At 37.5% G+C, this 144,179-nt stretch overlaps 6 protein-coding genes across 10 annotated transcripts; 3 read left to right on the plus strand and 3 right to left on the minus strand.

The window, feature by feature from the left end:
• Window positions 1-1,651: 1,651 nt before the first annotated feature.
• LOC117375615 (uncharacterized) lies at window positions 1,652-7,078 on the plus strand. Of its 4 annotated transcripts, none has more exons than XM_033971912.2 (2): window positions 1,652-1,714; window positions 5,787-7,072. In XM_033971912.2, exon 2 carries the CDS (start codon window positions 5,850-5,852, stop codon window positions 6,552-6,554), a length of 705 nt encoding a protein of 234 aa, XP_033827803.1. In that variant the 5' UTR covers window positions 1,652-1,714; window positions 5,787-5,849; the 3' UTR covers window positions 6,555-7,072. The 4 variants fall into 4 exon arrangements, 3 of the variants coding, with proteins under 3 accessions (XP_033827803.1, XP_033827802.1, XP_033827804.1); XM_033971911.2 differs by lacking the exon at window positions 1,652-1,714 and adding an exon at window positions 2,627-2,685; XM_033971913.2 differs by lacking the exon at window positions 1,652-1,714 and adding an exon at window positions 2,646-2,681.
• A 1,586-nt stretch (window positions 7,079-8,664) lies between these two features.
• Window positions 8,665-18,449, plus strand: LOC117376480 (leukocyte surface antigen CD53-like). Its single transcript, XM_033972975.2, has 8 exons — window positions 8,665-8,832; window positions 10,634-10,716; window positions 11,530-11,718; window positions 14,792-14,866; window positions 15,232-15,336; window positions 16,194-16,301; window positions 16,390-16,473; window positions 17,479-18,449. The coding sequence occupies exons 2-8, from the start codon at window positions 10,654-10,656 to the stop codon at window positions 17,548-17,550; spliced, it is 696 nt and encodes a 231-aa protein (XP_033828866.1). The 5' UTR covers window positions 8,665-8,832; window positions 10,634-10,653; the 3' UTR covers window positions 17,551-18,449.
• Window positions 18,450-21,835: 3,386 nt separating this feature from the next.
• On the minus strand, window positions 21,836-38,870 carry araf (A-Raf proto-oncogene, serine/threonine kinase). The gene is made up of 16 exons (XM_033972779.2): window positions 38,808-38,870; window positions 36,398-36,582; window positions 33,323-33,426; window positions 32,215-32,317; window positions 31,971-32,125; window positions 31,062-31,163; window positions 30,197-30,338; window positions 29,106-29,133; window positions 28,904-29,034; window positions 28,003-28,205; window positions 27,042-27,218; window positions 26,912-26,958; window positions 25,849-25,967; window positions 24,824-24,955; window positions 24,213-24,347; window positions 21,836-23,475 (listed from the first exon to the last, which is right to left on the minus strand). The coding sequence occupies exons 2-16, from the start codon at window positions 36,506-36,508 to the stop codon at window positions 23,335-23,337; spliced, it is 1,830 nt and encodes a 609-aa protein (XP_033828670.1). The 5' UTR covers window positions 36,509-36,582; window positions 38,808-38,870; the 3' UTR covers window positions 21,836-23,334.
• A 453-nt stretch (window positions 38,871-39,323) lies between these two features.
• Window positions 39,324-43,239, minus strand: imp4 (IMP U3 small nucleolar ribonucleoprotein 4). Its single transcript, XM_033972379.2, has 9 exons — window positions 43,133-43,239; window positions 42,387-42,495; window positions 42,217-42,300; window positions 41,689-41,798; window positions 41,396-41,528; window positions 40,775-40,929; window positions 39,883-39,977; window positions 39,526-39,599; window positions 39,324-39,451 (listed from the first exon to the last, which is right to left on the minus strand). Exons 1-9 carry the CDS (start codon window positions 43,133-43,135, stop codon window positions 39,339-39,341), a joined length of 876 nt encoding a protein of 291 aa, XP_033828270.1. The 5' UTR covers window positions 43,136-43,239; the 3' UTR covers window positions 39,324-39,338.
• Window positions 43,240-46,021: 2,782 nt separating this feature from the next.
• Window positions 46,022-68,104, minus strand: rabl6b (RAB, member RAS oncogene family-like 6b). 2 transcript variants are annotated; one of them, XM_055224170.1, is made up of 18 exons: window positions 67,930-68,082; window positions 66,027-66,390; window positions 65,268-65,402; window positions 63,696-63,743; window positions 63,513-63,536; window positions 60,781-60,833; window positions 59,566-59,654; window positions 57,794-57,934; window positions 55,425-55,530; window positions 55,226-55,329; window positions 54,291-54,597; window positions 53,704-53,794; window positions 52,335-52,488; window positions 51,427-51,624; window positions 50,793-51,051; window positions 49,831-50,011; window positions 48,746-48,804; window positions 46,022-47,719 (listed from the first exon to the last, which is right to left on the minus strand). In XM_055224170.1, exons 2-18 carry the CDS (start codon window positions 66,154-66,156, stop codon window positions 47,528-47,530), a joined length of 2,271 nt encoding a protein of 756 aa, XP_055080145.1. In that variant the 5' UTR covers window positions 66,157-66,390; window positions 67,930-68,082; the 3' UTR covers window positions 46,022-47,527. The 2 variants fall into 2 exon arrangements, with proteins under 2 accessions (XP_055080145.1, XP_033828869.1); XM_033972978.2 differs by lacking the exon at window positions 63,513-63,536 and having other exon boundaries at window positions 67,930-68,104.
• A 1,108-nt stretch (window positions 68,105-69,212) lies between these two features.
• traf2a (Tnf receptor-associated factor 2a) lies at window positions 69,213-81,970 on the plus strand. The gene is made up of 11 exons (XM_033973374.2): window positions 69,213-69,569; window positions 70,955-71,033; window positions 73,065-73,163; window positions 74,390-74,551; window positions 75,705-75,779; window positions 75,879-75,953; window positions 77,594-77,812; window positions 78,308-78,568; window positions 79,498-79,675; window positions 80,343-80,491; window positions 81,696-81,970. Exons 1-11 carry the CDS (start codon window positions 69,241-69,243, stop codon window positions 81,912-81,914), a joined length of 1,845 nt encoding a protein of 614 aa, XP_033829265.2. The 5' UTR covers window positions 69,213-69,240; the 3' UTR covers window positions 81,915-81,970.
• The last annotated feature ends 62,209 nt before the right edge of the window (window positions 81,971-144,179 follow it).

A 144,179-nucleotide genomic window follows, 5' to 3' on the forward strand; every position in this document is an offset into this window, starting at 1 on the left:
ATCCCAGTAACTGAGCAGATTGTGAAATACTCAGACCGGCCCGTCTGGCACCAACAACCATACCACACTCAAAATTGCTTAAATCACCTTTCTTTCTCATTCTGACATTCAGTTTGGAGTTCAGGAGATTGTCTTGACCAGGACCACACCCCTAAATGCATTGAAGCAACTGCCATGTGATTGGTTGATTAGATAATTGCATAAAGGAGAAATTGAACAGGTGTTCCTAATAATCCTTTAGGTGAGTGTATTTGAAAGGTGGTGTGGGCAGAGTTTAGGTGTCTAGTCCCATTTCAAACACATTGTCGCATGAGAACGATATAAATTGTGACTGTGACAATATAATGTTGAAGGAGGGAAGTGGACATGTCTTCAAGCTGAGCCATGTTTGTCTATGAGGGTTCAATACTGGGTGTGTGACCACAGTAAATCTATTCATGTGTGATTCTTTTCTAAAGCAGCGAGTTACTAGGTGAATTGCTACACAAATAAAAAATATATGTCCTTGTGTAAAATGTTTGTCCAAATGTGGAACAATTTCATATCTGAGATGGTGACTTTAGTGGCAACTTAAAAAGAAAATGGGGAAATGCTCTGGACTGTCTGAAAATGAAAAGGGTAGTGGTGTTATATTGTCAACAGTTGTTTATTGTTGATTACACTTTGTTGTAACTGCTACATTTGATATCATATATCTCATAGAATGCTTTTTGTTTTATTGTTTATATATATATATATATATATATATATATATATATATATATATATATATATATATATATATATATATATAAATTCAAATGTTCAATAAAAATAATATTAAGAAATAAATGTAAGCACTTGAAAACATATTATCCCCTTACATTTTGAGCGCCCCTAGTGGCAGGTGAGGCCCTATGTATTTGCTGTTAAATTATAATTAAGATGTAAACTTATTTTGTAAATAAACTCCTAAATAAAGTGATATTTCTTCACTTTTTGAATAATTTTACTAATAAGTCGTGGCTAATTCATTTACTGACATGTTAGCACGTTCATGTTGGACTGACTTAACATCAGAATATTGTATCAGGATATACTGAGATTGTATAATCTTAAATTTTAAAGTTTTGTTTGTTTTTTTGGGTTTTTTTTTATCCAAAACTATAAATCAAAGTATGACAATTATTGAGAACCAAAAAAAAAAAGTCCTCCTTAAAGGGCCTATACCTGAATTTATTCTCATCAAGATAAATGCTCTTTACATCATGCAGTGTACAGTAAGAGCCCCTAAACAAGAACATAAATTAAAACTGTATATACAATATAATCTATTCATTTGACATAACATTTTCTCAGGTAATAACTAACATGGACACTACAGACTCCCTTTTTTGTCCAATCAGGCACATTGTTACTAAGAATCATGGGAAACTAACTCCCTGACACTATCCCAGACACTTTTCATTTTCAAAGAGAATGTTCTGAAGAATGGTTTTAACTTTCTATTTCCATGAAATCAAACAGGTGTCGCTCCACCTCCAGAAAATCTAGAAAGTCCAGTACCTTTAAAGTACGCTACAGTTTTCATTGGTTACAGACTCCTCCTCCTCAGATAACAAGTAATTAAAGGTCATGAAAGATGAGCAAACTTATTTTCCTGTGTCAACAACAGGCACAAAGCAACACCTTAGAGAAATATAATAACAGCAGACAGGAATAAGAAGAGAGCAAGGTGAGGTCCATGATTTAAAGCTAGCCTATAAACTAATGATGACATTTGCAAATGATGTAGGGGCCCATAGAGAAACAAAGCTAAAGCTGCTTAAATACTTGATCTGAATGACACTTTTTCAGACTCTTGTTTTAAATATACTGATATAATATTTGTTCAAGAGTATATACAGGAATGTGCTTTATTTATTGGTAAATAAGTAATTAGGAAACAGGGCATTAAGGTAAAGAAAAACACAAACTGTGCTCCTCAATAAATACTACAAAGCTGATGTAACACACTATTGCTGAAAGGTATTGCTGAAAAAAAACTTAATTTCATGGTAATATACAGAATGCTGCCAAACACATCACCTGTATGATTCCATGGAAATAGAAAGTTAAAACCATACTTCGGAACATTCTCGATGGCGATATATGAGTTTTGTGACATACTATGGAAAGTTTGATTTAAACAACACGTTTTCAGGAGCCTGTGATCAATACGAGTGTTCATGGTCCTGTTTAGGTGTTTGATGGTCAACAAAAGATGAGTGACTAACTGGAAAACAGTTGGCTAATGCTAACTAGCTTGTGACTGTGATTTTATGGATGAAAGACAAATCAAGTCACCTCTTGTAGTCAGCTCTTTCTGGACAAATTGTGTTAAAATAAAGTTCAGATTAAAGTATAACAGAGCTTCAGACAGAGCGGTGCCTACAGTTAGCATTATACCCTCAGAGAATGTTGGACATCAGCTGAAAAGTATTATTATTATTTTTTATTTTATTTTATTTTTTTCATAGTAATGGGCAGTGATCACCATATGGTTCAACTGTTTACTTAGTCCTTGTAATGAACCTTTGGAGTGTTGCCATGTTTTTACCACCTGAAGGTGGAGTCAGGTAGGTTCACTTATCAAATAAAATAAAGGGCAAAGTCATATCCATCTCGAGATACTGTGGACTGTACACAAAAGTACTGCAACTGTAGGTACGTTTATTACAATTTTATTTTGCAGTTTAGATGTTTAATAGCAGGCATTATACTTGGAGGACTTTTGTTTTTTACTTTTGGAGTGCTGTATCTGTTTGTTCAGATAAACAGTTGCAAATTACTATTACTCATTTGTTCAGTATTTATTTTAGCCATTATCCTCATTATTGCAATCATATTACTGTACAGCTCAGATGTATATTACATTAACTCAAATATTCGAGATTTTGGGAAGCTGGTTTTCTGTCTGATCACTGAACTGGGCAAATTGGAGCAGCACTGTGAGGGAAATGGAGTTATGGTTAAAAACAGGGTTAGTGCTGAGAATCACACACACACTTAAAATGTTTTATATAGTTTATACTAAAAAACTTTGTAGCTTGTAGTAGACATAAATTACACTTTTATAAGACAGTCAGAACAATTAAAGAGCCCATCAGAGCTCAGTGCGGCTGTGTGCTGACTGTGACTAGCAGTTCTAAAATATTATTTGTAACAGTACCAGTTTCTTGGTAATATACTAATTCAACATCAGACATTTTTTGAAGAACAAAATGGAAAAAAAAAAAAAAAAGTGGTTTTGTGATTGCAGATAACGTGAACCAGCATAGTCATCTAACCACAACTTTTCCTAACTTTGTGCAATGTTCAACTTTGAAAGAATCTGGAATGAAATGTTTAGAAGCAATCATCCTTCACCTGAAGATCAAGCTGACGAGTCCATAAACCAACTGAATATTAACGCGTCACTATTCGCTATATATTTTGATAAACATCACCAGAGCATGCTCGAAAGTGTTCAGAGCTGTGGAACGATGAGTGAAAGAGTCAAACTTCATCGATACACTCTCAAAGCCTCTTTAGGTCTGAGCTTGTTGCTTGGAGTATTGACAATCGTTGTTGCTGTGGCTGTCACTTTAGATCAGGGTACCTTTGCTATAAAAGTAATGGGCATGTTTGCTATTGGCTTTCCTTTTGTTGTAACATTAGTGTTGCTGAAAGATTGGCTAAAATGCAAAACCATAGTCAGATCATCCACTGAAGACTTCAGGAGAAAACTATCATTACTAAACCCCAAGTTGGAGAAAGTGAAGCGTGTATGTGAAGAGCTACGGAGATCTTCCTGGTCCGTTCTTGGAGGTACAGAGAGAGTGAACATCATGAGTCTGGAGCAGAGTGTGCTGGAGGTGTTTGTCCTCACTGAAGGTCTCAGCATGTCCGTCTCTCCAGACTCAGTCACACAGGTTTATGAGGAGTACAGAAAAACTCTCTCCGAACTGGACAAGATGAAGGTTCAACTAAACTACTACACTGGAACAGCCATAATACTAGCATCAGAATGTCAATGATGAAGCACTGTTTTAAAGGTTCAAATGTGGTTGTGGGCAGAGTTTAGGTGTCTAGTCCTTCTTCAAAGACATTGTTGCATAATTGTTTATTGTTTTAACTTTAGGACATTATTGTTCATTGTTTTAACTTTAGCACATTAATATTGGGTTAGATAATGAGATGAGAACAGTGTTTGTAATGGCATATGTTCTTTGGACAAAACAATCTCCTTTGTAGCTTTTTGTTTTTCAGACATTTGCTATTATATTGGATATATTTTTGTCAGTAAAAAAACTCAATTCTGATGGTTGTTTAATTGCTCTTGATGTGGAGGAACAGTGACTCTAATCTGAGCTCTGCCTGCGTAGCAGTGGTTGAAGTGGGCCTATGGTGCAGATTATTATTATTATTATTATTATTATTATTATTATTATTATTATTATTATTATTATAACTGTTAACTTGTTACTGTCTGTCATTTTGAGAATCCATCTTTGGACAATCGAAGAAGACTGAAGGAAGGGGATTGTGTTTAAGACCTTTGAGCACAAGAACAGACCCTTTGCCACCTCTCGTCAACTCCCCTGCTCCGTGATGGTCCAAACTGGTTACAGTCATGAAGTCATCCCAAATGAAATGTTATAAGTCCATCTAAAGCCAGTATGAAGGTGCAGTGTTAAGAAACTATACAATGAGAGTTTAAAAAGGACTTCAACATTAAATCATCCAGGGTTTGATTCACAATCACCCTGAAGCTATTCCAGATATTAGTTTTGGCACCTTCACCAGGCAGTGACTCATGGGAAAAGTGAATCAACAGTAAAGAGACTGATGTATCAAAGTGAACTGGCCTTAGTAAACACCTGGACTGTGAGGAAAATAATAGGAAAATGCCACTCCAGACAGACAGAGTCAGAGTCCTCTTACTTGATCCACTCATTTGATTGCACTCTAGATTTGGTACAGAATCATCTCCACTCCACGTATTCAGGGAGAAAACTCCAGTATTGAATCAAATCCACTCCACATTTTCCATTGCACCCTGTGTTTTTCCCAGCCCACTCTGAATATCTGGATTACCCAACTGAAATGCTAAAGGAGGCAAGGGAGTTTTGGATTGAATAAAAGTTTGATTATTTAAGATCTAAGGATTTTGGTTATAACTGGCTCCAAGCAGGAAGTCCCGAACATCATCAGGCTGAAATGCCTCCAAAGAGACGCGAGCAGGCAACTGTGGTGAGCACATAGACTGTATACACATGTGACCTGAAGGGTGCTTAAATGTTAGGACGCAGGTTAGGACTGTAGATGGTGGATAAAATGAGGAACTGAGACCATTAAAGGTTCAACAATATCTATCACATATTTATAAGAAATAATCACAGGAAAAGGGAAATGGAGTCATGGCTAAAAACAGGGTTAGCTCTGAGAACCACACACCCACACACAAACACACACGCACACAACCCCCCCCCCCCACACACACACACACGATGAAAATGTTTTATATAGTTTATACTAACATAAGTATCCCTTTGTTTGTAGTAGCCTATAGACATTTATAACACTTTTATAAGGCAGTCAGAACAATTAAAGAGTCTGTCAGGGCTCAGTGCAGCTGGATGTGACTTTGTGTAACAAATTCAGGGAACATGGTAGTTCTAAAAACCTTATTTGTAAAAAAAAATCTTGGTAATGTTCTAATTCAATATCAACCATTTTTAGAAAAAACTAAATGCAAATAAAATAATGTGGTTTTGTGATTGCAGATAATGTGATCCAGCACAGTAATCAACAGCACAAGCCGCCACAACTTTCCCCAACTTTGTGCAATGTTCAGCTTTGAAAGAATCTGGACGGAAATGTTTAGAAGCAATCCTCCTTCACCTGAAGATGAAGCCGAAGAGTCTATAAAACAACTGAATATTAATGCGTCAGTATTTATCATACGTTTTAATAAACATTACCAGAGCATGCTCGAAAGTGTTCAGAGCTGTGGAAGGATGAGTGAAAGAGTCAAACAATATCGATACACTCTCAAAGCCTGTGTAGGTTTGAGCTTGTTGCTTGGAGTATTGACAATCGTTGTTGCTGTGGCTGTCGCTTTAGATCAGGGTACCTTTGCTATAGAAATAATGAGCGTGTTTGCTATTGGCTTTCCTTTTGTTGTGATATTAATGTTGTGGGAAGAACGGCAAAAAAGCATGACCATCGCCAGATCGTCCATTGAAGACTTCAGGAGAAAGGTATCATTACTAAACCCCAAGTTGGAGAAAGTGAAGCGTGTATGTGAAGAGCTACGGAGATCTTCCTGGTCCGTTCTCGGAGGTACAGAGAGAGTGAACATCATGAGGCTGGAGCAGAGTGTGCTGGAGGTGTTTGTCCTCACTGAAGGTCTCAGCATGTCCGTCTCTCCAGACTCAGTCACACAGGTTTATGAGGAGTACAGAAAAACTCTCTCCGAACTGGACAAGATGAAGGTTCAACTAAACTACTACACTGGAACAGCCATAATACTAGCATCAGAATGTCAATGATGAAGCACTGTTTTAAAGGTTCAAATGTGGTTGTGGGCAGAGTTTAGGTGTCTAGTCCTTCAAAGACATTGTTGCATGAGAACCATGTGGACTGTGACTGTCTTATGGTTAACAATATAATGTAGAAGGAGGGAAGTGGACATGTCTTCAAGCTGAGCCATGTTTGTCTTTCAGGGTTCAACACTGGGTGCGTGACCACACTAAACTTATTCATGTGTGATTCTTTTCTAAAACAGTGAGTTACTAGGTGAATTGCTACATAAATAAATATATATATACTGTATATCCTTGTGTAAAATGTTCTAAACAGTATGTCCAAGTGTGTAACACTTTAATATCTGAGATAGTGACATTAGAACATTTATGATATTGATTCAGTGGTAAATACAATCTTTTTACAAAATGGGAAAATGCTCTGGACTGTCTGAAAATTAAAGGGGTAGTGGTGTTATATTGCCAGTAATTGTTGATTTTACTTTGTTGTAACTGCTGCATTTGATATCACTTATCTCATAGAATCCTTATGCTATTGATTTGCTTATGTAACATCCTTATGTTTTTTTGTTTATGGGTTTTTTAAATATAAATTCCAATGCTCAATAAAAAATAATATTAAAATGTTCTCAACAGTATTTTTCAGGCTAGGTTGAGCGCCCCTAGTGGTAGGTGGGGATTCATGCATTTGCTGTCAAATTATGATTAAGATATAAATGGGGAAAAACTCTAAATAAACTCCTAAATAAGGTGATATTTCTGTACTTGAATAATTTTACAGGCATTTCACATTTGTCTAATAAGCCTTGACTAATTCATTTACTGACATGTTAGCACGTTTATGTTGGACTGACTTAGCATCAGAATATTGTATCAGGATATACTGAGATTTTATATCTTAAATGTAGAGGTTTTATAGCTTAAATGTAAAAGTTTGTGTTTTTTTTTTTTAAATCAAAAGTATAAATCAAAGTATGACAAATATTGAGACCAAAAGTAAAAAAAAGTCCTCCTTAAAGGGCCTATACCTGAATTTATTTTCATCAAGATAAATGCTCTTGACATCATGCAGTGTAAGAGCTCCTAAACATGAAAATAACTTAAAACTGTAAAATATAATCTATTGATTTTAGGCAACATTTTCTCAGGTAATAACTAACACAGACACTACAAACAGGGTCTCCCTTTTCATTCTAATCGGGCACATTGTTACTAAGAATCAGGCCTGACACTGTCCCAGTCACTTGCTTGTGTGTGTGCGTGTGTGCGTGTGTGCGTGTGCGTGCGTGTGTGTGTGTGTGTGGGTGGGGGTGTGTGGGTGTGTGGGTGGGTGTGGGTGTGTGTGTGTGGGGGGGGGGGTGCGGGGGGGTGTGTGTGTGGGGGTGTGTGGGTGTGTGTGTGTGTGGGGGTGTGTGCGTGGGGGGGTGTGCGTGTGTGTGTGGGGGGGGGTGTGTGTGGGGGGGTGTGCGTGCGTGTGTGTGTGTGTGTGGGTGTGGGGGTGTGTGTGTGTGTGTGTGGGTAAGTGCGTGTGAGTGTGTACATGTGGGTGAGACTGTGCTAAATGTGTTACATTTTTGTATGACAAGTGCTTCATAAATAAAGTTTGATTGACAGATTGATTGTTAATTGTACATGTTTGTTTTAATCATTTGTGTCTATCCTTTGAAAATACCACATTTTGTGCATTATTTAGTGAATTGTCCTTCCAATTACATTCACTTAAAATTATAAATCAGATGTCCTGACAGTTACTCTTTAAGCTACTCTAACATGAGCAATTTCTTGGACAACTACTTTGTACTGCTACTTGAGTAATATTATTTGAAGTAACACTACTCTTACTTGAGTAAAATTTTTGGTTACTCTCTCCACTTCTACACTGGCTGAAAATTGAGGATGTATTTAAAGTAACCATTTTCATCTCTTGCGAAGGATAAGGCCCCACATGTACAAAAAGCCCCCCAAAAATGTACATTTGAGAACGGCTTTCCCCAACGCCTTGTTTTTGGTCAGTAGATATTCAAATTTAGGTCTTTTGTACATGCATCATGGAATTGTTGTTAAGTGTTTTCCAACGATAAGCTGATTTAGAAAAATGCATGGCTTGGCCTGGTGGTATTTTGGGTTGTCCCTTGCTCTAGTGCAGTTCGAGCATCATGAGTTTTTCCGTTGAATGCACAGAAAGAGGAAACGAGAGGGGCAGCTGTGAAGGCGATGTCATAAGGGGAAGTAACTCACAATACGCATAGAAACAAAGGAGAGGCAAGACGAGACAGCATTTGAGGTATGTTCATGTTTTATTTGATTACATAGAAAGAGTAATGCTAAAATACTGCTAACAGTAAAGAATAGTGATTTATTACATTGTGTTTGTTTTTAGACTGGTCAAAATAAAGGACTGAAATTGGGAAAAAAATAATAAAAAATCATCGTATAAATTGAGCCGTGACCTAATTTGTTTCATAACATTTAGGCTATGGGTTTGGATTTATTCTGTTTTTCATTAGGTGAATATGGGATTAAAACAAAAAAAAGAAAAAGAAAAAAAGAAACAAAACGAAACTCACCCCCCCCATGTCCGACTAAGTTTAAAGCTAAATCAGGGTTAACTCGTTTGACCTACAATTTAATTATTTGTGGTCTTTATTGACTGTAAAGTAAATCAGTATAACTACAAAACAAAACATTGGTACTGGTAAACCACAGTTTCAAAAATATTTGTCTACTTAAACATTTGACTACCTGACAAATGAGGACATAAAACTAAACAAATTAAAACATAAATATTTTTATTGTATTTATTAATTTTTTAAAATGTATTTTACAACACAACACAAATATGACCAGTCTAAAACATCCTCTACCAATAAAATACAATTGACGTAGTTAGTTTCATTAGTTTTATTAGATTACTGATTGGTTAAGTGCACCTATATACTTTTTGTATTTGTTTTCTTTGTTTTTTGTAATTTGAACAGGGCACCCATGACCAAAGAGCGTCTGGGTGCTCTCATTGGGCAAATAAAGATCAATACTACATAAATACACATTTTGTATCATGTTATGAGATGAAAAAAGGAAAATAAATAGGCCTTTTATGTGAACATTTAGGGGATACTAAGTTAGGTATAAATGTATAAATCCTATATCTGGGTCAGATGACAGCACAGTGTTCTATAGGCCAATAATATGGGGGCAGCTAAAAGCAGTATTGGTAAAATTCTGATTTCTGTTGTAATACAGTGAGTTCTTGGGTCTAGTTACTAATAGAAATGGTCTGATTCAACATTTTGCAAACTAACCTTCTGGTAAAAGACAATGTCATTAATAAGGAAATTTAGCTCTTCCTCACATCTGTAACTATGACATCATCGCATTACAGAGAATCGTTTGCCTCAACAGGACAATTATGGGCTATTATGTCTGATAGTGGTTTCTATTATCTATCTATTGTACTAACCAGTGCTGGATGTTAAGTAAAAGTGCAGATACAGAGGTAGAACTTTACTCAAGTAAAAGTAAAAATATGGTATGAAAAATAAAGTATACATATTTTGGTTAATAGTTGCAATAGGAATCAATTTATTTTTCTTAGGATTGTTGTGTATTTATTTTTGTTTGCTCAAAGCCAAAGCTTGAACTTGAAACCTTTAATCAGGATGTTACCATGAACATGGTAAAAATAAACCCTCAAATCATATGAAGTACTTTTTACTGTTCAGTCCAGTTCAAAAACGTAGTGGAGCAGAAAGTACAGATACCTGCTCTCAAATGTAGTGAAGTAAAAGTAAAAACTATTCAGTGTAAAATGTACAGAAGTAAAGTACAGATACCTAAAAGTACAGTATTTTACTACTTGTAACACTTGTAATATTTTAAAACAACATCGGCTCCATATGTGACTCTAATGTTGTTCCACATATATTTTACACTGAGGAACTGTTGTTGTTTCCTTTGTGGTCAGGACAGAGATAGTAAAATAAAATGAAGCACAGGAAGTGACACCAACTTATTGTCTGCTGTAACGAGCCAGCAAATATCAACATGACACATGTAAAATCCTCTCTAATCATGTTCTGTTTCAGGTTTAATCAAAGACGACACCATGGCTCAGGCCTGTCTCAGATGTCTCAAGTTAACAATGTGTGCAGCAAACTTCCTGTGTTTTGTAAGTGTTTAAGATTATTATTCTATTTAGTACTGAATATAGAAATTCACTTTATGGACCTACACTAGCAAAAAAGGGTTATTTTATTTAGGCCTGTTTATTTGATTACACTTAATCATAACTGGGACTACACCAAGTATAAAAAAAAAGTGTTTTTTATTCAGTTGATCTTGAAGCCCAGTATATCAAATAGTTACTTAAACACAGCTATATATATTTTTTAAATAATTGGTTCATGCTAGATACGTGAACTTTACGCCATGTGCGGCCATATTGGATCTAAATGGTGGACACTGGAGCTGAAGGGGGTGAAGTGTGTTTCCTAAGGACACAACGTCAGTATTAATCTGTGAGAGCCAGATCCACTGACATGAACCGGATTCAAACTGCCGATATTTTGATCAGGGGACATGCACTCTACAAACTGAGCTACTGTTGAATCAAGTCACCAATCAAGCTTAAACTGTTCAAATATCAGAAGAGTCCAAATCTTTACTTTCAGTTAAATTTACACAGTTAAATAAGCATGGCTTGTGTGTCTGAAATTTTGCGGTGTGTATGGTGATATTCATTAAGTTTATTTTAGGTTTTGGGTGATTTTTGAGCATTTTATGAGTACATTTTTAACCTCATTACAAGTCCTGGAAAAGTCCTGGAAAAGCCCCTGATCCAGTATACACTCGGCTCTCTGCCCTAAGTGATGCTAGCTGGCAGAAACTGATTTCAGTATTTTATATTTAAGTACTGTCCATGCAAAATGTCATACACAGAAGATATCACGTTTAACATTTGAATCTTGTGTAATGGTTTCAGATCTGTGGCATTGCTGTGTTGGGGTTCGGGATCTACATGACTATGAGTATGAAATTGGCCGCCATCTCTCCGTCTTTGGCTAGCTTTAACGTGGCTCATGTTCTGATCATCACTGGCATCATCATCACCTGTGTGTCCTTCCTGGGCTTTTTGGGTGCCCTCAAAGAGAACCGCTGCCTGCTGCTCGTGGTAATGCTATAGATTTGGGTTGGTTCGGGGTTAAAGCCATTTCTTTATTTAAAAATATGAGTCAGAAACATGTTTTTGACACTTAACACCTGACCACTTAGCCCTTTCCGCACCATGACACGGGGAGCAGGCGCTTAGGAACACTGTCAATCAAAACTGTTGCTAAGGCTGCTGGGAGTGACCTCGAGGAAAGTAGGTGCCTGATTATTAATGTTTATATCTTGATTTATGGACACAATAGCAAGATAAAAACACCAGGATCATGTAGAACGAGTTAATATGAACATTTTAAGACCAAAAATTGCGAGTCTGAAAGCAGCAGTTATGGAGAGAAGGGCAATATTTTGTCAATAGAAAGTGAATTGGAGCCAATGGAGCTGGAAGTGCGCCCGTGATCACTTCCTATTTGGAATGCAGCATCTAGCAGGTTAGCTATGTCCATTTATATACATAGGTTTTTACCCAAAAAATACTATGTAAAATGAGCAGCTAATATTTTACAATCTCACATTTAGCAGCTTGTGCCGTACACTGCCTGATGTAAAGAGCATTTATCTTCACAAGAACACATTAAAATTAGATACAGGCCCCTTAACATCTCTGTTATAAATTACCAGACCAACTCACATGAAACAAAAGTGACACATCATAGTGAACGTTTTAAAAAATGTCATTCAAAAATAGTCCAATAGAGTCCCATAGAGTTATACTGACCACACATTTGAGGTCATGACATGGACAAGTGCTGAGTACATGAGGGCCATTTTTATTTAGAGGTTCGTGAGAAAACATAAAAATGAAAGTAGCATTTGAACCGTAAAACTTTATAAAGCAACATCAGTAAATGCAGTAAATGAAAGTGATGGTATGTGGTTGACGCTGTTACACAACATACAGTATCTTATTTACTGCATATGGTCAGGGTCAAGGATTTAAATATGATTACAAGAATTAATAAACACAGGGCGGAAGGCGTTTAGGCGCATGTATTAAACCTGTTAACGATCTTGACATATTTCACATTTTTCAGTCGTGTATGACAACAAGGTCAAATTAAAGGTGCACTTTGTAACTTTTCTGGCGGCGAGTGTGCCACCTGCTTGTCTCCATGGAGATGTTATTGCTTTTCCTGCATTCATCTTAATTGTTAAAAAAGGACCTTGGAAAAAATTGCATTCTTAGTGAACAGGGTCGAGTCTCCACAGAGCCGATTTGTAAGTTTGCCTAGTGGCATCACCTCCATGGAGATTAAGTCTATGGTATGATACATTCCAGGAAAAGCAATTGAATCCCTAAGCAGTAGACCATCCACCAGAAAAGTTACATAGTGCAGCTTTAAATAAACTATTATTAGTCTGTGTTGAAAATTGATTGTGATTATAATATAGATATGTACTAATCCTGAGTTAGTATAAAGTATAAATATTCAGTCTTATGTAACAAAGTGTGTGTGTATGTGTGTGTGTGTGTGTGTGTTTTGTGTTGTTTTTGTGGGATGGTGGAATTCACAAACGTTGAACCTCATCAATATTCGTTTGTACGTACCTCCACAAACTTTTCATATTAATCTTATGGCTTAAAGTCCTTTCATGACAACAATCACATGTTTGGGATTGAGATATGCCACCACTTTATGAAGCTACTGTAAATAAAATAATTTAACTTTTGTTCATTTATACTAACAAGTTTCAGTTTCATGTGGAAGTGCCCAGTAATTACAGAGATGTTAACCGTAAATCGGGTCAGCAAATCTGCAATCTAATATTTTGATCTGTCCTCCACATAGACTGTATATGTAAATGGACATAGCTAACGTGCTAGTCAAATAGGAAGTGAGCATGGTCGTGCTTCTAGTTCTAGCGACTCCAAATTCACTTTCTATTGAAAAACTGTTGCTTCTCTCTGTTGTCAGGCTTGTCATTTTAATCTTAAATGTTTGTATTAACCCATTTGACCTGATCCTGGTGGGTTTTTTTTTTTCCTAAATCAAGATATGAACATTAACAGACCAGACCAATGAGGTGTCTTCTTTCCCCAAGGTCATTCTCACTAGCAACAGGTTTGATTGACAGCATTGGTAAGCGTCCACTCCCTGCTAAACCAGCGTTGTGGGTGGCTCTAGATTGGTTCTTTGGTTGCTATGATACTTTCTGTTGGAATTCCAAATATGAAACTCGGCTCCACATTCACCCGTATAACTGCGAGCCTCGATGAGCTTCATTTGACTGGAGCCCAACTGGAGCTGTACCTAACGTCTCGCTCTCTTAGTTCACTTTTTTACACAGTCTCTGGTCCTACAGCTCAGTTTTAAACAATACGGATTCTACAATGTTGTTATGGGAACCCGACCTATTGGTACTTTGCAGTGACATCACGCTGGGGGTGGTCATGTATCTCTATGGTAGAATGTTCAGCAGTTACCATGGTGACACAATGCAACACTGTAAAAAAAAGTGTTAAAATAGTCTGAAAACTCAAGACAAAAACACAAAATGGATTTAAACTTATCTTCAGAAGTCTGTGTCAATAGCATTCGTGGTCCTGTTCATTTTTTTGTGGGAGACTTTCTTTTAACAGCACAAATCAACTCACACCTTGTAATTCCATCTAAACCAGCTGTTTTTGATCAGATTGTGTTAAAACAAAGCTCAGATTATAACCCAGCGAGCCTTAGATAGAGCAGTGCCTACAGTTAGCATCACACCCCCAGGGAATGTTGATGCCGCAAAGTATCAATATTAGAGACATTTTAGATTACAAACCATCTTTCTCCTCAATTTCCTCAATTTCCCAATAGATATGTAATTCCTGTAATGTCCCCTCGAGTGAAAATAAACATCAGAAACATTTGGAGCAGCAGATTCTCAAACATCAGCAGTCAAAAAGTCATTTAAAACCGTTGTATCCAGTAGAATTGTTATATCCATGAATGTACGGACCATCATTGTCGACAGAGAGTTGAAATTTGGTTTGGATCAAAACTCCATATGTGTGTGAAAATTTAAAGTATATCAGCAGTGACCCAAACATATAAGCTACTTTAGTAACTCACTTCTACTCACTTTTTTTTTAGTTTTTCATGTTGCTGTTCTTCCTGATGTTGGCGGAGTTAACTGCAGCCTGTCTGCTTCTACTATACGAAAAAGAGGTAAGAACATTTGGTTCAATTCCCACTAGTGCCACTGTGTCCTTGGACAAAACACCCTACACATCTTTTCTCCATATGCTCCTTTTGTGGGATCGTAGTGTTGAAGAATATGCTTCTATAACTGAATAAGGACAAAAATATGACACCAAATTGTATCCATAGCTTCAAGCAAAACTACTTTTTCTTGCTACTGCTGCCATTTTGAGGACTTATTGCCGTTAGCTTGACTGCTGCTACTGACCTTGTGTTTACAAAAGTACTGGTATTGAAAACTGACACCAAAGAATGTAAAAAGAATATACGTATTTATTTTATTACTACAAGTACTACCAGTAATGTTGATCCATCCGGTTTTGTTTTTACAGATTTCCAAGTGGCTGGAGAAAGATCTGAAAGAAGGATTGAAAAAGGCCAAAGGAAAAGCGGACAATTCTACGATTCTGTCCGATTGGGATATGGTTCAGACTAAAGTAGGTCAATTTAAATAGGATAATGTGTAACTAATGACATTAAATTATTACTTATTACAAATATCCCATGTAATAGCCTAAAGGGTCTACTACATTTTTTATTTTTTATTTTAAGAAGATGATTTCAGTTTGTTATTCAATAGCCTCAGCAGGACACATTTACAAAGGGAGGAAATATACATCAAGCATAAAGGAGCTGTGTGTAAGATTTATTTATGATTTTTTATTCCAGAAACATGACTTAACTCTGTCCCCAGATACGAGGAAGACGCAAAAACAGTGAACATGTTTGCCGAGTTATTATGATTTGATGTCTTGGTTCTGAAGACGGTTAACCAATCAGAAAGCACCAGGAGCCTCACATTAGTTTGGGTTACCAGTTTCAATGCTGAAATCCAGTCAGTTTAAACCTAAAAGGACTCTCTTTGATATGCATCCTCACTGTCTAAACCCCAGTCATGAATCGGTGCTAGTGCAGCCTCTACAGCGCAGGGAGTGAATTCTAGAGGTTCTGAGCTTTAACATGAGACTGTCCATGTCCATAAATCCTGAGAATGAGGAACATGTGTGTCTCTATCTGCAGGTTGAGGCACTGGCAACACAGGTTCAGTTGTGATTGTATTAACTTTTTAAAAATAGTAAGAGCACAGGCTACATACAGTTCCTTTAATTTTATATGTAGACTTAGCATTAGTAAATGTTTGCCAAGATACCCATGTTATTTATTTATTTATTTATTTATTTATTTATTTATTTATTTATTTATTTATTTATTTATTTATTTATTTATTTATTTATTTATTTATTTATTTATTTATTTATTTATTTATTTATTTATTTATTTAATTTTATTTTAGCTGGAATGTTGTGGAGTCTCAAATGCGTCTGATTGGGAAGGGAATGTCCCGCGCTCCTGTTGTCCCGATAGCTCTTGTAGCAAACCGACACCAAACTACCACAAAACGGTACCTACAAAAGATGAAGACACATGAAGCATTTCAATATTACATCACTGTCTTGTATGAATTGAAATGTCCATGTGTTAAATTTCAGGGCTGTTTTGATAAACTGAAGCAGTTTTTTGAGGAAAATTTTCTGACCACTGGGATCACAGTGATTGTGCTCTGCATAGTTGAGGTAAATATATTTTTTCACTATGGCTGAATGACTCTTTAAAGGTGCACTATGTAACTTTTCTGGAAGGGATCCGCAACTATGGAGATGTTATTACATGTATACTTACAGTGAAACAGCTCGTCTCCATGGAGGTAGATACATCTGTCATACCATGGAACATATTAAACAATACAATCTCCATGGAGACAAGAAAGTAGTGTCTCCTACACCAGAAAAGTTACATGTTGCAGCTTTAAAACAAATTGTGTTGTTATTTTATACATCAGAAAGATTTAGGATGTTTTTGGTTAGTCATGATTTAGGCCTGGTTTTGAACTCTCTGGTGACTCTAGTTTAGTTCTAGTTTAGTCCTGGTTTACTCCTGATTTAGTCCTGGTTTACTCCTGGTTTAGTCCTGGTTTAGTCCTGGTTTAGTTCTAGTTTAGTCCCGGTTTAGTCCTGGTTTACTCCTGGTATAGAATGGTTTAGTCCTGGTTTACTCCTGGTTTAGTCCTTGTTTAGTCGCGGTTTAGTCTCAATTTAGTCCTGGTTTAGTCCTGGTTTAGTCCTGGTTTACTCCTGGTTTAGTCCTGGTTTAGTCCTTGTTTAGTCCTTGTTTAGTCCTGGTTTAGTCCCGGTTTAGTCTCAATTTAGTCCTGGTTTACTCCTGGTTTAGTTCTAGTTTAGTCCCGGTTTAGTCCTGGTTTAGTCCTGGTTTAGTCCTGGTTTAGTCCTGGTTTAGTCCTGGTTTAGTCCTAGTTTACTCCTGGTTTAGTCCTGGTTTAGTCCTAGTTTAGTCCTGGTTTAGTCCTGGTTTACTCCTGGTTTACTCCTGGTTTGCTCCTGGTTTAGTTCTGGTTTAGTCCTGGTTTGCTCCTGGTTTGCTCCTGGTTTAGTCCTGGTTTAGTCCCGGTGTAGTTAGACTTTCTAATCAACACTGCCAATCTTTTCAAGTGGTAAGCAAAAATAATATAAATGTATAGAAAACCTGTAGAAAACATCTCAGCCGGCATTTTTTTCTGACAGGTTTTGGGAATGTGTTTTGCCATGACGCTCTACTGCCACATCAGCCGAACTGGACTAGGATACAAGTTATAAACCACTCCATATAAACTGTTAATTAAAAGCTAATGTTACATGTTAAATTTGAGCAGTGTTTTGGTACTTTTTATTTTATGTAAAGATATCAGGTTGTCAGAGGTGGGTAGTACTTGTCAGAGTCCTTTTCTATTGGCCTTTTTTTAATTTTTTTTAATTAAAGTAACATTACTCTTACTTGAGTAAATATTTTGCCCACTGTTCTCACTGTAAGTCTATAAGTGACAACAGCTTATGACAATATGAAATGATTTGAACATTTGTGTTTCTTGCACTGCTACTTTAGGTATGATTTAGTTTTTCTCATTTTTGTGACTATCCTTTGAAAATACCAGGTTTTGTCCATTATTTAATGTTTTGTCCTTCAAATTACATCAACTTCCAATTATAAATCAGATGTTTTGTCCCAACAGTTATTCAAGTTGCCCAAATACGTTTTTACTCTTATATGTACTCTTATATGTACTGGACCACTACTATACTTTCTACTTGAGTAATATTATTTTGAAGTAACGTTACTCTTACTCGAGTACCTTTTTTGGACACCCACCTCTGCAGGTTGTGTACTATTGTTTTAATGTGTGTTAGTGTAGTTAACTCATTATTGTACATGTCCACATTTTGGCTTGTAAAAAATAACCATCTTGTAATATCCTTTATAATCTTTACTGACATGTGAGTTATAATAAAGTGATTGTGTTGTTTAAAGTGAGAGTTCTGCTGTGTCTAAGTTCAGATGTATTCTTATTTGTGCATTTCCGGTTTCACTTCTGTAAACTGTGGTGTGGCAGAAGTTACGCCTATACTTCCCCTTTTACCCCAGTGCTTTATAGAAATGAGTCGTGCTTCTCAGAACACAACGTTCTTAGTTATTAGTTACATGCGATAAAATGTATTACAAAAATAATGAAATGTCTCAATGTTTTATTTTGTCAGCACTGAAAATGTAATATTTAAACACACCTGGATGTAACTAAAAATATGTTAAAGAAAAAAAAAAGCAGTAGCAGTATCGTACTGGTCTAGACTAGAGAATCCGGTCCACAATTAGATTTGGAACTGTTTTATATAATCTAGCAACACTTAAAGGTGATTTATGTAACTTTTCTGGTGAAGGAACCTGCTTGTCTCCACTGTCATATAGTGCACCTTTAGACTCTGTTAAAAATAATGTATTTTTATACATTCGATTAAAATGTTAGTTGTGCATAATCAAGGCAATTATTATCCGAGAGTGAGGTACTTTTGAACATCCAACTTTCTTTAACTCAAACATAAAAATACAACAAAATCGATGTGTCCTTTGTTGTACATTTTAGTGTTTCTTTCCAAATCCAAACTCAGCATTTTTCTACCCATATACCCAAAATGCATTTAAACAACACATTTTCAGGAGCTTGTGATCATTATGAGAGTTCATGGTTAGATTTTCAACAAAAACGTGAGAGTGAATAAATGAAAACCTGTTGCTAGCGAGTGACTGTAAATATTATTTGAGAGGCACTTGCTTAACGGTAAATGAGCTCTCCTGTTGTAGATGCAACTAAGTCAGCTTTTTCTGATCAGTTTGTGTTAAAACAAAGCTCAAATTTAAGTCCAACTTGAGTAACAGAGGTTCAGTCAGACTAGTGCCTACAGTTAGACTCACATCCCCAGGGAATGTTGATAACAGCTGCAAAATATCAACTGATTACATTGAACTTTGCTGTGAAATATCCACGATTTCTCTTATTGACTAGAGCCATTCACTTCTTGTTGGCTAGAGATATCTTTTCTGAGCAAAAAATACAACACGTTTAAACACAGATGGATTTCTTTATTTAAGAATAAATCCTGCATCAATATCTTAAGACAAAAACTAAAAAAAAAAAAAAAAAAACCTAAACAAAAACTAGGATTCCTTTATTTTAAAATAATTTTGTTCGGTTTGAAACCATCACACAAAAAAAAGGAAACAGGTACATTTTTTTGCAATTAAAAAACAAACCAAAAAACTGTACACAGCAGAATATTCTTTTTTATTGCAAACTCAACAGCCCTGACACCACAGAAACAATGGAGCCCAACAGAGCCATTTACCTTTCCCACAGACTTTTTCTTTCTTCAAAGTCAGTGGAAAAAAAAAAAGTTTATTTTTTTACTTACAGAAAAAGAAGTGCAAACACATTGTTGAGCTCCATTATCACAAATCACCTATGGATATGAAAGACAAAAAAAAAAGATCTGTATTAACAAATGTGTGGCATTTACAGTTAGAGAATTGTGTCTACAGGCCGAAAACTGAAAGCAGAAATCAGTTATGTTTATTGATTTGGAGACCCTGATGAAAACATTACACGAACGAGTGTCATGAATCTGTCATGACAAGCTATCGCAATGGCTTTTTAACTTGGTTTTTGACATGGAAAAGCAACCAAAAACGCAGAAAAAATACAGCTTGGCCGGAGATCAAACAGGAGTCAGTTTTACTTTTTATACAGTGTGATTAAAGATCCCGTATCTGATTTTTCCATAGACTAATTGAGCAAAACGTGTATTTCCCCAGTACAGATATATTGTATAATCAGTTCTTGAGGTCAAAATAAGTCAACTGCGTACTGTCTACGTTTTATTGTCCACTAATCAGGAAGTGCTTGTTAGCCTGCTAGTTGTTGTTAGCTTCACCTCCACACTGCTCTCAGAGAGTTGTGAAAAGCACTTCTAAACTCATCTCTGTGAATAATTAGGACTCTTTGAATGCATAAGGGAAGCGTGGAATAACTTTGGACCAAACCGTTTAAAATGAACTAGTTGTTTTTCGTGGTTTTAAGATGGTAAAAAGCACGTACTGCGCCTTTAATTCCAAACAGCAGCGTAACAACAAAAATTCTAGCGGTTGGTTGGTATTTTTACTCAATGGGGCACACGTATTGACTTTACACTGACTTTAGTAGCAGAAAGTCCCTGCGTAATCCTCTGCTGACCGTGCATTTGGGGAATTTTCAAAATGGTACAAGATCTTACAAGAACACAGCTATTTTCAATTTATGCCGGCTAAGATCGAGAAACCTCAGTTGGAGATTTAAACATGTAAAAGTTTGCAATTAGTAGAAAATCTGGAGTAGCAAACAGGGGCAAAATTTTTAAACGAAATGCAAGTTATTCTATGAGCATTAAAACTGACTGACAGTATATACGAGACAGGAAGGGCATCTGACATAAAAATAATGCTGTAATGATCTGCTGGACAAAATTGAATCTTTTTAACTGACCCACCCCAACAAAGATAGACACTGATGACTAAGTTACTAAAAGCTCGGCGGACAAAACTGGTTGGAACAGTACCATCTATATTGCTTTTCCTGGAGTAAACAGTTTAAAAAGCTAAAAGTTGAAAATTTTTGATTTTTTTTCTTTTTTAAAATGTATTTCTATCAAACCATTTTTGTACAAACAGGAATGATTTTGGGTACCCAGCCCCCATTTAAAATATACATTGGTAAAAACCTCTCTTGGTTGGATGGTTCAGTAACTAATATTGCCGTGACAACAAAGCATTAAAAGGTATGAACGTGATTCAGGGATAGTAATTGGAAAAGGTCTATGTAACTATTCTGGTGTAGGGTCGACCACCTGTTTGTTGACAACCGCATAAGATGTTATAGCTTTGCCTTGAATATTTCACAGTACTTCATTCAAACACCTGGCTGTAATCATGGCAGTCTTGCGTGATGCCACCAAGTACTTGAACTTGAGGTGGCCACTGAAGGCGGTACACACTTAGATTTAGGCATTTTTGACCAGAAAAAGCTACAAATGAACCTAGTTTACACTAAAGCAACTAGGCCAAAACATGACAGGAACAGTAGATAATGCTATTCAAACACCACATACAGTTTAGTAGCGAAACAAAAGTGGATTTAGTGTTTAGTTCCACTTTAAGACGGGATACAGGAAAATGCCTATTGATTTATTAGTTAGACATCTATTGGGATTAACCAGATTTTAATTATTCAGTGTAATATGCAAATCATTTGGGGAGTTACTTGGAGTTGGAGACCCCTCTAGTACTACTTATTTGGCTTTATACCCTTATACCCTGATTTAACAGTAAGGCAACTTGTTAGCAAAGTTAATTTTTTTTTAGAAAACTTTACCACACAAAAATGTGGCTGATAAAAAAAATAAAAATCACCAAAAATCTCACATATATATATATAAACATATATATGAATAAATGTTTTTTATATAATTTAAGTTATAATTTCAATGGTTAAAATGCCCAACCAAGAGATGACAACATAAATTAGATTGTTAAGGGGAATTTGTTTTAATTAATGACACAAAAAGTGACGAATTTTTTGTATAAAATCTGCAATGGTTAAATTAATAAAAACATCACAAAAATCATTGACAGCCCTTTCCCGTAATGACAGCTGACTCCAGATGCTTACAGTAATTATTTTTCATTTAAAAAAAATCTTGTTTTTAAGACTAACCCACAGACAAGTTGACCAGTAACTTTCAAAACGCAATCTCAAATAGCAGCAAAACAACAAACTGTTTACATTAAGACTGAACATTTACAAAAAAATAAAATAAAATAAAATAAAAAAGCCCACCACATCAATTATAGTATAGGGGTATTTTAGTAAAATACAAAAGATACCGAAATGTGATGTTTACAAAGTGGGCTGGTACTGGCCTTTTACTGCCATCATTTATGCTGGTGATAAAACACAATATTATAATAAGCTATTGATTTGAAGTGAAGTTTGGGTGTTGAAATTTCACATTTGATCTTGAAATTTGCATCAACTTTGAAATATTGGAATTACTTTGTTAGTCTTTGTTTTTTACAGTATAATGTAAAGCTTCTCTTTTGGACTGAAGATTTGTTGCAGACTAGCACCACCTTTTGACCTGGCATCAAAATGCAATTCTAAAATTGAACTGGAATTTGTGCAATTTTGATCAGAGCCTTCTTTTAAATTAAATACATTGATTAGCTACTCAACCTCTTCCATAAAGCTGTGTTTGCTTGGGATCCAGAATTCACACTTTCACATCTTCATAAAGTATTGGAAGTCTGGTCCCCAGCAAATGTTCCCAAGTTCAGATGGGCGTGATTGACAGGTGGATTAGCCAATCAAAGACACACATGGCCAGTCCATATCAAAGCGAATATGGCTGCTTACGAGGAAAAAGAAAAAAAAATACCACAGGGAAAAATATCGTGGATTTCTGCAGAATCAATGAGCAAAGTACTGAAGTCTGTTGTGATTTTATTCCAAAACAATGGGTGACCAATGAACTCCTTTGTTTCACATAATAAAATGAATCTGGATTGCAAGGCCATGTTCGGTTCTGGCTCTAGACACGACAGAAGGAGTTTGGACCAGACTTGCCATGGAAAAATTTGGTTAGAAAGCGGCATGACTTTAACAGCTTTACTATAACGCCCTCTGCTGGACAAACAAAAAAGTCAAGATTTTCACTATTAAAATTTCACTGCCAGGTCTTGGGGGAGCTAGTCATTTTGGGAATTCTTTTGAGCTCCACTATTATTCCTCTACTTTTAACATTTTTGCAATCTTCTTGTTTCACTCCATTTGTTTCAATGTAAGTCGACCTACGTTCATATAAAAACAATATGACTTTACAGTTTGTGATAGAGTTTGAGTGCCCAGTGCTCCAGGTGCAGGGGTGGGGTCTCTGGTTCCTCTGGGGTGTGCACAGAGGGGCAGCCCCGTGTAGGTGTCCGGTGTTGGGGAGGGTGCTGGTGCTGGTGGGGGTAGGGGGTCTTTAGAGGGCCAAAAACCTGGTGGTGTTGAGCAGGAGCGGGTTGAGGTCCTCGGCGTGGACAGCCCGGTGCAGAGAGGGCTCCGACCGACTGCGCTCGATCTTTGGCAGCATGTCCTGCACCTGCTCTATGGCTACCAGGATCTGCAATGGACACACATCCAATAAAGATGGTTTATGTAGATTCTCTTTCAATCACTTGCTGAATGATGTGTGTGTACAATTTTCACATAAGCACTATATTTTTGGAGCTCAGTTAAAGACAAATAGCATCAGGGATGTGTTGATAGTGTTGTCACATCATGATGCAAAAATTTCCAGTTTCGACTTGATTCTCAATACCAAAGTAGATAACACACTAATAATTAAAAAACACTTTCTTTAGACAACAGATTGTGCTTTTCAACATTAAATGGTAGTACAGTTGCTTTATTTTATATTACCATATCTGTGTAATCCCTCAGTCGGCCAGGTAGGTTCCATAGTGGTCCATGGGCGTATACTAGTCTATGTGTTTCATAATTGTTCTGATTCATTCTAAAGCTACTCAACAAAGGTTCATTTCTGTCCTGTGAATGTAACTTTTTTAGTATCAACACCTGCTCAAATGAGTATCTAGATAGGAGTTTTAGAATAGATTATTATCTGGTTTTCGATACTTTTGACAATTTCCTTAATACAAAGGAATGTAAACTGAAACACAAACTCACATTACAGAATTGCAAAATCAAGTTGTGGAAACATAATTCTTGTAAAACAACGTGAGCTGAGAATGAAAAGATCTGCACACCATCAAGTCATAAAATAAAACAGTACATTACATTCAAAATCCTAACTTTAAAAGCCAGATGGAGCCAAACAAAACAAAGGTATTTCCAAACCTGTGGAAAGAGAGGTCTCTCGTCTCGTTTGAACTTAAGACAGTCTGAGATCATCCTCTTCATGGACTTTGGAGACGTACTGTACAATTTACTAAGATCTGGGGACACGTAACCACGGCCGACCATGAAGATGATCTAAAACCAAACAAAACCAAGTCAAAATATGGTCCAAGTAAGGCTGAATATCTTTTTTAAGAAGAATATTTTAATAAAATAATTATTATACATATTATTGTAATGTTCGCTATACTATTGGATTTCAAATCCAATATTTTTTTAGAAGAAACATGAACTAAAATAAAAACTGCTGAGCTAAAACAAGAATTCCATACATTTCAGAAAATCTTACCAAGTAGCATATTTGACATGTTTCAAATGTTTTGGTTTTTCTTTCTCTTTTTGTCAAACTCATATACCTTTTACACTGTTACAGTGACAGTTCTGTTTGAATACAATGAAAATCCAAGAAGGTTTATTTGATTTTTTTCAATTTGCTAGATAAATCATTTTTATTTTTTTTTAAATAGTTTCTAAATAGATCTGTAATCTGTCCATGCTGCCATTGATCTACTGTGGACATGTGGGAGAAGTTGTGGAGGGAATGTTGATACCTGGTCACGGTTGTTGATGTTGGAATAAGGCAGCGTTCCCGACATGAGCTCGAACAACACTACACCGTATCCATAAACATCTGATTGGAATGTGTAGGGGTTTGGGTCCTGCATCCGGATCACCTCGGGGGCCTACACCCAACAGGGAGAAGAGAGGAGATATAATAAGGAGGAGATACAATGCCATGCACAACCAGGCCCCCCATAAGTCACTACAAACCACAAAATTAAGAACTTTTCCCCCAGTAACAAATGCTGTAGTTCGGTGTCAAAATGTCCTCTCCACTCACATAACACACATACAATGAAGTGGGTTTTGAACTCCCAATCTTTCTGTTACATGTCAGCTGCTCTACCACCTTGAACCGAGTTTAGTTCAGTTTAAACCTAGTTTTGCACTGATTAAGTCAGTGGTTCCCAATCTTCTTATTTTTATTTTACTGAAAACCATGTTTTAGTAAAAATTGGTAAAATAAGGAACACACACATTTTTATTGTTTTGGAATTTGACATTTTAACAGACGTCAATTTTGTTTCACAGTGAGGGTCCTGGGTCAGTTGCATGGTCATTTTGGGGGCCCAAGCCTGAAGAGGTTGAGGGCCAGTAATGTTTTTGAAAATGCCATTTTTAAAAGATTATGCTTTTTTCTGGTATCTGTGTAATCCCTCAGTTGTCCAATGTTATAACATAGCTTAGTAATAAACTATAGCATGGTATGTAAAGCATTATGTGGTTCCTTGTAAACCACATTAGTCTTAGGTGGCTTAAGAGCAGAAAAAGAACACTTAACTTTCTGTTGAAAACTGCAGAAGCTAAAGCCAAATCTTTTCTGAAGTGGTAATAGTGGTAATTTAAAAATAATCCTCTCAAAATTTACTGAAATAGCATCATAAATACAAATATTGATAATGTTGTCCCCTACTGAGGAAAACCCTGCTGACGGGAAAACCCTGAATCGGCTTTCCATTCATCAAACCTGAGTCGCCATCAGACATAACCAACAGGTATCACTTTGGAATCTCACCATCCACAGAATGGAGCCGCTGGGCTGCTCCACCTGTTGTGAGCCACTCCACCGAGACTTCACTGTGGCTAATCCAAAGTCACCAATTTTCACCGTCCAGCCCTCATGCAGGAAAATATCTGATCACGCAGATCAGGAGAATTAACACAATTTACACACACAAGTAACTTCTAATTATCGGTTTAGCCAATACTGAAAGTGCTAAAAAATATTTTAAAAAGTAGATTAAAACATTCTCTCCTTGTGACCTGGTGGTGTAAAATGCTTTTACTCATACTGATAGATAAATGTAATCCCAAACTGTGGAACATCCAAGCAATTCCATCTTCATAAAGACATGTGGAGGACACCCCACCATAAATGTTACATACTGCAACATTAATCAAGGCATTCTAACTTTGGTAAATTAATCTAGCTTTAGCCTGGTTACAAACTATCACAATAATTTAATAGAAGCGCAATGATTAGCCTTAACCACAGGTAGGTAACAAGTAATATTTTATTAGTCAACTAGTGGTCAGTAGCTGAGCCGGTAGTGTCAACTGATCCAAAGGTTGGTGGTTTGAAACCCTGATCACATCCACTAACCCACAAGTTGCCAAAGCGATTCTAGCTCCTGCTGATGATTGCTGTTATTGTGTCCTTGGGCAAGACACTTAACCCCCCTTGCCTTAGTGCTTGCGTACACTGGCATATGAATGTGTGTGTGAATGAGTGAGTGGTTCCTTGATCTAAAGCGCTTTGAGTGCCTTGAAGGTGGAAAAGTGCTATATAAAAATGTGACCATTTATCATTTTGACCATTTAGTCACACAATTACTTCTGCTGCAAAATAAGTTTTTGGTAAAGGCTGGAGTAAACTTATAGACAGAGGAAATTTATGAATAAAGGCATTTTTTAATGGAACTCACATTTTTGATATTTTGAATTAATAATGCCACTGTCTTTTGTTATATATTTTGTGTGTGTTTCAGAGTCTGAATAGTAAAGAAAATGATTATTATCAAAATACAACTGTGATTAATCAATGCAGCCACAATTAACAACTGCTGCAAAAAGGATACTGTTTGATTTGAGATCCCGATGAATGATGTTCTTGGCGTGAAGGTAACTGAGAAGAAAAACAGTTATTTCAGTGATACAGTGAGTACTCAGTGAGTAGCTTGTGCTGTAAAAAACTGTAGTGTGACTTACTCCATGCCCTGAGCAGTTTGTCGGGCCACTTCGATTCTCCTCATGGTGTCAAACTTGGTCTCGGTGACGTGGAGGTGTCGGTACAGGCTGCTGCCCTCACACCACTGGGTGATGATGGCAAAGTTGGGCTTCGTCATGTAACCCATAAACAGCAGGATGTTCACATGCCGGGTTTTCCTACAAGAGATATGGGGTTTTGTATTGAGACAAAAATAACTTAGCATTTACCTAAATATGCCACACAGTGCAAAGGATTATGCAGTTTATATGATTTAGATGCACTACAGTGCAGGGAAGAATGACAACAAATCTTGGCAAAGATTTAACTATTCTCATTCTGGAATAAATTATTTGTTTAGCCCAGACTAACTTTTTCCTGTGTAATTGTTAAGTGATGACGTCACTTCTGGGTCCACTCAGCAATTTCACAGCTGATTAGTTTTTTTTCCCTTGTTCATCAAACAAGAGACAATTACCTTTCAAAAAAAAAAGTAAATAATGTAATCATAATAAGCATATTATTGTGCAAATGACACTAACAACCGGTCACCCCTAATGCTAACTTAGCCAAGCCTAGCTTCTTACCTCAGCCTTGTACACTTTGTGTCACCCTTATAACCTTGTTAGCATTAAACAACTGCAGTTCCTTTTTAATGCAAGATGTGTTGTCGCTAAACATGTCCATTATTCTCAATCAGCTGATGTGCTTTGAACCTGGAAGTGACATCACACCATTGCTGCTCTCCCAATTTTTTTGTTTTTATGGGTGGGAATGACAAGCAGATTAACCAACCAGAGAACTGCGTAGACTGTTCTGTGTCACACCCAACATGGTGGCTTCCGAAAAAAAATTTATGATAAAAAAAATGTAAGTATGGATTAAACGTTCTATAAATCAAACTCTTTTTGTGGCATTACTTGCCTTCCTAAAGAGCTCTCCCAAATTACCCTTATTGCTCACCGTAGAACCTGCATTTCGTTCTTGAAGGCCTGTAGCTGCTCCGGTGTGGGCTCAGTCACTTTGAGGATCTTTATGGCCACGTCTCCATGCCACTTCCCTCTGTACACCGTCCCGAACGAGCCCGACCCTATCCTCTTCTGGATAGTCACTTCCCGGGACTGCACCTCCCAGTAGTAACTCGAGTCTCGAATGCCCCCTCGTTGCTAGAAGAGAGATTACTTTTAGCTATAGACTCTAGGGATATGTAAACTAAAAATGTATACAATTATTTCTGAAACACTTTAGTATGCTAGATGAATAACAGTTGTTTGCACTATTGCAACAGAAAAGATAGATGGCAAAAGACTTTAAAAGGACACATCTACGACAAAGTAATTTGTACTTTGTATAATTCTTCTCAAATTTTGAGAGGAATAGACTAAATTCATTTCAAAGGAGCACTATGTAAGATTCTGAGTGGAGGGTCCAAAACCTTCTATTCTTCGTGTTGTTGTTTTGCCTGAAATCTTCCACAGAATGGTATAAAATTTAGCAGAAGTATAGGAAGGAAGTATAACTTTGGGCATTTAACTGCCTATTTGAGTAAATGCTAAATATTTTTAATGTTTATTATCTTGATTTTGGAGTGCCTATTTCTATTCTCTTGCTATTCTTAAACTGTGTGTTGCAATATTGTAATTATCCCATTGTAGGACAAATAAAAGTTGTCTTATATCATCTTACCATGCTGTGGAACATTCCAGACAAAGCAATAACCTTTTCATGAAACAAGCAGGTAGCAGACCCTCTACCAAAAAAACTTATATAGGGCATATAACATACATTATATCTAAGTAAATAACTATCACAAGAGCTGAAATATTTAGAGCTGAAAATGACAAATACACAACAAACTTCTCACCACTTTCTTTTTGTCGTCTGAGGAGGATGGCTTGCGTTCCTTGTGCTCGGAGGGGGACTTGGGGGGTCGTCTGCCGGGGGAGCCCAAGGAAGAGGGGGGGCTGGTGGACAGCTTCGGTGACGGCTCGGGTCCTGGACATGGGAGATAATGGTTAGGAAGGAAACATAAAGTAGAGACAAAAAGGACAATAAAAATGACTTGCCTATTGTGTTGTTGTATCGTAGAGTTTCCTGGGAATACAAAAAAAATAAAAATAAAAAATATATATACAAGCATTTTTGTATAATAAAGAAATTAGTGGCATAGTGGAAACTTAAAATTAATGAGTGAACTAGTAATATAGGGATTTTTTCTAAGTTAAAGTGGAACTAATCACTAAATCAACTTCTTTTCTAGCATAACATAGCAATGTCTTCTCAATTTCCTAGTCCTTTTTAGGCAATTTTGATGCAAACTTGGCAAATTTGCTACTGCATGTTAAAAACGGAGTGTGTGCTGCCTCCAGTGGCCACTGCAATTTTCTCCGGTACAATATTACATCACACAGGATTGCTCTAATTAAAGCAAAGTTTAAAATGTGGATACGTGTTAAACCAATTACACTGTTCCTTATGTGTTTAGACCCTGCCCCTCCTCATCCTTCATTCTTTTCTTTAGTCCTCCAGACACTGTCCAGTTTTTGTCAGGCAGAGTTTAGGTGTTTAGTCCTACTTTAAATTTTGCATTGGGCTTTTCCTAGATCTGTCAAACTTGTGTGTGATGACCAATATAGTCTTCACTCTACCAGTTTCATTTTTTCCCAAATATGACATACACAATTTTAATAAAGTAAACTGTATGTCCACTGTATTAACATCACATTAAGTTATCCATCTAAACAAAGGAAAAACATTTTAATACTGACAAGACTTAGGACTGCCATGAATATTTTGGGATATATTCCACAAAACTGTTTGATCAGTTATACGTATGTGTCGAAACGATGAGCATGTTTGATTTCATTATCCCAATGTAAACTCCAGACTGATTATGTGGTCCTGATCAGTTATTCATTGACAGAATCAGTGAAGTTCTATATCTAGAACTATATTTATCAAAATCTGGCAATATCATTAATAAAGCACCATGCAATAATGAATACTGTATCACCAAACAATGCGTCACTGGCTATTGTGATATCATTGGTTGCAGTCAAATTAAAACAACAAATATTTATGCTACATGGATAGACTAATAACTGTACAATACCATGACAAATACATGTAAATCAGTGTAAATTCTGTGCGTTCACACCTCTCGTATGACTCCTACAGGGCCGACAGTGCTGACCATGTGCACATTGGGGGTGGAGGTGGAGCGGTGCCTCTGTAAAGACTGACCCTCTGCACCAGGCAGGGGGAAGGGAAAGGCTGAAGTCGGGGAGAGCAGGTCCATCCTGGAAAATGGAAGTACATTAATTATTATAGATATTCTGTAAAAAATCTGCAACCTTTAACAGCAAAAGAGCCACACTGACCTTAGTATCGAAATAGTATTTATTGTGGGTACTGTTGTCACGATACAGGTCTGACTCCCAAAAATAATTGTTCCTTCTATTATGTATTGAATAAGTCAATATACCGTAGTATTTTTTTATCTAGTTTTTATGACAGGCCTATGTTTATTGCATTAATACAATGTAAAGCATTTAATATTGATGAACTTAGTATTTTTATGTATCATAATTTTCTTTCCTGTTCTCCTCAACTTTTTTTCTCCAATCTAATTGCAAAGTGCTGCACCAGAGGCTTTAAGGAGCATACAGCTCCTGAGATTTTTGCTGATCCCTGGTGTAAAGAGTATTCCAGTTTATATTAATTTTATATTATATATTTGCCTGGCTCCTCAGTCACTCCCCAGTCACATTTTAGGACCTTCTCATCACATCGGCTTATTTGTAGCTTGTGTCTCTCACGTTCAGAAGATATCTCCTCTCAAATACCCTTCCTTCGTTCGGAAGAAAAAAATATAACTCATGTTTACAGTTTAGTGCTTTCATACAGTCTTGTAATGTTGGCTGACCAGGCAAATCAAAATAAAGAAACAATCAAGATCAGACCCATTTGCAACTCTGGATTCCAAATACAATTCCTAAAACTAGTTCTGTGTGGGCTCTTACCCAGAAGGATCTGGGACGAAGTCGAGGTTGCTCTGTGAAGGGGAATGTTCTGGCAGCATGATCTGAGGGTACACATCTACAAAGGGGTGGGGCTCAATCTTACTGTAATAACAACACACAACAATTATGTAAACAGAGGAGAAAGTACATGGGTACATAATATTAATTCATGCAAATCTGTCATTCTTTGTGTAAGAAATGCCATGTAAAAAATATCGGGAAAAAATTAATATTTGGGAGAAGACTGAAATATGAACTGCTAAACTACTACAAGAATCCCATGCATTTCCGAACACGTTTGCAGAGACAAGATGAAAAAAAAAAAAAGAACAGTTTTTTGCAAATGACACTATTACCTAAATAATTTCAGCACTAATTCTGCCAACTCAAATTGCAATTGTGATTTCATTGCGATATACACATGCAAATTGGTCTAAAAAATACCAAGTCGTTACTAAAGAAAAGTGTGACACATTAAAATTACAGAATGTGGTGAAGTCATGGAATTATTAAAGACCCTGTACCTGATTTTTCCCATGTATTTGAGCAAAGTTTATCTTTCCCCAGTACAGATATATTGTATAAGCAACACTTCAAAATAAGCCCACTGTGTACTGTCTGCATGCTATTATAAAGGGTTTTATTGTCCGATAATCAGGAAGTGGCATTAGCATTCTATTTGTTGTTAAAACGCTCTGGCCACTGAAGCTTGTGAAAAGTGCTTATAAACTCACTGTGGTGAATAATTGTTGTTAGCAGTTATTTCACATTTTTAAGACAGTAAAAATCAGGTACAGAGCCTTTAACAGTGCTTCTAATGAATTCAGTTGATGTTATAGAAGCACAAACATTACAAACATTAAATCTATCAAAATCTTCTAATTGTATTTAAATACTATTAGAACTTACATTTTGGTCACTGTGTCCATGTCCACACACACAGTAGGAACCTTGCTACTGCAGTGCTGGTGAAACTTATACCCACACGTCTGACACCGGAAGCCATTAAAAAGAAACTTGTGACAGAAATCACAAAAAGCCAGCCTGAAAAAAGTTTTACGTACCTGAAAAGAGAAAAAATATGCAAATTGTGTTAAATTGTGTTGAAATTATTTTAGAAATTATATAATATATTAATTGACAAAATCCTTACAAAATTGTGCATTGAAAGTGGAATATCATCTAGGACCTCGACTAACAGCTCCTCCCCGACCAGAGGAGTGATGTCTGTGTCCCAGTCTGTCAGCCTTTTCCGCCTAAAGGAGAAAAAAATAAGACAATGAAAAATAATAATTAACTGTCTGTGCTATACTGGCTACTACTAACCAATTACAACTGCATACAACTATTAACAAGAATTACAAAGTATAATAATTATGGAGAATATTGCAAAAAAAAACCAATAATATTTCTGTAATATTACAACTCAATAATTCAATTTAAACAAAAATATGTCAAAACCCATTTGGTTTACGAGCCACCTTTTTAGTGTTGATATGGAAAAAGTGCATTCATACTTGTTCGGTCCAAGTTTGGGCCCAATTTGAGTCACAATGTAAAGTTTGGTGTAGTCCGGGTCTAGTCCGGGACTAGTCCGGGTCTAGTCCGGGACTAGTCCGGGTCTAGTCCGGGACTAGTCCGGGTCTAGTCCGGGACTAGTCCGGGTCTAGTCCGGGACTAGTCCGGGTCTAGTCCAGGGTTTAGTTATGGGTCGGGTTATGGGTCGGGTTATGGGTCGAGTTATGGGTCGAGTTATGGGTCGAGTTATGGGTCGATTTTAGCCCCAATTTTGATGTGGTGACTATGCAAGTGGCTGCTAGGCTGGCCAGGGGACACCATGAGATCCCCCCGGAAAAGTTGGAGGAAGTGTGTGTGGACAGGGAAGTGTGGGCATCCCTGCTGCCTCCGCGACCCAGCCCCGGATAAAGCGTAAGAAAAAGATGGCTGGCTGGATGAAGGTGCAAGCGTGAATGCCCAAATCTAGTATGTTATTACAGTAAATGTTGTTTCTAGCAATATGGACATAGAAAAAATGTGGCAAATGGTATGGATGAGGTATAAATTCAAAAGCACAGAGGAGCCCTTCCTGGACTACAACCAGAAAAACATTTTGTACTCTCAAGAGGGAGATTAAATATGGTGGATTAGTCAAACAGGGTTATGGGTGTGTATTAGACAATGAAATAACATGATTATTACATAAAAAATTATAGAATGTAGGATCCTTAAACCTGAAAAACTAGGCAATCTTGCAGCCTTACCCTTCTAATAGGCGGAACACAGCGCAGCATCCTTGGCTCAGGCCTCTGACTTTAAGGGCTTTATCTAGACTCTCGTACACAGTCTGACCCTGACGAACATTAACCTGGAAAGAAAACATATCATGACTTTAATACCATCCATTTGAGTCAATCATTCCAGCAGTATCCAGGAGCTGAGTGCTGATATGGCAAAACAGAGGCACTTGCTATTGTTGACAGTACATGTTTGAACACAGGCTGCCTCCAGCAAAAATAAATAAGATTCGATCAAGTATGCTGTGGTTAAAGCTAACTTCAGGCGGTCTTTTTGTACACCTTTAGCTTGTGCACAGTAGTCTTGTCACGATACAAAAATTTCGAACTTGGTTTTGATGCCAAGGAATAGACTCTATAGTCAATACCAATTTCAATACAATCATGATATCCAATTATCAGAATCAGAATCAGAAGACTTTTATTGCCATAGTCTGTGAACACAGTTCACAAACTAGGAACTTGCTTCGGTGAAAAAGTGCAACATAAACACACTGAATAAATACAAATACAAATAAGGGCATGCACAAAGTTAAAAAGATATGCTTAAAAAATCAAATGAAATACTTAAAGGGAGAAAATATATACAACAGCAGCATCAGAACAACAGTGCAAACATGGCTTATTAAAGTAATTATCACGATAATGACAATAAATAGACTATGTGGTCCCTTTGGAGATGCAGGAAGAAAACAGGTCCGTGGTTAGAGCATGGATCTGGAACAGAGACATGCTGCTGCTGTATTCTAATTGTTATCCAGTCTTTATTCCAAGTCTAAAGACGCAGTAAAAACAAAATTACGGTCTTTGAAAGGCTCTCAAAATGTTTTAGATAATACGTTTCATTAAATAAATGCATGACTATTCACTCACGACCCGCAGTGACGCAATGTTTTTTCAGACATTATTTGACTTGTTTCCCTCCTAAATGATCAGTTTAGACATGTTTGCTGCCTCTGAGTTAGTTTTAGTTGCTAAATGAAGGAGAAGAGAGCGTTGTGCCTGTGAGCAGAGTGCAGGAGGCTGAGGAGGAGGGACAGAACTATCACTGCTGCTGCTACAGGGAGGAGGTAGATGATGACATGATGATAACACAGACTGGAGAGCTACAGGTGGAGACTTCATTGTGAATTTCTTGTTTTATTTAGATAAAGAATAATATAATACATCTTATTGTCCTATTTCTAAACAGTGCTTAAATTATAAACCTGTCAAACTTTGTGTTGTTTAAAATTTAAAATATATCGAAAAAATATCAGCCTAATATCTGTTGTCAGTTTCCCAAAATATCGGTATCGCCCTAAAATTTCCACATCAGTTCATCCCTTACATAAATATCAAATGTTTAGCTAATTTACTCACTTATTTACTTCTCCTTTCTGCTGCTGTCCCATATAAATCTTCATAATCTAAATAAAATTATTAGTCAACCAATACAAATTTAGGTTGACACCAAAGACCAATTAATTGAATAAACGACCAAAGGCCTACAGCCCTAATTGGCATTGAAAAAACTACCTCCAAACGTACTAAAAACCTCCAAACGTACTACTAAAAATTGCAGTCGTGAAGTTATCTGCACCTCCAATGCAAAACTGCAGATGACGCTATTAGTAGCAGATTCTTTTCATTTGTACCAAAATGCCTACGCGACGCTGCCAAAGCATACACATATCACCGATTAAGAAAATAAATTTGGAGAACAAAGTACATACCGAACAGTGGGTTTATAGGCAGTGAAAACTGGGGTATGATCGGCAATATGTCGTCTTCAAAATAAAGAGATGAAAGATAACACAAACGTGCGCGAATCATGCCAGATACAACTTTATATAACATGGTAAAAGTTGTGAAAACTCAATTTTGCATAATTGGTCTGCCAAATTAGCGACCAACAAGTTTACAGAGCGCCATTGTCCATTGTTATAATTTAGAATTGTTTAGATCTGAGATGGACAAACTAAAATAACTACTTGAGGCACATTACTTTATTTGAGTAAACTCCTGAGAGCAGATCAAACTTTGAAATTTTCAGCAGGCACCATCTGTGAAAGTGTCTGAGCAGTTACTCAGAGCCACAATGTGAAAGCTGACGGATTTTACAGAGAGTACTGACACTGTATAAATTATCATGAGGTCTAAGGCTGAAGGAAAAAAGGGAATTTTCTTATAAGGATTGTTGAAGTGCGGTATATTTATGCATTACACTATCAAATGTAGCACTGAACTGTATTAAGGAAAGGCTCTAGATTTTTTAACAACATTTATTACCTATTTGCCATTTTGCACGTTGATGAAATTACTTTATATAAGATCACTTTATGTTCATTTTGTATGATATTTGCAAGACACACGCTAAAACAATATAAAAATAAAAAAACAGTGCACATTTTAGAGTTTAAGACTTGGTTTTGGTAGTGCTTTGAGCCCATATTAGACCTGATGTAGACTTGGTTTGGTTCTAGTGTAGTCCCCTAAATGGCGTATAGAGAACTGAAACATTCTCTGCTACAAGAACACAAGTATAACATTTTAAATACATTTTTTAAAAAAGGTCTAAAGTACAGAGTTAAAATGAGACCCAATAGATACTTGATGCTTAGACTTAAGTGACAGGTTAGACTACTCATTTCATTAAAACATAGTTAAAATAATTTTATGTAAAATTGTACAAAAATTCGATTACTTATCTGGCAATCATACTTACAATAACAAGGGCCAAAAGGCTTATGATTAAACTAATACATTTAAATGACAAATCCTTTATTTTTTTAAATAAGGATTTAAAATACCTTCCTTGTGCATAAATTGTCTCTGCATTTTGGATGGAATTTTTTATGTTGATAACAAAGGTACAGGGATTCGGTTTTACAACTCACCACTGTTTCCTGCATTTCTGTACTTTTCTTCAACTTTTTCTACAAACTGCCACTTAACTGATGTAAAACTATGAAATATTTATCTCACGTACTATCCTACCAAATAAAGTAATAATTACAAAAAACATGAAAACCTGTCATATGCACTAATAGAGTGACTTACTACGGTCCTCTGCTTGTTGGGGAGGTAGACACGGATGGTACCCCCTCCGCGGGGCACATCCTCTGGACTTGTTTCCCCCGAGGAGGAGTAGCAGGAGGAGGTGGAGGACATGGTGACAGCAGCACTTATGACACCACAGCCTCAGCACAGACGAGGAAGTTCAGAGAGGGCCCTTTACCTTGAAGCTGTTAGAAGAAAAAAATATATTGTTTTACTAAAATGTATTGGAGTATACAGAATTTGAAATGTTTCTAACAATAAAGACAGCCTTAATGATGCCTTAATCAGAATGGTTCAGCACAATAATACAATTCTTGTTTGGACGTTTGGTACAACTGCAGGGTTTCAAATGACATCACAACATTCTAGGACAATAATATTTAATGCAGGTAGGTGGCAGCTAAAATGAATATTGTTAAAAGCCGCATTCTTGTTCTAATACAGTGAGGTGTTAGTTCTAGTCACTAATAGAAATTATCAGGTTCAGCATTTGTGAGTGTACAATTTTGGTATTTCATGGCAAACTAAAATGTAATCAATAGGAAAATCAATAGATTCTTGTAATCAAGAATCTGAAAACTACTAATAATAAGGCCAGTGTTTAGATTATCATCATACTTTGGAGATTTTGTGTTGATAAATGTGTTACAATAGAAATATGGACCAGAGTGGATTATTATTATTAGTGGATCACTATTGAAAGAGAATAGGATGCTTAAAAATGCCTAATTGGAAGTTGATTATCGTGACATTTTTGGTAATCATAGCCAGATTTAAAGAGATTTAACAAATTCTAAATGATCTTCTTGAGGCAATTAATGATATAAAACAGATATTGATATGACCATAACAGGTTTGCGTGGCTTTAATGTCTTGTATAATACATTCATGTTGATTTCTGGTTGTTGCCCTGTTATCAGCTAAGTACCAACAGAAGGGAATTTTGTCACTGCTCGATTTGTGTTTGACCTGCTCTGCGCATGCGTGGTTTGGGCTGTCATTTGGGGTACAGCAACACAACGTTGAACTGAAACTGACTCACCAATAACAAATGTAAACGTTTAACAATTTTCTTGGGAAATTGCGTTATGAATAATATTATCACATATTAGAACCAAAGTTATTACTAGCACAGTTGATTAATAAGAGTATGACAATATATCGTATGAGGTTATTTGTTTCCTAATCAAGTATTTGAAATGATAGATTTTTAATTTTTTTTAGTACATTCAGCTCAAATCGCGTCACGTAAGCGCAGCTCACATTTAGCCCCCTATATCCTGCATGGAAAAGAACTACAACTACTAGACTAATTGTTGCAAACCTTTAAAAGGATGACTATTGAAATACTTTAACGCTGATCTATTCCAAATCATCCACTTCCCAAAGCCCAATTACATCTGATCAACTTAAAATATTGTCTACAAGCTACAAGCAAGCTACTGTACACGTACTGTTACTTTAGGTTATCCTATTTAAATATATGACAGCCCTGGCCAAGTTAATTTGTAAAAGTTAACATTGATTTTATGGACCTAAACCTTTAGAATTCCTAATTTGTAGTCCCATCCCCTATAAATCAAGACTTGTTGGGGTTGTTTATCTAAGAGCAGCACGCCTGACAGAGATTATGTAGCCAACACGGCGCTAGCTCACTGTACTCTCTGAAGCTTCTCTCGAAACTCTTGGCATTTCACTCGGGGCGGTGCTTAAACCGTTTCGGCATGTTACAATTATCAAGAAAAACTACAACTTCATAGTTTATGATTAATTTGGCATTGGCAGTGAAATGCGAGGTTGGTTGAAACACAACATTTCCTGTTTTATAAACTCAATAAATGATCTATAACCAAGTAACTAACCCAAAAATATGAATTGGGTTTGTAATGCTCAGATTTTACATGGCAGTCTATGGTAATGTACAGCAAAATAACCATCTGGTGATTTAAAAAAATAAATAAACCAACATTAAACATAAGATAAAAGCACGTTTGTTTAACCCTAATTGTACAAAAAATAAATACAATATCACCAATATTATATAATAATAAACCAATATTTACTGATTTTATCATTTAACTCTATTATTGCGAAAACCTGACTAAAACAAAAGTAAATGTTACAAGAAGTATCAAGATCGTGGAGTAGAGTATCCAGAGCGACGCTTGATCGTACTGACTCGGACGAAATGCCTGAAATTTAACGAATCCCCGTTGGAGCTAGCAGCTAATGCTAGCCAACTCGGGGTTTACCAGCGCTACTTTTGCTGCCTCCCTAAAATCCACAACAGCGATCCGGATTGCGTAGATGCACATCATATTATAGCGCAATAACGACAACAACTACACCATAAAAACAACAAGTATACAAGCGGCTAAACAGTATTTAAGCAGTTTTAGGAAACTCTTACCTGTGTCAGCCATCTTGAATACTCTCAATCTGAAGTCGAATCTGTCAAGAACTTCAGAGAAATCGGAACACTATCAGAAACCCCGCGCAATGATTGGCTGGGTCCCCAGGAGGCGCTCTGTGATTGGCTAAAACCAGAGCAATACTGGGAGGGTGGGAGACGTGAAAAAAGGGCATGTACCTCAACGTTTACACTTTTTAAAAATAATCATATTCATTATATAGTGAGAACCATATTTAAGATTAGACTGGTTGAATAATTGAATAACGGTATTTAGATGATCATTGTACATTTATTACAACCCAAGTATAACTATTATACCCCCAATTTGTGAAATGCACTTGCTACTTTTCAATTTACAAATGAAAAAAATCAACTAAACGGATAAATAGAAAAAAAAAGTTACACAGTAAATGATATAACATTTGTTTTTATTACAAATACCATTGAAATACAGTACTGTTAAGAAGCATTACTGTTCAATCTTACAAATTATTACACAAAGTTACAGCTGTAAAAAAGACATTGCATTTATTCCACACTGAGAAACCTTTTTTTCTTTGAGGTGTGTGTGTATGCATGATGTCGCCACTCCACATCCGCCGTGCTCTCGTTTTCCAGGGTCCCCAATTTGATCATATACACTAAAGAATGCCAAATGCGGTTAATATTTCAGAAGGACTTGCATTGAATTTTTATTAAATAGTTTCATACTTACATTTCATTTCAAACCTCGGCCCAACTTCTGTTAGCTCTACATTCTTGTGGTCCGTTTTCTTATATGTGTGATGCCTAGAATAAAACAGATTTTTATTAACAGTATGTATTAGTAAAGGTGAGAGCACATTGGATTTCACTTTAAAATTAAATAATATAAATTCATATGCTGAAATAATATAAGAAAACATCAGCTTGTCATGCTATCAGCCCATCAGTTAAAATGAATATTCAAACTCACCATATTGCCCGATTAATAAATGTAAAACTTGCTCATTTTGAATTGGTCTCTTTTTTCTTTTCTATAATTTGTATATTAAAAAATCTCTCTAAAAAATGACATTATTCCAAGTCAGACCTGAAGGAGATGTAATCCTCCTGATTTGCAAATGTGATGACGCGCCGGCTGTCCTCTTTTGGAACTGGAAACAGATACTTGAGGATATTCGAAACCTACGAGCAGAAATAAGGATTAGTGCCACAACAACACAACATGCAGCTGTGGACGAGAATCACCGAGTTTCAGATGACATGGCACTGGCGTATAGTGTTTAATTGAGATGTGGGAAGGAAAAAATACTATTGTTAATATGCAGATTTTGGTTTGTGGTTGGGTAGATATGGTGTAAGGTCCTTACTAACAGGGCTTAACTAATGATTATTTTAGTAGTTGACTAGTTAAATTCATTTCAATTGTACCTTCTGAGTTTTCATACAATAGTAAATAGATTAAAGTGAAATGTATCCTCAAAGAATATAATAAATGTTTTTCAGGTGACTTAAAGATTGCATTTAACTGTCAAATGGCAGATTTTATGACCTGATTTATGGTTAATAACTCAGTAATTACTGGGCTGGGCCAATCCACATGAGGAAAAAATAGCACAGAGTTGAGTGTCTTCTCTGTCAGTCAAAATAAACAAGGAAGTTTTTTTTTTTTCACAATAGCTTTATAAAGTGGTGCCATTATTCAACCTCAAACATGTGATTGTTGTCATGAAAGGACTTTAAGCCATAAGATTAATATAGCAAGTTTTGGGAGCCACTCCCTAATACATGAAAATAAGGTTCAATATTTGTGGACTATAAGAGTGGATATTTCTTTCAAAATACGAGAATCTCCCATAGAGCTGCATAGGTGACTGTCCTCCATCTAACATTATGATATGGAATTGATCAAGCTATGAATGGATTTAATAAAGATTAACTGCCCCTGTCCTTAATGAGAAAGAAATATCAGTGGTCTTCACCCTTTTGCCGAGCCGCGATGTGAAGTTGTGGAAGATGAGGTGTGGATAGGCCTCGGACATGGTGCCTATGTCGGGAACATCGTGCCTCATCACCACGTTGTACAGTGTGAAATACGCCGTGGGGCCAAACGGCAAGTGGCACACCACCAGTCCATCTGCGTGAGGCAAGACAAAAGTCACCATTTTAGAACACAACTTATAAACTATCAATTTAAAGTAAACCTTTTGTGGAGGCAATATGAATTCTTAAGCTATAAGAGCGTGTGGTGAATGAAATGGAGGAGACAGAAATATGTTTAAAGATGTATTAAATAATACATTGAAATTTGTTAATAAAGTATTTTAATGCACATTCAATTTGTATTTGACTGCTACACAAACAAAAAGTATTAATTAGACCTAGGTCTATTTGTCACAACAGTGTAGAGAATTAATAAACTTATTTTAAGCACATATTTAATTGTGTGATATTAGGCTGGGTATGCAGCACACTTAGCGGGCCATGAAAGTATTATACAGTATCACTATCATTTATAATAACAATAAATGTAATGGCATCTTGTATCATTTACATTATGAGCTAGTCACACACACTACACATTATGAAAATGAGCAGCTTACCTGGCTGCCCTCTGGTCTCATGTACGATGACCAAGTCTGTGACGTTGTTGGCTTTACAGGCTCTGACCAGAGAGGTGATCTCATGGTTTCCTCTGTTCATTCTCTGGGCACCTGGAAACATCAACTTCACCTCCTGTGACAGACAAAACAGTTTCCCAATATCGATGCATGTGAGGAGGATTGTCCCACTATGTCCTAAAATCCACACATCTTAAGAACTGCACACATTAGTTGGGTTTTGGAGTCATAAAGTGTCTAAATTTATAATACAATCTGCACAAATGGATTCTGACCTTGGCAAACATTTTGAGCCTGGAGCTGGGGTCTCTGGATGTAGTGACCATGACTTTGGGATCTTCCACTCCTGCCCATTTATACTCGTCATCCATGTGAGAGCTGACACCTGCACAATATTAAAACTTAAAATTAACCTGATGTAAATTTTGTTTAAATACTACAAAAAGAACCTTATGTAAATAGTAAATACAGCTGTAACATTCCACCATTATATTACTTATTAGAAATTGTGCAACCCTCCTTTGGTCATTGGTTATATACGACAACTATGTATTTTTTTTGTTTTGTTATTTTTGCAGTAAAATTCAGCCAAATTCATAAGTAAACATAGATAACTGATATAATTTAATTGCTGTAAAAGGAAAGGTTGTATATAATTGTTAAGGAGAATTTTCTCCATAAAAGACAACAAAACCCCATCCCCAATTGATCTACAAAACCTCTTAGTTAAGTAGTTTAGCAATTAGATTAGAAGTAGTTTGTTTATTTTAGGAAGCATAAACAAATTCAGAAATGCGACTTGCCTTCTGCTCCTTCATCATCATACTCCAGAAGTTTCTGTAGCTGCAGAGCATCTTTGCGCACCTCAGTGGGGAGAAGACGATTTTCTGCAACAACACATATTTGTCAGTAAGCCAAGCCATGTGTAATAATTGGTGTTAAATGCTTTGTTCAAGAGTGGAACAAGCCCTACCGTCGAGTGCTCCTTTCAGCTTCTGCTTCTTCTCTTCTATGGTCCGGAGCCGGTCTTCCTGGGCTTTCCTGTACAGATATTCTTTCCTCAGTCTGGCCTCTCGACGAAGCTGCAGACATAAATACATAGAAATAAGAATCATACCTCAAGCTATACAAGCAATAACTACTCATATTTGAAGAGTATCATAGTATAAAACAAACTTCAGTAGGAAATTTGACCTAAAGGATCCATGAATCTGACATGATGACATTATGATTTTATCATTTTTATTTACATTGAAATGTGAAGTTTAGTCTGTTATAAATTACACAGCCAAAGCCTAATGTGAAAAGCGTGTATAGGTTTATATTAAAAACAACACATATTTTATCTTGATTAAAATAAAATAGAAAAACATTATTCAATGGCTGAGATTGTTCTAGTCTGCGCCTGTAAGAAGTAAACATATAGCCTACTTAAATAAAATAAAATAAACAATAAAAATACCCAAATAAAGCGTATAAGTATACAACATAAAGAAATTAAATGTATAGCAATGTATAGCGTGTTTACTTCCATATGATTTCCCTACCACACACTGTACAGTCCATGTTTCTTACTAAACATTAGCAAAATCTCGCTGAGAACAATGAAACATTATCAAAACTTTGACATTTGAGTACAACACCAAAGTTCAACCGTGAACAATGAAAAAATATGTCAAAACTTCCAGAAAAAAACTGTTAAATGTACGTTTAACTCACCATGATTGCTTGTAGCTGAATGTAGCAGATTCTCACATGGACACAGGAAGAGCTAAACTACGGCTTCTCTGATTGGCTGAAGCGGAACCAATGAACGCGCGTATTACTCAGAAGAGGCGTTAAATTTTTTTCTTGCATTTTATCTAATACATATCCAATAAATGTAGGCGATTTTTATTTGTTATTTTGTATTTAAATTAAACTTAAAATTTCTGTAAGCTCGAATATTCAATTTATTTAATGTATTTATTTAATTGTACTTATTTGTATTATTTTATTTTAATTTAGTATTGTGTAAGTGGTCAATATGGGTTGGTGCATAAAATAGTGCAGTTAGTAACCACTCAGGGTAGGAGAGGTTTTGAATTGGCAACTTTCAGGATGATGGGAAACCACACAACCCACTACACTACATTGCTACTCACTAAAACTGAAGCCACATTAATTTCACAATGCATTTTCTTCCAATTTTTGTTTCTTTGTCCATCCAATTTATTAATCTGCACTCTTCACTTTTAAAAAAAAGTATATACTTTTCTAGCAGCATACTATTACTACTACTTGAGAAACAGTATTCTTACCTGTGCTTACTCTTCCCAGTGACAAAAGTTTTATATTGACAATATTAAATTATTTGAACATTTGTGTTTCTTGCACTGCTCCTTCAGTTTTAACGTAGTTTCTGGTGTTTGTGTCCTTTGAAAATACCAGATTTTGTGCATTATTAAATGTTCAGTCCTTCCAATTACATTAAGTTAAAATTATACATCAGATGTTACCTTCTAACAGTTACTCTTACAACTAACGGTAAAGAGGGCACATATGACATATAAAACCACTTCAAGCATGTTTTTGATAAGGAAACATTTTAACACAGATGAAAAAATTAGATTTTGCATAATACTCCCTCTTTCAAGTTACTCTTACTTTAATAGTAGTTTTCTCAAAAATATATTATTTTGAAGTAACGTTACTCTTACTTGAATACAAATTTTGGCTACTCTACCCACCTCTACTGAATTCTAAATAAAAAAAAAAGACTGAAAGTCAGAGTCGACGAGTCAAGACATAAGCACAGACATGTTCAACTCTGAAAATGAAGAAATAAGTTTGTATTTATTGGTCAAAACAAACAGAGGCAAACTCACACATAGTGTAAAGATGAGACATGTTATGGGTGAAAAATATATGAAGAGTTTAGTCCAAAATGTTCAGCTACACTCCAAAGCAATGCCTAATGTAACCATCATGGAAACTAGTGTAATCATTTTGTCAACATTTTGGACTAAAATATCTCCAATTATATGATTTATTTCCTATACATTCTTTTCTTACTTTACACTGAGTCTCATGCGTCAGGTTGAAACTTTCAGCATTTATCCTCAGTCACGGACGAAGACACAAAAATACAGGACTAATGCTGCATAGTTTCACACACAATTTGTAAACTGTTAAAAAGAGTGTTTCAGGTTTATTCACGGGAATTAAAATGGTAAGAAGTGTCCTTTTACTTAAAACTTGTCTAAAAATACAATACATTTTATGCTCAGATGTAACCATGCACATTAGATTGTACATCAGGTGTAATAGACTAGAGACATTGGTGATAGACATAGAAGCAGCGCCCCCTATCAGTGAATTTGTTTTACAGGGGAAAAAAATTCAGTTTGGTTGGAGAAAAAAATAAAGGTCATTAACTGAGTATAAAAATATTGCATTGAATGACTTTTTGCAGTTTCTGGTATTAGATGTCTTTATTAGACTTGTCCACATAAAAAATAAACCAAAAATCACAGTTTCTAGTTATTTCATGAATATATACTTTAAATGTTTATAAACGCTTTAAAATGCAAAGAGGCTGTACCCATTTTTTCTCCATGTACCCTAAAAAGTCAAATTAGTTGTGTTGAGATGGCTGTGTGCAGTCTCCTTCTAATTATATTATGTTTTTTATCAACTGTGAACCAGAAAGTAAGGCTGTTAGCATGGGTGTTGATGGCAAAACTTATCTCTGGTCTCTGAAAGTTGTGAAATGTGCTTATAAACTCATCTCAGTGGATAATTAGGATGCTAGATATGCGTTAAGAAGGTGAGGAAAAAATTTGGACTTGTGCAAACAGTTTAAAATGAACTACTTCTGTTTTTCCACTTTTTAAATGAGTAAAAATCAGGTACAGCATCTTTAATATGTGTTTCGGCTGATGTATGTCTATCAACAATATACTGTCTATGGATGTTAACATTTTTTTGACGTATGTAGAACCACTCAGGTCCCTTTTTAAACATCACCGGCTCATTGCAACAAAGAACAAATAAATAAGACAAAATCAAATTGAGTTGATCAGAGGTCGTTAGTGAGGAACTGTGCTGGAACATAAGTGAATAGGCTCACCACACTTGTTTATGGAGCATCACAGTTAAAAACAGTTTACATTAAGAACACTTTTAATGCTTCATGAGACACGCCGTTTGAACCTCCTTTAAGGCATTTGCTGAGAACAGGAAGATACTGTGTTTAAAATGTAGAAAAGTACATCCAAACTAAATGGGCAACAACTCAACTAATTTTTTAAAGTTAAATTTAAGTTGATTAGCGGAGTTCGGATAAGCCATTTTTTTGGCATCACAGTAGGGCTTATGTGGCAAGTCATTTTTAACCATTTCCTTAAATTTTGTTTCCTGTTTACTCAATATAAATTTCTTTCGCCTCGTTTTTCACATTTTTAGGTCCTTTAAGTAATTACCAAAGTCAATTCAATGTCTCTACTATGCCTGCTTAGTTTGGATATACTTTCTTAAAAGGATGTCATTTCATCAGTTATGACAACTTACACATTTGAAATAATTCAGTACTGTTCGGACACAGGACACCAAAACTGGACAAACATCTGCCATTGACCATTTAAATAAAGGAAAAATAACAACACATAGGATTCAGTCATCACTTTGTGCATGCTCTCACCACACGACATTCAGACTAAATGTAACCGTATATTTACAGCAGCTCACAGGAGTGGATCAAATAAAACAACCGCCGATCCAGCGCCCCTTTTAAAACGCTTTTAGAAGGAATTTGTAAACTTAAAATGTACCTTAACATAAAGCTCTTGAATGGAGTGCATGCTTACAATGTCTGGCTTGGGCATTGAACCAACAACCTCTGTGCTAACAATTCTGCCATATTAGTCGTAAATATATTATTTATAGAGACTTTTTCTATGCAGTATGGAAATGATGTGGTTAATATGCGTAATGGTAGTACAAAAAATAACAGATGCAGTGTAATGTTCTAATAGCACATTGTTATGTAATAATGTATTCCAACCTAAAAAATGTGGTAGTTAAAGGGGTACCCAATTTTGATCATGTAATAAAGTAAAATTTGTGATGCCCCAGTAAATAAGCTCTTTGGGTCAAAATGAGACCACTGTGTACTGTCTGCATCTAATTATAAAATGTTTTATCTTCCATGAACCAGGAAATGCGCCATTAGCATGCTAGTTATCGTTAGCATTACTCCATCCACCAGTTTTCTTCCGGTTTATCCAAGGCCGGGTCACACAGTCAGCAGTCTAAGCAGGGATGCCCAGACTTCCCTTTCCACAGCTGGGAACACCTCGTGATTCTTCCGGAAGAGCCGTTAACATTATGTGATGGCAAACCTGCTCTGGTCTATGAAAGTTGTGAAAAGCACTTATAAACTCATCGTGGTGAATAATTAGGATGCTTGGAATGCATAAGGTAAGCAAGGAATAAGCTAAGACTGCTACAAACTGTTAAAATTTACACATTTTTAAGACAGTAACAATCAGGTAAAATGTCTTTAAATAAAAGAAATCTCTCAAAATATACAAATTATGCGTTTTGGTACCTGATTATCCAATCGATTTACATTTTTTTTACATGAAAAAAATTGGTTTAAGTATTGTGGCCTGAATATTGATATTTCAAATCTAGCTGTATTGCATTGACTTACACGACACAGTAAAAATGTGTGTCATAGATTATAGAAAAATGCACATTAATGACTTGTACTTTAGCCAAAAAGTGTTACGATATCAATACCAATATAGGTACAACCATTATTAAAAAAAGAAAAAAAAGAAAAAGCAGTTTAGAAGGGGCTTGCGGCTTCTCCAAACTTAAACTTCAGTCTCTCTACAGTACATTTGGGCCTCCTCTTCACCTCTTATTGGTCGTGATGGAAGTGACAGTAGTGCATGATGAGAAATGTAGTCAAAAAGCACACAGACCCAGTCCTGGTCGCAGTCTGTTACCTGGATGTTGAGTTGGCGGCCTTTTGCGTATTGCGTATGGCTTGGAGATGCGCACATACCAGTCATAATCCATGGATCCAAGAGGCCTCCCATGATCATTTTTAGAAAGAAGCTGGTTTTAAAGCTCCTCATAGTCTCCGTCATCGTGTTTGGCGGCCCCCGTTCCGCCGCCCAGAAAGTCCTCAAGCTCGTCCACTTCAGATTTCTTACTCCGGGACTTCTTTTTCTTCTTGTCCTTTTCGTCACCGGCTCCAGATTCATCCTTCTCTTTTTTCTTATGTTTGTGTTTCTTCTTGCTTTTCTCATCCTCCTGAAAGGTAACGATAATTTATTAATAGATGCGTACGTTAATTTTAGAGGGCCCATATTATGTTGTTTTCTGATCTATGTTATAATGTTTCCTCATCATAAACATACCTATACTTGTGTTTTGTTCCATTCACACATGTTTAACACACAAACCCTGCATATTTAGGCGGAGAAAACACACTGTTACACCTTGTGATGCCATGCGGTAATACAAGAAGTGCTCCATTGTGTTTCTTAAACTCAATAAACTAGGATCATTTGGATAATTTCAGCCCTTGTTTTGCCAGTGTCTACTGAATTAAAGGTAAAGAGTAGCTGTTCCCCTTACGACATCACAAAGTGGAACAGAGCATTTTGAGCTTTTGAGAAGGTTTACTCAAACATTTGTGAATGAAACAAAACATAACTCTGGATATGTTTTTGTGGAAGAAACAACATTCTCAAATGGCTTAAAGCTTACAAGAGTCAATTTCATGTAATATAGGACCTTTAAAAAGGGACATTTTGTAAAATCTACTTTAATGAGTTTGTAATTATTTTATAATGACTACACACTTCCCTTAGTATTAAATCACACAAGAATTGTATTTTGACTGATTGATGCTTTGAATCATGTTTGTGTAATCAGTTCTCACACTCCGTCAACTGCTTTGAATTTAATTGTGATTATTTAAACTCTGGTTCATACAAGTAGGATTCAGAAATAACACGTAGCCATTTTTCAACAATAATATAACATATATAATGAATAAATGAAAGAGGTGAGGCATATTAGATGTGTAGTTTTGAACAGGAAGCCAAAGGACCAGTGTCTATTACTAAACTGTTTTAAATCAATATTGTCATTTACAACCAACAAAATATAAAACAAAGGTCTATGCATGTTATAATTTACTAGCACTAAATACTCAAAACAGCATAATATGTCTGGCGACAGAGTACCTGCTTGTTGGGAAAACCAAAGGCTAGCCGCTCAACTACTGTATGAAAATGGTGCAGTGTGTATCCGCCTTCACCACTAACTCACCTCTTTGCTTTTCTTCTTCTTTTTCTTCTTTTCTTTGGAAGAGTGTTTGGTTTCTTTTTCTAAACACAAAGGAAACGCAGATTTTAAATAGAACATGAAAGTAAGTACTAGTAATAACATATGGCGCAAATAGACATCAAACACAAAAATTAAAACACAAAAAATGTATTATAGAAAGAGTGTAAAAGCCAGATACCTTTGACTTGCATAACATGGCTGTGTTCCATGTTTAATATAGTTTTGTTTTCCTTTTATCATGGAAACTCCCGCACACTGTCTCACTCTTAATGCAATTTATTCCATACAACGTTTCGGACGCTCTGACCTTCTTCAGGTATGAGGACCCTCTCTGAGTCATGAGGGAGATGTAATGGAACCTCTTGGGGGTGTCAGTTATGTCATTTATGTCATTCACGCAGTTTTTTACAAAAATCCAAAATATAAATATTTTACAAAAATCCAAAATATAAATATTTTACAAAAATCCAAAATATAAATAAATCCATAATATATATCTGCTATTTTTTCTGATTGATAATAATCATTATATTTTTCTGGTTATTATCCATGTATTTTAACTCTCAAAAAACATTTGTATAGTGAATTATGCACAATCTTGCGGGTGTTTTTTGGGGTCTGATTGTGAATATATGTGTCTTACGACTATTGGTTGATTAAACTAAAGGGGGGGGGCCCTTGATTTATTTAAGGGGAGCGGAAGGGGCTGTCCTCATACCTGAAGAAGGTCAGAGCGTCCGAAACGTTGTATGGAATAAATTGCATTAAGAGTGAGACAGTGTGTGGGAAAGTCCTCCACCTCCTACGCACCTGTTGCCCAGTCAGGTGTGCTGAGTTTACACAGAAACGGTTCCTTTTATCATGGGAAATTAATTTGTATATGGCCAGATTTTTATGCAGTGTTTTCGATCTTCAAGACACTCAAAGCCCTTTACATCGAGGAGCCACTCACCCATTCACACAGACATTCATACACCAGTGTACGCAGACAGTAACCCTAATCCCCTCTAGAAAGTACTGAGCTTCTACCCACAGAAAAGGTGTAGAGTACAAGAGGAGTGCCTTGCCTTCCTGCTCATCGCTGCTGTCTTTGGCGGCTGGAGGCTCCTCGGTGAAGCCCAGTCCAAACAAGTCCGTGTGGTCTTTGTGTTTGAAGGACAGCACTGTGGGCTTCAAGGGCTCCTTCACCTGCTGCACCTCTTCATCAGACAGGTCAGATAGAAGCTCGTCACGCACCGGAAATACCTCCTAAAACACGAAAGATAAGAACGCATTTAGTTTGGCCATTATCATTTCTATCTTGCTCATTTGTGGTCTCTTAGTGTAAGGCAGAAATTATGTATATTTTTCAAGGTATTTTTGGGCATTAAAAACATATTCAAGAGACTAAATATCTGGTAGATTAGTTTAAATCCTTATTGTTGAACTTTCCAAGCTAAGCAATAAGCTCTCCATGATGAGAAGAAGGTGGCGAACCCTTCACTAGAGAGGGAGTTACATCATGAAGCTTTAAGTAGATAAAAATAAAGCTTATCATCACTGTGTACATAGTGAATGCTTAATGTATGAAACTAACATTAAACATCTGTAAAGGTGCCATACAAGGCCTTTGGATTTGTAGTAAAAATACAAATAAAACTTAATTTAAATGTAATTAAAAGATAATCCAGCAATTTTAATGCCCAGGATCCAGAATACACAGTTCTTTACAAAGATGTTAACAAAGAAGTGAGTCTGGTCACTGGATAATCTACCAGATGGGTGGATTAGCCAGTCACAGACACACATGGTCCTTCTGTATCAAAAAATATGGCTACTTACAGGAAAAAGAAAGGAAAAAAGTATCACAGAGGACTGAAAAACATTTAATGAGAGAAATGATTATTTTGTTTGTAAATGATAGGTGACCAATTAACTTGTTTCACATGCGCCACTGAGATAAAAAAAAAAACCAAGAGATAATTCTGGATTTTCTAGGCAAGCATTTTAATTGTTTGAAGTTACCCACAACTGCCCACATCTCTGTTACCTTGGTTACTTTTGGAGTGTCTGATGCTTCGGAGTCGAAGTCGGGGTCGTCCATGACAAAGGAGAGCATCTGCTGTGCAACAGGTGCCTCTGCGTCTGAGTCCGAGTCGGGTTTGTTTGCACTGCTCTTCTTTTTACTGGGCTGTTGGGACGTCTGTTCCGGGGCGGGGGTCAGGGTAAGGGAGATGGGGGGTCCGCTCGAAGGTGTAGGCTCTGGTGCATTAGACGAGCCCTTTGGTTTGGTGTTTAGGATCTGAGGCCTGAAAGAGAGAAACAGAATATGGAGAATGGTACCCGTGGTTTGTACTCAAGTAAAAGTTCTGTTTAAATGGCTAACAATGTGCTCAATTACAAGTATGTCTATGTAATCCCTCAGTCACCCAGGTATGATCCATTTTTCTTTTACTACTACTACTAAATGCTACTGTATGTGTAGTACTTTGTTGTGCTGTATTAGTTACTTTCCACCCCTGGGCATAACTATTAAAAGAATAGTTCAAATTTTGGTCTCATTAGGTAATTATTATTGGGTTCTCTATGTTAAAACATAAAAAAATAAACTTTTAAATCTGACCAACCTATTATTTTTTAGATAAACATTTAATAAAATAATCACAGTTAAAGTGCACTCTTACTTCTTGAGCTCCGGTTCACTGTCCAGGTCCTGATCTGCTGTGATGGTGGGTGCTTTGGTGACGTCCTCGTCGTCACTGCTCAGGGTGATATCTTTAGCCGAGGGCAGGCTCCGTGGCTGGGGCAGACTGGGCACTGAATCATCCGGGTCCAACTCGTCCTGGAAGCCCGAAACCATAGGGTTTCCTCTCTCACCATCACTGCACACAGACAAAATCAAGTGAATGTTTGTGACAGCATCTTTTTATAATCCTATTCTACCAACCTGAACGACCCAGACAATTTTCAAAGGCGTAATTAGAACGTGTTATTAATTAAATCTTCCGCAATAGGGAAGGGGTGACGGGTTCATGATATACATCAAAAATTATTTCCAGTGTCCAGGGTCCTGAGGATCTGGTCCTGCTTATCTTTAAAGATTGTGTTGTCTCCACAAATGTCATTCACCATTATTATGATTTATCACCAGCTCTCACCAGATACAAGTTTCTATGACAAGTTTTAAAAGCTACATAAAAAGCCTTAACAAAGAGACTTTGTTGTTATTTTGGGGGATATCAAAATTAATTGGAAGGACAAATCTTAAACATTGTAAAAGACCGACAAACCAACAAATCTGATCTTTTCCAAATGCTCACTGCATTATTATCTTTTCTGTATTGTTCTTAGATAAACATTCTCTCACTGTCCAGGCACAATAGATAAAATAAGAGTTAGGTTTGTGAAGATGCAAGCCTGCTCAGAGTAAGGATGAATATTTTTGTGTTTTTCAGTGCAATCAACACAACCTAAATGAAAAAAACAAAAAAACAACGTGCATTTATTTTAGTAAAATTTTAAAAAGTAGATCTTGTATCTTTACCTATCAGACTATGATGGTGTAAATAGTGTTAGAATAGCATGAGCATACCTGTCACTGTCCACGGCTGTGGTAGGAGCGGGCTGTGGGACCTTGTTTTTGGAGGGCAGGCTGTCCTCCAGGAAGCTCTTGTCCAGTCTCTCATCTGGGACAAAATCGTCTACGCTTTGGACCTTATCGGGACCCACTGGGGCAGAAGGTTCCTCTGAAGAAAACATGGAGACACAAAATTATATGTTTAAAGCAAAAAATAAAGCACGCCGGTATAGGAGCTTGAGTTTATATGTCCCATGAAAGCTGTATCATATGTTTCCAACAGGATCAGGAGAAAGTCACATGACATTCCAGCTAGTCTTTGGTCGTTTTCTCTGCTCTCAAACCATGTGACAGCTTTGGATGGATTATTCTAGACACTTATATTATCATAAGATAGCACTCATGTAAAACAAAATATTTTTAGTATAATATTTAAAGTGTAATTTCTTAGTGATGGGAACAATCTTGTGATTTTTCTGCAGCTTCTGTTTTTGGGGTGCAGCTAATGATTTTACAGCTTTTAATCAATAACAGTTATGTCAACACCTCTTCCAGTTCAAAAAAAAAAAAAAAAAAAAAAAAAAAAAGGTACAGCAGTATATTGGCCTTGCTATACTACCATGTTGTTTTTTATGTCTTTGTTTTATGTTTTGTTTTTGTTTTTTGTATCTTGTTTTCATGTTTATTAGTATTGTATTGCATGCGTGTGTGCATGTGTGTGTGCATATATGTACCTATATGTACTTTTAGTGTTTAACAGATAGATGTGTGACTGATAAAGCGGCTAACTCAGACAAGTGGAACTGCTGCTGTAGAGAAACAGGAATGCAGTGGAAAAGGGAAATTATAGATCGAGATTCGTTTGAGTTCTGGCACCAAGAATACTTCAACAGATGTGTCCTCCAATGTAATACACAACTTATGGTACATGAATAGTAGTGCGCGTTAACCTCGTCTAGGCTAGGACAGTTCGAAATCAAGACTAAACCAGAAATTAACTAGGTCTAAACCACGAGTTGGAGATCCACAATTTGGATATTTCTAGTGAAAATACTAGAGCGGTAGTTGACTGAAAAGATGCTCTGTGGATCACGTAAAAGTGGGCGTAACGAGGCACTGACTCAAAATTATTAAGATCTCACAAAAAACAACTATATATACTAGTAAACAGTATCTTGTGTAAAAGTGAATAGGCAGATTAAACTGTCCAGTCACACCCAAAACTCCAGCTAACTCACTCTAGGCTTCCTCCTTTCTGTTGTGGTCAATGTAAATCCTTTTAATCCCCATTAAAGTATTAGCGGACTTGAATTTGTTTGAGTAAGACATCATAGGGTGATTAATTGGACAAGGATTATAGGATACAGACTGACAAAATGCCCACCTGGAGCTGGAGAGGTGTTTTCAGGGACAGGAGACGAGCCGAACCAGCGTGAGATGAAGCTTCGTTTCTGGGGTGCAGCTGCAGCAGAGCCCTGAGAGCACAGGTGTCAGAAGGTCAAATTTTAGTGTTAAAATGGTTGTGAGAAGAAATTAACAACAATAACAGTATGGACAAGAAGGGAAGGTAAACATTTCATCTATCATTCTTCATTTTTAAGTAATAAGTAACATTTGTCTTGCCTCAGTACTGATACATAATTTGTAAAAGAAGCTCGTATTATTGTCCGCATGTAGTTATAAAGTACTTTTATTTCTGCCACCCAGGAAGTAACGCGGATGAGCTGTTAGCATGCTAGTTGTTGTTAGCTTTACTGTGATGACAAACTCCATTCTGGCCTCTAAAAGTTGTGAAACAGTTATAATTTCATCATGGTGAATATCTGGAATGCTAGGAATGCGTTTGGAAAGTGTGGAATACATTTGGACCACTGCAAACTATTTAAAATGAACAAGTTCTGTTTATTCAATGTCCAACGCCTTTAACCAAGCCAATATAAAACTCGCTTTAGTAAAATATATGACTCTAACCTGTAAGTGCTCTGGAGACTGGGCCTGTAGTTTGGCCTCCATGGACGGAGAGGCTACTCCACTGACCGCAGCCGCAGGAGCAGGCGGGACTGGAGGGGCAGAGGCAGAGGGGGCTGGGACACTGGGGGACTGGGGCAGCACCTGCGGGGGTAGAGGGGGCTGCTGAGGGGTGCTGGGGCTGGAGCTGCCCGTGGATGCGCCGCTGGGAGGAACGATGGGCGACTGAGAGCCCGAGGAGGGGGACTGACCGTTGGCCGGGCCAGGGGAGCCGTAGCCTTTACTGCGGGTCTCCAGGTTCTCAAGGAAGCTACGGGGAAGGGAAAGTGAATAATATAAGACTGTTGAAATGCGGTGAACATGGTTTTAGTGTCTTTGCTTCCTGATCTGATCCTGACCTCTTTTTTTTTTCTAAATAAATGTCACTTAAAGCCACAGTATGTAATGGTTTTGCCCAAAAAAAATTACTAAAAGTCAATATGGATGTGTATACTGCCCTGAAAAACAGAAAGATGTCTTTACTCTGAGCTGACGTGCATACCCACATACCTGACTCTTATTTGGCCTGGAGCAGGGCCTCTTCCAGCTCATTTGGAAATGCTGTTCTTTTGGCTATAATCTTTCACAGTATGATATAAAACCCATCTGACGCAAAAGCTACTACTATGTAAGACTCATTAACACTATTGCAGTAATTACAATCATAAAAATACTTAAACCTATTAGTATGGCCATCACAAAGCATTTTTTCAGCCCATGCTATTTTTGGTTATAAATGATATCAGATTAGGCAAATAGTTGGGGGTGGAAAATCCCTCCCTTCCACTTGATAACACTCAGGCTTAACATCTCTGTGGTTAATGTTTAGGACACATGCACCAATACAAATTTGAATGTTTGTGAAATCTAAACAAATATAATACAACAAACCAATTTACATTTCATAGTTTTGGTCCTCAGTCTCCTGTTGAACACCCAGCTCCTCTAGTGTGGCGTCCATGTCCAGTTGGTTGGTCTCAAGTTGTCTTAACAGTGTTTCTCTCTGCACATAGAACAGCTCATGTCAATAATAGGTCCGGAAATGAGCTAAAATGGGCAAATTATAGAAAATTACACAGAGAAAATCACAAAACAAACCTGCAGTTGGAGAAAGGGGATGTTGAAAAAACGGTGGAGGTATTTCAGACCGAAGCCATTTTTCATGGATGATTCAGCGTAGTGAATGTAAGACGCTCCCATGGGTCTGGAAAAATATGTATTTTTTTTATTTTTTATTATTGTCACAGTTCCCAGAAACAGCTGTTAAGAAAGGCAGAGATCATTCCATTTGAATTAAATACTATTATAACAAAAAGCTGTATTTTCATTGATCCATGCATGTTTGAGAAACCCTGCATTGTCTTGCTTTGGAGACTTGAGTGCACAGATAATTTCTGTTTTCACCTATCCTCTCTTCTCTGTACTTGCAATTATACCAAAAAATAAAGACAAAATCAGACTCTATATAGTTGTATAAAAATTAACATTTCACCGATCCAAACAAGTAGCTGAAAATTTGATGCTTGAAACAGTGAAATGCCATTATGAAGAGGCTGGTCTTGTCAGCTCTGCAGTTTTGAAGAGAAAGTCAATAGACCCGTTTCTATTATTATGCCATTTTAGATCAATATAGCAGTTTAAAATGAATACAAATGCACAATAATGCTTTTCTTGTTTACTATTAAACACACAAGAAAAGCATATTTATTTATTTAAAAAGGGACAATGCACATTAATAAACACCAGTAAAAATATAGGTATAAATGTGCCTAGATTAGCTGCACAGCTAATTTTCATTCGCAGTCCTTCAACATCTAAAACGGGACAAGAGACAGGACAACACAAACAACAATCAAACAACTCCACAGATCACAAAAAATTGACACTCCATATGGTCTAAAGTGCCTATTTATAAAGTGCGTATGTGACTGAAATGCTTCCAGTAATTTTAAAGTGCTGTAGTGTTCTAATAAAAAAGTGAATTTAGTTTAGTTTAAAGCCAGTTCAGTCCAGATGTGTTAGTCGTCTCCTGCCGCTCAGAGACGAACAAGACACTGGAGTTTACAGAGCGCCCTCAGGTCTTAAAACATTCATACATATATACATATTTACATATTAACAGTAAAAAACAGTAACAGCATAGATTGCCGGGTGAAATATGAGTGTGTTCAGACAATCATGGTAATGCTACATGCGTATCATGTACACGAGGTCTGAACAGCTCTAATGGGAGCAATGTTGATTAGATTTGAGCCACTTTTTAAGGTGAGTTTTAAAGGTGTTATACATAGAGAATTCTCTTATTGTGTAAGGGATATTATTCCAGATGTTACAGCCTCTGACTGAGAGGACTGACTGTGCGAAGGTGGTACGTCTATAAGGAACCTCACAATCACCTCTAGTAGTCGCCCTGGTCCTGCCAGTGGTAGGTTTTTGTTTAGTGAATTCTTGTAGTGGTGGTGGTGCGACTCCATGGAGGATTTTGTATATTGTACAAGCATACTTAAAGGGTTTGAAATTTTCAAAGCTCAATAAATTATATGTTTCAAGAATTTGACAGTGGTGATATAAAATTGGTTTCTTAGCAAAGATTTTTAGTCCTCTTTTATACAGTGATTCAACCTGTTCAAGTGCAGTGTCACTGGTCAGGGTCCAATTAGTGAAGCAGTATTTGATGTGAAAAGATTAGAGCATGAAGAAACATTCTTGCTGCCTTTAATGTCAATGACCATGTTTTTTGAAAGTGAGGGAGGAGTCGAGAACTATACCGAGATACTTGAACTCTTGTACCAACTCGAGCTCTTCTCCCCTCAGAAATACTTTTGAACTTGTAATCTGCTTGGAAATTTGTTTTTGAGAACATCATACAAACAGTTTTTTTGTATTTAAGAGTAGACATGATTTTGTGAGCCAGTCTTGGACTTCGGTCATTGCAGATGTTAGGATGTGACTTGCTTCTTGTGTGTTCTTTGTAGGTGTGAATATTACAGCACCATCGGCATACATTTGTATATGAATGTTTCTGCAAGCATCCAGAAGATTATTTATGTAAAGAGAGAACAGAACTGGTCCCAGTATGGAAACTTGTGGGACCCCTATTGTGCACTCCAGGTATGGCGATTTGACACCGTTGGCCATAACACACTGTCTTCTATTGTTCAAATATGATTTTATCAATATGTTTTATTTAAATAATCTAACAATGCAAAAATGACGCATAAGCTACAGTTCTTGATGTTATAAAACTTCAGGATGTGAGGGAATTGAAAAGCAGCACTAGGCACAATGCGTTTTTCCTATTACAGGTGGGCAATTATATACCAATATAATGCGGTTTTCTTCCTCCAAGGTTAGCACTACCTATTCACAATCATAAGCACAAGCCGAACTTCTAGGAAATGCTGCAATACATTTCAAAGCAACAACGCTGAGGACAGTGGTAAAAAAGTTGTATGTGTTGTATTGACCTGTTCAGTCCAGCGATAAGTTCCCGTATATCGTCCGGCAGGATGACCCGGTGCTCACCCATGTCTCTGTGGTTCCCCAGGACACACACTGGTACATGGGTCGGGACTTTGGGAAGCTCCCTCATGATGTAGTTAAAAGTCCTGGAAAACAAACAAGGAATATGTCGGAGCTATTTGATTTTTATCATTATAATTCATTTCAAACAATTTGTAAAATTATTTAAATCAAATATCAATCAGCAAATAATTTAAAAAAGGTTTATGGTTAACCTTTGTTCTTATTTTGTGGGGAAATAAAAGTCTAATCATTATTTGCCAAATCAGACACTATATTTGCAGTAAATAAGGGTATAATTTTTTTTTTTACTTGTACAGCACTGCACATTAAACACATTGTTGAGATTCTTAAGATATGGGTGATGTTGCTATAGAAATGTTGTTGAATCAAGTCACTTTGGTGTGAACTGGCAGCGTTTCAAAAATGTCTCAGACTGCAATATGGCAAGTACATGCAGATCCAAAATCAGGAATTTGTGGTAAATACAGTCACGGGGAAAGATAAAGAAATGGACTGTACACCAAGTGTTGCAGGTCTGCACGATATATGGAAGATCATGAACATTCAGAGGCAGGTAATATGGCAGGATTATGATTTTAGAAAACAAGTCAATAATAGTTCAACATATTGGCAGATTGTCACAAGGTCATATCCCATTTCAGCTTTTGGAATATTGCAAACACCAATGAATTTCAATACATTTCTATCTAAGTGGGCTCAAATTCTATACAGCAATCTTTTTTTCCCCTGAAAGATAAAATAAGATTCTGTTAAAATGTATTGTCACGATGCAGGCCTGATTTAAACATTGCAAATATAGTTTAATCATGCATTAATCATATTTACTTATTTTAGTTAGTAGAATTACAGTATTTCTGAATAGTGTAAATCCAAATTATTATGGTTTTACCTCAGATCTATTCAAAACTAATTTACACATATTCATTTCATGTCAATTGTATCTATATAGCACATTTAAAAACAACTTCAGCTGACCAAAGTGCTTCACATAAAAGACAACAAAAACTTAAATTTACAAATAACACGATACATAGGAAGAGAACAATAAAACACCAAGATATCCTGTCTAGCTAGTGTTAAATGCCAGGGAGAAGAGGTGGATTTTGAGTCTAATTTTAAACTGCTTTAAGGACTGAGAGGATCTGACAGGCAGATGGCGCTGTTCCATAATCTGGGTGCAGCCACAGAAAAGGCTCTGTCACCTCTGGTCTTGAGCCCGACTTTGGGCCCTGAGGTGGGCTCTGGGTGCAGTACAGGGCTGCAATAACGCCCTCAAATAAAGAAAGAGGATCCATAGAGTGCACACATTTAAACACAATTATACAGAAGCTGATATAGGAAATGATGTAGTTGTAGTAGTGATGTAACTGTACATCTCTTAAAAAAATTACAATATTCAAGGATCAACTTGTGAACACAGTATAAGCAAATTAAGTAGTAACCCATTCTAGATAAAACAATCACTTATGCTTGGCAACACAACACAAGCTGATCTACTCTAACACATTTACAATTAACCATTTTAAACAACCATTTGAATAGCAATAATAACATGCCATTCTGGGTCTAGACAAAGTACAAACAAAGCCATAGTTTAGTGTTGGCAGCTCGTGCACAGGCAGTGAAACCTAATCAGGCCATGCATATTGTAGTACACACAGAGACACAGCACAGTCATACATGAGGCTCTTACCACTGCTTGGTGATGTCAAACATCATGATCACACCATTACAGTTCTTATACACATCCAGGAACTCGGCATCCAGGGCCACCTCATCAGACTGGAGACACAAGTGAAAGCGGTTATTCTCAATTACAACAGATGTGTTTGGTTTCATTCACACATGTTTGAGTAATTTTTTATTATAAGTCTGTCCACATCTCCAAACCTCAAAATGCTCTATTCCAACTTGTGATGTCATGAAGCCATATTTCGCTACCTTTTACCTTTTTTAACACAACATAACATTTTCTATCCATGGGTTTCAGATCCATATTTGTAGGCGTCATTTTTTGGACTTTCAACATTAAAAAATCGAATGTTTTGAGTTGTTAATTGCTATAACGAGGGCTGCAGGATTAATCACAATCAAACAGAAATTGCAATTTGAATGGACACAATTGCAAAAGCTGAAAAGCACCATCATTTCCTACACAAGCAATGAAATATCCTGTTTCATTCTGTATACAATCTGCTAACTGTGCAGTTTGGATCTTTATCAACATGTTCTGAAATGTGATTCTTGTATACTTTGTCTTTTTGTCAATTCTTCTGGATGTGTTTAAAATGTGAACTTTGAACAGAATAAAACAACAAAATGCAAATCTAATAGGAATCCTGATTGTTGTCAACAACAATCTCAATTGGATATTTTTCTCGAATCATTCAACCCTCTAGCTATGGCAAAGGTTTTACTTTTTCATCACTCTGAAACTAATGTTGTCATGATACTAAAATTTCAAACTCAATTTCAATACCAAGGAATTCACTCATAGCAGGTGGTCTTATAATGATTCTTATAAAGCTCAAACTTATACTAAAACTGTCCAGGAAAGCTAAAATGTTGTCCTGTTAATGTGATTTTTGGCAGTCTCGATACCGATCAAATGAGTATCTAGGTTCAATACAAGTTTTAGTATGAATTCTTAATACGTATGTCAACCCTATATGAAACCCAATATATAGCAATATACCGGTAGTATGTTATATTTCCAAATATGTTTTTTGTTTTTTTTTGTGTACATGCTAAAATTAAAACAATGTGTATATGAAAATAATGCTTGGTTATTTCACATTTTTATGTTAACATATAGACCTGCTGCCCTCTCATCCCAGCTCCACTCCCGCCCACATTGTTTCGATACAACAGTGTGTCTGTGATCACATGACAGTCACATGCTAATCACCTCCTGCGGCTCATTCTCCAGTTTCAAGTTATCTCCACGCTTTTTGCCTTTTCCTGAAACAACAAAAGCAGTGAATAATTACAACCATTGTTATACCCAACCCTTACATAGTTCACTTGAGTTGATATTACATTAGTTGTGTGAGTGAAGCAGGCACAGCGTCAGAGCAGCTTTTCTTATGGAAAAGAGCCACGCAGCAGTTTGAACACATTTAGTTAAGTGCTGTGGTCATTAACTAATGTAAGGAAGGGGGCAGGCACTCAAGGCTTTGGCCAGATCAGTCATTCTCAAATATTTTTAAAGCCAACTTCGACTTTCTTAATTGAAGGACAAAACCAGGACCAAAGATGAACCCTGGCACTAAACTAGGTTAGTCTAAAGAAGACTAACACTAACGGGGTTAAAGAACTACACCTATCAAGATTTATGAATATAAATTTAAACTATGCAACTTTCCTGATGGGTTCGCCACCTGCTAGTCTCCATGGAGATGTTATATGATTTGAACCTGAAAACAGCAGGGGGAGGGGACCGGGGTTGCTGTGGTAACAGCTAAACTGGTTTATATACAGTAAAGGAGTAGCTAACCCGAATTCAGACAGTACATCAGCTTTACGTGATATCATGATGTGCTTTATTAACCTTTTCAATAAGTTGTATACCAAGGTAAATAATAACACTTCTGTAGCCATACTGGTTTTAACAAGTTTTTCAGAAAATGAGATGTTACCATTGGTTAGGGTCTTATGCTAGCGGACGTTTCCCCGTCTTTTTCCTGCTAATAAGGCTAGTTTGACATTACCATTACAACAACGCCTCTCCAGTTTACCTGGAGAAAGGTGCTTATTATAGAACAGAGCAGGCTACACATTGAGCATTGACTTGAACCGTTACGTCAGGCAACCTCCTAAGGAGCCTAAGAAGCCCTAGGACCGTGCGCCGTGAGTGCGTAAATTGGGACATGCGTCTTGGGTAATGTGCTCCTAATTTTCACTCTATACTACTCGTATATTTCAGGTGATTTGCGGTTGCTCTGCCGGCTAAAGTGGAGCTGTGGCAGTGATGTGAGTGCGACTGCTGTTTTGTCTTTTGACTTTTGCTTTATGAGCTATTTCCAGAGATCCAGTCCCTGATGCGGCGGGTGTGTAGAAGTTGTGGATAATGGACAGCCCGGGCAAGAGGGCAGGTCCAGAGTTTTTTTTGGGTTTTTTTATGAATGGAAAGAAGGATATAATTAATGTACTGGTCTAATGTATTGTATTTTGCCCAGAGGCTTTGAAGTTAACTGAAACATATCTTATGTCTTTACCTTGTTAAATAAACCCAATATATTATGTGGAGCCTGCTCTGTGCCTTTAGGAATCCTTTCTTCAGGTTAACTAGAGCGGCGTTGTTGCTCAAAATTTAAGATCTAATGTTCGTAACCACTCATAATGCCACACTAGCTTTATTAGCAGGAAAAAGTTGGGGAGATGTCCACTAGCAAAAGGCCCTATCTAATGCTAACATGTTGTTTTATGAAAAACTTTTGTAGCTACACTGGCTTTTCTACGAAATTGACCTCGGTATACAGCTTATTAAAAGGTTAATAATTCATAATATCACATGAAGGTGACATACTCTCTGAATTTGGGTTAACTATTCCTTTACTGTAAATAAACCAGTTCAGCCATTGCCACAGCAACCCCGGTTCCCTCTAGCCCCGCCCCCTGCTGTCTTCATGTTCAAATCAGCTGTTGCGCTTACAAATCGTTTTGAGACAAACTTGGCGCAACAAATGTCTCAAGACTTGTGAAAGCGTAATTTTTTTCAGATATTTGTAAGTGTCAACATGTTTGTTTTTTTTTATTATCATTGTACAAATCAACATTTACACATTCACATTTTTTGGAACAATTGTACCTTCATAATAATTCTGCTTTAAAGTTTGGTTTCAATATTATCATTTATTATCTATATTTAACTCAGCAATATATTGCACTTCCAAATTTGTTATTGTAACAGGCCTAAACAGGTGACCAAGCCAAGTTACAGGTCAAATCTGTGGAGATACAAAGCAACTCATAGGAAGAATGCCAGTTTTTCAACAATATTAGCGGTTAAAAAAACACTTGTACTTGGATAAATGACTGTGGAACATCTAAGTAAACAGTAACATTAAAATCTCCATGGAGACAAATAGGTGGATGGCATTACAACAGAAAAGTTATATTGTCAACCTCTAACTATAACCATAATTTTGTGTTTTTGCACAATCAGAAGTCAGACAGTGATATCATAGACTAGCATACTGAACTGCAAAACTGAGACATAAAAGTTCATAAATAACTAAAGGTGAATTGTGCAACTTTTCTGGTGGGGGATCATCATCTGCTTGTCTACAGGGAGATGTTAGTGCTTTATTGTACCTTGAATGTAACACAGTATGGCATGGATATATCCATTTTGCATTTATTTAATTACCAGTTTTATTGCTAAAACAGCTCATAACATCTCCATGTTTCTTTATAAATATATAAAAAAAGAGCATGTTCTGAAAGAGCACTTTGAGAACCACTGATCTGCCATGCCATTAAACCAGCCTTAACTTCTCTAGTATGCCACGCAGCAGCACACGGAGTGGAGCCAAAACCGTGGAAATATTGACATTCAGATAACGGTGTTAAAGGCAAACCCACACAGCACACAAGACTTTGTAAAAAAAAAAGCTACTACACACTATGGCGACTCACCTTCAGGAAGAGGGTATTTTTGGCCTAACATGAGTGTAAAAAAAAGGTACAAAAAGACAATGAAGACAGACATAATGAAACCATGCTGTTTGATTATATAAATGAGAGCGGCAGGCTTGACAGAACAGAAGAATGTGTTGCTAAAAATAAACGTTTCTTATTTCAGTCTGGATTCACACTCACCTTTGTCGACAACATCCCACACCTCGACTTTGACCACATCATCAGTAGCTAAGAGGTACAGAAAAAAGTTTGTTATTTTTGGTTCAAAGGTTTATATGTAAATATATTTATTTTCTAATACTTGTTTCATAATATACTTTTGGATAACTTGGAAACAGGAGGTAATTTTTGTTATATGCAGTTTAGCGAAGGAGAGAGTGTAGGGATGGTATAACAGTTTTTAGACATCTGCAATTGCGATTTCCTTTAGATATTGGTATGGGTCCGATATTGAAATTTAGCTGATACTTGGCACTGATATTTTTCTGCACTGCCCAACTGTCAGTCCCACTTTGTCCTCAGTTTTTTTGAAAAGGCCAATCTGAAGCACTAATGTCTGATGTGAATATGACTTTATATCCCAGAGAAATACTTTGTTATTATTTTTACAAAGGCAAAGTTAATTTGTAAACTAAAAAAAAAAAAAATCTAAAATGCAGACCAAATTTAAAATTGGTATCGGCAAATATCAGTTATCAGCCACAACAGCAAGACAAATATCGGATATCGATATTGGCTCAAAAAGAATCCATAATCGGACCATCCCTAAGAGAGAGCACTGAAACAACAGATTACACTAAAGAAAACACATTAAGATAGAAAAACTGTCAATTTAGTTATAGAAGTATAGCAATAATACAAATATGCATGAAAAATTTTACTGGCCCCATTTTAACATAATATGCCTTTTTAGTTAAACTTCTATAAAAGACCTTCAAGGGAAGGATGCAGCAAATTGGCCTTGGCTATAAATATTGTAGCGTGTTCGTGTTTAATGTACATATTTGTCCACATAAAAAAATAATAAATGAAGAAAAAGTTCTTGGTCCCCCAAAACTGATATATAAATGACTCAATGACAAAAAAAACTTTTAAACCAATTTCACAACATAATGTTTGAGTTTTTTTTGTTTTTTTTAAAAAATAACACTTATTTTAGCTTAAACTTTCAGACATTTTCAGTCCTATAAAGGCATTTCTGCTTATCCAATCTTAATATGTGCACATATTAACCTCCTTCTGTTAGTTATTATCCAAAAGTATTTCACAAAATATTACACTGTTTAATTAAGTTAAACTATCAAGCTGTGTGTTGTAAGTTCGTCTAAGAGGCTATGGGCGCTGGGAAGTCTGAGAAATGCATGAGACCAGGAAAAAATGTACATACATACGATTGTTTTCGCTGTAGCAGCAGCATTTTATAGTTTAAGATGCTAAAATGCTAAACTTCACAAAGTAGTAGTAGTTATAGCAGGAGTTCTTTGCATGAGCTTCCCAGTCAGCCACATGATCCATGTATTTCTAATATCTACATTTGTTACTACAATTCATAGGTTTCTTTTGCATGGGAGACCTATACTATTAGTAATTACAGGGTTAGCTAAATCCAAGTTAGCCTTTACCTTGATACGGGGCCACTGGAATAAACAGTACAAGTAACAGGTTTACCAAACAGAAACAGAAAAAGTGTTGTAAAGCTGTACATGGTTAGCTGTGGAGGTTTTTTGAAATACTTGCTAGGTTAACACTTACTTTTATAATTCCAATGTATACTGGTGGCTTGGATCTCCTGTGTGGGAATATACTCCTCCACAAACTTCTTCCCTTGTAGTCGATGCCATAAAGTACTTTTGCCAGTGTTTCTGTCACCTCGAATCACAATTTTCACTTGGAAATAAACAAAGTGGATTAATAATAAAATGATACAAAAATGAAACAATTAAAAGGTGCAGTATGTATATATTTTCTGATGCCTGTCCTCATAGTGATTGTATTCCTTTGCCTGGTATGTACCACAGTATGTCATTAAACTTATCTATCTTCATTGAAAAAGTAGGTGATGCCACCAGGCCAACATACAGGTCAGGTCTGTGGAGAGGTGACCCTGCTCAAAGCAAATAATGTTCCAAGAACATAATAATTGAACAAATGCATGTTATGCAAGTTTAGAGCCATACTGTGGAACCTTCAAGGGAAAGCAATAACATCTCCATGGTGGGGGCTATCTCACGGAAAATGTTGCATAGTGCACCTTTAAATCAGACTTTGAAATGAACAAACATTACAAAAGAATTTACAGAATTACTGTGTTTTTGTTTAGTTTTTTTTTTGCTTTTTTTTGTAGCTTAAGAAGTTGGTGATTTGAAATCACCTTTGGCTATTCTATAGTGATGTCGTGTCATTGTGTACGACGGTTAACCAAGAAACTTGTGTGACAAGCATAAACTACTTTGGTCACTTTTTGAGATTGTCAACTGTTTGATCAATATACAAAGTAGGCAAATGACTTACTATTGTATTGCACTCCTTTTGCGAATCGTCTTTGCAAACTTTGGTTCATGGACTGAAGACCCGCTGGTATATTCTTGTCCCTGAGCTGCCCGGGCTCTGACCCCACCAGCTTCTTCAATGCCGAAAACATCTTCACAAGTGTTCACTTCAAATATCCGAAAGAAGAGTGGAAATCACTTGATAATTTATCAAACTAAAGATAAAAAGTGCAGTCCAGTATCTAGATTGCACTACAGATTAGGAGTGCATAGTGTCCAAAAACAATAGTGAATTTCTAAAAGTTGGATTTCAGCAGCACTTATAGATGGTCAGCGTCTGGACAATCAGGAGTAGATGTAACAACCATCATGTTTGTCTAAGGTATCTGTCAAGAAAAAAGCAGATAAAAATACATATAATTTGTGTCAATTGAACATTAATAGTAAACAAATAGAAACATGTTTCCTAAAAAGTGTGAAAAATATAAATATAAATATAATAAAATGTATATAGGACATATTTTATGCTATTTTCTGATCTGTTATAATGTTGTTTAGTCACCAAAAACATAGCCGGAGTTTTGTTTTGTGTTCAATTCACACGTTTAGCACACAAATCCTGCATATTTAGGCTAAGTTTTCTGGAACAGAAAACACTCTGTTCCGCTTTGTGATTTCATGTGGCAATACAGGAAGTGCTCTACTGTGTTTTTAAACTCCATATAACTTCAGCCCTGGAAGGGCCAGTTTCTACTCAACAAAAAGTAAAAGGTAGTTGTTAAATTGAAGTCTACCACTTCATGACATCACAAGGTGGAAGAGAGCGTTTGAGCTTTGGAGATATAGACATAATAATGAAGGGTTACTCAAACATGTGTGAATGAAACAAAACTCAACTCCAGGTCTGTTTTTGATGAGCTAATAAAGGCATATCTTATCTTATCGTAACAACATTCTAACATGGCTTAAAGCTCACAAGAGTTAATTTTGCACAATATAGGAGCTTTAAAATAGCCCATTGTATTATATTCTAAAAATACAAATGATTACAGTTCAATATTTCCATTTCATTGAATACTGTTGATACGGCACTTGGCTACTGGAATTTCCCTTGGGATCAACAGCATTTACAAGCCCAATATGTAAATTAATTGAGAGAAAATTTGTACTTTGGCATTGTAAACAACACCACTGCACACTACTTTATTAACAAATGAGGTAGTCCTATGAGCTGGAAAACAAAAAAAAGTACAGACAGGATCCTACTGTGTATTTTAAAGTTCCAGTTTATCCTATATTTGCGCAAGGATTTCAATTTAAACAGTCAAGATTTTTAACAAATCCAATTCCCAACACTACTGTCAATCATAGTAAAAACCATCAGCTAACAACATGCACTGCAATAAAAACACAGGGCAATACTCTATTTGGAAAGACTGAAAAAATGTATAATTATAATCTATTTGATTAATTTTAATAATACAGGTTGGAAATTCCCTTTAATATTTTCCATAGGGCTGGTAAAGGACAAAAATGTGTTATTATTTACAACATTATTAAAGAGGTATTCAATTTCAAGAGAACAGTACAGGATTGAACATTGTAATGCCATTCATTTTCTCTGATTACAAGCTAGCATCTCTTAGCTTCCCATGTTTGTGCCAATTTAACAACACGATTACAAGAATATAATTTGATTTGAGCAAGAACTTTGCTTCTTAGCCCTCGTACAAGTAATTGGATGCTGTGAATAGTAATGAGGCAGCCCGGATTGTTACCTATCCTGCCTGAAGGTAATGCTATCCTTTGACAGGAGGAGGCTAGTTAGCTTAGCCTAGCTCTATTCTCAGTCTACGTATGATGGCATTAGGACAGCGGCTAGCCAGGGGTGATTGTTTAGAGCGAAATCGGATTTAGATACTCACAGTAATTTAATAAGATCGGGCGCTGGAGTCGTGACATGTCCTCCTCGGGTCGTCCGTCAGCCCTCCATCTCCACAGACAAATAGCAGCGACATTCCTTTGCAATGAAAGCAGCAGCAGCAGACAGCACAGCACAGCTTCACCGGATCAGCTGTGAAGAGGCGCGCGGACAGCGGGGAGGTTCCGGTAAGCTCCTTCAAAATAAAAGTGCTTTGCCAAAAAGTTAAAAGATTTAGTTTCTTTTGTCTCAATTGCAGTATATGGCCTCCACCGTCAGAGGCTTGTGCATCTTACATCCCCTTTAAGATCTTAATGCATAGAGTTATTTGGGTTCAGAGGCTCACATTCCTAACACTGAGATTTAATGTGTAGAACATCTAGAACTGTGTAAGTCTTTGGACACAGGATAGGAGTAAGTTTAGGAAGGAGCCGTCCTATAGATACTATAAATACGTGATTTTGTTCCAGATATCTTGCACTGGCTCAGAGATTGCCTGTACCTTCTGTCTGTAATTGGCATATACTGTGTTCTTGTAATAAATAGCATTACACTATCAGAGCTTATGTCAGGCATGCACAAACTGCGGCCTGGGGGCCAAATGCGGCCCTCAGACCAATTTTTCTTGGCCCTCAAGCTTCCAGGTGAATTGGCCTGTATTTCTTTAAACAGTACTTTTTACTGTATATTTCTGAAAATCTTCTTTAACAAGCCCTTATCAAATATTTAATGTGTCCCATTGAGTATGTAAGCATGAATAAAGGTCTAGCGGTTCAGTCTAACTTGTAATAATAACACAGATTTGAAGTTCTCACTGTATTGGCGACCAGTCTATGGCCCTCAGTCGGCCCTCGGCTTTGTCTGTGATTTTATACGTGGCCCTTCATAAAAAAAAGTTTGGACACCCCTGGCTTATGTCTTTTGGGTCAATTCCTGAACACACCCCACTCTGGACTGCAGGACAGCTACAAAGGTGAGTAGCTGTATTAGAAACTAAACTACACACTCTTTTGCACCCATGTCAGAACGTCATGTCGTGTCATTGAACTCTTAAATGCTTATGTTGTGAATGCATTAGTTGTATGTGTATTCACTGCTTTATTTACAGCCTCTATCACCACTTCCTGTTGTTCGTCTTGTGTAAATGCTGTGAACTTTGCGCACATTTGCTCAGGTCCATCCAGTGAAGCGCAGCTGCTTCCTCATTCACACTGCTCACTCTCCCTCCAGCGGCAGACGGAGGTAAGTACAACTCTCCTCCTCCGCGGCTGCCCTGTCTTCACATGGACGCATCATCAGCCCAAATGTAAAATGTATGTTTGGGCGACATCTCTTTTGCCTTGAATCCACAGTCCAGCAGGAGAAATGGACAGAGTCTGCTGACACGGCTCGGTCAGGCTCCTATGAGTTGAAGTGTCCACACCCCGCCGTACCCCGATATTGTTGTAGGGGGATAATGGCCGCGCAAGAGCCGTCTCCACCATCTTCCCTGGAAGGCAACAAGCCGGGATTCCCGAAGAAAATCCTGGCCAATAACCACGAGGATAAACATTTGTGCAATTCCTGTCAGAAGATCCTGCGGAGGCCCCTGCAAGCTCAGTGCGGACACCGTTTCTGCTCCTACTGCTTCAACAAGATAGTGAGGTGAGCTGTGCGCTGTGGCTATCGAGGAGCTAGCCTTCACTTCACCATTCATCATCATTATTTTCAGATTTGAGCTTGATGGCACAGGGGATGCCTCAGATGAATTGAGAATTAGGGTTGATTGTGTAAAGGGTGGATGACATATTAGCGACACAATATGGTGCAATAGTAGGATTCTGGTGTTGGTGAGATTATGGTGCTCTATTCATCTATAAACATCTGGTAACAAACAGTATTAATATAAAAAAGAGCTGTGCATACGATATTGTGTGCAGAAATCCTCATTTATGTGCAAAATGTGCCTTTTAAAGTTGAAATTGTCAGGTTGTTCACATCACAAATGAGGATGCAGCAAAGTTCCAGCATGTTCCAACAGTAGCATCAATGTGGGATGATCCAGGATGCTTTTTTCCCTCCCACAAAGTAAGCTTACGTTATGATATTGTACAGGTTTCTTATCCCCATCTACTTCTGAGAGCTTGCCCAGATGCACTGTTGGAATCAAGGTGAAATGTATGCGGAGAGGATACATTTAGTAACACTTAATTAGCCTTAATAAAGGATGAACAAAGGGTTAATTAACAAATTGTTTATTAATAATTATGCAGACTGAGTAACTAGCCTACTTAATTCATTTCAATTCAATTTGATGTATATAGCGCTGTTACAGCTCCAGGCCTTAAGTGCTTTAATTTGTTAGTATCTGTGTGTTATGTTTTGTGTGTGATCGAATTTGTCCACTTTCCCCATTAAATCCTGGCTGTGTGTGCTGAGCCCTCGATCTTGATTGGACAACTGTTTTCCAACCTGGCTAATCACCTGCAGCCGCCTCCCCTATTGAAGACACCTGGTTGGGACTGGTGGCTTTTGTGGCCAGTCTGCCATTTTGTCTGTGTCTCATTTAGATCGTTAGTCACTCGTTTGGCTCTATGTCTAACTTTGTGTGTGTGTGTGAGACATTAGTTTAGCTATATTTTTGTGTTTCTTGTTATTTTGTCACTGGACTCTGTTGCTGATCTAAATGCTTCACATAAAAAGTCAACAAAAAGAAAATATACAGATAATACGATACATACTACTTAGTACCTTAAGAAGCACAAATGCAGATTCAGGCTTACTTATTTAAAACCTTAATTAACACAAATGCTTATTAATGTATGAATTAAGTTCCTAAGCTTGGGGCATTCCTATTTCAGATGATGTTAAAGTGTTAACAGGAAAATCCTAGAAGAACTATGAAGTCAAACTACAAATGTATTTCAGCTTATTAACATTAGGTCATGTGTCATTTACTTTGGTAAATGTCTGTTTCTTTACAAATACAGAGACATATTTAATTGCAGGTAAACTGATTTAACAGTGGACTGATTGTATTTTTCTCTCAGTTCTGGTCCACAGAAGTGCAATGCTTGTATCAAAGAGGACCTGTTTGAAGAACCCACTTCTATTCTCAAGCAAGGAGGTGTAAGTACTTCTATATTTACCTGGTGCTTTCACTTCTGTCATAGGGGATTTCTCAGTATACAAATATAACTAAACTAGTCAAACCACAAAACTCCTTCTACATCACAATCAAATCTTTGTAACTTAACAATACAGATGTAGGCTATAACAACTGCTACATTTGTTCTTTGCATTAAGTATATGCTCCTGATCAAAATTTTAAGACCAGTTGAAAAGTTGCAAGAATTAACATTTTGCACTGTTGGATCTTAAGAAGGTTCTAAGTAGTGCTTCAGAATGCAAAAAGAAGAAATGGGAATGGGATAAGAAAATCTTTTGAGTAAGCAATTTATTGCAAACAACCATTAAACTGAAATGGGTTGTTCATCAGCTGATCAAAACCCTCAAAACCCCCTAAAATAGAAATAAAAATTTCAAAAAAAGGACTCGGTAATGAGTAGCTGCGCCATTCTTGTTTACCACCTCAAAAATCAGTTTTGGCATGTTTAATGCTAGAATTTCCAGGAGGCTAGTGGGAATGTTGCTCCAAGAGGTGAAGGTGGCTTCACGAAGGGCATCCACTGTCTGGAACTGGTGTCCATTTTTGTAAACGTCCCTTGCCATCCAACCCCAAATGTTCTCAGTTGGATTTAGATCAGTTGAACACAGGATGGTTCAAAAGAGTGATGTTATTTCTCTGGAAGAAGTCCTTTGTCAGGTGGGCATTGTGAACTGCAGCGTTGTCCTGTTGAAAAACCCAGTCATTACCACACAGACGATGGCCTTCAGTCATGAACAACAACATCCTTGCAACATCTCCACAGCCAGCTGCCGTTTGACGCCTTTGCACAACCTGGAGCTCCATTGTTCCATTGAAGCAAGAAACCTCCACAGATCATGATGGCGCCCCCTACACTGTGCCGTGTAGAAAACATCTCAAGTGGGATCTCCTTGTCACGCGAGTAACACTGGAAGCCATCAGGACTGTCAAGGTTAAATTTTTTCTCATTGGAGAATAAAACTTTCTTCCACCTTTCAATGTCCCATGTTTGGTGCTCTCATCCAAACTCCAAACAGGCAATTTTGTGTTGTTGAAGGAAACAAGGTCTTTGAAGACGTTTTTTGTTCTTAAAACCCTTCTCTCGCAGATGCTGTCTAATGGTTCTGGGACTGCAGTTGGCACCAGTGACAAGCTTAATTTGGGCCGAGGATCGTCCCGTGTCTTGACAGACAGCCTTGACTTTTTTTCCCATAATCCTCAGGATCGTTTAAGAAGTTTAATAATTATAATTGACTGTCTTACTGCGTTCAACCTCAGCAGCAATGGCATGCTGCTAGAGGCCTTGCTGATGCAGCTCAACAATCCAACCATGTTCAAAGAGAAAATGCTTTTTTCCGTTTGCCATCAGGAGGTCGTGTCATTGTAGATACCTGACAGAAAATGATACTGAATCCACATTTTTGCGAAGATTTGGGCTTTTAAAGGCTGTGGTCTTAAACTTTTGATCAGCTGATGAACAGCTCATTTCAGTTTCATGGTTGTTTGCAGTACATTGCTTGCTCAAATTTGTTTTGGTCTCACTCCCATTTCTTCTTTTTGCATTTTGAAGCACTACTTGGAACCTTCTTAAGATGCAACAGTGCAAAATATGAATTCTTGCAATTTTTCAACTGGCCTTAAAATTTTGATCAGGAGTGTATTCACAGTGTCAAATTTTGAAAAAAGAAGACAAAATTGATTTTGTAAATATAGAAATTTTTTTTTCTCTGCTCTGAAGAAGGTACCAACATTTTGGACATTTCAGATACAGTTTATTTAATTCAGAGGTTAATCCCATATGATTTGATGTGCCAAATTATAAGCTTTTTCTGTATCCAGAGCCAACAAAACAAACACTGCCAGACAGGTCAGGTTCAGGGTAGATTTAGCCTTTAGTCCCACAGCACCATAGAGACAGAAGGACACAGAGAGACAGTAAAATGACACTGAAATATGAGCCTTAGATTGAAACTTCAGTCACTGATGTGCTGTTTGTGTTGTGATGTGTTCAGGCATTTCCGGACAACGCAGCACGCAGAGAGGTGGAGGCATTGGCTGCAGTCTGCCCCAATGAAGGCTGCACCTGGACTGGTACTATCAAGGAGTTTGAGGTGAACATGCCAAGTACACTAATATAGTTGGCACTTTGAAGACATGTGGTTCTATAACAGGTCTGATATATATAGATCAAGGTCATTCTAAAACTACTCATGAAAAGTCCATATTTGTCCAACCCTAATAATAATAACTAATAATAACTGCTTTATGATATTCATGGTCTGGTGAAGACTAGACAATAGGAGAAGTGGAGAAAAATAGACATGATTTTACATTACACACGTCCACAGTATGGCATAAAACCTATCTGTCTCAGTGGAGAATGTTCCAAAGTATAGTTTTAACTTTCTATTTCCATGGAATCGTGTAGGTGACGTGCCACATCCAGAATGTTACACAAAGTACCATTAAAAAAAAAAAAAACAATAGCCAGTATGTCTGTTTGAACCTTAGTATTAGTGTGATATTTTCAAGTTTTATATGATGATAATTATTTTCTCAGCCAGTATTGCTCAACCAATACCAATTTGGACTGAGTGAGGAACTAGCAGCATAATTCTCTTGTTATCTACTTCCCTGACGTGGACTGTTTTTCTGGAGAAATGCACCCTCCTACTCTGATGTTACACCCTGATTGTACCAAAATACTTTGTCAAATTACAAGAGCGCACTGTAAAGTTTACATACAGGACATTACTGAGCCTACTTCTACTTGCGTGATGTAAACCATCCCAAATACAGACAGTCCCACCAGGGTGCGTTCACATTCTCCAAGTTGATGATAATAATTTGAATAATAATTTCAAATGGAGAGCAGGAGCTTATGTAACTCTGTGGGAGATTTACCATTTTTGAAACAAATATCCAAACTTAAGACTCACAAATATTAAACCCCATATTTATTTTTTAATTGGGATTTGCTCAACTAATGTACTATTTTATTCATATGGTTTAAAGTCTTTTCAACTGACAAGAATTCAACTTTTGTGGTTGAATAATGGCACCTCTTTGTGAAGCTATTGTGAAAAAAAACATTTCACTTTTGTTTATTTACACAGAAGATGTTGAGGTTTGTGACAGTTTTTGTTTCATGTGGACAGGCCCAGAGATATTACCCATAACCAAGATCAGCAAATCTGCAACAAATCTGACAGCAAATTCTACCATAACAGGCCTGTCCTCCAGTTCAGTTCAGGGATTCTACAATGTTATGATGTTACATGAACACAACTTACACAACATTTCAAAATCCAGGCCTATGTCTTGTGTTTTTCTATAGGCGAACCACGAGGGGCACTGTGACTTTATGATCATCCTGTGTCCGTCCTGTAAAGAGCTGATGAGAGCCAACGAGCAAGAACGCCACAATGAACGTGAATGTCCTGAGAGAACGCTCAACTGTAAATACTGCAAAGAGCCTTTCCTCCTCAAGAACATCAAGGTCAGATTTCAAATGGTTTTAATGCATATTCTGCTTGTAAGCGCTGGGTAAACTGGCAAGTTCAAATAAAAAAATAAAAAAATCACATTCACAATACATGAATACATTTCAAGATTTCATGATTTATTTTTGTGCCTGTCTTGTGCTGCTTTTGCAATCTCAAAAGAGACAACAACATAATTCCCTCCATTATTATTAGCACTTATGACAAGTAAGGCCAGCTGCACAATTTCAGGCCCGATTTGTCTCTCCACAAGTTCAGGGAGGATATATAGTCTGAGTAGAACTATGCAAGGAAGTGATCTCTTTCTCCCAGAGAGCAAGGAGAGCAGCTATCTGAGCGAGAGGGCTTCACAGGGAGACAATCTATTTAATAGTTCCACAGTCTTTTATCTTGTCATTTAGCTCTTATCTTAACTAAATAAAATCTGCCTATAACTACAGCATCAGTCTGTTCACAAGCCTAATCATTAGTGTGTTCTCATTGAGCTTGCAAAATGCCATATTGCTGGAATCTAATATCTCATAGCCCAAATTATTATCAGTAAATAATTTGATCTAAATATAGTTGCTAAAATATATAGACCTCCATCCATCCATCCATTTTCTTCCATTTAGCTGGGGCTGGGTTGCAGAGGCAGCAGTCTAAGCAGGGACTCCCAGTATTTCCTCACCCAACACTTCCTCCAGCTCCTCCGGTGGGACCCCAAGGCATTCCCAGGCCAGCCGAGAGACATAGTCCCTCTAGCATGTCCTGGGTCTTGCCCCGGGCCTCCTCCCAATGGGACATGCATAGAGGATTATTATATAGGCCTATATACATAATAATATAGCCTCGTATCCCAGTATTTGTTTTGATCCAAATAACGTAATAATTTCGTGGTCCAACACAAATCTTTATTTTGAAAGCTGTCCTCCATGTGAATGTCAGACAAAAAGTTGTTTCAAATCACCAAAAACATTAGAGTCATCTATTGTGCACCAGGCTTTAGTTTATAAGTGATGCATGAGCCACATTTCATCTGGGGCTTCCATATCAATAGAGGACGCTCTTATTTTTAATGTACTGGTCATTACTGTAAACTAAGAGTGAACCATCTTAAATCAAAGTAAGTACAATTATCCTACATTTTCTCCCGTGCATGTTTTGAAGGCCCATGATGAGATTTGTCCCAAGTACCCGATGATCTGTGAGGGCTGCGCCAAGAAAAAGATCCCCCGGGAGAAGGTACGTTCAACCCAAAGTTTTCCACGACTCTGTTTGATTTCATTTACCATTTCTGGGCTGAGATTCTGCAGATCATTAGCTTCTTTCATTTTTTTGCAGTATGTGGACCATATTAAGTTCTGCAGTAAGTTTAAAGCACCATGCAGATTTCATGTTGTTGGCTGCGATACGTCTGTAAGTAGACATTTTTGTCATAATTTGCTAAATGTTTTTGGTAGCTGGACTTCCGGATAATCTCATGATCTTGGTAAATTAATAGTTGTAATTCAAATGCAAATGAAACGATTAATATTTAATTCGCCAAGATTTTGTTTTATCCAGAAGTTATTACAAGTTGCATGTGTTGTGCAGTGATCATTTTGGACCATGTTGCGGCATATACATACATACATTCTATACTAATGTCCAAATTTAATCTGTAGAGGTATATTAAAGGTGCACTATGTAACTTTTCTGGTAGTTGTCTCCATGGAGATGTTATTGCTTGGCCTGGAATGTTCCACAGTATGGCATCAAACATATCTAGATGTATTTATTACTACTCAGATATCCTGAAAAACATACATCTTGACTAAGTTTCCATTGATTGGACCTGTTGTTTAATGCCATACTGTGGAACATTCTAAGCAACGCAATAAGTAGTTAACAGACCTGGCATGAGACTGAGCATGAGAATATTTACATAGTGCACATTTAAAGCTATACATTAATGGGTACACGTAAAATAGAAGTTGGTATGTATGTGTAGAGGTATAACTAACTCATTTGGCATCAGTATTTGGCTGTGTACTAATCCAATACATTTCACCTGTCTTATTTGTGGAAGTACTTTGTATATTGTGCTGCTCATAATGTCTATCTGTGCAAATTGCCTCTGAGACAAAGCAAACATTGTGGCTACATGTTGGCGCCAATAGCTAGAGGCCCACTGCCCACTGACACAGAGGTTGGTAGTTTGAATCTCGCTCCCTTCATCCTCTGCATACCACCGATGCGTACTTGAGCAAGACACTTCCCCTGTGTCGCCTTGATGTAAAGAGCTATAAGAACCTAATGGAGGTTGGAAAGTGCTGTATAAATGTTCTAATAATTTCGCCAATGACATGGGCTTTCATATGAGGAGCAGAATGAAATTGTCAGTAGATGTAATCATATTCAATCGGTGTTATAAAATGTTAGTATGGAAATTATGTCTAAAATACATCTGCCTTGTGGGGACATAACACTATCCAATTCTTGCGGTATGACATTATCACACAATCCATCTCTTGGATTTCTGTTGCGATATTTTGGAGAGAAATTTTAGATATGTTACTTTTTTTATATTTCAAAATAATGAGATATAAAAAGTGTTTTTAAAAAGTGTTTTCTTCATGTTGTTTGCACTGAAACGAAGCAAATTATTATGGTCTATATTGTTCCCTCTGCTATTTTAAAGAGGGGTATTATACAAAATCAATTTTTTGGAGCTTTCTGCCATGCTATAATGTTGTTCCCTTGTCAAAAAAACTGGTCTGAAGAGGTTTTTAGATGTCATCCATACATGAGTAATCTAGCGATCTCTCCTCGGTCCTATTTAGCCCTCCTTACTGTTACCACTATTACCTTTAATCACATGATATCGGATCATATGATATCTCACTATGTTGGTTATTGTTAGATCTCTACTATCTTGGTGACTTCCAGTTCCAAGTAAAGAATTTGGCCAAAGTATACGATTTCAGGAGTAAAATATTATATTGTCATACTTTGCAATACTGATTCAACTGTAACTGTATCAAAGTGTTGTTTTATTCTTATATTTTCTTGTATAGGTAGAGATGGAGAAGGTGCACGACCACGAGCGCCAATGTTCCTACGAGCACCTGAACCTGCTGCTGCACTTCATCATGGGCATCAAAGTGAGCCTGGAGAGCCTGCAGCCCCAGAGCCTGGAGGTGGCCGGCCACAAGCTGCAAGAGCTGCACCAGTCTCTGAGGGAGCTGGAGACCAAGATGTCCCAGCTGGGAGCTGGGCCACTACCCCCCGTGCAGGTTAGCATCTCAAGTCAAATATTATGTTGCAAGAAGTTATTTTATGATTTCAGACTTGATTTGCCTAATCACATACATTGTTATAACTTTATTGAAAGCTTCCTGATTTTATTAGAGATAAGAAGAGATTAAATCAATTACTCAAAATTGTATTTGAATGAATAAATCCATAAGTTGCACCTGGAGATTCGAATCCTCAAGACATTGTGATAGTCTTATCTATGACAGTTTAGTGCAATCCAGTCTGGCTATGCTTCACTTGTAGGGAGTATTATATGTCTGATGATATGGGTCAACAAGGACTGAGCTGGCAGTGAGTGTCCTCGGTATAGGACAGAAACACAATTTCTCCATATGAATTTTCATCCATATGAAAGTAAATTTAGCCATTTTTATTAGCAATTATAGCAAGTTTTAGCAGTAATATTAACTTCTAGAGTGTGGCTGGAGTCAACTTTCTTTGTCACATTAGATTGATCAGTCCCTCATGTACAGGGTGTGTGCGGTCCAGCCCTGACCTCCTTCACGCCCCTGCCCAGTGCCATGGGGGCGGCTCTGGAGCTGCAGCTGCAGAGTGAGAAGACCAAAGTGTGTGAGCTGAGCCGCAGACTGCAGGAGCTGGAGCTCAAAGTCAATACATTTGAGAACATCGTGTGTGTCCTCAACCGTGAGATGGAGAGGGCCTGCACCACCATGGAGGCCTACAACCGCCAGCACCGCCTGGACCAGGACAAGATAGAGCTCCTCAACAACAAGGTGCACACACGTCTAACTTCTGTAAATGGTAATAATACAATGTGTCATATTACCCTGAGGGCCTCAGTGGGGCCCTGGGGTTTCTATTTCTATATATAGATTAAAAATATTAAAGTTAAGGGAAAACTGGAAACCAGTTGTGATTTGTTTTATATTAATTAATAATATAATAATAATTTATATTATATCTGCTGCCCACATTTATTATTGATTAGTGATAATAGTGCAGACATGTATAATATTACAAATGGATGCCACAAATGTATTCACATTTGCCCACTGGACACATTAAAATCCAACAGAAAACAGGGAAGGACCTCTAGACCCCCTGTAAAATAAATATATCCCCCACATTTAAGGGGATGTTTACACTTATTGGTTTGGATCACTCTGTGTACTTAGGGAGGGCATTCGCTATGACCAATGACATCACAGTTCCACCACTTGCCAAGAGAGGGTACGGCATCCTGTAGGGTCGGGGTCCCCAACCATTGAGTCAGGGCCCAAAACCGGGCTGTGGGCCATCTGGAACTAGGCCTCTGAGGAAAATCAAACATATCATATTTTTTATAGTCTAACACCATATTTATGTGTTTTACTCTGAAAATATAGAGCAAATTAACCTGGTAAACAGCAAACATGGGTATTAAAAGTCTTAAACTTAGTTTTTTCAAACTAAGGTTAAGACTTTTATTCATTTTCACTGTGACCTCTGGTTTCAAATGGACCAGATGTGTGCTTGTTTGGTGTGGAGCTGGTTTGGTGTTCTCCACAAATAAACAATACAGGAAATGCACCAGAGTTCACTTGCCCTAATACTTTAAGTGGTCTATTTCCCAACTTTTTTCTTTAAAACTAAATTGTGAAAAAGTCAAACCTACCTGTGTTATGACGTTATGACTTCACGCTGATGACTGGCTGTCGTTCAGGTGCGTCAGCTGGAGCGCACAGTGAGCCTCAGAGACCTGTCTATCGTGGAGATGGAGGGGAAGATGAGGGAGATGTCTGCAGCCACGTATGATGGAGTGTTTGTGTGGAAGATCTCCGACTTCACCAAAAAGAGGCAGGACGCTGTGGCTGGACGAGCCCCTGCCATGTTCTCCCCTGGTACACACCTCAACAACATTATTTGATCTTTCTGGCTTCACATCTTCCATCTACTGATAAAAATGAAATAAACTAGGGATGGGGCAATATGCATTTTTTTTTTTTTTAACAGATGCTGATCCTATATTTGGCTGGCTCCCAATAAACAATATTTGCAGATACCGAAATGTAGCTTTTAAAATCTATAGCAAGGCCCAGAAATGTATCTTAAATTAAAGTGAAGATCAGAAATTACACTTTTTTCCACTATCTCTGGAATTCAAAATAGGTTGTTACATGTTTTTTGTAAACATACAGCATATATCCCTTTTCTATTTCCATTTTTACTCTGTACAAAAAGTATTTTTTTAGTCTGTTCAAAAAGACAAATTGATCAATATCGGCCAGTACTGATAGTGGAACCTATATATTGCCCATTCCTTTAGTTTTAAAATGTTTATAGAGATTATCATGCTTTAGGCTTATTATGTTTCTGTAGCAGTTAGTTTATCTCGGTACTAAAATACTGTTTTTATTGTAGTTTTAAGATTGATTAGTGTCTGAATATTGATTATTATTATTTTTTAATTTTTTAATTTTTTTAACAACCCTAGTACCAATTAATCATACTTCAAAATGTGTATTAGTGACCACTGTATGTATTTACTGTATGTATTGTGTTTTGCAGCTTTCTATACCAGTAAATATGGCTATAAGATGTGCTTACGGATCTACCTGAACGGTGACGGGACAGGCCGTGGGACACATCTGTCTCTGTTCTTTGTGGTGATGAGGGGACACAGTGATGCTCTCCTCAAGTGGCCTTTCAACCAGAAGGTAACGTTCTTGTACTGCAAATCTGCATTCATTGCTGCCTGGCCCATAGTCACTTAACACCCAAAATGTCTCCAAAAAAATAAAAATAAATTTAAAAAAAGCACTACAAACAAACATGTATGCTTTGTGTAGAACATTTAGTCATTTAAAAATCAAGATAAATACACACAGCTAAAAAGTACAGTTCAAAATTACACATAGAAATAGTAATAGGCCTGTCACAATTACACATTTTGAAGCTCAATATATTGCTATGGAAATATAATGCAATAAACAATAATATTGAAACTACTTTATGCCACTAATGCAATACAATGCAAGATAATCCCAGTAAACCATTTTAAAATAGACAGTATTATTAAAAGACATGAGCTGCAACAAATAAATATAATAGTAGAGAGAAAGTGGAATGGACCAGTAATTGGCCAATGAGGTCACTTATTCAACGTTTTACAGCTCAAATGTAATAGTATTGCAACACTTTTACAAAGAAATTGTACACAAGATAAATACTGAGCTCCAAAATATATAATTCCAGCTTTCATATATTGAACGATTAAGTGGCATAGTAATTGTCATGACAGGTCTAAATAGTATTATTAATTTCAATCAGAGTATGATTTAACAGCCTTACTGCTGTGGGTAGGAAGCTGTTGATAGTTGGATAGTTTTGGGCTTATAGCTAAGGAATCATTTCCCTGACTGCAGCAGTTCAAACTTGACATGGAAAGGGTGTCCCGTCCTTTAAGATCCCACCTGTTTCCATATACATCATTCTGTGAACATATTCTGCAGGTTTGTTCATTATGAATTAAGCCTTTCTTCATGCTTTATAATGGTTAATTAAGAAGTTATTATAAAATGTCATTGTGGGGAAAGAAAACATTTTCACAAACAACTTTCCAGTCACTCAAGGACACTTAAAATAAATAAATAAATACAAGCATAAAACTAAACTTCAATCCAAACACTGTCTAACCCCGAGCACCTTTTACAAATCCTATTCCAAATCAGCATAACAATCAGTATCATAAATATTTATTGCTTGTATTGTCACTGTCCTTGTTTGGTTTAAAAATGGACCATGAGTCTGAAATAAAGATGAATAGAATTTATTCTATGACCAGAGGCACTATTTGCTGCATATTTAAATGTCAAAATAAGAATAGTAGTTTCCACTTCCTGCTTTTGTTGGTTGATGCAGGTGACTCTGATGCTACTGGACCAGAACAACCGCGAGCACATCATCGACGCCTTCAGACCAGACATCTCCTCCTCCTCATTCCAGCGCCCGGTCAGTGACATGAACATCGCCAGCGGGTGCCCCCTCTTCTGCCCGCTTGCCAAGCTCGACTCCAAGAACACCTACATCCGAGATGACACCATCTTTATCAAGGCCATCGTAGACCTCACAGGGCTTTAGGTAATATCATCAGAACTGCCAGTCTGTTCAGAAGTGGCAGAAACTCAATCAGCTTAAGATACAACTTGTACATTTACATTTTGTAATTGGTAAAATACAAGCATATAAGAAGAGCTACTACTGTTACCAAGTGTTTTCCCTTTGAAGAAAATCTATTGACCAAAGTTAGTTGAGGAGTTGTTTAAAACACTAATGTCATTGCAGATATAATTATGAGGCTCATTATGTCCAGTTTGCTTGTTTGTTTGTTGTTGGGTTTTTTTTGTTGTTTTTTTACAGGAAAATTGTACCTGTCATTACTTTTCTGACCCTTTTTTATAATATTGTGCTAAACACTTTGTATGAAGTATTAAGTTATCTTTAGCAAGTCAAGGCCATGGTTGTCAACTTTCCATAGTCATAGGGTACGTTAATACTTGCAGGACAAAACCAGGAGCTAACCCTGGACTAAACCAGAACTAGAACCAGACCAAAACAGCCTACACGTGGACTGGGCTAAAACCAGGACCAAACCAAGACGGGTGTGAACATCTGTCTGGCCATTAACCAGCTCATAATAATCAAGCCGTGTTTTTTCACAAAAAGTGAAAAAGTTACAGCCAATATGGTATAAATTACTGTGACCAGTAAGCCAAGGGTGCATGTTTTATTAATGTGTTTCGCTATATAGAAGTTAGTCTGCAAAAACTGCACATAATGAGCCTTGTTCCACCATTACTTAGTCCTAGCAGTTACTAACCCAGTGATAGAGAAGTAGGTTTCATTGTGCACTGCCTGACATTTTAGATCCGCAGATGTCATTTTTGTGTGTTGCTGAGAATTGCACATGTTAAAAGTGCAGCAGTTCACCATTGGTCCACTGTCCCTCGCCTCTCCAGTGTTCTTGGTGGTCATTCGTGGTGCACATTGCTTGAATTCAGTGAATTCCAAGTGCAGTATTTTAGTTTGGATGGTTCTGTGTGATTGTTTTTTATGTTGTTTGTTGATGTGTTGCATGTTGAGTTACGATGGAAGTTACAAAGTGTTACAGCTGATCTGCCCAAATGGAAATATGACCTATTTTGTGAGAAAGAAATCATATATTTCATACAAGTTTTTGATATATTGAATTATATTTGATATTATATTTATGTTTTGGGCACCTGGTTTTGAAATGCTCTTATGTTACCATAATCACCGATATAATTGTGCGATGGTTGTGCACATTAGCTATACGCGTAGAGGTAGACTTGCTTTTCTGCTGAGGTCTGTCACCTTCTTGTCTCCATGGAGATATTACTTTCCTGGAATGTTCAACATGTTAAACCGATCTATCTGGCACTGATTCAGTTCCAGGTGTTTTTATTGTTAAAACATTGAAAAACATTCGTTCTTACTGTGAGCAGGGTTGTCTATCCGTAACTTGATGCTTGTCTTTATGCAAATCGATGGAGATGTTATTCCAATGTCTGGAATATTCCACAGTATGGCATTAAACTCATCTTTATTGTGTTTATTCAATTATTAAATGTCCCTTATTACACTATTTTCAGATCAATATCGTTATAATATTATTTCCTTATCAAAAAATACCCTGAGTTGTGTTTGTTTTACTCACACATGTTTAACACACAAACCCTGCATATTTAGCTTGAGTTATTCTCTCAAACAGAATACAGTACACTCTATTCCACCTTGTGATGTCATGTGGTAATACAGGAAGTGCTCCACTGTGTTTTTAAACTCCATACACCTTCACTGAAATCATTTGGATAATTTCAGCCCTGAAATTGCCTATCACTACTGAACTAAAGGTAAAATGTAGCCGTTAAACTTGAAAACTACCACTTCATGACATCACAAGGTGGAACAGAACATTTTGAGCTTTGGAGATGTGGACTGACTAATAATAATTGGTTACTCAAACATGTGTGAAGGAAACAAAACACAACTCTAGGTCTGCTTTTGATTAGGTAACATCATTATAACATGGGTTAAAACTTACACGTCAGTTTTATGTAATGTAGGACCTTTAAGCGTTTATATTGCAAAAAACTTGAAAAACATGCAACGCAAGCTCACCTCTCCATACATTTGACCTGTAACATGGCACTTGTATCCTTGAAGATTGTTAAGATTAATGCCCCTCTGGGGAACATTCCAGGCAAAGCAATAACATCTCTATGGAAACAAACAGGTGACATACTTTACCAGAAAAGTTACCTTGCGCATCTTTAAGGCTATTTTGAACACTTTTACCCACTAAATATCACAAATTCACATTAAACACCACCACAGACAAGTTCAAGTTTTTGCTAAAGTTGTTATGCAGTATATACCAATTAAACATTGATTGTAATGTCATTGAATCCCATTGACCATAAATCCCACCAGCTTCGACCATAACGAATGCCTTTAGACATAGTTATACTTCCATCTGGGTGTCTCTCGGCTCTCTTCAAATTTTGGAGCAGAGATGAGGAATTAAAAGGAAGCAGACGGCGTTATTGTACTTGCTATTTTTGGATTTCCTTACAGCTTGAACTGACCCACTTTCTACACCAAATCAAGTGCCTGTACTTTGTTTAAGTTGATGAGCCCGCTGACTGTGGCAATGTCTTGTGCAAAGTACTTTCAAATGTGAAGAAACTACAATGCATCGTATACGTTTAAAATGGTTTACTTTCTTGACTCTGAATGTCTTTTGTAGCCTATATTTTCTCATGTATGAAAATCTTATTGTGTGTCTCTATCTATGACCAGCCTGTTTTTAAACGCAATTCTGAAACATCTCGGTGCATGAGACGTTTTAGGAGGTATCTATATTATACTTGTTAATATCGACTAGTATTTACATTTTTATTTAGTATTCAGTATTATTTATAAATAAAACTTGCCTTTGGCTCATTGGGTAGTAAATAATATTATTAGTAAATAACCGCATCCTTTTAGTAAATTCTCTTGTCAAATCATAATAGCATATTTAGTACAAGGGACATTTTAGTTGGAACGGTGATATGAAAATACAAATCAAGTTGTGGTATGACCTTGTGGAAATATTCACGCCCACTCTCTCTTATTGGTCAGTTTCTGTCATGCTGTTGTGAGTGGCAGGTGGATTGAACCAATGACAGTGAAGTGTGTGAACTCTCTCTCTTTTTTAAATCAAATCAAAATTGTGACCTTGACTTTCAGATAAATGTGATATATATATTTTTTTCACTACTGATATTGGATAACGGTGCTGAAAAATTAGCTGGATCGGATATCGGCTTCTAAATATTGGTTGAGTTGGGAAAACAAATTGATGTAATAAAGAGAGTCTCATAATGTTTGAACTTTTATTTATATCAGGATGTTCTATAGTTACATTGAGAGATAAATAACAGCTACATAACACAGCTGGATCAGTTTTGTGTTATTTTATTGCTGTTTTAAGAAAATAAATGCTGGATCCATGCATCCCAATTACCCAAATACTTTTTCCATCGCTGAAGATCAGGATCTATGGTAAATAATAATGAATACAGACATATTGAGTTATGTTCAACTTGCAGTGTTTAAGATAATCTAAAGTTGCAGTTCTAAAGCACTGAGGCATGTTGACTAAAATTAGATTTATATCAATGACATATTCCAATGCAAACCAGTGTATGAAAAACTATCCTACCTATTACTTTAACACAATTCAATGCAATGTCTTCTATTTTCCAAAGATGACAGCAAACTCCAAATTATAGGATACTAAAGGGTTAAAATCAACAAAACAGGGTCAAATGAACAGGGTTATCAATATAAAAGTAGAAATTCTCACTTCGCTACAGGGTACTGCTTTGTAAGAAATGACGACGCTGAAAGTATTTTACATAGTATAGACAATATTATCACAAATATCTTTTATTAAATATATTATGTAACTTTAAAAACACGCTGGTCTATACAGTTGAAGCCAGAAGTTTACATACACTATATAAAAAGAGAGATGCTTTTTTTTTTTTTTTTTTTTTATTAAATCAGAATAAACTTTTCCTGTTTTAGATCATTTAGCATTACCAAAATTATTTCTATTTGCTAAATGCCAGAATAATGAGAAGGGTTTTTTTTTGACAATTTTTCATTACTTTCTTCAAAGTCAGAAGTTTACATACATATCATTATTAGTATTTGGCACCATTGCCTGTATGACTGACTGTATGACTTGGGTCAGATTTGGATGTCCTTCCACAAGCTTTACACAATAGTTTGCAGGCATTTCTCCTGACAGGACTGGTGTAACTGAGCCAAGTTTGTAGGCCGCCTTGCTCGCACATGTCTTTTCAGGTCTGCCCATACATTTTCAATAGGACTGAGATCAGGGCTTTGTGATGGACACTCAAAAACATTAACTGTTTGACTGTATGCTTCGGGTCTTTGTCCATTTGGAAGACCCATTTTCACCAAAGCTTTAACTTCCTGTCTGAATTCTTGAGATGTTGCTTCAGTATTTCCACATAATGTTCTTTCATCATGATGCCATCTTTTCTGTGAAGTTCACCGGTCCCTCCTGCAGCAAAACAAACCCACAACATGATGCTGCCACTCCTGTATTTCACAGTTGGGATGGTGTTCTGCTCTGAAGCTTCTCCCTCTTTCCTCCAAATTCAGCAATGCTCATTATGTTCAATTATGATCAAACAATTCCATTTTAGTTTGGTCAGACCACAGGACATGTCTTCAAAAATTATGGTTGTCCCTGTCTGTATTTGCAAAGTGTAGTCTGTAATGTTTCTTTTGGAGTAATGGCTTCTTCCTGGCAGAGTGCCCTTTCAGCCCATGTCAGTGCAGTGCTTGTTTTACTCTGGATAATGACACTCTTGCCAGCTTCCGCAGCATCTTCACAAAGTCTTTTGCTTTGTTCTTGGGTTGATATGCACATTTCAGACCAAAGCACGTTCATTTCTGGGACACAGTGCCTGTCTCTTTGAGCGGTGTGATGGCTGGACATTCCCATGGTGTTTATACTTGTGTATAATTGTTTGAACAGATGAATGTTGCACTTTCAGGCATCTGGAAATTGTAGCCAAGTATGAACCGGACTTCTGCAAGTCCACAATTCTCTTCCTAATATCTTGGCTGATTTCTTTTGACTTTCCCATGATGTTACACAAACAAACAGGTGTGCTTCAAATACATCCACAGGTGTATCTCTGACTCAAATGCTGTTAATAAACCTAGAAGACATGACGACATCATCTGGGTTTTCCCAAATAGTTTAAATGCATAGTACTCTTACTGTATGTAAACTTCTGACTTTGAAGAAAGTAATGAAGAATTGTCTAACAAATCTTTCTCTCATTATTCTGGCTTTTAGCAAATTTAAATAATTTTGGTAATCCTAAAATGGGAAAAGTCTAGCCTGATTTCATGCCAGACAGTGGGACAAAAAGCATATGTGGTTTTTTTTCATATAGTGTATGTAAACTCCTGGTTTCAAATGTATATTACATTGTACTGTAATCATGTTGCCTTGTCATATTGTTGTATCGTTTTCTATCACTGCTATACACTTGCATGGCCTCAAATGGAACGTTGTTTACCATATAGATGTTTTTATTTTGTTTATTGTAAATGCAAAACGGGGAATTTGGGTATAATACATGACTAAGGGCTTGAAATGTCATTCATCGGACTAGACCTGTCACGATAACATTTTGAAGTACGATATATTGCTGGACAGACAAAAAACAGTAATTATCACAGTAAACCTTATTCTAAGTGGAGCATATTGTAAGAAATGGGGCCACCAATAATTGAATAGCTTCATTAAACACTTTTGTAGTGAGTATTCATATAACAATTTTATGTAACTGTAACACATTTAAAGACAACTTCAGCTGCCCAAAGTGCTTCACATGAAAACTCAACAAAAAACAATGGGTCAAAGATGTGAATTATTTCACCATCTGCAGCTCAAATATGATCATATAGACTTAAAGGAGACATATTGTGCAAAATTGAATTTTAAGAACTACTTATAATTTTGTAATTGTTTCCCCTTCTCATTTACCCTCTCAGTGTTGTATTTAGCCTGATTCATGCCTCACCACGATTCACCGCCACTGGCATACGCCCACTGCTCTGAATTTATTTGTTCCCTAATTTTCTGAATCAGTGATAGGAGTAGGATTTGGCAGTGTCCCAAAGTCTTTTCAACAAAACATTTAGGTAGTGCGATTTTCCAACTCGGAATTCAGTGGAGTTGTTTCTTTGATTGTTTTAGATCAATATTTAAAATGTCCATAATATAATATAATGATCCACTTGTTGTGTTATAGATTATAACTATATAGCAGACACAAGCACAGTATGTCTTCTTTAATACTATAAAAGATGTTTGTTTTTTTTTTTATCCAAAAAAGGTACACATGATATTTATTGAGGCTGAAAAACTATTGTGCTTTCTATATATTGAACAATAAATGCATATAGTAATTATGGTGACAGGTCTACACCGTAAATATTATTGCCATATAAGAGAACCTTGTAGAAAATGCCACGCTGCCTCGACTTTTACCACAAGAGAGTAAATGATGAATATTATGTGCTGTTAAAAATGGGACTCTTAATGAGATTAAAACTAAGCATTTCATTTGTAGCGGCGTCGTTTAACTGCAGTCTTTGTCCCATTCTGTGCATTGTGACTTGTGTGTTGGTGAATTCTTTGTACAAAAAACACAAAATGTTTCATATTTGGATTAATTTTGGTTTAATAAAGATATAAGAAGTTCAAAGCCTTGTGTTTTATGGAAAGTTCAGTAGTGAATGTGGCCACATGAGGGCGCTCAAGACTAATTCAAAGCTGCTAAAATGACTTCGAGAAGATGCAACTTGGACATATATCCCACTCACTTTTCTCAAATAAGTGTTAATAAATTAGATTTTTCTTTATTTAAGAATATTTTATAATATTGACATTTCAAGAGTAAAAAAGTAGGTTCTGTAATATATGGTTGTATATAGTTCTAATATAGATCAAAAACATTTTTTTTAGGATTAAATTCCTGTTCTGTTTACAAGGACACACTGGTCTGATGTGTATGTGTCATCAGACACTCTAATCACTGCAGAACTAAAGTCCATGCACCTTCACCGTCAAAGGTCCACAGTGAAATATGAGCAACTATTGTTATTAACGTCAGTGGATCAAAGGTGCTCGAGGTTGCTTTACACTTAAGTACAGTACTTTACTACTTAAGATAAGATATGATATGCCTTTATTAGTCCCACAGTGGGGAAATTCCAGTATTGCACCGCACAGTTAAAGAACAGAAGGAAAATGGTACATGCAATAAAACAAGATAATAGATAAATAGTTTAAAATAATTTAAAAAATAGACTTAAAAATAAACTAAAAATAGACTCACTATATATATATATATATATATATATATATATATATATATAACTATAACACTTATAGTACTTCCAGCACTGAATAATGCACATAAGTAAAAAATGTAGGTATCTACCTTTGAGAACAGTACTGAAAAGTAAAAGTATTTTTTATGTTTGAAACCCTCTGAAAAGTCTGAGAGTTTATTTTTAACACGTTTGTAGTTTGCGCAAATAAAAAATACAAATAAAAACATATAGAGAAAAAAAACAAAAAAACAAACTACCAATTCAATAGTTTCTCTTGAACAAAATTCTACACAAATCACTACATTTGAAACTTTATTAGATCTTTTACTTTTTACTCTAAGTACATTTTTAAACTGGTACTTTAACACTTTTACGCCCTTCGAGACAACTGTTGTGATTTTCTTTACAAAAATAAATGAATTGAAATTGAATTGAATTGAACTTTTACTTAAGTAGATTTTTTCATGTGATACTTTTGCTTTTACTTGAGTATTTTTTTACTCCAGTATCTGTACTTTTACTTAACGTCTGTGTAATCCCTCAGTCGTCCAGGTCTGATCCGTAGCAAAGTTCATGAACTGAAGAAGCGGCTTGGCTGAGCAGTGAGACGTCTTCAGTCTTCTAGAACGATTTGTCCAGTTCACACATTTAAACTTCATCTTTTGCTACTTTTACTTAAGTAACAAAATGGAGTACTTATCCACCACTGGCATTATTCATTCACTCCTTCCTCAGTGATTGTCACCTACTATAGCGAGGCTGTCAGTCTGCACCATGAGCCCACAACAGATCACTCACACACCACATTCAAACCATAGGCAAGGTGGGTTAAATGCGTAAGTAAACAATAACATGATGTAATGGCCACAATCCATATCTGACCGAAAAAAACTTTGATTCAATTTAAACTTTACTTTTGTCAAATGATGTAATATCTTGAGTTTCCATTATATTCTTGTCCGATGAGGTGATACCACACAAATGACAATCCTTGTGACCGTAAAAATCACTCAACAAGAATATTAATAAAACATATGGTTAAATTCAAACTGCCCGTCGATGTCAAACACACTAGGGGACACTTTTATTAGAGTTTTTGATGTTATCTGTTGTCATAGTGAAAATACCAGATTGTCATTTTGCCCCTAAAAGTCTGCTCTTTTCATTTCAGAGTCAGGACACGCATCAGTGGCTCCTCTTCATGTCATTTTTTTCTGGTGCAAAACGCTAGCGGCATTAAAAAAAAAAAAAAAAAACATCTGCTAAAGTTCTAAACCTACAACAGACGTCCTCTTGGGGTTGTGGTTGAAGTCGTTGGCTTCAAACGTCTGTGTGAACATATTTTCGATTAGCTGTAATGTGGGACAAAGCACGCAACTTGATAGTGACCTATCAATCATACTTCTAAATGTGTACCACAAGTTTTACTAGAGGCAACAATACTGCAGTACATTCTATTCTATTGAAGTACAGGTAGGCAGACTGTTGTACTAGGGCTGTGGTAATTTCATTTCTTTTGTTTTTCAAAGTATAACTCAGTACAGTAAATGACAAATAAACACAATTTTCTATAGTGCTTTTCCACCTTTAAAGCGCTTTACATCAAGGAACCACTCACCCATTCACACACACATTCACACACCAGTGTACATAGACACTGGGGGCGAGGTGAGTGTCTTGCCCAAGGACACAACAACAGCATTCATCTGTGGGAACTGGAATCACACCGCCAACCTGTGGCAGTGTGGTATGTGGTATGATGTTTATGTCAAGAGTGGGATTCAAACCACCAATCTTCGGATCAGAGGACAAACACTCTGTCGCCCCAGTATACATACTTTATATTCAGTATGATGCCCATGAAATAAAACATTCAGTATGTAGAGCCCTACAGTCAAATCAAAAATAAAGTCCTTTAGTAAATTAGTCTTTTAGTGGATAAAGCAGTCAATGGTGTTTTAGTCAACCTAAGTTTGTATTGTAAAAGCCAAAGTTAAATCTGTCAGCTGGGCAAAAAGTTGTAGGAAGAAGTTTCCCCGCTCATCCAAGCCGCTTCTTCAGTTCTGGTCAGATTGCTGGTGGACACTGCCTTATATCTGTCTGAAGAGAGGGGCTAACTACTGAAACTGTAAACGGCTGTTGTTTATAGTTTCTGTATGCAGTCTAGGTTTATTGAGCTAAACTATGTGTTCACTGTGCCTGATACCTACTTAGCATCATCATTCTAAGTTTGTATTAGCTGATTAATTACTTTTAGATTATAAAGATTATTATGGGACAATAGCAGAAAGGAGAAGTGCGTGAATGAGCTGCGTGATATGGTGTTTTTGGTATTTGTGTAAAAAGGCAGATTAAACTTTTTACTCCACCAAGAATTTCTTTAGTCAACCACAGCCGTAGTCGTAGCTAGACTGTATACCAGAGATGGACACTCATGGGGTGGAAAGTACATTTCTTGATTTACTTTTTTACTTCTGTTGGTATTAGGACACTGTACTTTTACTCCTAGTTACGCAACATATTTTTCAGTAGTAATAGTAACTTTGTGGTAGTCTACAAGTCTAGCAGTACTAGACCAGTACTAGTGTCTAGCAGACACTCAAAGTCATTTTACATTTAAACGGAACATAAACAGTAGTGTGCATGTCCAACACAAGAATGAATCTGTACATCATTCACATATTAATGTAATTGAACTGAAATTATATAGTGAGCTTTTTAAGTCAAATTTTACAGTCTTATCTTTGACTGAAAGACACATCTGAACTTCTATTTATTTCCTCGTCATAAACATACCAGACATTTAGTTTTGCCTCATTCACACATGTTTAACACATAAATCTTGCCTATTTAGGCTTCTCTCAAACTGAAAATACTCTGTCCCACCTCGATCTCATGTGGTAATACATTAAGTGTATTTTAAGCTCCATACCATAGACTGTATGTATAAATAGACATAGCTAATGTGCTAGCCACTGCGTTCCACATTGGAAGTGATCACTGGAGCGCTTCCAGCTTCATCGACTCAGGTAACATGATTATAACATAGCTTAAAGCTCACAAGAATCCATTTTGTGTAATATAGGCCCTTTAAGCAAAATAGAGCTACTACAAAAGCCAGAGAAATACTACTACACTAGCAATTTCAGCACTTACCTAATAGACTGCTTAAACATTTCATATACACTTGACTTATACAGGTTAATATGACCTTTAAACTCCACACTCCATCAACCATGAATTTCTATATAAACTGCATATAGCACATTCCCACAAGCTGAAACAAAACCTCCTTGTTCAGACCTCACCTTACAAACCTGCTTCGTTTCTTCTCTGGGTGTAGTATTTGGTAATGCTCCTGGATGCATAACTTCAGACGGCGCATGGCAGGCTTCCCAGACCAAAGAACTACAGAGGAAATGACCGGTGACAGGCACGAGAAACAAGGAAATACTGTGTTACTACAATTATTGTCAAGCTAATGCATTGGAACGGTTCATACAAAAGACGCTTTGGTCTGCACCGTCCCATGTCCAAGAGATTTGAACTTCACATATCTGCAAAATGAGTTAAGAAAGATTGTTGGGTGCAGATGTGGGTAGAGAAGCCAGAAATTGTACTTAAGTAAGAGTAACGTTACTTCAAAATAATATTACTCAAGAAGAAGTGCAAAGTAGGGGTCTAATTACTTAAGTAAGAGTAACTTAAAGAGAAACTTTGAGGTACAAAACATTCAATAATGCACAAAATCTGGTATTTCCAAAGGATAGACACAAGAATTAGTAAAATAACATGTTCAAATCATTTCACATTTTCAACATAAAGCTTTTGTCACTTGTCGACTTACTTATTGTGGGAAGAGTAACCACAAGTTTCACTCAAGTAAGAGTACTGTTACTGTCAAGTGAGAGGGATCAGGCTGCAGATCTCCATCCAGAAAACCCTACCCAGTCTCTCACATGACCCGCCTCCATGCACAGGTCCCGAAAAGTACACAAACAGAGGCCACGCCAAAACGTAGCACTGTAAAAGTTAACATTGTTTTACACTAAGGACAAGCCCAAACCTCTTTCCTAATTTTAACCATTACAAATTGTGTGTCTTTGTACTGTTTATGTTCTTAGCTAGACACAAGGCAACACAATAATGGACAAACTACATCTAATATGCCTATGCTATAACGCCCTTGTATATGTAGGCCTACCTTAACAGTGAAATATCTGTGATTTTGTTTGTCTTTTAAACTATGCAAGGAGAGTAGAGTCAAACTAAAATGAAATGTATTGGTGATTACATGTCTTTGCTTCGCTCAAAACAATTTGAAGTAAGTTTTAGAGAGTGCAATTAAATCATTTATGAAGTAAACTAATGAAATATCAGTGGAGGTGCATCCTGGTGGAGGTCTGTGGGGAGGGTCTTCTGGCTGGAGGTCTGCAGCCAGACTCTCCTGCCTCAAGTAGGAGTAAAAGTATGCTGCTAGACAAGTACTCTGAAAAGTACTAGTTCTTTAAAAAATGACTCAAGTAAATGTAACTGAGTACTACCCACCTCTGCTGAGATGTGCAACAAATTCATTTAAAGGTGTACTACGTAGCTTTTCTGGTGGAAAGTTGTCTCATTGTGTGGCTTATTGATATTGATATTATTGTTCCAAAGTATAAATGTATGAATCTTGTATTTACAATCATATATGTCACCTCTCCACAGATTTTACCTGTAACTTGACCCAAAGGCATTTACCAGCTTGACTTCATGGGTACAGATAAGTTTCATGCCATACTGTTGAACATTCAATGCGAAAAAATATCATCTCCATGGAGACAAGGCAGCAGACCCTGCAGAAAAGTTAAATAGTAGATAGCAAACAAAATAGACCTAATACAATAAGTAGCACTATAGAGAAATTACAAGTTTTAATGGTAAGGTCATAAATAGGGATGTCATAATATAAAATCGTATATTCAAAATACAAAATAACTTTAAAATATCCTAAATACACAAAACTTGAAGATTTAGCATTTGACTTGACCTTCTCACCAATAGAGGGCACTATTGCCACAGGTTTGAGCCGCACTTCTTTGCCCCTACTGCTCATATGCTAATAAACAATTGTACTTATAAATTGCAATTCATCATATTCTTGCATTCAATTAAAGGTGCGTTATGTAACTATTAAGGTTGAGGGTCAGCCACCTGCTTATCGCCATGGAGACTATTAATATTACTGCCTTACCTTGAATGTTTTACAATATGTCATTAAAATTATCTATCCTCCACTTATTCAATACAGTTTTATTGCTCACAGAAGACCTTGAAAAGCATGCCACTTAACAGATCTGACTTGTAAGTTGTCATATGGTAATGCAATATTGTGGAACATTGCAGGCAAAGCTATAGCATCAGGTGGAGTAGGCTTTTTGCTTCGCTTAGACAAAATTGTATCTTCGCATAAATGTATCTTGAACATCCTATGTTACACAAAACTGACTCTTGAGAACTTTTAGCCATACCTAGTGTTCTTTTGTGTGTTAAACATGTGTGAATGAAAAAAAACAACAAACAAAACACAACTCCAGGTATGTTTGTGACGAGGAAACAACATTATAACATAGATCAGAAAATAGCATAATATGGGCTCTGTAACAAGCAACAAGACTTATAAGTTGAATTGTTACATAAAGAAATATATACATTTGATTAATTTCACTATTAATTGTATTGCCTTTTTTGTTTATTGTTTGATGAAGGTACAATTATTTATTATCTCAAAAAATCCCACTCCCCAGTGGCTGCTGGGTCCCCTGCTCATTACAGGGCAGGATACGGCCCTGCTGAGGAAATGTAAGGAGTGACAAGTGACCAAATGATTAATGTTCTCTAAGTCAGCCATCCATCACACATCTGTACTGTCTGTCTGCCTCTTTCTCTCCTCTCCTCTCTCTCCACCCCCTCTTTCTTTTTTTTCTCTCTCTTTTTTCATCTTGTACATGTGTAAAACCTAAAAGGACTCTCTCTGATCTGAGTGGTCACTGCTTAAACCCTAGCATCTGCAGCCAGTCACGAATCAGTGCTAGTGCAGCCTGTGCAAGTTCTGAGCTTTCACATGAGGCCTGGTCTGTCCAATCAAAAAACTTGTATGTGTCCTCTATCTGCAGGTTAAGGTTGTACTGTATACCTTTTTTAACAACAACAATAAGAGCACAGGTCACATACAGTTCAAATGGAGCCTTTTATTGTACCCTTTGGAATTATAATTAAATCATTATGTATCTAGAATTGGTTCGTAATCGTATTTGACTGGCGTAAAGTGATTTAACATGTATAGTGAGTTTATCTTGTATGTCTTCAGTACATTTTCCCTTAAAGGTGCACTATGCAACCTTTCCCGAGTGGGGTTTACTACCTGCTTGTTTCCATGGAGATTTTTTTTTTTTTTTTGCTTTGCCCCTGTTCTAGTTGGGCGTTCACTCCATCTACCTCGCATTTACTCAATTACAAGTGTTTTTACTGCATATAAACACCTTGAACAACACACACTCTTACTATGAGGAGTGCTGCCCCTGCGCAGATCTGACCTGTGATTTGGCTGCTCATCTCTATGGAGGTAATGCCATACTCTGTCACAATTGGCAAAACATTTACATCTCCACATATTCAATTAGGCAGATCCTAAACTGGAAAAGTTACAGTTACATATTATAGGTTTTACAGCAGATGCCCTCCCCTATAAAGCGTTATTTATGAAGACTTGGGGCATGCTACAAATATATACTCACACCTCTAGGCTTATAGATTTCTTATCTTGAAAATAAATGTGCAATAAACAACACATGTTTAAATCAGAATGCTATCACTTCACTATATATCATTTAACACCACTTTTTCACTCACCTCCTCCCTTTCTCTTCGAGCCTTATATTTTGTTCCATCGCTCTCACTAAAAACTACCCTCTCAGCCACAAAATCAATAGGCTTTTCAAAGGATGTGCAGCCTGGCGGGGAAACAGTAAATGAAGAAAAAGAAACTGGCTCTCAAGTCCATCCCAAGCAGGGAAAAAGTTCATCTGAAGAGCACAACTTTTGCTTTATGACTGTAGAGAGCAGGTTTGGGTGCTTATTCCACCGGTGTCCATTTTGCAACGGTGGAAGTTAACAAAGTAAAAGTATTGTGTAAATTTTAGGTATCTGTACTTCACTTAAGTAGATTTTGAAGTGGATACTTTTTACTTTTACCTCACTACATTTAAAAGCAGGTATCTGTACTTTCTACTCTGCTACATTTTTGAACTGGACTGAAAAGTAATTTATTTTTTATTACTGTTTAGGACCTGCTGAAAAGGTTGAGGGTTTATTTTTAACATGTTCTTAATTTAGGGAGGTGTTCCGGGTATGTCCCACCGGGAGGGGGCCCCGGGGAAGACCCAGGACACGCTGGAGGGACTATGTCTCTCGGCTGGCCTGGGAACGCCTTGGGGTCTCATTGGAGCAGCTGGAGGACGTGTCTGGGGTGGAGGAAGTCTGGGAGTCCCTGTTTAGACTGCTGAACCCGTGACCCAGCCCTGGATAAGCGGAAGAAAATGGATGGATGGATGGATAGATAGACATTCATAATTTCTTTGAGCAAACAAAAGCAAACAAATAAAAACAGCTAGAATTAAAAAAAAAAGATTCAGTTGTTTCTGTTGAACAAAATTCAGCACAAATCTTTATCAAAATCAATACATTTGAAGCTTTATTAGATCTCAAAACTTGCACAACATACTTCTGACTTTTAAAAAAATGTGTACTTTAATACTTTTACTTTGATTTTTTTTTAATGCGTACTTTAATACTTTTACCTAGAATTTTTTTTAAATGTGTACTTTAATACTTTTACTTTGATTTTTTTTAAACGTATACTTTAATACTTTTACTTTATTTTTAGTGGATTTTTTTTTTTCATGCAATACTTTTACTTACTGCTGCGTTATCTGTACTTTTACTTAAGCAACAAAATTCATTCTTTTTTCCTCCACTGCCATTTTGAAATACACCAGACCGTTGGTTTATGAACGTTTTAGATCACTGTGAGGCAGACGATCACTTAAGGTTATATCGCCTCTGGGGCTGTTTCGATGTGTTCTTGGAAGTATCAGTCATCTATTTGAACTCACAATGGAAACAGTATATTCAAAATGATAAACTCCAACTACAGCTAACTCCAGAGGCATACTGTCGACATATGACAAGAGAACGTTACACTGTCAGTGAGGGAAGTAACACGGAATGCTCAACATTTGTTCTCTACATATACTTGAAAGTGGGTTTAGTTTCCCAGCTCTATTTATTACATTTCCTTAAAGAGCACGTATTACGCTATTTTCTGATCTATGTTATAATGTCGTTGGACTTTCTCGTGCTTGTGTCCACGGAAATGTTGCTCCTTTGGCTTTAAGAGTGTCAAAAACATATCTGTCTCTTTGGAAAATGTCCCGGAGTATGGTTTTAACTTTCAAGTATCATGAAGGTGATGTGCTACCTCAAGAAAGTTAGTGTTGTTTCAAGGGAGCTGGATCTGATTTTTGACCATGTGTGGCATTACAAGTGGGAGACAAAAGTAAATATGACTAAAGCTAAAAATAAACTACCAGCGCCACCCACTTTAACCCGGAAAAATAAACTAAACAAACTAAACTAACGCATAAGGCACATGTTTGCTCACTGATGGAGTCCATTTATTTTAAAGTGGATAAACCTGGAGTTAGAACTTCTAATTGTTATAATTTCATTCACTATAAAAGGACCAATATAATTTTATTCACTTGAACAGTTTGGTTCTTTATGTTCACAGGTAATAAGTACTTTTCCGCCATTCAGTTGCACGATTTATATTTAAGTTTGGCTTGACATTAGGGCAAGAAGAAACAAAAAGGTGCAGGTAAGATAGAGCAAAAAGGTGAAGGTAAAACAATAGGATGCACTGCAGGGTGAAGCTGATTCCAACCCAATAACCTGAGACGTAACTGACATTTATTTATAGCTGGTTTAAGTATTTCATTCTCATGTTAACAATTTAAACGTAGCACTTGGTTATCTGCTTGTCAATCACCAATCGCAATGTAAAGACACAGAATATAGCTCCAGACTATAAAGCTGACCAGGCACTTTTCAACAGTTCCTTGACGTGAATAACTGAACCGAATCTTGATTTTTTTAAAAGAACCGAATCTTTTTCTTTCTAATTTTTGTGCATTTTTATTCTGATTAACACTGAACCAAGACAAGAATCACAGAGCAGGCAACATGAGTGAGACCCTTGTGCACAAAAAAACATATTTAGCATCATAACTTGTTATTATTATTATTGTAGTGCAACATTTTACTTAGATTATGCATAATTTCAAAGGGTTACCACGCTTCCACTTTCAGTTTGATCCATTTGAAACAGATCTGAGCGTTGGTCATTTCTCTCGGTGAGTAGTTTGATGATTTCTCACATTGGCTTCTGTCACATAAATAAACATACAAAAAGCCAGTCTTTGAAATGGATCGTTCCACAAGATTCAGATCCCATAAAAGAGCCGAAAGTCCCGTCACTAAGTTCTAGACTACATGGCTGACGAGGCAGAAATGAATGAGGTTACGTTGGCTCATAAAACCAGTAGTTTAGTGACAGCCCTCCCTTCACACCTTACTTAAGTCTAACACATGTATCCATCATGTGACCACATCATTACCAAAGCCTGACCATTGTAAAGAGTGTACCCACAGTAGCCCTCTATGCTTGTGCGCCTGTGCCCCTCACTACAACACGATCCCACCATTAACACAAGTCCCGGGGCTGCGTATCCCACACACTGCAAAGGAGAATCATACAGGCCACAGAGCGAGCCTTTTATGTGGCGTTTAAACACTGTAGTCCGCATTCAGACGCTCTGAGCTCACTTCCCCGTAGCTCCTGCTTCACGCGGCGAACACACCATTACCCACAATGCCCTTGGTGAGTCCTTGCACAAACGCGTACCTCGAAACAGATGCCCGCAGTGGGAATGGAAAGATGTGGACGTGATGGGAGGAGATGGGGGTGAGGGGGGAGGAGAAAGGAGAGGAGATGAGGAGAGAGAAGGGAGGTAGGAGAGAAGGAGATGAGGAGGAGATAGGGAGAAGATGAGGAGAGAGGGGGAAGAGCGCAAAGAGAAAAGAGAAGAGGGAGATAGAGGGAGTGGAGGAGTGAGGAGAGGATAGCTTAGGAGAGAGGGGATGAGGAGGGATGAGGAGAGAAAGAGAGAGGAGGAGGAAAGAGGGAAAAAGGAGGAGTCAAAGCATCTGTTTTGAGGTGCCAGGGTAACACCGTAGCTGCTACGTGACCACGCAACTTTAATAGATTTGAAAATACATCGTTGCTAATAAAGTTGTCTGCATCACTGCATCGAGTCAAAGGTCATTTATGGAGTGTTTGCATTGGAATAATAGGAAGTGTGTCTCAGAAACAGTAAAAATGGGGTTTTGGCAACAGTGGTGGTAATTATAGAGGACTTTTTTATGTAAACCGCATTGGAAAGTTTAGATTTTGTATCCATTTTCTTCTGCTTTATCATGGGGCAGCGATCTAAGCAATAATAGCCAAACTGCACCAAAAAACACCAAGCTAAGGAAGCGTCCAGGAGCATTCGAAAACGGATACTAGCCACCTCAGTTGTCTACTTTAAGTACAGAGGAGTAGCAACTCTACTACAAGCTACATAGACTGGTGAACAAAACTCAAATAGGCTTTACTACACGCAGAAACGTCATATTTGGCCTAAAACTGCTTCATTCAACTTCAACTTTTTGGAGCTTTCCGCCATGTTATGACGGTATCCCTCATCAAAAACATGTCCGAAGAAGTTTTAAATGTCACCCAAGCATATTTGAGTAATTTAATGCCATTTTGTCCATAAATATACAAAAGCATGATACACTACAACTTCACAAACCTGATGCGATGTGCAGTAGTTTCATTAGCGAAATGCACAGTGATTGTACTGTGATAGCGCTCTGAGTATGTAATGTGATAGCAACTAATATCCCCTCTTTAACAATCCAGTGTTTAAATGCACACACGCTAATCCATCTCTTTTTGCTGTTGTCTAATCTAGTTTAAAAATCCTGACCATATTCTGATCACATCATACAGTGGGTGGTAGAGCAGAGGATGAGGATAGGAGCAGAGTGACAAATTTCCATAAACAGCAGACATCTGGACTCAGGCCCTGTTTGTTTAAGTCCCTCATACCACCATGATGACATGAACCAAACATTAGATCACAACTGGTTTCTTCAGGCTATCGTTAGATTTAGACAAAAAGCCTCAAAACTAAATGAAAATGGAGAATTGTTAACATGAGCGGTGATGTTAGGAGCTGGAGGTATTGCGGGCTTTGGATACTTGCCTTTTGAGTGTGTTCAGTTATATTATGCTGAATCGCTGCATTAAAATGTCTATTGTAGCCATAGACTGTATATAAAAATGGACATAGCTGACACGCTTCTGGCTCCATCGATTGGCTTTCTATTGAAAAACTGTCGCCCCTCTCTCCGTAACTGCTGCTGTCAGGCTCATCATTTTGATCTTAAAATGTTCGTATTAACTCGCTCTAGATCCTGGTATTTTTATTTCTCTCTTGTGTCAGTAAAACAAGATATGAACATTAATAACAAACAGGTGTCCTTGCTAAATCAGCGATGTGGTCTGAAGCGGCATTTCCTTCAACAGCCTGGCTCCAGATTGGCTTTTTGGTTGCTATGATACTTGCGGTCGGAATTCCAAATAAACTACGTGGCTTCAGATTCGCTGCTGTAACTGTTGCCTTGATGAGCTTCATTTGATGTCACACTGACTTCAACACTTCTTTATGCAGTAATGAGGGTAATGTGTTCTGATTCATGGTCCAGTCAGGGTACTAAATACTTCGAGTAGTTTCACATTGAGTTGCTGTAAATTATAGTTTAAAAATCATAAAGTTAAAACAGCTTTATTTTATTTTTTTTGCACAGTTTCTTTATGCATTTAGTGTCATATGAACCATCTCACACTCTGAGGACTTCAGGGACCGACCCAGAGTCAGGACTAAACAAGAGGGATCAGTGTCTCAGTTTGCTGCAGCTAAAACCTGGAACAGGTGGAACTGAAGATATGAGACAGGCCTCTACTTTGAGGCTTTATTATTTGATTATTTGTGATTATTCATGTTTTGATTTGTTTGTATTGAGATTTCTTATTCTGTAAAGCTCTTTGAATTACTTTGTGTACAAATTATGCTATACAAATAAACTTGCCTTGCCATTTATTTATCACTAATTATAAAATGAAAAATCGCACAAGCACGCACTACAACAGCAAGTGTCTTCTATATTTCTCACTAATACAGTGTCGTTCAAAGCCTGAATTGAATGATCAGATACCACAATGTATTCCTTTGATTTTTATAAGTGTTTATAAGTAACACTGCTCTGAATACCATTAAATTAACGAGTAACTGTATCTATCAGAACATGTTACTTATATATATATATATATATATATATATATATATATATGCTTCCCAATAATCAAGATCATGCACAATTCTTTTTTTTTTTTTTTTTTGCCAATATCGCCCACACTTACTTTATATTACTTCATGTTAATGACGTGTATTACTGGAGTCATGGATGACATCAGGCTGAAGGCATGAACAGACCCAGATGAAGAATGTCTGGGTCAAAGATGTCTGCTCCAACATGGAAAAAACCTGTCTCTAAATTTATGGTGGTTCCCTAGAGACAGTTGGCACATGAACAGGAGTATGATTATGGGCAATAGGGGGCACAACAGAGTAGTATGAGACATTTTTACTCCTAAATTTACTTTTTTATAGTGACCATAGAAAATCTTTTTTTTTTTTTTTTTTGATAATTTTTTTGCTCAATTAAAAACATGCATTCTCACAGTGAGCGAGGTCTCCACAAACCTGACTTGACCTGACTAATTTGCCCTGGTGGTGTCTACTGCTTTACTCAGATAGATACATTTAAGACCACGCTGCGGTAACCTTGCAACTTTTTTTGTGAAAAATGTGCAGAAAGTAAGCACTTTAAGCTCTTGTGGACATGCATTTGCTTTTCTCACTACTGGATGTAACAAAAGTTTGATGTTTCGGCAAAAACACTGTGACACTTTGACTGGCAAGAGTCAGGTTAATACTGTGGAACATTCTAACCAAACCAGCAGACTCCCCATGGAGACAAGTAGGTTTTACCAGAAAAGCGCACCTTTAACATTTCTCCTCAGACACCCTTTGAGTCATTTTGATGGAGGTGTGCATCTTTGACCCAAGGCTGTTGTAGTAAATCATGTCTGGAGCCTGCAGGGAGCCCAGCCAACTTTTTCCACCTCATCTGTGCCGCTCCTCCTCTTTTCTCAGCATGGATCTCTACCTGCACCAGTGTTTTAATGGGCTGCACTTTACTGTAATGATGAACCATTAAACACGTCACAGAGCCCAGAGCCATCTGCTGTAATCCTACTTACTGTTTCCAATGCAGTAAAATGTCTGACAAATACCGCTAAGAATAGTACTACCAGCTTCCCACAAGTTTCTACAGCTAATGGCTAAAAAGTAACAACTTACTACTACCAATTATTGTTCAATGGACAGTATATCTATATGGATGAAAGACTAATAATAACAATGCGATGGATTTATAAAAGGTTATGGGGCCACCGAGTTTTTAACCACTGAGTCACTATTGCACCATTTCAAAGGTCACACCGTTTCAAAGGTTCTATGTCTTGGACTGTATTCTGTGTTTACATCTCCTTGTGTCTGGCTGGGTTTATTCTATGTATTCTAGTAATTAAAACTAAAACATAGCCAATAGACTAGTCCTGTAGCTAGACCTTGGCAGCAGGCTGACTGGTGGCTGGCACTGTGACCTCACAGCAAGAAGTGTGCATGTTTCTCCCTGCGTCTGGATGAGTTTCCTCTGGGCTCCCCAGTTACCCCCGTCAACCCAAAACATGCACAATAGGTCAAAGCTAAGCCCAGCTCACTGAAGGATGGGTCAAACACAGAGGACAAGCTTCTCTATGGGGACAATAGATTCAACTTAATCTTAACCAATGACTCCGTCTTTAGTCATTGCCTCTTGGCCTTATGTTTAACGCCAAGAGGCAATGACTAAAGAATGAGGCTGTCAGTTTAGAATCTAAAAATACTTTAAGATGTAAGCAAAAATTAAAGGCCCAGTATGTAACTTTCTGGTGGTGGCAAGTCGACTGTATGAATCAAAAGTTAAAGCCATACTTCAGAACATTCTCCATGGAAACAGATAGCATTTCCATAGAAACAAGCAGGAAGAGGTGCTTCTCCAGGTGAAATAAGAGTCAGGTTTGTGGAGATGCAAGCCCGCTCACAGTAAGGACTCATTTTTTTTCTATATTTTTCAGTGCAATAAACCCAACCATAATAAAATAGTCCGTTTTTCGGCAAAAAAGTTCCATACCGTGTCTTTAAAATTTTGATTCTTTTAATTCTACATTCAGTCAGTTTTATTTCAATATAAATTCAACCTTTAGTTCTTGGGATAGAGGTGAAATTGCCATATTTCCAGGCAGTTTACCAGAAGTAATTGAATATCGACATGTCAGTGTTTAGCGTGTTCAAAGACAATTACCAGTTGGCATAAAAGAAAGCTTAAATCAAACACTGAAACTCAGTCATCCTTATTATGTACAGCATTGGAAGTAAATACAAAAAGCCCATGTAATCACCAATCTCCGCTGTAATGTTCTGTGGCTTGCTAATGAGGTAAATGAAGCTAAATTAAAGCTACTGTGGAACATCTTTATGGGTAATTTCCTTCAAACCTCAAAGATTTGTCTGAAATCTCGATCTGTCTTTATTTGTTTGGACAGCGACACACATCTGTATCCGATTACTGCGCTTTTGTGCCATTGTATGGGACCATTTTAAATCACACAACTTAATGCTACACTAACAATATGTTCCTTATGTTACAATCAAAAGCCTAACCCCATCAAATAAAGCTTACAAGATATAAACGGATTGGGCAAATTCGTCATTAATCAGGCGCAAGTTGATGTTATATAAATTTACCATAATTTCGTCTGTTTTTCTGTCTTAGCTCAGATTGGAGAGCGGTTGTTCTATAACTGGAAGTTTAGTGGTTCAAACCCAGCTGCGTCTTTGTGTCTATAGGCAAGACATCCATCTGTGTGAGCTATTGGGGGTGGCCACAGTCACCAGGACAGTGGATACACTTCAAAATTCGAAAATGAATTATTTTAATTTAATGTAGAGACGGTTCTTTTTATTTGATTATTTCATTTCATTATAGACATCTATCTCCATGTAGCAGGTCAAGTTACAAGTCAGATCTGTTGGGAGGTGATCCCTCTCCCAGTAAGGATGAATGTTTTTCATATTATTTTGGGCAATAAAACCACCTGTAGTTCAATAAATTAGAGATAAATATTTAATGCAATAATATGGAACATGTAGGCTTCATGCACTTTTAAAGGAACAGTGTGTAAGATTTTGATTTTAAAATTCATAAACTGACCTGTGTCCCCAGGTAGATGGGGCAGACATGTTCACATTAAATATAACTTTTACTGATAATTTCTAAAAATGGACTATTCTTAAGTACAAAAACGTTGGACAGGTCCCATTTAAGTTATAATTTGTTGTTTTGGTTCTCAAGATGATTATCCAATCAGAAAGCAGAATGACCCTCATATGAGGCTGCAGGTTTAGACATTGGCAACCTAGGTTCAGTTGTGATTGTAATAAAAACAAACAAACAAACAAAAAACCAGACTAGATTCAGTTCAAGATTTAATGGGATACCTCAGTACAGCACCCATAGAAGTCTTGGGTCATATATTTTTGGGATATCTATCCATCCATCCATTATCCATCCATCAATTTTCTTCCGCTTATCCGGGGCCAGGTCGCGGGGGCAGCAGTCTAAGCAGGGACTCCCAGACTTCCCTCACCCCAGACACATCCTCCAGCCCCGGCCAGCCGAGAGACATAATCCCTCCAGCGTGTCCTGGGTCTTCCCCGGGGCCTCCTCCGGTTTTTGGGATATATTCTAACAATAAAGACAAGATAATGTTGATGTTTTACTTCACATAAAATCTATTCACAACACATAGTAAGAAATGTTTTGTTGCTCTTTCAGACACAAGCGGACATTTGAGCCACCAAAAACACATTCAGTCATTTACAACCCATAACAGGCTTCCCTTTGGCCCAAACCACCTCCATGTGTGCAGCAGACCTCCGCTGCTCCATGGAACATCATAAATCCCAGCCTCAGTGATAATTACAACCATACCGAGGTGTTGCCTGCACCGCACGACCCTCTGCCTCGCCATAGGGGGACCTCCTCACCTCCTGCTCCGGTAGACCCATCCAACAACCCCTCACGCTTAACTAAACAGTAGCATGCGGCAAGGAAAAACACGGCCCCATAGTGACAAAGCCCAGCAGATGTATAGGATACCGACTCCAGTAATGTAAATAAAGTCATCCGTAAGCTCACACCATGTAGAGACAGAGAGACTGAAGCTAGCGCAAGCCCGAACCGCAAAGAGATCAGTGTTAGAATTGTCCAAACAATAGAGTCTTTATGGAGATTGGAAGCAGCAGCCCAAAATGTACAGTGTGGAACAAAGAGATTCATCCATCTGGATTCGATCAGATTTGATGGTAAAATAAAGATGGAATATCTAGCTTGGTAAGATTGCAAGTTTATTGGTAAATGGATGGCATTTTATGTAGAACTTTTCATCAAGGAACTACTCATCAATTCATGGACCAGTTTAGACACCCAAGGACACGATAACAGTATTCATCTGTGAGACTTGGAGTGGAGGAGATCTGACCACTCTACTACCAATGATGTTTACGTTGAGAGCAGGATTCGAGCCGCCAACCTTCAGATCAGTGGACAAACACTTGAAATTCTGGGCAAACTTCCAGTAGTACTTTGAGTAGTTTTCAAAGACAATACTTTTAAACCTATACTTGAGTAATGTATTGTATAGTGTAACAGTACTCTTATATAGTTCTGGTTACTCAGTCGTTACACACATGTATACAGTTTCTTTACTTACTTTCTTGAATAGTAGTTTCCTCAAATACTTTTTTATGCTTACCTTATTTCTTAAACCACTTTAAACTTCTACTTACTTTTAACTTTTTTTCAATACCCATTCACTTCTGTTTGTAGTTATTTTCCCGTTTACCGGAGATTCAATAATGTATCCAACTATATTATGTGCACTGTATAGTCCAAAAACATGGACCCATTCACCATAAATCTACTACTCTGACATAAGCATATAGAAGTAAAATCAACTTCACATTCTTGGTTCCCATTCAGGCTCGACATAAATGGCCTATTCATTTCAACGTTGTACCAAAACATCGTCACGTCCAAACCAAACAGCTCGACGCAGAGAGGACTTGGCTGATAACAATCTCAGCTCTCCCCGTTGCGCTGTTTTATTGAGGGAAATGTTAAATGTAATATTGGAAATTGTATTATATAAATTAAACTTTAAGTAAAAATGCTGACTCTGCAATGTGTGAAAAATATTGGCAGCTATAGTTCAATAGTCGTCAGTCTACAGTACAATTGAATGGGTTTTATTGTTGGATTTTATTGCAAATTAAATGAGAAAAGCTACTTTTATAAGCCGGGACTGAATTATGACATACCACCAAGGAGGGATGTCACAATGTCACATTTCTGTATGACGATTATTGTGAGAAATAAAACAAAAAAACACCACAATTTAACGATTATACATGATTATTGACCCCATGAACAGACAAACAGTGAAAATCAAATGAATAGAATAAACTAATTATGAGGTGACATGAGGTGAAAAAAAACAAACAAACAAAAACACTTAACATGAATTGTACTTTTTTGCAGTATAGATTGAATAGAACTTAATTTTGCTAAAAAAAAAAAAAAAAAAGGTCATAATGATTATTTTTTAGCTCTTACGATTGCATTGAGACTTGAATAATCACTGTTATAAATAAAAATAATTTAAAAAAAACATTTAAATTGCCCACTGCAGGCTTCAGGTCAAAATATTCTATAGGTCAATAAAATGTAAAGGGGGGCAGCCTAATCAATATTGTTAAAAAGCAGATTTTTGTTGTATCATACTGCGTTATAGGGTGTAGTCACAAACAGAAATGATCAGGTTCAAAATTTGTGAATTTACCTTTTAGATATTTCATGGTAAAGTACAGTGTAGCTAATCTATAGAAAAACTGGCTCTTGCTCCTGTCTGAGAGTGTAACGTATAATTATCACATTCTAGATTACGTGTCAAACTCAAGGCCTGTGGGCAAAATTCGGCCCACCACATCTTTTTATGTGGCCTGTGACAAAGTAAATTAAAAGGTATGACTGTCTTAAAGTCATACCTTTTAATTAGGAGATACACAATTAAACAGCCATTTTTTCATGTCTGTGCAAAACCATATGCAAGATTTGTAACTTGAATAAGTAATAAATATAGAAACAAATAGGTAGATTAAAACGTAGTGACATTTATCTTACAGTTACATCTGGCCCTTTGAGAGCAACCATTTTGTTGATGTGGCCCTTGGTGAAAATGAGTTTGACACCCCTGTTCTAGATGGAAGAAAGTTGTGTTGGCTAAAGAAAATCTAAAGCAAGGAAGATAATAATGTAGATCAGGGGTCACCAACCCTGTGCCCACGGGCGCCATGTCGCCCCCGAGCCCCACATGAGTCGCCCGCAGACCGGTTCTAAAAATAGCACAACTCACCAATGAGCTGCATCTAAAATTTGATTTTATTCTGTTGCAATTTTTTTTTTTTTTTTTTTTTTTTTAATCACCCTTGCGTTTATATAGATTTAAAAATTACAATATCTTAAACATATGTTCATTATACGTGAAGTTTAGATAAGTTAAGGTGAACTTTGACCTACTCACTTCAAAGGTCAGTATTGTGCGCGTGACAAAACCAGTGCTCTGCTCACGAGTGCTGTGAGGATGTGCTGAAGGCAGTTTCTTACTCCAAAACATGGTAGAAAATAAAGTGATCACTTTCACAACGATTTAAGACTGTAAAAGAAACCTGCGCGTATCTCATCTGCGGAGCGACTGTGGTGACGGCAAATGTGGAGGGACACTTCACTACGTCTCACAAAACTCCACACTAACTACCCACGGGGATGCGCACTCCCCTCGGGGACGCACACTATGGGCAGAACAAGCCCAGAGCTAAACGCAGCTTTGGGTAAACAACAGGCTTTTTTCACGACACCGGTGAAAAAGTCACACAACGCAAAAGGGATTTATTTAAAAATATGTAAGCTTATTTACATTAACATTACATAATTGATAACTTTATGAAACATGGTGCAATGTATATTATTTATGTTTTGTTAAAAAGGTTTGTCAATGGATAGTGAAAATGGGACACTTTTCCTCTGAGATGTAGTGATGTAAGTGTCATCTGGAAATGTAACAATTACTAAGATTAGTAAAGTTAAAGTGCTGAATACTGATATCTGTTTCCCTCCTTGCTCATTGTTGATAATTGTTTTGAGAAATCATTAATGTGATCAGTGTCTTGCAACATGATCAGTGTGTTCACATAGATGATTGTCATTTATCATTATTAATAATGTATAACTAAAGGCAAACTGAGAATGTGTTATTTCAGAAGAGCGTCTCAAACTGGTAGCCCTTCGTATGACTCAGTGCCCATAAAGTAGCTCGCAGGTTAAAAAAGGTTGGTGACCCCTGATGTAGATAATAGTAAATATATTTTTTTGGAAAACAGAGCAAGCTGGTATCCTTGTTTTGGATATCAATCACTGATACCAATCACTTTCAAAGAGAACTATCCCAGATTGATGTGTAGATACTTATTCAGAAGGCTACACATATCAGCCTGGCGAGGTCTTTTTATTATTAATAGACCTAAACAATTTTGACTAAGCGTGAGAATATCTTGTCCAAAACATCATCGACCTTATGTCCGCACAACTTGACACTTTCAAGCATCCAGTGAATGTCCAAATACTTGTAAACTCCGCATGGATACCCTTTACTGGACATCTGAGAACCATACATGTTTAAAATCTCCCCTTTTTTGTCTTCTTGTTCCTAAATCACTACCCAACACTAAAGCTGCCTGTAAGATCGTTAGCTTTATCCGCAACAGCTAGTCATTACGGCACACAAACAGCTAACTTTTACCTTTTACAAAGACCAGGTTGGAGTATTTCTTGCGTTTTTGAGCATTTGCAGCCTTCCCCTTTAGCAGCTTTGATGGCTCTGTTTTCAAAGGTGGTAGAGTACAGAGCACCTGGATGTCACCTATGCTTTACAATGTACAGCTATGTGGCAAAAAAGATAATGATAGTGATTTTAAAGCGGCGCATTTGGTTAAAAGGCCAGTGGAATGGACGTGAACATGGCCATTATGTTGCACAAGGAGAGAGGGGTTAAAGTCAAGGTGAGGCAGGGTATTTCTATGTAGTGAAACTGGATGAACCGATGTTTTTTGTGCTTTTAAAAGTTATGTACCTTTTGCACTTCAGTGGTCCCTCGCTATATCGATGAACGCGTATTGTGCTCCGCGTCCCGACCGGCCAAGGGACTGCAGACCACCGTCAATCGATCTCCTCCGTGCCGTGTCTCCCTCACACGACAGAATGCGTTCAGCTAAATTTACATAAATGTTCCATCGACACTACAGCGAAGCGTCGCCAGGACGAAGAAGCACGGTCAGAGGAACTGTGAAAGTCACTATTAATTAATTAAAATGTGAGAAAATGTTAATGCCTGTCTGAGAAAAGTGTATAAAGTGTGTGGTGAGGGGTTTTACAGCTGCAAAACATATATAATAATTGTAAAAAAAAAAAAGCTAACTACATGGCAGATTTCGCCTATTGTGGGTTATTTTTTAGAATAAATAACGAGGGACCACTGTACTTCATTTTATATAGTTTTCAGTGGTAAAAAAAAAAAAAGAAAAAAAAAAAGATAAGATAAGATAAGAAATGATATGCCATTATTAGTCCCACAGTGGGGAAATTCCAGTATTGCATCGCACAGTTAAAGAACAGAAGGAAAATGGTACATGCAATAAAACAAGATAATAGATAAATAGTTTAAAATAATTTAAAAATAGACTTAAAAATAAACTAAAAATAGACTCTAATGTAACATAACAAATAATAATAATAATACAAAAATAAATAATAAATAAATAATAAATAAAATAATAATAATAAAAATAAATCCCCACTTCACCACTTCACCCATTCCTAGCCTTTCCTTTGGAGGCCAGAGAGGGTTTTGCTGGCACAGTAATGCTGACAACAACTAGGTAACTGTGTACCAGTCTTACTTCCTGGTTAGTGCACGATAAAGATGCTTATTTATAATTTGATGCAGACAGCACACAGCAGTCTCATTCTGGCCCTATTTCCTCTGTTTTACATAATTAAAAAAGAAAAAAAAAATAGTTAAACCCTCTCTGACTGTTTTTGGTTAAAGCATACACTCAACATGTATAATTTTGACGGAATAAAATCAAATCCATACAGTTGTTTTTAGACCACAACAAATCACTAACAACAGGCAGGGCAAGAGTGATCAAATGTCTTGCCCAAGAGCATAACCACAGCATCAGCAGCAAAAATCAAACCACCAACCTTTCAAATACTCTGAAATAACTTCCTGAAAGAAAACTGAAACAAACTGATCTTTTAAGACAACACTAAGGCTGCTTCAGTTGAGTTACTTTAACTGCCTGGACATTAAACGCTGCAGCACAGTAAAATAAAATAAATTTAGCCCCATAAAGTATTCTGTAAAGCAACAAATTTTGTCTTATTTTGCGTGCTTTCTGCGTCACATCATAAACTATTTTTATTCAGTCACACAGTGGTCTAGTCTTGGGCTAACTCGTCTCATCAGCAGTGGTGAAGTACTAATATTTTCTTACTTAACCCTATAGTGTTGGATGCTGTCGCCGCCAATACATTTGTGGTTGGGGACTTTCCATTACCGTAACTCTGCAACCAATCGTCCTATCATGTCAATTCAAACAGTATCTCAAAGCAAAGGCATGGGGCTCTTTAAATATGTTATTGTCATTACGGTAATGTGCTTATGTTGTCCCTCAAAGATGACCAATCAGAGCGCAGGTCCCACCGGGATTCTCCCAGTCAGTTATTTGATGCATTAAAGGAAAAATAAGGATGGATTTTTAAAATACAGGTAGTTGTGTGAAAAAAGGCAAAAGTACATTCTGATACTTCCTTTAACATGATTTATATGGCTAAAATAATAAAAGTCTCATCGAGCTATAATGGTCTATAATGTGCTCAGTCCTTAAAGGGTTAAGTAAAAGTACAGATGCAGAGGTAAAAAGTTACTCTAGTTAAAGTAAAAGTATGACATGAAAAAAAATAAAAGTGTAAATGTAGTGATTTTGATTTAACAATAAAGGTTAACAATACAGATCTTATGAATTTTGTATATTTATTTTTGTTTGCTCAAAGCCGAATCTTGAACACGAAAACGTTTTACTTTTCAGTCCAGTTCGAAGTAGAAAGTCCATATGCCTGCTCTCAGATGTAGTATGGTAAAAGTACAAAGTATCCACTGTAAAATGTACAGTATAGTAAACTACAGATACCTAAAAATTCAACTTAAGTAGAGTATGTTACCTTCCACCATTGCTCATAGTAAACTCCACCTTACAGTTTGAAATGTGTGAAAAAATACTAGTATTATTAGCCAAATTTATTGGAGCCAGAGGGAACGATATGAATTCCGCTTTCTCCCACTGTCCCTGTCTGAGAATATTAGAAAGTTCTTTGGCACTATGTGAGAATGAGGCTGTCAGTAGTCTTTTCTATCATTATTACATCATGCTGTAGTGAAATAAAGTTCACATTCCGTCAACGACCAGAGACACAAGAACCATAAAAGTGTCATTTTAGATTGATACATTTATTTACCAGCACTGTTGCTTCTACCACTGCGTATTTCACCGAACATATCAATCTTTTGGCACATTACATCATATGACTCATCTGTAGTCTGAATTACGTCTATAGTAAATCGTATTGGTTTGACTCAAGACGCCTTCACGTCGACGCGCGAGGGGATTGAGTATCCATGGTGACGCACCTGACCAAACAAACAGTAGCAGATCCCAACCAGGATACTTAAGTTTTGTGGTTTTCCGAGTCCTCAAAAACCTCATGGATAGAGTTTGATGTAGTCCATTCATCTGCAAATGTGTTGAACAAATTAGTGGCAAAGATTCAGATACTGCTCATGCAACTCAGATGTCAGGTTTAGGGCTCTTCAAATCTTCAGAAGACCACCATTTGTGGCCAAAGCTCACGTCTCAGAAGCTAAGCAACTCTAGCCCTTGGGTGGGAGACTAATGGGAATAGGCGATCAGATGTCACGTCAGGTTAAATAAAAGTCCAACGAATTCATGAAATGATTTAGGGCAGTGGTTCTTAACCTGGGTTCGATCGAACCCTAGGGATTTGATCGTGAGTCAGTCTCAGGGGTTTGGCGGAGGTCAAGACACACACCAGACTCATATGATTCGTGGACTGTGAGCGTCTCCAGACACTGCCCGTGTCCCAATTTGACAAATGCACCCGTTGATGTGCCTATCGAAGTACCTGCCCGACTTAAATGAGCCGTTCGAATGGCATAAAAACATAAAACGACATAAGAGCGAAGAAAAGGAACAGACTTTGCTGTGAAAATGACATGAGTGGCCAAGGTGAAGTCATGCATTTCTGAACTGGTCTCTCAAAGGCAACAGCAGAAGTCACACTGATTTGCAGTAAATATTCATTATTATTGTAGCCTGATGGAAATTAGGTGATGGGTGTGTGTTAAAATGTTAAAAATAATAAATAGCATAAATACAATAAGTTCATTATTGGAATACATAAGGTTAAAAATTAAAATGATTTCAGTGTGGTAGAATTAAAAAGGCCAAGTCTTTGTAAAAAGGTATATATGTAATTTGTTGTGAGTTCATTTATTGTATTGGTTTTATTCTTTGAACACAGTGATGTTAATGCACGATTCATTTTGTGCACCAGTAAAACATACATGTCTTGAATTTGAAGAAAATAATATTTTATTTTTCAATAAAGGAGGGTTCGGTGAATGTGCATATGAAACTGGTGGGGTTCAGTTCCTCCAACAAGGTTAAGAACCACTGATTTAGGGTGAGAAGTAAATACATGCCATTTTATCACCAATCAAAAATGCTGGCATAGACCAACACAATCATACTTGTAACTAGGCCTGCTGTAATGTCAAGGAACTTTAAATAAAAGCTTGAATAAAATGGTTTACATGTATTCCTCTGAAGTGATTCAGAAGATAAGGATCCTTGCCATGGGGAAAATAATAGGACTTGCTAATTTCAATTTTAAGGTTTGAAGCTGCCGTGACCAGTTTTTTCCATGTAATAAAGTAAAATTTCCCTAGTACAGATGTATTGTAAAAGCAACTTTTGCCACCTGCCACCATAATGGATGTAGACTCCAAACAAAATGAAAAAGAAAAGCATTCAGTGTCCAAATTATTATTAGTATTTCCATTTGATAGATCCAATATGGTGCTGGTTTTCCCAGTATTCTATGCTGAGTGCTCTGCTGCATGGCATTAGTAGATCAAACGCCTTTTCATAGTCTGTAAAACAAGTACAAGTACAGTGCACTGTTAGCATGCTAGTTGTTGTTAGATTTTCCGTGATGGCAAAACTCTGCTCTGGTCACTGAAAGTTATGAAACACGCTTATAAACTCATCACAATAAATAACTGGGATTATAGGAATGCATAAGGTATGTGAGGATTAACTTTAGACCACTACGAACAGCCTGAAATGTGCCATGAATGTTTCCCAACCCACATTTAGGAAACTACATTTTTACAGCAGCAATAAAGTGTAAGCCGCTTTAACTAATGTCACTTACCAGCAGCTCTAGTGAAACAGGAGTGTGTTATAGGCGCAGGGAGGACTGACAGCTTTGGAGCTTTACGTTCATTTAAAAGCCTTTGACAGTGACCCGTGAATGGACTTTTACTGAGGTCAGGAGACACAGGAGGGCAATGCCTGTGTTCTCAAATTAAAATGTGTTAACGTTACACAACACACATTGAGCGTTCTTGCGGCTTTAATTCATTTAAACATGCTTTTGGTCATCTTGGGATAAGTATTTCATATTTTCAAATTTAAAATAATATCTGCATCTTCAACAACGGGAAAGTAAACAACTGAGGATCTCCACACATTCAAACGAGTCCGGAGGTGGAATACGAACTTAAAAACTGCATAGGAAAAGTCCAGAGCTTTTTTATTTCTACTCTCTTTCTGGCCCAAAGGCACAGCTGTAGTGTGAAATGGGGAGCGAGAGGGTAGAGACATTCATTAGGACGTAAACCCACTACACCAATGGAAACAAACACATCAGTGCAACGCCTTAAACCACTGCACCACCGATGAGCACCCCACCCTGTTTTTCATGGTACCTTGCCCATCCACAAATGCACTCATCACAACTCGCTAAATTGTATCCTGGTTTATGAAAATACATAGCAATGAGCGCTATATAAATAAAATGTATTATTATTATTATTATTATTATTATTATTATTTATTTATTTATTTATTATTATTATGAGGTAGATGAGAGTTCATTTCTGCGGCTTAAATAGAAACAAATTGCAACTTTAAACAAATTTGATTCTTGTGAGCTTTAATCCATGTTATAATAATGAACCTCCTCAAAAGCATACCCGTAGTTGTGTTTTATTTCATTTACACACGTTTCAGTAATCCTGGTTTATTAAACTGTCTACATCTCCAAAGCTCAAAATGCTCCGTTCCACCTTGTGATGTCATGTTGTGGTAGTTTTCAAGTTAACAGCTCCTTTTTACCTTTATTTCAGTAGAGATCGACAATTCCAGGGCTGAAATCATCCACACGATTCTGGTGATGGTGCATGACATCACAAAGTGGAACAGAGTGTTTTTCGATTTGAGAGTAGAACATAGTCTAAATATGCAGGATTTGAGTGTTAAACGTGTGTGAATGAAACAAAACTCAAATCCAGTTATATTTTTGATGAGGAAACAACATTTTAACATAGATCAGAAAATAGCATAATAAGGCATTTTGTAGCATTAGCATCCCTATATGTTTACCAAACTTCAAGTAAAGTTCCCTTAATAACTTTTTTTGAAGTATTTTATCAACTTTTTGAAGTATTTAATCAACTTTTTAAAATCTTGTCTCACATATGTCCTATGCGTCAGCCACTTACCACTGCCCAGCTGTGGTCATACCCGCTAACCAATGGAATCAAAGAGAAAGTCGTTTTTGGCCCCGGTTTTGCCTTTCATATGCAATATTAGGCATGTTCAAATATTATGATTACACGCGCTTGATTCACGGGTTCTGGTGGATCTGAAGGAGGTGGTATGGCAAGTTAGCCTGACAAACATACAGTGTCCATGCTATGTGAACGCTACATGAGTGTCTTTAATAGCGCGGTTAGCCACAGGAACCGACCGCAGGGAGCAGACAGAAGAGCTGTGTTCTCTGCTGAGGGCCCTGGTAACTATGGATATGTTATTTGGGTTGAAGTCAGCAATCACAGGTACAGGTTCACGATGTGGCTACCATGCTGTGTTGACGTCATTTAAGGTATGTGGCATTATAAGCCTACTGTGTTGAGGTAGCAGCACTCTCTCGAGCAAAAGATATCGGTTGCTGGTTCCCACTGTGAGCAAGCCTTACGTGGATGATATGAAATAAATTGCACATTTGTTTCCTGTACCTAACAAGTACATTTTCTCTCCAAATTCGAATGGTCTACTTAAAAAGCCAATATTATGCTATTTTCTGATCTATGTTATAATGTTGTTTTATAATCACAAACATACATGGTGTTGTGTTTTGTTTTATTCACACAAACCCTGCATATTTAAGCTGAGTTCTTCTTTCAAACGGAAACCACTCTGTTCCACCTTGTGATGTCACCAAGTGGCAATACAGGAAGTGCATTTTTTTTTTATTTTATAGCTTTCAGGTATATTGTATAAGCAGCTCTTGATGTCAAAAGAAGACCACTGTGCTATGTCTGCATCTAATTATAAAGCGTTGTATTGTCTGATTATCAGGAAGTGTGCTGCTAGCATGCTAATAATAGCTGTGATAAACTCTGCTGTCGTCTCTGAAAGTTGTGAAACATGCTTATACAATGTTGCTCATCACTGGTAATAATTGGGATGATAAAAATGCATAAGGTAAATGAGGAATAACTTTGGACCACTGCAAACTGTTTAAAATTTCAAGACTAGGCATTGCCCCTCTAACTGCATGAATAAATAAGACATTTACGCTACTTCAGTATTTTTTTCCCCATAAATATCCAAACGTAAAGGTCTACTATGTCGTTTTCTGGTAAGGGGTAAATATCTATGTTGCATTTATTAAATTATGGATGATATTGAGAGGGATCACCTCTGCACAAGGCGGTGGACCTTCCATTGGAAAAGTTACATAGGGCAACTTTAAGTCTATTACAATAACAGGCTACAACAAGGGGAAAAAAAGGGCAAACATTGAATTTTACTATTGCAGTGATGGATTTATTTACTTCCAAATACTTGAAATTTTGAACTATGATGTCTGCAATGTATTCATGTATTCAGCTTCCTGTTACATGGCGCCATTTTGAGGACAATTGACCATTCAGTAGATATATAATATTCTGTTTTGAATTGTTAATTGCTATGGCAACAGTCCAAACTTTTTTCAGTCTACCCATGGATAAAAAGTATTTGTTACAGTTGATTTCAATATTATTTTCCTGACTACTTAATTAATAACTTTAATTTGGGAAGCTTTTCAATGCTTAAAGGGCCCATATTACAATAAATAAATAAATAAATAAATAAATAAATAAATAAATAAATAAATAAATAAATAAATAAATAAATAAATAAATAAATAAATAAATAAATAAATAAATAAATAAATAAATAAATAAATAAATAAATAAATAAATAATGTTAATAAATAAATAAATAATGTTAATAAATAAATAAATAATGTTAATAAATAAATAAATAAATAAATAAATAAATAATGTTAATAAGTTATAATGTTGTTGTTTTTCATTCACACATGTTTATCATCATTTCAGCTCTGGAATTGCCAAACTCGACTGAACTAAAAGTAAAATGTACCTGTTAACCTGAAAACTACCACTTCATGACATCACAAGGTGCAACAGATCATTTTGAGCTTTGGAGATACAAACGGACTAACAATGCAACGTTACTCAGACATGTGTGAATGAAACAAAAAGCAACTCCAGGTATATTTTTGATCATTATAACATGACTAAAAGCTAGGACTTTAAAATGAACCCATGACGTTGCTAATTGTCCCTAAAAGAACCATACGCTGACTATTTGTGTACTTATCACATGTGACAAGACTAAATATTGATGTCTTCCTTTAAGCGGGCCCATATGGTTGGCCTAATTGAGTTACTCCTTTAATGAGAGCTGCATGTATTTGTACAAAAAACAGTTGACAGTAGCAGTGAGTTCATAGGAAAATATAGACTAAACATGGAAGCTCTTTGAAAACAAAACCCTCGCTTAAATCCATGCGGCATCCCATTTAAACCTCCTGACGCAATGGTAAAATATAGTCACGTTTAAAGTCTTATATCTATCTATCATCGGGGGGACTGTTAGCTTCCTCCATGCCCTCATCCCACGAACAGCTAGAGTTCAAAGGTCGCTGCGTTTGTGGGGGAGGAAACAGATGAACTAAATCAACCACGTCACAGTAACGGGAGGCATAGTTAGAGTGTGATGTCAGACCACAGCTTGAACATGAGATCACCGGGTCTAATGGTTTTCCTGCCGACGGAAAATGAGTCAAGTCAAACGAGTCTAAGTTTTACGAGGTTAGCGATAAAAGATGGAGAGAGGTGCTGATGGTTAGTAGCGGAAGAGGAGGAAGAAATGTCTGAAACTGTTCCACAAATGCTTTCACGTGGTTTCAATAGTAGTCGTGGGAAGAGACAGAACAGACGACGTTCACGTTCTAGTATTTGATGATGTCATGATTTCAGATGACGGGAAATGGTCTGTATGAGTCTGTGGGAGATTCACGGTTGTTGGAAGACATATTTAAACTTACGATCCACAAATGTTGCTCCTTATCATTATTTGTTAGAGACTGGCTCCACAAACTTGCTATATTAAACTATTAATGCGTTTAAAGGACCTATATTACACTATTTTCTGATATGTGTTATAATGTTGTTCCCTCAACAAAAACATACCTATAGTTGTGTTTTGCTTCATTCATTTAAAACACAAATCCTGCATATCTAGGCTTAGTAAGTTATTTGATCAAACAGAAAAAGCTCCGTTCAACCTTGTGATGTCATTTGGTAATACAGGAAGTGCTCCACTGTGTTTTTAAACTTTATTTTGTTTAAACCGCACACCTTCACTAGAATCATTTGGATAATTTCAACCCTGGAATTTCCAATCTCTACTAAACCAAAGGTAAAAGGAGCTGTTAACTTGAAAACTGCCACTTCATGATGTCATAAGGTGGAACAGAGCATGGAAACTTGGAATTTAACCACTATGGGACTAATAAAGGAATATTTTATCTTATCTTAGCATTTTGAGGTTTAGAGATGTAGACAGATTAATCACCTAAGGCTACTCAGACATGTATGAATGAAACAAAACACAACTCCAGGTCTGTTTTTAGGCAGTACGGGCATTTTAACACGACTTAAAGCTCACAAGAGTCAATTTTGTGAAATATAGAACCTTTAAGCCAAATGACAACAATCACATCTTTGGCTCTTAAAAATATTGAAATAATGTCACAATTTTTGCTATTGTAAAAAAAACAACAACAAAAAAAACAAACACTTTTTTATTTATAATTTATCTTTGTGTCACTTTTTGTTTCACTTGGAAAAACCAAGTATTTACAGCGATATACAACAGGTAAAAGGTAAAACATCTGCAGTTTAACTCACCAGCACTTTACCCTTTTCTTATCCAGTAAAAAACAAGTGTGTGCACAATCACACAATCGCACAATCACACACTGTGCACACACTGTTGCACGAGATCTTTCCTACTAGATCAGTATTTTTATTTTTATTTTTTGTTCATCCATTCCCAAACAAAATGTCATCATCTAAGGACATTGTAATTTTATACCATTTTGGTTTGGTTGAACACTATGGAGCCACCAAAAGGGAAAACAATCAACTAACCACAATTTCAAAGGCCAAACTAATTCACTTTGAAGTAAAATTTCCTTTGGTCAAATTACTTTGAATCTAGTAATGGCACTGAGATTATGCAGTATCAGATTTTTTACAAGACTGGATTTGATAATTCCAATGTCGGAAAGAAGTAACCTACAAACATAATGAAGGAATAAATGCTATAAAACTTTCTATAAAATAATGTCAGGGACTCTTAACTATTGCATATAAAGATCTAGGCAAAAGTACCCAATATTTAACTATGTATTACCAGAGTCGTGGGTGGGGATATGGGAGTGGAAATCTTGCCTAAGCTGCCAAAAACCTAGGGCCAGTACTGGTTATAATACAGTGTTTCATAAGTAAAACATAAGTACATCTAAATCTCATGAATAATACGGATGACTAGATCTGTCAGCACTTTGAATTATACATATTAAACCTGGCTCAATCTTGTCTTTCAGTCTCTATCGCTGACTCATGTGGCTTGTTCAAACAGGTAGGTCCGTCCATCTGTCTGACCCTGGAAGTGTTGAATGTTTTCACTGGTCACTAAGAAAAGGAAATTCTTAGTCATGTCCTCAGCCTCTTTCAGTCCGTTTTTTTTCCCACAAGGCCGAGCGGTGAGTCGTCAGCGGTAAAACTTGTTCTGTAAAGTGGAAATAAAAAAAGAAAAATGTTTGCAGCTGCATCGTGGTTGTCGCCTGAACCATGTTTTAATGAATTTCAAATAGTGCAGTTTCGGGGTGTTTTTTGTTTGCTACTTTATTATAGAGTTAAATCAAATATACTGTCTAAAAAAATCTTATTGTATTGGAGTTTTGACCTGCTCTGAAATGCATGGTATTTTTGTATTAGTTTAGCAGTTCATATTTCAGTGTTCTCTCAAATGTGAATGGTCTTGGAGTTGTTAACAATGTGCACTCTAAACAGAATACTACTTTTTAAACAAATATTGCAAATCAAATCGCAATAGAAATGCTTCAGAAAAATCACAATTGCATTATTTTAACCTAAATCGTACAGCCCTACTTTAATAATTACTCAACATTTACTTTTAATACAATTTGACATCTCTTTGAAAACAGAGCGATGTCACAGTCAGAGCACTGTACTTAAATGACATTTGTATTGTATTGCAGTTTTTTGTAGCCATTTTTCCAATGTGTAATAGAGACGAGGACTAATGCTGCGTTCAGGCAGCTGGGAGGTCTGAACACTCAGGCCTGGACCACTGTCACAGAAGGGCAGGGGTAGAAGGTAACAAAGTAAAAGTAGTGAAGTACTGTACTAAAAAAAACAAAAAAACAAAAACAAAACAAAACTTAAGTACAGTTTTAAGTGAATGTTTACTTTCTACTTCACTACATTGAAAAGTAAAAGTATTTTTTATCACTGTTTGAGATCTGTTGAAAAGCTTGAGGGGTTTATTGTTGACGCGTTCATAATTCAAATAAATTGATTCAGTTGTTTCTATTGAACAAAATTTTGCACAAATATTTATCAAAATCACTACATTTGAAGATTTATAAGACCTCAAAATATTCTTTTTACTTAAGTAGATTTTTTTTTTTTTTTTTTTCATGTGATTCTTTTACTTTTACATGAGAATTTTTTAGCTCCAGTATAGGTACTTTTACTTAAACAACAGCAAACTTCAGAGTACTTCTTCCACCACTGCAAAAGGAGGACAGTGACGTGGGATCAGGCTGTAGGACAGCTCTGTGAGAGTGGAGAAGAGATGAGAGGAGATGAGACATAACCTACAGCTCACCAAAACATGTGCTTCATTTGTCTGTGTCGTAACGGGTGAGTGTAGCGGACCAAAGGATGCAGACTCGGGGAATATTTACAGGATTTATTGTAAGGATAGGACAAGTACAAACAGCAGGTGATCCGGAGGTAAGCAGGTGAGCAGGAACACAGGAAACACAGGGACCGGGGACATGAAGGGACCACAGGACGACAGGCAGACCAGACGGGCGTAGGACAGAGCGGGCAGGAGACATCCAGGACCGGAGCCCGACAAGAACACAGGGACGACAGGAACGCAGGCAGGAAAGAAGTGACATGACAGTGATCTCACGCTGAGTCTCTTCTCCCAGCTCCTTTTATGCGCAGCAGGTGTGTTGATTGCACTGATGGGCTGCAGGTGCGCGCAGGAGGAGCCAAGAGCCCAGCCCAGCCCAGATCTGGCAGGTGTGCGAGGGAAGGAGCAGGACAGGAGTAAAACCAGGAGCGGACAGTGCGGATCATGACAGTCTGAAACATAAATGTCCGTGTTTATATTACTCAAGACCTCAGAAACTCAGAAACATAAAGGTATAACTCCAGTGTAGTTGCTGGATAAAAGAAAACTGTTGGCTTAATGCACTCTGACAGCCCTGCTTCAGTCATAGTAACCATTTTACCAAATACACACATAAATATCTCAAATATGATATTGACAAAGTGTTATTACATTACTGGCGTGCCCAAGTTATTTCATTATCGGCCATTTATTGCATTATGGGCTTATTACATTTAAAGTTAGAAAAATTCTGACATTATTGGCCGTTATCGGTTGCTACAGGGTTAACTAATTGAATCCGGATGTTTTGTGATGATTGGCATTGTTGTAATATGTCACGGTTAATCTTGCATGTGAAACTGGAGCCCTCTGATCACCCAGTTTGCAGGAAGGAAATACTAGTTTGAGCGGTGTTCCAAGGAATTCAGAGGTGGAAAATATTCCAGTTTCCCATTGCTATGCCATCAAAAATGACCAGGCATGAAACACTTAGTCATCTTAGTTTTGCCTGTGTTTTTCCGCAGAAGCCGAGCAAACAGTGACTCGTCTGCTGTAAAACCCGGGGGCTTGTTCATGTCTCTAACAGTTCATCTGCAGCAGTGAACTGTGAGTGAGCAGCAGGACCGGGAAAAGCCCCATGGAGAGGTCAAAGGTCATGAGGGTACAGTTATGGGCTGAGGATCTCTGACACTGAAGGACACTTAGGAGTTTGTCCCATGGTGAAGGCATTTTGAATCTGGTGAAAGCGTATAAACGTTTCCTGGATTACCACCAGATGACATCATGAAGTGGTGTCACGCATTTTGTGGTCTGAAGACATTTACAGCCTGATTGATACTTAAACATGTGTGGATAAATGAAAACATAACTCCTGGTATGTTTTTGATGAGAAAACAGCATTATGACAAGTTTTGCCTAGTATGGACCGTTAATTCAATTCAAAATTTTTTCTATGTTCAATTTTAAGTTTAAGTTTTTTCCATGTTGTTGAGCAAAATAAAGTTTGCTCCGTACAGAGATACTGTATAACCAGCTGTTGGTGTTTAAATGAGCCCCATAGAACAAAGCCCTAGCTGCATCTAATTATAAAACATTTCTATTGTCTGAGAACCAGGAAGTCTGCTGTTAGCATGCTAGTCATTGTTCGCCTTATTGTGACTACAGTACTCTGATATCTAAGAGTTGTGAAAAGCACTTATAAATTCATTGCTATGGATGACTAGGATGCTAAGAATGCATTAGGAAAGTGAAGAATAATTTTGTACCAATGCAAACTGTTTAAAATACAGCGAGCGCATACAGCACAGTGTCCCACAATTCATTTGTTTCAGTGTCTGCTTTCCTTGTTCTATCCAGTCTTTCTGTGCTGGTAAAGGCTCGAGCGTTCCATTGGCATAAGAGACGGCCACATACAGAGCTGCTCCTCCTCGGGACAAACAGTCGACCAACCTGCACTCAACACTAGAGCCAGTACCGGGACAGAAAGACAGTCAGACAGGACAAGGAAAGTGGGCTTTGAATCAATTGAATCGTGCACCCAGAGACCTACTGCCTCTAGTGCACGGAAAGCGGCAGAGGTGCAGTTACGATGTTCTCTCTTTCCCTGTCTACCTTTTCATTCAGTCAACGTAAGAAAGTTTTATAGGATCATGAGATACTTTTTATGGGATCGCATCATAATTTCTCTGGATTGTCTTTATTTAATTCCTCACCCAGCGCTCTTGCAGGGTTCCATAATACAGCACCTTAAATGTTTCTGTACCACATTTTTGTCCATGTAGTTAAACGAATCTTGTTTTACCCCAGTTCAGATCTGTTGTAAAAGCAGCTCTTAAGGTCAAAAGCTGTGTCTGTGTGCTGTCTGCGTCTAATTGACTGATGAATTACTTGATGAAAACCAGGAAGTGCACTTTAAGCATGTTAGTTTTTGTTTTTACTGTGATAATGAAACTCTACTCTGGCCTCTAACAGCTTTAAAGAAATGCTTTCATGCTCGAAAGACAGTAAAAATTCTACAGCGCCTTTAACGCTGGCTATAACTTATTCTTCCAAGTTCCAACAACAGTCAGAATACTTTACAGAAATAGATAAAAAATGGCGATAAGAAAGTCACCATGAAATAATAAACGATACAATTTGCTTAACCTTTTGTACAATTCACCTTTATCACTGAACCCTGACTTTTATGACTTTTCCAGACTTCCATTCAACAATAGCATCTCAAAAACTCTGTGGCTATAAATCCATCTCAGTTCCACTTTACTCAAATTTCATCATATCCAGACTATGAACTATGGCTATGGAGTTAAGTTGCCATCAGAGACGACAGCACAACCCCCTATTGTGTCTAGATATGTCCGCAGAACCTATGCAGTTCAATGCAAACAAATGACTTCATCTCTTTGAACACTTACACCGACACTTCAACTGGACCCATTGGGAACAATTATATGCAAAGTCAAGGAAAACCCAAGCCGAGATCTCCATACGTGTACGACAAAATGGCATACCAGCTCGTAACTTTATGTTCCGGCTCATTGGTGCATGGGGAGGTTTAATTTTGATTAATGGCGCAATTAAATACATGAAAAGAAGCAGAGGCCAAATGAATCAATCAAGGTTTGGTCCGTGTAGAGCGAGCTGGGGGAACGCTAAAGCTAGTTCGTTAGCATAAATCAGGCTTAGCTAAAGCTGAAGCTGTGCAGATGTAATGGGCAGAGTAGACCGCACAAGTTAGCCGCAGAGTTCTGAAATGAGATTATAGCATGTAATTGTGGTTCGATGTATGTTTACAGGGCCTATAAAATATAAAATTAACACTGTCATTTGCTTGTCTCCATGGAGATGTTATTGTGCAGCTTAGAATGCTCTGCAGTATGTTATTAAAGTTGTCTCTCTTATCTATTTTCATGCAGAACAGGGAGTTCAAAGGGCCACATATGGAAACATAACTTATTTGTATCAGTGTAACAATGCAATGTGATGCTATTGAGGTTATAGACCTAGGAATACTTACTTTTGAAGCAAAAAGTACTGTCTATTATGATTTGGGCCAATTCAGCAGGATGCTTGAATGAAATTGAGGGGGCAAAATTACAGATCAGATCTATGAGAAAGTGTCGGTTTCTATTTTGTTGCATGAAGAACAGGCGCAGAGGCAGAGGAATTGTTCTGTAGATCTTTATTGTCAGTTACAGCAATATAGTCGGGTTAAAGGCAGTACACGGTGAGATTGTACCAGGGTCTAACAGAGTCTAACAGAGTCTCAGAGTCTCAGAGTCAAAAGAAGGTGAGCCTGCACCAATGTTTTATATTACTCAAAGAGTGTGTGCTAACATTCTATAGATAAGAAATTTAAAGCACAGTCGAACAATGTGATTGAATCAGGAAGTCAAATACCGGTATGTGTTTGCATCAGTATTCTATAATACCCCAGAGTGAGGGTGATATACGGCCACTGCTGCATGGAAAACAGAACGTTTTACACTTTTGTAAGAAAGTAAACAAAATTACATTTATATATTGTCCACAAATGCAAACCCACTCATTACATGAATGCATGTTTTTCAAGATATATTTTAAGCAGAACCAGAATAAATGCAAAATGGCTCAGTTCAATGCCCACTGCGGGATATTCCAGGCGTAAAGGCTACACGGGCTAGTGCACCTTTAATGTTATAATATGTTATATGTGTATGCTCATTAAAAACATGCCTGGGAGCTCCTCCATGTTTTTAAAATCCATACACCACCATAGTACCACTAATTTAAAAAGCCAAAAAAATCAGTAATAGAGAAGCTTTACTTTTGGCGTCCCTGGAACTTAGTGAAGAAAACCTGGCTGCCGATATATGCCAAAGGTCTGCCTGACCACCTTGAGTCATACACTTGCTGAAGTGTCTCACCCATGGAAACAACAACATTATGAGCTAGCTGATGCAGATTTCTAACCACCAACCCTCTGGATGTAGGGCAACCACACCTGGACCACTGTCAAAAACGTGTCAAATAACGTGGCCCATACAGCAATAATAGCCTGAATTTATTTTTCCATCAAAACAAACGATTGACCCCTTTCCAACCATGTCAACATTTGTAAATAAGACAATTATTGAATTAACTGATTTTGATACATTTAAATATACTTAAACCTGGATAATTCACTTCATATATCATTTAGCTGACAGATTTGGTGTCAATAAAAGAATAAATGAGCGCACAGATAATTCCCAAGACATAATCACCAAAACACCAATAGATTACAATTATTGATCTTCCATCTCCTTTATTCTGTAAGCAATTTCATATCAACGAAACTACTCTTCAACCAACCATGTACCCATATCTCCGGAGACCATCTTCATAATAACAATTTTTCATTGGCTTTTCGATATGACTCTGAAATGCCTCCCAGCTAAGATTTTTTCATTTGTTTTGAAATTTGCCAAGCTGAATACATTTTCTCCATTCCCCAAGGAGTGGTTGGAAAAAGTCTAATCGGTAAGGCAGAGTGTGATTGAAAAGGTAGTGACTTAGGGGAGGAAAGCTGAAAAACCCATAAGTGAAAATCTATCAGGGAGTCTAAACAAAATGTCTCCTCTCTGTATCGTCACTGTCTACGCTTAAGAGTGAGGGGCTGTTTTGGCATATGGGGGAAAGGCCTATTTCAACTATGTAAGACGAGAAACCGCAGATATATACTTATAATCACCATCATTACAAAGGACTTGAAGAGTATTAAGACTGACAATAATGGGTATCTGCATTTACCGCATTTTTCGGGCTATAAGGCGCCCTTAAAATCCTTGAATTTTCTCAAAAATTGACAGTGCGCTTTATAATCCGGTTCGCCTTATGTATTACGTATAACCCACGAAGCCGCACCACTTGAGGTTGTTGGAGCATTACAGCTACCGTTGTTAAGAGCCTCATTGAGTGATATGTATGTAACTACACCAAAATGACAAGGAAAAAGATCACTGAAAAAGGAGATCCAGCCAGAACACATCACCAACATGGACGAGATCCCCCTGACCTTTGACTTGAACCGTACTGTCGAGAAAACAGGGGCCAGTACGGTATCTATACACACCGCAAGGAACGAGAAGTCATCTGTCACTGTAGTTCTTGACTGACTTGTTTAATGACGAGAGGGATCTGGGCACGTTTGATGCTGTAATGTGACTGTTTTGTTTCACTTAATGCGCCCATAGACTATATAAAGAAGTGGACTAAGCGAGTGTGACGTCACCGATAGCGTCCGGTGCGCTTTATAATCCGGTGCGCCTTATGTATGAAAATAGACCCATTCATTGATACAGCGCCTTGAAATTCGGTGCGCTTTATAGCTGGAAAAATACGGTAAATAAATCAGTCATTAACTAGGAATCTTTTACAGTTTTTAAAAAGGTGCTATGATCACAACTGAACCTGGGTTGCCAGAGTCTTAACCTGCAGATAGAGGACAGATACAGAGGACAGATACACGTTTTTCTCATTCTCAGTGTATGGACAGGCCGTGCGTCACTGATTCATGTTTGGCTGCAGGTGCTGGTGGGGTTAAAGTAGTAAGGCTTTAGATCAGAAAGGCGCCTTTTAGGTTTAAACCAACTGGATTTAGACAATGAAACTGGCAACCCAAATGACAGACTTTTAAGGTTAATTAATAAATGGGATCATCTTCATTTTTTGGTAATTAAGAATACACCTGTAGTCAGTAAAAAGTGTATTATAACTTCATCAATTTCCCAACACATTCCTAGCATCCAAACTCTTCACCACAAAACCAGAGCAGAGTTTTGCCATTGCGGTAATTGCAACTAACAGCAACTAGCATGCTAACAGCACACTTCCTGATTCTCTGACAATAAAATTCTTCATAATTAGATGCAGACAGCGGCACAAAGCAATGATATGTTTTACAAAATGTCGTCTATACTTTTATGTCTTTTAAGCCTTTGTAAAGCGTCTTTGCGTGTCATGAAAGGCACTGTTAAATAAGATTTATTATTATGTGAGCTACAGCAAAAACAACTTTGTGCTCAACAATATCAAACTAAATCGGGTTCAGCCAGTTCAACTACAAAATGCACAAGAGGTTCTCTGTAACTGACTAATTCAAAACCACTGCTCAAAGTTTTCCAATAAGTTACCATCCTTAAAGTGGTCTGGTTTACTGTAAAACGCCCACGAATGAACTCTGCACTGTCACAGCCTTAGTTCTCTTGCGCTGTGTCACCACCAGTGGCCACAAGGGCTGTACATTACACATTTTGCCATTCGCTCACAGTGTATAAATAGCAAGTCTCTCCTCTTTTCTGTTTAAAGTCTTTTGTCCAGTCAGCTGTGGAGTGATGTCAGAGGACGTGGAAGTGCCCGGGGAAGCCCTGAGAGTCCTGGGCTAAGCTGGTGGAACAAAGCCCTGGCTGGGACAGAGAGGATGGGTGAGGGGGAGGGATTGGGGGTGTGCGGAGGGGAGCTGCAGAGGGAGGAGGACAGCCAGCTGTCTGAGCCACACGGACCCCATTGTCTACGAGACACTGTACTCAAGCCGGGGAGGGATTACCTCTGTCTGAAGGAAGGGGCTCAAGGCCTTTAGTGTTGGGTTACATAGGGAGCTATTTTATGATCATTTTTACATGCATGTTTATGTGAAATGTTAAAACAGCATGACACACATATTTTTATTTTAGTTTCATTGTTTTTTCATTTTATGGTTAAATATCATGGCCAGCAATTCTTGCAGATTTGTTATCACAGACTCACAAGAATCTATCATGGCCTGGGTCCTGCTGATGCGATTGAGTCTGGGCCACCAGTGGTTCAGACCAGTCACAGAGCACCATTGCTGGTTAGGTGGAAGTCAAATATAAAGCGGCCAAATGAACCAACAAACAAACTTTGTGACACCAGCAGATTCAGTCAAACTTTGATTTCTCGGCTTGTTCTGCTTCTGTGACACTTCGACCATTCAGATTCAAATATTCATCATGATGTTCTGCATTTTCTTGATCACTTTCAGCGAGAGCCGTTCCAGATTGTTAAATGTGTAGAATCAATACAAAGTGCTGCACATATCAATACAGCCCTATTCAGGTTAGTGTTTAAATGAATGGAGAGTGAATAAAGAAAATATCTTTTTAAGAAACACACACTGCATGTGTAGTACTCCACATACGCCACGTACTCAGTGTCTCAATCTTGAGTCTTGTAACATGATAGTTAGCCAAAAGAACAAGTTGATGATGTCTGGAAAACAGTTGAACAGGGCAGGAGTCAAGTGGAAGTGTCTGGTGCTTTCTTCACAGCAAATAACAACTGCTTCAAGTTTGTAAATGATCAATCTGCCCTGTTCCTCAGTCTTTGAAGAATTCAGGCTTGTATTTGGCATAACATATGTATCCTGCCATGTTTATATTAACAATGGACATATGTGAGCTTTAAGCCAGGTTATAATGCTGTTATGTCAACAAAAACATTCCTGGACTTGTGTTTTGTTTCATTCACATGTTTGAGTAACTGTATAATTAGTCTGTTACATCTCCAAAGCTCAAAATACTCTGTTCCACCTTGTGATGTTATGTAGTGGTAGTTTTCAAGTTAACAGCTCCTTTTACCTTTTGTTCAGAAGAGATTGGCAATTCTAGGGCTGAAATGATCCAAATGATTCTAGTGAAAGTGTATGAAGTGGAACAAAGTGTTTTCTGTTTGAGAGAAGAACTGAGCCTCAATATGCCAGATTTGTGTAAATGAGTAAATAAAACAAAACAAAACACAACTCCAGGTATGTTTGGGATGAGGAAACAACATTATAATATAGAACATAAACAGCGTATTATGGGCCTTTTAAGTGATTATGAGCCAGCTGACAGAAAAAGCTCAAATGACTCATCTACTTTACTCAGTTTAGACCCTTTAAAACAATGTACTGTCTTGATTTAAAAATAAATAAATAAATAAATAAAATGTGTTACAGTCTATATTAAAAATCTAGATAACATCACATTTTAATTACTCGCTGTGACTACCTCAAATTTCCCAAGAACTTTCTGTACTACATTTCTGAAACCTATCCCTGCAAATTCTTCCCCCATTAGAGTCTCAGTACTGCCTGGCCGGTACATCACCCGCTGTACCAATGCAATCATCATTTTTAATAAAACCGCTGCAAAGGGTCTATTAGCTTTCCCTCAAATATATCAGCCCTGCTCCTGTTTGAATTCCAGGGACACGGAGAACCACTTTGCAGCCAAGCACTGGGGCAAAGCACACAACGTTTTAACAACTCATCTCCCGCGGGTGCACCAAAGCCAACATCAACTGTCAGCACGTATTTTCACTGTGCTGCCTCTGGAATCTAACCCGAGAAGATAAGGTTTTAGGGCAAGTTTTGTTACATAAGTTTGGGCCTCCCGGGTTGATTTTCAAACCCAAAATTAGGTTTGTTCATCCATGCGAGAACCAGCGAGTGAATGTGTCTTTAGTTAAGAGAGAACTTGTAGGAAGGTCCCCTGGTGTATACGCGGGTCCACGGTTCATACCGCAAACCGCAGAGGGTAAGTCTGGAGCTAATATGTTCCTCTTGCATGTCACTCAGATAGGGTAGAGAAGTAACAGTCTTAGTCAGCAGAAAAGCTACTGTAGGAAGGCACGGTATTGACCTTATTCATGGCCATCTTGCTGTTATATGCAACATTATGAGGACTTTTTCCATTACCTATTCAAAAGATATAATATTTTGTATTAAATTGTTAATCGATATGGCAATGATCCAAATGTTTCATCATTCTGGACCATAGACTGTATAAAGAAGTGGATTAAGGGAGTGTGACGTCACCCATAGCGTTCGGCTCCAGTTATAGGGGAGAATTTGGAGCCAAGTTCCTTATTTGGAATTCCAACCACGAGCATCATAGTAACCAAAGAGCCAATCCGGAGCAAGGCTGTTGAAGGTAACGCCCCTTCAACCCCATACTTAAGTGTTTTTTAAGCCTATTGTTACGGCACTAGGCCTTAAGTTCTATTTGTTGTTTGTATTTATACATTATGTTTCTTTGTGTTCATCCCTGAATCTTCTACTTTTCCCATAATCATGGCTGTTGGATCCCTTGGCCATGATTGCAGGACAGTTTTCCAGCCTGGCCCCCCTTCAGCCGCCTCCCACCCTACTTAAGAAGGGACACCTGTTCAGGGCTGCTGGCCTGGAGTGGCCAGTATGCCAATTCGTGCCTGTCTCTTTTGGTCAAATCACTACAGGGGTAGTGACATTTTGTGATGAGACACTTCGTTGTCAGTACTGACTCTGTCTTGCCAAGATTTTGTTGCTTACTGTGAAATTTGTGTTGTAGCTAGCTTTACCTTTGTTTTGTTTACACCCTTGCTAGGTACCCTTTGTTTATATATGTTTAGTCCCTTTTTGTTTGGTTTATTCTTACCATTCCTGTTAATCAAATGACTTCTTACCATTTTCCCATCTTGGTTTTCTTTTTGGTGCTTCCCTTTCCCTAACTGAGCTGGGCTGTAACACCCACAACAACTCAATCACACATTCACAGCCTCTTCCCAGACACTTCCAACCTCCTTTTTATGGCAAGCTAATTTTTGAGAATTCTAATTGTATTCAGCCACTGTGGACGTGGATGAAGTGTCTTGTCCAAAGACACAACAACCACATGCACACGGCAATTAAAGCAGCATAACTGAAAAATAAGAATATATTCTGCTTTACACTATGGCATTAAACCTGTCTAATTTACAATCAAACACAGGTTTTTCCACAAAAAAATAAAAACAAAAACAAACAACAAAAACATGTTCTCGACTTTAGCAGAGTGGCCTCTCCAAAGATCTGGCCTGTAACCTGGTAGCATCACCTGCTTTAATCCATAGAGATAGGTCAGTTTAATACCATTGTGTGGAACGTTCCAGGCAAATCTCTAGCATCTCCACGGAGACAAGCCAATGCCGAATGTGCCGAACCTGTGAAAATACATAACTGTTGCAATACAAAACAGATTTCATATTAAAGGCCAATATCATGCTATTTATTTTAATCTATATGATAATGGTGTTTTCTCATCAAAAATGTACTTGTACTTGGAGTTGTATTTTGTTTCATTCACACATGTTGAACACATAAACACTGCAAATTTAGGCTGTGTTCTTGTTTTTTATGGTGCGTTTATACTGGGTGTCAGGGGCGTTCAGTTTACATGCAGAGTTTATGGTGGACATGTGTCTAGGCTGCCCTGTGTTTTTGTAGCACGTTTTTAGTCGTCAGAGGAGTGCATCTGGAACGTTGGCGCATTGGACGCTCTGTTCGTGTATTTAAAGCATCAGACACCAGAGTTGAAAAAGCTGAAGTTTTGAAGTTTGATGAGCAGGGTCAACCAATCAGAAACTACGCTCCAGTGATGTAATAACGTCATTATCTGGAAAAAGTAGAAAGACATCAGCCACAAACTCACGGCAACTTAATTATGCTGAGTCAATTAGTCATGGACCCAAACACAAACAAACTAGAGGCATCCAAGGTGTTCCTGAGGCCCTGGTTTGATTGCATCATCACTTTGCTCCACCTTGTGATGTCATGTGGTAATACAGGAAATACTCCACTGCGTCTTTAAACTCCATACGCCCTCAATATAATTATTTGGATAATTTCAGCTCTGGAATGAACTATCTTTTCTAAGCAAAAGTTAACTTGAAGGTGTGTTAAATTGAAAAACTACCACTTCATGACATCACAAGGGGGAACAGAGCATTTTGAGCTTCAGAAATGTAGCCTAATAATGCATGGTTACTCAAATGTATGTGAAGGAAATAAAACACAACTCCAGGTATGTTTTTAGGGAGGTAACAGCAATCTAACACGGCTAAAATCTCACAGGAATCAATTTTGCGTAATATAAGACCTTTGAATGTGTGGTATAAGATGATAAACGTATACTTGTCCAGTTATAACACCATGAGACTTCTGCAGGAGGTAATAGAAAGAGAATTTCATATTTAAATAATCTATCATTTAAATACAATGGAGTTATTCTTTCTTTTACGTAAACTGAGTGCTACGTGATTGAATACCATCCTTGGTTTCTCCATAGATCACTTATATAATTTATCCGGGAACACTATGGACTCTTGTTGACTCCCTACAATATTCTCCTATGCACGTTTTATATTTTATCTTTGTCTCCTTCCAAAATCCCCCCCCCCAGTGAGCATGTGAAGGGGTGCAGTTGGCCATACTTCTGCTAGGTCTGGTGGTGATATTATCCAAGCAGTAGCAGCAGCCGCGAACAGAGCCCCACTGTACTGTAAATCATATCATTTTGCTTGGCCTCTGAAGAGTTCCTGCTATTCCAATACTTTGTGGATGTCCGTCTGTCAAGAGCGAGCATGGAGAGAGGGAGAGAGAGAGGAAGCCTTATGTAAGTGTACTGAATGTGAATATGGCTGTAAGTTATAGTACCTGAAAATACTGGCAACTCTCCGCACGGCACAGATGGCAAAGCGTGCAGTGTGATATGGCCAGAGATGTATTTTTAATGAGGTTCCAACTTATACTTGAGTGGTCAGTGACTATCTGAAAGTTTATTGTGTTATGTAATGAACGACGCAACTTAAGTGCTAATGGGATCTGTGCACAATAGCCAGTGGTGGAATGTAAAAGTAGAAGTAGTAAAGTACTGTAAAAAATCTAAGCATCTTTACTGTAGATTTTAAAGTGGATACTTTTACTTTTACTTCACTACATTTGAGCGCAGCTATCTGCCCCTTCTACTCCACTACATTTTTAAACAGAACTGAAAAGTAAACTTAAAAAAAAAAAAAAATAAAAAAAAAAAAAAATATATATATATATATATATTATTGGAAGAGACCTGCTGAAAATATTGAATTTATTTTTAACATGTTCAGAATTTAAGCAAACAAAAATGTCACAAAATATACAAAGAAAAACTAGTAGAAAAAAACACTCACTTCTCAGTCTCTTGCGTTAAAGATGACGATCGCGGGTGCATGTGATCACACTGCATTGAAAGCTACAATAACTGTAATTGTTTACCCCTTTTCCACTGCTGTGATTTCAAAGCAGGGTTTACCAACTTCAGCCACCACACAATTTATGGCAGAGTTGTCCGGCACGTCAGTCTCGCCCAAATTCCTTATGCTGGATGGATCGTCCCTTATGCCCACGGTGGTCAGAAGTTCCTCTCATTGTGTGAACCACTTGGTGATGACTTCAATGTTCAGCCCAGCTGCTCTTGCTGCAGACAGACACTGTGGCTTTTTAATCCTCAGGTTGGGATTTCTTTTCATAAAGCCTTGAAACCAGTAGTAACCAGCTTTTCTTTTGGCCTCTAAAAACATGTTATGCCATTTGCTTTGCCATAATAAAAAAAATAAAAGTAAAAAAGTTTTAAGAGTTCCTCAGAGGGAACCCTTGTCACGATCGAAGCATCAGCACACTGGTGTCAAGATCCCCGTCTGCCCTGTGTTTTTGTGCTGTCCTTCCTCCTCCCTTCTGTGTCTTGCCTGGAGCTGGGCGGAGATTCTAGTTCCTCTCACACACACCTGAATCAGTCTACAATCAAGCTGCACCTGTCGAGGACAAAGGGACCGAGGATCCGACACAGCGCCAGATCGTCTGTGTATCCACAGTGGTACTGTTCCACTTTGCTCTGTCTAGTTTTGCATTTATGATCTCAGTACTCAACTCATTATATTTCATTCTTCACCAGATCCCGCTCCTTGGTAGCACTCGACTGCTACGAACACCCCAGCCTCTGACCCCACGATCTGCTCCAAGGTTACTGCATACGACACCGCTCTCAACTGTCTGTCCTATCTACCTTCATTCACATTCCCTTACCTGTAAATAAACTTTGTTCAATCTGTTACCCAAGTCTGAATCTTTGGTCCCCCTGTCAGCCATTGCAACAACTGGATAGCTCTCGCTTCAGGGGATAGTAGAGGTTTCCTGCCTGAGGCTTTGCAGCATCCAACAATTATCCCTTTAGTCGTCTCTGTAGGGTGGATATGTGCACTCCCCATGACAAAAATCTAAGCTTTAGTGCTTGTTTTTCGGTCTGTACTTTCGCCATATATTCATTCATTAATCCCTCCATTCTTTTCTCACTCCATTTGTAAAGACTTGTTCCTTTTCTTCCAGACTTTCCCATTTTCTGACTTTTGCTCTTTGTTCTTATCATCTCTATCGCTCATCTCCTCTTTCTCTGCCCTCACTGAATCTCCAAAATCTGCAATAAATAATAGCTGGTAAGCACTTAATACATAAAATAAATAAATAAACAAATAATAAATATAATAAAAACTACCAAAAAACATTTTAAAGCAGTGCAGTGTAAAATGAGTGTCCAACTTTAGCTAGCATCTTCAGCTAAACACTTCAAAAGCACTTTTTCATGTCATTTACCATGAGAGAGCTATTAAAATAACTGTATAGGGTATTACTGCTTAGAGCTGTCTCGAGTTGGATTAGTGGCCATTAGTACTACAATGAAAAAATCTCTCCTGCCTAGAAAGGATTTTTCTCAGAGCGCAATGTAATCACAAACTGCTCCTGTTCGATTGAGCTGCAACTTTCAGAAAGGTCAAATTTTGTGGTGATTTTACCTATTTTTATATCATAAACTAAGCTCAAAATCCATCTGTTGTCTTAAAAAAAAACACTTTTTAATCGTTAGCTTCGGCTACACTCTGTGTCCGCTCTAGCTAAGCTCAAGCGCTGATTGGTTAGAGTCACATAGTAAGACATGAACGAGCATGTGGGTGATGCGAACGAGCCCAATCATTGTGAATGAGCCACAGGTTTAGATCACGGTTCAGAAGTGCTCTGGAAACATGAACATAACCTATATAATGTGTAATTTATTTATTTTTTCCTTGTCACTCACTCATGTCTCAAGCAAAGTCTCATGGGGGGGGGGGGGGTAACTCAACTGCGGATGGTCCATGGGCAGGGCCGGATGCGCCTAACCGCTAAAGGCTAAACTCACGGCATTGACTTCACTGGACGGCCATGTTTAGACCCCAGGGTTTGTTTACTGTATGCTACTGCTAGCTTGGCTCACTGTGAGGTCAAGCAACACCCCCTGTGATGATGGTGTTTTGTAGAGCCAAGATTTAACCCAGATTGTTATTTTTATTTAGCCACATTAAGTATTATGGATAGATATATTTGTCCCACTTTACGTGAAATAAAACTACACCACACATTGAACTAATTTACATATAAAAGTAATTGGGTATTTTTTATTTAATTAATTTTAATTCCAATAGGTGGTTTATTTTATGTTTTCTGATTTTAATAGAAGTGATTGTTAGCTTTGAGACACAGTGTGCTAGCTAGCGTGCTGCTGTCCACAGAGCCTAAGGAGTTATATTTGCATGCTTTTATTGCTTGAATTTCACCACAATGAGTCATGGTGGCTGAACGGCTAACACTCTCCCCTCAGTTTCTCCCTGTGTCTTAGTGGATTTGCCCCAGTGGCATTGAAAGGTTGGGTCAAATGCAGAAAACACATTTCTTTACGTGGACAATAAAGTGTACCTTACTTTACAAGGTAGTGTCAGTCCATATAATATCAAAGATGCACATGTCCCATACTATTTAAACACATATTAACACATATTTACAGTGTGTGCAAACACTGGTGGTGACGTGGTGATGTAAAAATATGGTACCAGCTCACCTTTGGTCAGTGGGAGAATGCACGACTAACATCCACCAAAAGGCCCTTGCTCACTGGTGGCAGTGATGGATGGGTCAGATGCCAAGAATTAATTGCTTGACCTTAAAGAGTGAGTATTATGCAAAACTGACTTTATGGATAACCATTTATAACCACGTCTTTCATCAAAAACATGCCTGAAGAGGTTTTAGATGTCATCTGTGCTGGTGTACAAGACTCAGCCTACAAGCCTACGTAACCCATGCTCCTACAAAGCTATTTTTCATAAATATACAAGGGTGGGATACAAAACAATCCACTACAACTTCACAAATCTGATTCGATGTGCAGTAGTTTCATTAGCGAAATGCATGCTGATTGTGTTATGAAAGTGCTCTGAAAAAGAAAACTGAAACTAATTTTAATTTTAATATGTTGTTTTCGACTAATATAGCATTTTCAAAACTATAAATGATAACATAGTGATTTAAATTTGTTGTGTTAACAATTAATACTCCATAAGTGTAATGTCCCTCTTTTGGAAAATAAATAATAATAGTGATAATACATAAATAAGGACACAGCATTACTTGAAGTGTAAATTGATGTAAAATGTTTTACTTTCATATAGAAGGCAGATGGCTTGATGACAGGTACAATTGCTAACCACTCTGCCACTTCAGCATAAGTTGAGATAACCTCTCTAAAGACACTGTTTAAAGTTCGTTTTTCTGGTGGGGATTCCGCTACCACTGAGATATTAGTGGTTTGTAATTTGATCTTGGGGTGAAAAGTTAAATGCCACACCATGGAACATCCTGGACAAACCAAAAACAACACCATGGAGTCAATCAGGTGGCGGACCTCACCAGTAAAGTTACATAGTGCATCTTTAACATGCTGAAAAATGAAAAATATGAAATTCCCAATGCCATTTGTTGAGGTTATTTGGTCTGTATTGGGTCTTTAGCCCGTACAGTACCACTACAATCTATGGCACACTGTCCAGCAGAGGGCAGCAGACTTCACAGTACAGCTCCATTTCACTTGATAGCTGATCGCAGTAATAATCTGACCCGATGCATTGTAAGTCACGGAGCCGTGTCTAATGGGATTTCTGCTATGAACGGATTACGCCTGCTGCCTCCTTTTGTACCGCCGAACCACCATTTTACATACAATCTTTATTAATTTAACATGCCCTCTCATAAAATACCACCTCCAAAAGACCTGCGTAACCTGCATAAAATGATTAATAGCACCAAAATTCAAAAGATTCAGGTCTTTTAAGTTTTTTTCATGTATTGTATGGCTTTCTGAGATGCTGCGGAATCCATTTTACTTTCCCAATAGTGACAGAGGATTAGTCTCGATGACAGGCAGGGGGTTGCTTGCAGTCTTTACAATTTATTTCTTGATTATCTATCAAAAATAATACACTACTTCATCACCTCTCCCATCGCTGCACTGACGGAGAAATTATGAAGCTTTCAACCCAGGACCAAACCGCCGAACCTCCCTTGTGGTAAATCACTTTTTAATGTTGGCTATGATAAGATGCTGGTATATGGGGATAGTAGGCTAGACAAAGCAGAGGATGATAAAACGCCCTCTAGTTTGGAGTCAAAGAAGGTCATGTAGCCCGGTCTGTGCTGTTGGCAAATGTAGTGCTAAATGCTAACGGCCAACGGTTGTGATGGGGTAGCGAGACGTGAAGGGCGTATATACGTTTAAGTGACCACGGGATCTAGGCAGTGGATTATTCTCAGTGAACGTATGATGGACCATTTGTGAACAGCTAACATAGCACGAGTGTAGTCTTTGAAGAAAACAGTTAGCTTGTGGGTGCATCCATCGGCTACAGTAGAAGATATTCCAAATAATGCGTGCTACCTATGTTCCACCATACCTTCCTGGGGTACCTTTGGACGAGGTACTTTACACTGTCCGGCCGGGAAAAAAGAAAGTCACCACCTGGATTTAACTAAGCAAATAGTTACGAGTCTCCTGCAGTTGGTCAGGTCTAGGATCAGCAACAGTCTGTGCTCAGAGAATGAGGTCAGCTGACACCTGAATATACTGAATGACCAGGTTATTCCATCAATGGATTTGTTCTTCCCTGATGGCACGGGGCATTTTCCAAGATGACAATGCCAGGATTCATCAGGGTCAAATTGTGACAGAGTGGTTCAGGAGCATGAGACATCATTTTCACACATGGATTGTCCACCACAGAGTCCAGACCTTAACCCCATTGAGAATCTTTGGGATGTGCTGGAGAATCTTTGTGCAGCGTCAGACTCGACCATCATAAATGCAACATCTTGGTGAAAAATTAATGCAGCACTGGAAGGAAATAAATCTTGTGACATTGCAGAATACGGCAAATACGTGCCGTTATCAAAAGCTAAAGGTGGCCCAACGAAATATTAGAGTGTGTGACCTTTTTATTTTGGCCAAGCAGTGTATATTTTACTGTTGTTCATTTAGTGTTATGGATTTAGGTTTAGGAACAGTGTAAAGTTTAAAAACATATCCTAAAGACTGAGCACGGCTGGACTTTTTATTTTTGTGACACCCTAAAATAATAAAACAGTTTTTTAGGAAAGAAATGGGAACTGAAACCTTAGCCTTTTCAATAAATGTCAGCCTATTAAGTACGTTTTTCCACTAAGGCTGATTTCTGATCTGCTTACAGCCTGATATGGACAGACCCTGAAGAACAGCCATACATATTTTTACAGTATTTGTTGAACCACGCTCATCTTTCTTCACCTTGGCCTCTCGAGAATTCCATTTAAATGCATTCTCTCTTCCCTCCATCATCCTGCCATTTCAGTTCTGTTGTCAAAAGCCCACAGCAGCAGCAGAACCTGAGTCACCTCAACCTTTGTCTCATATCTATGTGTTTGAGATCAATGAAAACTTTGCACCGTTGCCATATCAATTAACGTTTCTTATTCATTATCTTTAGAACACTGAAATGCCATTAAAATGTCACCTATAAAAAGGAACAAATAACTGAAGAGGTGGCGCTGGCAATGTGCAAATGTATGGATACTTGTAATATCAGTGGATTTGCAGTTTGTTTGCATTATGTGGATGATTAAAAACAGTGATTTTCTCTCAGATTGTCAGAACTGGTATTGATGTTGATACCAGCCTCGGTAAAGATCGAATGTGAAAAAAATTGTATTGTCCATCGCTACCAGTGCATAATACATCAAGTACTGCAGGCCCAATGAGACTAATCAATACTGGACAGTTTTGAACATTAGCTATATCTCTACTTGCCCGGATCTATGCGCTAAAGTTCACTTATATAGAAACATAACAGTATATAATATATTATCATTACAAAAACTAACCTCCGCAGATTTCATTATGATTTAGAATACAAATTGTTCATAGCCATAATTCCCAAGTTTGTGCGTAATCTGAACATCTGTGTATGTGGAGAAGCGGCCGCTGAGTGACATTAAAGCTCTTCCTTCCTGCTCTGCATCATGTTTGCTCATCATTTCTTATGCTACAGCCTGCCCTTGTACTGTACTCAGGTATGCTCAATATGTTTTCCATGTATGTTCGCTTCAAGGCAAAATGCATGATGTTCTCACCCATGCGTGCATTTTTTAACACATATAGAAGGGAGATCCAATTTTAAGATACTATCAGACTTAATTAGAGAAGCAATGAGAGTTAATATCGTGATTGATTTCAGGTAGATGATTTCATTGGTGAGATGTGTTTATCTTGATGTGTTTTGGCTGCTAACTGCAGGCCATCTTCAGAACCCAAGTGTTGTTATTTTTTTTATTTTTTATTTTTTTCTATAACTAGAAAGCTGGCATTTCTTATCACTGCAGTATAGATCATTCAGTTTTTGTGTCCTTGGGATAGATGCGTCATCCACCTTGCCTGTGTGAATATGTGAGCATGACTGAGTGGTTGGTGGTAATATGCAAAGCTTCCTATCCATTGAATCTACCAATTATAAAGCATTTATCTATAAGCAATTAACCTCCTAACCCCTCACTCTCCCCTTTTGTCTTTCAGGCACTGCTTCTCGTCCCCCTCACTCTCCCCTTAGGTTCTCTAATGCCTCACCATCCTCCTGTCTCACTCCCGTCTTTAGTCCGCCTGCAAACCCTGCTCCTCCTTCCGCCTCACTCTTCCTTTTAGTCCTCCAGACCCCGCCGCTCCTCCCTCTGCTCTTTCATTTTCCAGAACCCGCCTCTCCTTCATTGGACCCTGCCCGTCTTCCGCTTCAATCTCTCCTTTAGTCCTCTAGAGCTCTCCTCCCTTTAGTCCTCCAGACCCAGCCCTCCCCCCACTCTTCCCTTTAGTCCTTTAGATACTGTCCATCCTCCTCACTCTCTCCTTTAGTCCCCTAAAGCTCTCCCCCTTCCCCCCTTTAGTCCTCCAGACCCCATCACTCCTCCCCCCTCACTCTCTTTTTTAGTCCTCTAGAGCCCGACCTTCTCTCCCTCTTACTCTCTCCTTTAGACCCCTAGATACTGGTCCTCCTTCCTCTCACTCTTCCCTTTAGACTTCCAGATCCTGCCCCTCCTCCCCCCTCAATCTCCCTTTTAGACCTCCCGATCCCACCCCTCCCCCCTCAAACTCCCCTTTAGACCTCCTGATTCTACCCCTCCTGTCCCCTCACTCTCCTCATTCTACTTGCGGGTACAAATAAAGTCACCTGAACCTGAATTCCCACTCTTCCCTTTAGCCTTCTAGTCCCCACTCCTTCTCCCTCCTCACTCTCCCCTTTAGTCCTCCAGACACTGCCCAGTTTTTGGGGTGGAGTTTAAGTGCTTCGTCGCTCTTTAAGTACAATAATAATGCTATCTTACAGAGGGACACTAAAAAAATCAACCAACAACCTATACCAAATAAGAAAAAAATGACCAAAATCCTGCTTTGAATCGCACATTTTCACAGTCAGCTGCCGTAGAGTTTTTTTTAACCTTCTTAGAGACGCAAAACCCCTTATCCTGCTTCCACGCACTCCTTGTATATTATTTACACATTGTTTCTTATTGCTCCTCATTGAACCTTATCTCCAGAGGCCCTCAGTAACATCGCATTTGTTCAGCTTCACTGCAGAAATCCACAGTTCAAAGCCTCACCTTTTGCTGCTGGTGTCAATGGAAGCAACAACCTCTGGGGCCGTGTACTAATTATACTCTGCAGAATATTAGTATGGAAACCTCTGCTACAGATGCGGCACATGTCACTAATCGGGTTACACTAATCCCCCTTCTCCAGTGTATCAGAATGACAAATGAAAGCTTATGACAAAGCCTGGAAATTCACAAATCTGCAGGATTAGACGACATTGACGAAGCGGTAGGAGTGCGAAGCCAGCGTGGATAGGAAGAGTTTAATATATAAGGTGTGTTGTAGACATTGGAAGCAGGGGAAGTGGCGGAAGGAGGTCTACAGAGAGAAAAATCTAGTCTTGTGCTGACAGCAATGTTCAGATGGTCCAGGACTTTGGGGGAGGACAGAGTTAGGTCCTCTGCTATCATTTAGAACATGACTTTTGCAGACATACATAGACAGAACACTGTATTTGGGAATCAAACCAAATACCTTTACCATGAAGCAAGAGGACTAACCAGTGATGGACGGATCAATAACAAATATGGATATATAGATACTGACTGAGGTATCAAAACGTTATCATGCAAAAATATTGATACTTAAAATTCTTACAGTCATTTTTAATACATCTCGTGACACAAGATCTCGCAACATAAATCTGCAACAAGATAAAATGATCTTGTGACTTTATTTCCTCCTAAATTTACACTTGGCTTGGACAAAAAAGCGGTTAAACATTGGTGAGTTAAACAATTTGAGAACCCGTATGTTATTGGCCACAGCCTTTCTGTGACATAACCTGCTGCTACTGTGTTCTGTGTATTTGTTTCAATGCATACAAATTCTGTTGTTGAGTCCCAGATCCCGATTTGCTGATTAAATTAACGCTTGGACTCTAGTTGGCTGTTGCTGTCTCTTCTCTGGGTTGGACAGACAACTTACTGCTCCACCAATCCCGGGAGTTCCACCTGATGGGGCCTGTCTGCCGCCGGCTCGGGGCGGTTGGATCATTGTGTTGCCAGCTCACCGCTCATCAACTGTGTCTCTTGATGCTCTTTAAATTATTACATGGCCAGCTGCCTTGACTTGTGTTTTTTTTTCTTGAGACACTTTGTTCTTGCTATTACAAACATTGTGTAACTTAATGTTTATGTTTATAATTACTTAGAGTCCAATTTAGATAAGCTTGAATTGTTTTATTTTTATTACCTATACTATTTGTCAATTAATAAATTACAATTTTAAGTTAACCTTAACATCTGGTTTATTGTTACTTCCCTCTTCACTTGCTGAGCCAATCCTAAAACTGTAGTTCCAAAAAACTGTACTACAATGACAATTAAAGTATTACATAAAATAAAAATGGTAAATGGTAAATAGTCACATTTTATATAGTGTTTTTCCACCTTCAAGAATGTTTTACATCAAGGAACCACTCACCCATTCACACACACACTAGTGTACGCAGACACTAGGTACGAGTTTGGTTAAGTGTCTTGCCCAAGGACTCAACAACAGCGCTCATCTCTGGGAGCTGGAATAGCACCGCCAACCTGTGGGTCAGTGGATCTAACCGCTTAAGAGTGAGGCCAATTTTAATGAATTATTAGTAACCCTGCACTACCTACAAAAAAGTTGTTTATGTTAACATTTTTTATTTTGTTGTCAGGCTGATGCTAATGAAAAAACAGACCCTGCTCACTTTATGGACTATCTATGATATGATGTTTTGTAGGTTTTTTCAGTTCAATTAAATTTTATTTATATAGCACATTTAAAATATAACAGCAGGAGCTGGTCAGCTGACCTCAGGGCTCTGGGTGGAGTATAGGGCTCCAGTAGCTCTCTCAAATATAAAGGACCCATAGAGTGCACATATTTAAACACAATCAGTAACATTTCACCCAATATGAAGTAGGGAGCCAGTGCAGGTTGGACAGCATAGACGTGATGTGTTTTTGTGAGCAGACGAGCTGCAGGGAGGCCTGGTCCAGCCCCACATATATACAATAATTCAGTCGTAACATTACAAATGTGTGGATAGCTTTTTCAATATCTGCTTGTGGAAGGTAGGGCTTTACTTTGACAAGAAGCCTAAAAATGAAAGAAGCTGAACTTTATGACAGAGCTAACGTGCTTGTTCAGTTTGAACATGGAGTCCACTATCACTCCAAGATTCCTCACTGTAGGGCGACAATAAGAGGACAGAGGACATCACACTGTCAGGCCCAAGCAGCGGGTTAGTTTAGCCAAATGCCACAATTTCAGTTTTATTTTGATTTATGTTCAGGAAGTTTGTTTGGAGCCAAGTCTGCACAGCTCTTACGGTGGTCTGGCTGTCATTGGCAGTCACTGGTAGATATATCTGAATG

Source organism: Periophthalmus magnuspinnatus, chromosome 9 (genome assembly GCF_009829125.3).
Source record: "Periophthalmus magnuspinnatus isolate fPerMag1 chromosome 9, fPerMag1.2.pri, whole genome shotgun sequence".
Lineage (NCBI taxonomy): Eukaryota > Metazoa > Chordata > Actinopteri > Gobiiformes > Gobiidae > Periophthalmus > Periophthalmus magnuspinnatus.

Coding starts and splice junctions, on each gene's coding strand:
- LOC117375615 (XM_033971912.2), top strand. CDS start 5,850: ATGTTCAGCTTTGAAAGAATCTGGACGGAAATGTTTAGAAGCAATCCT.
- LOC117376480 (XM_033972975.2), top strand. CDS start 10,654: ATGGCTCAGGCCTGTCTCAGATGTCTCAAGTTAACAATGTGTGCAGCA. Junction 10,717..11,529: donor CAGCAAACTTCCTGTGTTTT/GTAAGTGTTTAA, acceptor TAATGGTTTCAG/ATCTGTGGCATTGCTGTGTT. Junction 15,337..16,193: donor GGGATATGGTTCAGACTAAA/GTAGGTCAATTT, acceptor ATTTTATTTTAG/CTGGAATGTTGTGGAGTCTC.
- araf (XM_033972779.2), bottom strand. CDS start 36,508: ATGTCCTCCACCTCCTCCTGCTACTCCTCCTCGGGGGAAACAAGTCCA. Junction 30,339..31,061: donor TTCGTCCCAGATCCTTCTGG/GTAAGAGCCCAC, acceptor TCCATTTTCCAG/GATGGACCTGCTCTCCCCGA. Junction 27,219..28,002: donor AACGAAATGCAGGTTCTACG/GTGAGCAATAAG, acceptor TATCTCTTGTAG/GAAAACCCGGCATGTGAACA.
- imp4 (XM_033972379.2), bottom strand. Junction 42,301..42,386: donor GCTGAAAGGAGCACTCGACG/GTAGGGCTTGTT, acceptor GTGTTGTTGCAG/AAAATCGTCTTCTCCCCACT. Junction 39,978..40,774: donor CATCGCGGCTCGGCAAAAGG/GTGAAGACCACT, acceptor TTCTGCTCGTAG/GTTTCGAATATCCTCAAGTA.
- rabl6b (XM_055224170.1), bottom strand. CDS start 66,156: ATGTTTTCGGCATTGAAGAAGCTGGTGGGGTCAGAGCCCGGGCAGCTC. Junction 55,330..55,424: donor TCCCCTTTCTCCAACTGCAG/GTTTGTTTTGTG, acceptor TTCTATGTGCAG/AGAGAAACACTGTTAAGACA. Junction 50,012..50,792: donor ACACTCCAAAAGTAACCAAG/GTAACAGAGATG, acceptor TTCGTGTTTTAG/GAGGTATTTCCGGTGCGTGA.
- traf2a (XM_033973374.2), top strand. CDS start 69,241: ATGTTTGGGCGACATCTCTTTTGCCTTGAATCCACAGTCCAGCAGGAG. Junction 71,034..73,064: donor CTATTCTCAAGCAAGGAGGT/GTAAGTACTTCT, acceptor TGATGTGTTCAG/GCATTTCCGGACAACGCAGC. Junction 75,780..75,878: donor AAAAGATCCCCCGGGAGAAG/GTACGTTCAACC, acceptor ATTTTTTTGCAG/TATGTGGACCATATTAAGTT.